The sequence below is a fragment of the Giraffa tippelskirchi genome, chromosome 4 (assembly GCF_054371585.1).
Source record: "Giraffa tippelskirchi isolate mGirTip1 chromosome 4, T2T-mGirTip1v1.2.pri, whole genome shotgun sequence".
In the NCBI taxonomy this organism is placed as follows: Eukaryota; Metazoa; Chordata; class Mammalia; order Artiodactyla; family Giraffidae; genus Giraffa; species Giraffa tippelskirchi.
The window spans coordinates 8,187,826-8,301,530 of record NC_137278.1 but is presented as its reverse complement, the minus strand read 5'-3'; the positions used below and the strand labels follow the sequence as shown (position 1 = coordinate 8,301,530).

The 113,705-nt window shown below is 53.8% G+C and overlaps 5 protein-coding genes and 2 long non-coding RNA genes across 27 annotated transcripts; 2 read left to right on the top strand and 5 right to left on the bottom strand.

Moving 5' to 3' along the window:
- Positions 1–2,852: 2,852 nt before the first annotated feature.
- ST6GALNAC6 (ST6 N-acetylgalactosaminide alpha-2,6-sialyltransferase 6) lies at positions 2,853–22,325 on the bottom strand. Of its 14 annotated transcripts, none has more exons than XM_081587090.1 (8): positions 21,409–21,668; positions 20,839–20,929; positions 15,837–16,022; positions 14,260–14,347; positions 10,848–11,027; positions 7,752–8,158; positions 5,109–5,216; positions 2,853–4,320 (listed from the first exon to the last, which is right to left on the bottom strand). In XM_081587090.1, exons 4-8 carry the CDS (start codon positions 14,272–14,274, stop codon positions 4,131–4,133), a joined length of 900 nt encoding a protein of 299 aa, XP_081443216.1. In that variant the 5' UTR covers positions 14,275–14,347; positions 15,837–16,022; positions 20,839–20,929; positions 21,409–21,668; the 3' UTR covers positions 2,853–4,130. The 14 variants fall into 14 exon arrangements, with proteins under 14 accessions (XP_081443216.1, XP_081443210.1, XP_081443213.1 ...); XM_081587084.1 differs by having other exon boundaries at positions 15,968–16,022; positions 21,409–21,639; XM_081587087.1 differs by lacking the exon at positions 20,839–20,929 and having other exon boundaries at positions 15,968–16,022; positions 21,409–22,325.
- A 413-nt stretch (positions 22,326–22,738) lies between these two features.
- ST6GALNAC4 (ST6 N-acetylgalactosaminide alpha-2,6-sialyltransferase 4) lies at positions 22,739–32,167 on the bottom strand. Of its 3 annotated transcripts, XM_081587082.1 has the most exons (6): positions 32,033–32,167; positions 31,528–31,614; positions 29,754–29,939; positions 26,715–27,127; positions 24,528–24,635; positions 22,739–23,441 (listed from the first exon to the last, which is right to left on the bottom strand). In XM_081587082.1, the coding sequence occupies exons 2-6, from the start codon at positions 31,537–31,539 to the stop codon at positions 23,189–23,191; spliced, it is 972 nt and encodes a 323-aa protein (XP_081443208.1). In that variant the 5' UTR covers positions 31,540–31,614; positions 32,033–32,167; the 3' UTR covers positions 22,739–23,188. The 3 variants fall into 3 exon arrangements, with proteins under 3 accessions (XP_081443208.1, XP_081443207.1, XP_081443209.1); XM_081587081.1 differs by lacking the exon at positions 24,528–24,635; XM_081587083.1 differs by lacking the exon at positions 31,528–31,614.
- A 5,260-nt stretch (positions 32,168–37,427) lies between these two features.
- On the bottom strand, positions 37,428–45,961 carry PIP5KL1 (phosphatidylinositol-4-phosphate 5-kinase like 1). Of its 4 annotated transcripts, XM_081587077.1 has the most exons (10): positions 45,821–45,961; positions 44,801–45,004; positions 43,559–43,609; positions 43,203–43,357; positions 42,848–42,972; positions 42,113–42,147; positions 41,968–42,023; positions 41,110–41,222; positions 40,660–40,813; positions 37,428–38,026 (listed from the first exon to the last, which is right to left on the bottom strand). In XM_081587077.1, the coding sequence occupies exons 1-10, from the start codon at positions 45,848–45,850 to the stop codon at positions 37,759–37,761; spliced, it is 1,191 nt and encodes a 396-aa protein (XP_081443203.1). In that variant the 5' UTR covers positions 45,851–45,961; the 3' UTR covers positions 37,428–37,758. The 4 variants fall into 4 exon arrangements, with proteins under 4 accessions (XP_081443203.1, XP_081443205.1, XP_081443204.1 ...); XM_081587079.1 differs by lacking the exons at positions 42,848–42,972; positions 43,203–43,357; positions 43,559–43,609; positions 44,801–45,004; positions 45,821–45,961 and adding an exon at positions 42,327–42,583; XM_081587078.1 differs by lacking the exons at positions 42,848–42,972; positions 43,203–43,357; positions 43,559–43,609; positions 44,801–45,004; positions 45,821–45,961 and adding an exon at positions 42,449–42,583.
- A 2,545-nt stretch (positions 45,962–48,506) lies between these two features.
- Positions 48,507–56,777, bottom strand: DPM2 (dolichyl-phosphate mannosyltransferase subunit 2, regulatory). 2 transcript variants are annotated; one of them, XM_081587075.1, is made up of 5 exons: positions 55,035–56,777; positions 51,458–52,199; positions 51,093–51,182; positions 50,226–50,328; positions 48,507–49,211 (listed from the first exon to the last, which is right to left on the bottom strand). In XM_081587075.1, exons 2-5 carry the CDS (start codon positions 51,458–51,460, stop codon positions 49,153–49,155), a joined length of 255 nt encoding a protein of 84 aa, XP_081443201.1. In that variant the 5' UTR covers positions 51,461–52,199; positions 55,035–56,777; the 3' UTR covers positions 48,507–49,152. The 2 variants fall into 2 exon arrangements, with proteins under 2 accessions (XP_081443201.1, XP_081443200.1); XM_081587074.1 differs by having other exon boundaries at positions 55,220–56,777.
- LOC145544330 (uncharacterized) lies at positions 51,555–52,428 on the top strand. Its single transcript, XR_014081348.1, has 2 exons — positions 51,555–51,954; positions 52,177–52,428. It is a non-coding gene; the product is annotated as an uncharacterized LOC145544330 (long non-coding RNA).
- Positions 55,585–91,593, bottom strand: EEIG1 (estrogen-induced osteoclastogenesis regulator 1). 2 transcript variants are annotated; one of them, XM_081587072.1, is made up of 11 exons: positions 90,511–91,593; positions 67,921–68,041; positions 67,698–67,727; positions 65,195–65,311; positions 63,427–63,473; positions 63,112–63,266; positions 61,016–61,120; positions 60,734–60,932; positions 60,168–60,289; positions 60,008–60,077; positions 55,585–58,367 (listed from the first exon to the last, which is right to left on the bottom strand). In XM_081587072.1, exons 1-11 carry the CDS (start codon positions 90,654–90,656, stop codon positions 58,322–58,324), a joined length of 1,158 nt encoding a protein of 385 aa, XP_081443198.1. In that variant the 5' UTR covers positions 90,657–91,593; the 3' UTR covers positions 55,585–58,321. The 2 variants fall into 2 exon arrangements, with proteins under 2 accessions (XP_081443198.1, XP_081443199.1); XM_081587073.1 differs by having other exon boundaries at positions 60,734–60,929.
- On the top strand, positions 91,149–105,815 carry LOC145544331 (uncharacterized). Its single transcript, XR_014081349.1, has 4 exons — positions 91,149–91,198; positions 100,635–100,786; positions 100,965–101,035; positions 102,285–105,815. It is a non-coding gene; the product is annotated as an uncharacterized LOC145544331 (long non-coding RNA).
- Positions 105,816–113,705: the final 7,890 nt, after the last annotated feature.

Sequence of the window (113,705 nt, the reverse complement as noted above, 5' to 3'; positions counted from 1 at the left end):
TCACAATGGAAAAAAAAGCAATGTAAATATACTTAATACTACTAAACTGTGCACTTAAAAAAGGTTAAGTGGTAATTCTTATGTGTTTTTTTTTTTACCACAATAAAAAAATTTTTGAAATCTTACAGACTAAACAAAAAACATATTAGGCACCTGTTTTCGTTATTTCCTTTGCATATGATCTGTGGGTTTTCCACCAGTGCTGGGATATTAAAGTTTCAGGGTTTTTTTTTTCCCAGCTACAATCGAAAGAAAAAAAAAGAGAGAGAGAGAGAAGACAGGAGGAAGGGAGGGAAGCAGGGGGGAAGTACGGAAGGAGAAAAAGGAAGGAAGGGAGGGAGGGAAATGAAAAAGGTACATGGAAGAAAAATCTGGAAGATTAGACTGTCACCAGGGAGTAGAACTGGGTGACCCCCTTGCTTTCTATCTTACAATGCTTGTATGTTATGTTAGTCACTCAGTTGTGCCCAATTCTGCAACACCATGGACTCTACTCTGCCAGGCTCCTGTGTCCGTGGGTTTCTCCAGGCAATAATACTGAAGTGGGTTGCCATTTCCTTCTCCAGGGTATCTTCCTGACCCAGAGATGAAACCTGGGCCTTCTGCACTGCAGGCAGATTCTTTACCATCCGAGACACCAGGGAAGCCCATCATGTTTGTATAGTTCAAGTTATTTTAAAACATAAAAAAAAATACCTAAAATATAACCATATAGAATGAAACCAATTAAAAAAAAAAACATTTGAAAATACTCTAGCTAAAAAAGAATTCCAATGAGCCAGCATCAGGGGATACATCTGAGGTGGCCACTCTTTGAGGTGCACAGCTGGATCCACGCGTCCAGCACATGGGGCTGGGGTGTGGAGCTGCCCCGGGCAGGCCTGGCCAGACAGCAGAGCATCTGCAGGAAACAGCTGGAGTGGCTGCTTCAGGCAGCTCATGTGAGGTTGGCAGCGGGTGGGAGATGCCCCTTCCCCCAAGGAGGGAAGACGGGTGTGGGTACCTCACAGGGGTACCCAGGTAAAAGGGTTCACGGGAGGACCCTGAACCCCCAACTAGGAGGCAGACTTGATATCCTGACCACGGTGGGAAGCCAGTGAAGGTTTCAGAGCAAAGCTGGCCATGATGAGGTGGCTTCAGGAAGCTAAGTTTGGCCAAAAGTGGCCCTGTCTCGGTCGGGTCCATTCTGAGGAAGTGAGAGCACGGGGGTGTTGAGGACTGACTAGACCCCAGGCCTCTGGCTCTCAGCATCTTCCATCAAAGTCCTACTTGCTGGTTCCAAACTGGGCTATCCCAGGGTCCACCCCCAGCAACCAACCCCTCTTGACTCCCTCCTGCTGACGACCCCTTTGTGCCACTGGTTGGGAGACAGGAGACCCACAGCATTCTGGGAGAAATCCCGCCCCCCTCACCCCCGAAGCCTCTGTCTGGACCCAGATTCCCAGCAGCCTTTGCACGGGGCTGCAAGTGGGTCATGTCCCCGTATCCACTTCCCAGGCGGATCCCTAGGCTCCCCCCATGTAATGACTTTGCTGAGAGTCCCGTCCCTTGGATATACCCGCCACCACCACCGTCACTGCCTGGTCACCCCGGGCCCGGACCCCAGGCCTCCAAGTGGCCTCCCCATCCTGCTGCTGTCTGAGCAAGGATGGCCTCTCCGAGCAAGAAGGATGGAGGCTTTGCCTATCGGATTGGCCCGCGCGGCCTTCTGCCACCCTGTCCCAAGCGGCGTCTTCCATTGCTCCCTCCTTTGGTGACCTCGCTGCCTACCGAGCCGGCTGTGGGTCTCCCCGCTAGGCTTCCATTCGGGCCCTTCTTCCCTCCTGACATCCCCTCCGTCATCAATTGCACCTAACACAGCACATGGCACGTGGCTACCGACTAAGTGAATATATATGTGAACCGAGCCAAAGGCGGGGGCCGTTCTCGCCCCCGGCCAGCTCCGTGGTCCCCATCTCCCTGGCGCGGTGCCCAGGAGAACTCTTTTCCGTCCCCGGCAGGCTGCCTGCCCTTGTCTCACAGTCACCCTTTGTTAGGCCTCGGCTCCCAAGGGCATCTTATCTGACTAAACAAGTTGTAATCTCCCAGAGTCACAGACCCCCTACCTCCTGCCAACCTGGAGTAAACAAGCCCTTTTGCTGAGAGGTGGGAGGGATCCACAGCTCACACACCTGGCCAGGGCAGCCCTGCCTGACTCTCTTCTGTTCAGGCCTGCAGGATACTCTGGCTCCCTACCCTAGGCACACCTCCCCCCACCCCCCACCCCCACCCCCCGCCCCGCCAGCACCCTCCCCACCCTGCTTACAGCCAACCTCTGACCCCATTGCCTGCCTCTCCCCATCAACCTCCTCCATCCCATCCCCCCTGCTTCTAGGACAGAAATGTCATCCTCTCCCACCCCCTTCTCTTCCTGTGGGACGCTCTTCCCCTCCAAACCTCTGCAGGAACAGTCCTCAGGAAGAGCGTCACCTCCACAGCTGCAGCGCCCCGCCCCGTGCAGCTGTCACTGCCCTGAACCTGCCGCGGGCCCCTCCCCTCCCTTGATCCTGATCTCCTTGAGAGCAGTGTCTGGTTTCAGCTCAGAGGGAGCTGGGGTTCTGAGAGGGGGAGTGACTTGCTCAAGGTCACATGGGCAGGGGGAGGTCAGACTGGAAGAGCCAGGTGAGCTTGGCTCCTGAAGCCCATGCACCCCCAGCCCCCAGGGCCACCAGGTCTCCACCCAGGCTGTAAAATGCATGACTCACAAAGAAGCTGGCCTTTCTGCTGGAGTGTGGGCTCCCAGCCTGGAAGGTGTGGGCCCCAAGTACTGGGCCAGAGAGAGAGAGCTAGAACTCAGACACAGGAAACGGGGCTGGAGCTTAGGTGCATTTATTTCTGTACAAATCATTACAAAATCAACTCTAGGGTAGTCGCCGGCCCCCACCCCTTGCCCCAAAGTGCAATGACTCACTGCTGGCCTCCTTCCCCACCTGACCCTGCCCATTCCACAGCCTCCTCCAGGAAGCCCTCCAGTCTCTTCCCTTCAAGACTCCAGAAGAGCTGGGGGGTCAATCCAGCCCACCAAGGCCCATCAATAAAGTGCCTGATGTAGAGGGAGGTGACAGAACTTAGGCAACAGCTCCCAGCCCTCTAGAGCCTTCCCAGGCCCAGGTGGCTGAAGGCTGTTGGACTACTCCAGCAGCTGCAAACGAAGGGGCTTCGGGAAACCTCAGGTGGGCTGGGATCCCTCCTCCTCTCAGCCCCAAAGGCTCCTCCAACAGGTGGAAAACCTCATGGCTGGATGGCAGAAAAAGGGGCCTGGCTCTTTAAGAGCCAGGCTAATGGCAGCTGGGCAGAGGGGCTAAGAAAACAGCTGAAAGTTTGACCCTTCTTTTCAGAGTTCCCTAAAGCCTGAGGAAGTTGCACAAAAATACCCTCAAGTTTCCAGAAGGAGGTGAGGAAGGGAACCCCAGACCCTCAGGGAGCTGAGCCCCCCAGCAAGGGGCAGTGGCTGGAGGTGTCCGGAGGACAGACCCAAGGTGGTCGGTGGGGGGAGGTGGGAGGGTTCTCAGACTCTAAAATTAGAACCTGACACAGGCAGAAGGGGGCCCAGAGATGGGGCAAGGGGTTTGTTCAAGGCCACTCAGGGCAGAGGCAAGCCCCAGACACCGGTCTCCCACCCCCGGAGAGCCCCTCAACCCCACAAATATCCCAGTCTGGCCTCCTACCTCCATCCAACCTATCTCTAGCTCTGGAAAGTGAGGGGGCGGCTTCCTGGGATAGGACCCCACCATCCCATCAATAGAAAGTGATTTGGGGTCCATCCTGGGGTTCTGAACCAAGGCCTCACAGGAAAGGACATGACCTTAGCCTCAGATTACTCAGAAATACCCTGATTGACTATGCTCAGACCCTGACTGGACAAAAAATACCCTCAACACCCGATTAACCACATAGAAGCCCAAATCCTTGATTGGCCAAGAGATTCCTCCAGGCCCTGGATGGCTGGAGGATGCACTGTCTTCAAGGCCTGACTGGCCAGAAGACACTCTGACCAGCCTTGATTGGCCAGGAGATGGCCCTGGGTTGAGCAGCTGGGCAGAGACCCACTTCTCCTGTGTTCCTCGTGAGAGCCCCACAGGCGGGGTGGCCTAGGTCCAGGAGGGGTGGGAGAAGGTGATTCCATACAGCTGGGCCCAGGACGAGAAGACCCTCTTCTCTGTGATGAAGCGGTGGTGGTTGCCCTTGCGGCTGTTCTCATTCTGGATGTAGGTGACACATTCGTCCGGCCCCTTGGGCTCATAGTAGTGGTAGGGCATACGCTGCAGGTGGGGCCGCAGGCTGGGGCAGAGCAGAGGGGGCCATAAGGGCAAGGTGGGCACTGGCGGGATCCTACCCTTCCAGCCCCTGACCTGCTGTACAGCCTCAGTGGAGGAAATCCCCGCCCCTTCCCTGGGCCTCAGTTTCCCCATCTGTGAAATGGGTATAGGGGGGACTAGGTGTGTGACTCTCACACTTTTTTTTTTTAGTCTATTTGGCTGCATCAGGTCTTAGTTGTGGCAAAAGAGCTTATGTGGACTCTTCCTGGTCCAGGGATTGAACCCCATGTGCCCTGCATTGCAAGGCTGATTCTTTACTACTGAGCCACCAGGGAAGTCCTTAAATTTTTATTTTTTTTAATGCAGTGGAAACTTCCTTTTCCCCAGAGGATGGCAATGTGGAATAGTGGTAAGGACCATGGGCTCTGAAGCCTGGCCTCCACCCCTTACTGTTCCTGGGAACTGAGGCCGTTCACAAAACATCCTCCTCTTATCCCTTACGGTCACTATAAGAAGTAAATGAGATAATAAAAAGCCATGTTTGGTACACAGTCAGCACTTAGTAAAAAAACAGCTGTCACCTATTGGGCTTTTCATATAGTAATAATAAAAATAGTTATTAATGTATAAACTCTGGATCCAGCTGAGCTTGGGATGGAAGCCCCTGAGGTAGCCCTGAAGAGCCTTGAACTCTGAAGAGCAGTTTGAATACTGTAAAATAGAGGCCCTCAAAGGCACCCCAGCCAAGGTCTCCAGGACCCCCACTCCACCCTGAGGCCAACAGCTGGACTTCGCCCTGGGAGTGCTCACCTGCAGTAGTCGGGGGGCACCATGCCATAGACGTGCACGTGGTCACACAACTCCACCGCAATCACCATGGTGAACCAGCCTGTGCTCAACCACGAGTGGGACTTTTCCCTGGGGGCAGAGAGGTGTCAAGATGAGGGGGCGTGCAGGTGGGGGTGGGGCAGGCAGGGAGGAAGGGTCCACCCACCCAGAGTTTCCCAGAACTCCGCCCCCTCTGCCCCCTTCTGGGCCTCTCCTTCTGCCTCAGTCACCCCCTGTCCAGCCCTGCCATGGAAGCGAGGACAAGTCTGAACGGAGATGAGGGGTGGAGGGAGGGCTCCTCTGAGGGGAAGAACAGGAACATGACCTGCTGGGAATTAACTCCTGGGGAGACTGGTCACCCTCGGGCAGGCTGGGAGCGACCCTGACCACAAAGCATGGTAGGCGGAAACAGCTGTGCACATGCCAGGAGCAAACTCCAAACAGGAGACTCATCGGCAGAGGTCCTGCCAGGAGTGACAAGTGACAAGCTCAGAGCAAGGCATGGGACGAACAACCCAGAACCTCAGGCTGCGCTGCCCACCAGAGCAGCCGCCAGCCACACGTGGGCACACGTGAGCACCTGACATGTGATTAAGATGTGCTGTCAGTGTAAAACACACACTTTATTCCTTAGCATAAAAAAAGAATGTAGAATATGTCACTGATAATTTTTGATACTGTTTACTTGTTGAACTGAAAATATTTAGGGTATATTTGATTGAGAGGGGGTTCTTTGAAAAGTTTAGGAAAACATAAACTTCTACAAGATTGACAGAGAGAAAAGACACAAATTAACCAATATCAAGAATAAAAAAAAGGATTAATCATAGACCTTGTAGACATTAAAAGAATAATAAGAAAACTGTAAAAAAACAACGTACATGAATTTAGTAATTAAGATGAAATGGGCCAATTCCTTGAAACCACAAACTGCCAAAACTCAAGATGAAATAGATAACCTGAATATCCTATAACTCTTAAATTAAAAATCTTCTGAAAAAGAACTCTCCAGGCCAAGAGTTTCACTGGCAAATTCTACCCAACATTTAAAGAAGAAATAAAACCAATTCTATATAACCTCTTCCAGAAAATAGAAGGAAAATATTTCCCAATTCACTTTCTGAGGCCAGCCTTACTCTGATACCAAAATGAGGCAAAGACAGTACAAAATAAACTACAGACCAATATCTCTCATGAACACAGATACAAAAATCTCAACAAAATACTGCAAATCATATCCAGCAATATATAAAAAAATGACATCCACAACCAAGCAGTTTATTCCAGAAATGCAAGACTGATTCAACATATAAAAATCAATCAATATAATCCATCATATTAATAGCCTTAAAAAAACCATGTGATATCAATTGATGCAGAAAAACATTTGATAAATCCAATACCTAGTAGTGACTAAAAAAAATGCTTTTAGCAGGACTTTCCTGGCAGTCTAGCGGTTAAGACTCCATTCTCTCAAAACAGGGGGCACAGATTTCATCCGTGGTTGAGGAACTAAGATCTCGCATGCTGCATAGCATGGCTTTAAAAAAAAAAAGCACCAAGAACCAAAACAAACAAAAAAGTCTCAGCAAACCAGTAAGAGAAGGAAACTTCCTCAACCTGGTAACTTCCTCAACCTATAGCTTAAAAAACCTACAACCAACACCATATTCAGTGATGAAAGACTGAGCACTTTTCCCCTAAGACTAAGACCAAGGCAAGGACGTCCACTCTCACCACTTCCAAAACAATTCAGTGTTATATTGAAAGCACTAGCCAGTGCAATAATGCACAGAAAAGAAACAAGAGGCATACAGATTGGAAACAAAAATAAAACTGTCCTTATATGCATGTTGTGACATCACGATCATTTGCACAGAAAACCCAAAGAATCTACAAAAATCTCCTCGAACCAATAAGTAAGTTTAGGAAGATTACTGGATATAAGGTCAACATGCAAAAATCAATCATATTTCTATAGGCTAGCAAAAAATAATGGGAAACCCATCAAAATTCTAACACTATGTACAATAGCTCTAAAAATTTTAAATATTTAGGTATAAATCAAACAAAATATGTACAGGACCTATCTGTTGGACATATCAAGTTGAATAAAAGTGAATTTAATTTCACCTGTTTCTTTTTACTTTTTAAACGTGGCTACTCTAAAAATTTAAATTACCTACGTGGCTCGCATGATATTTCTATTGGATGGCACTAGCCTAGCTTTTCTACAGAGATCAGTCAGAGCAGCACATACCGAGGGCGATGTGTCCTTAGAAGAGACATGCTGGGAATGGTCAACACTTTCCATGAGGCATGCTACGGGAGGGCTGTCCTAGAAAGACGCTAGGAGTGACGGCGTAACCTTAGAGCAGAGCATGCTGGGAGCCCTTGTCCTCTGGGAGCGCTGCATGCCCTCCCAGGGAGACGAGCATGTTGGAAGTGACAGATGCTAAGAGCTGGACATGACGCGAACTCCCCTAGGAGACCTGACCAAAAAAAGGTAGCAAGAAGTGACCACACCCTCAGAGCACTGCATGCTGGGAGCAACAGGCCCTCCGGGAGGAGCACGCTGAGAGGGAGCTCAGGGCTGGCCGGAGGGAGCGGGCAGGAGGTTGGTACCTGTCCTTGCCTGTCTCACTCCGGAAGAGGTCGTCAAACTGGCGCATGCGGCTGAGGGAGATGGCGTAGGCCTCCATGTTGGGGAACACCAGGCCTGCCCGCTGGATGACGCGCACCAGGCTGCCCTGGGGCTTCTGCATCTTGTTTGGGGGGCCCCAGAAGATGAACACAGTTTCAGGGGTCCGGTTGACAAACTCCTGAGGCCTCCGCAGCACATGGAATACGCTGGAATGGGCCACCACGCGGAAGGTGGTCTTGTTGCCCACATCGGCTGAGTAGCCCGTAGTGGGTGCGTCGTTCATGCGGATTGTGCACTCGGCCCGCTCGATCTCAGGACCCAGCTTGGTGCCCAGCAGGTGGCTGGAGCTGGTGACAATCACACACTGGCCGCACCTGGAGGGCAGCGTCTGGGGGGTTAAGGAAAGCCAACACCGTTATGACCACTCGGGGCCACACACTGTGCTCCATACACCCAGGCCTCTGGGAGGCAGGAATGATGATGCCCATTTTAAAGACAGGGTAATTGAGCCGTATTCATTCAACATTCAACAGATATTTATAGCAAGCTTGCCAATGGCCAACTACAAGAGACAGAGCAATAAGCAAGAGACCTCACTCCTGCCTTTCAGAAATTCACGGTTGGGGAGACAGATGGTGAACAAGTAAATGATAAAATAATGCCAGGTGGTAAGTTATACGTGCTGGGAAGGAAATAAAATAGGGGCAGAGGATCAAGATTGGCAGGAGTGAGGGCTATGCTAGAAAAGTCATCTGTGGGGGACTCTCTCAGCTAACACCCGAAGGATGAAAAGAAACCATGCATGACAGCCATGCTGGGATGTCCCCAAGGTCCCAGAGCAGAGGAGTGCAGGGCCAGGACCTGAACCTAGGTCTACATGGCCACAGAGCCCCAGCTTCACCCTCAGGCCAGCTCTTCAAAGAAGACATCCTCCCCAATGTATCCATGACATTTCTACATTACCCACAAACAGGCCATCAACTTGTCAGTAGGAAAGGGTGTGGAAGCTGCTTTGAGCCTCTGTTTTCCCATTGGTGAAATAAACAGATTGGAACCACAAGCTATCTGAAGCCTATTTTCTGCCCGTGGATTTCCTGTGCACCCTTCAAGGCTAAGTTCAGGTGCCACCTCCTCCAGGCAGCCTTCCCTGAGGCCTTACTCCAAGATCCAGCAATATGTCTCATGTTTAATATCTCAACTGATGGCTTTGCCAGCTTTCCTGAGCTCTACTATCCTGGCCTCCCCTATCAGGCTGGAAACAGCTGCTGGCCAAGTTCCCTCTCATTCCCTTCCACATCACCAACCCTCAAGCAGTTCCACTTTCTCCCAGGGGTTCTATCATTTTAATTTCTCTTTCAAGCATCCTTAGCATAGAGAAAGTCTCAATAGGCGTTAATCTGTGTCTCATGTCATGTGTTCGTGCTCAGTCACTCAGTCGTGACTGACTCTTTGCTACCCTGTGGACTGGAGCCCACTAGGCTCCTCTGTTCACAGAATTCTCCTGGCAAGAATACTGGAACAGGTTGCCATGCCCTCCTCCAGGGGAATCTTCCCGACCCAAGGATTGAACCCGGGTCTCCTGCGTTACAGACAGATTATTTTCCACTGAGCCAATGGGGAAGCCCTTAATCTGTCTCTGTGTGTGTGCTCAGTCACTTCAGTTGTGTTCAACTCTTTGCAACCCTGTGGACTGCAGCCTGCTAGGCTCCTCTCTCTATGGAATTTCTCAGGCAAGAATACTGAAGTGGGTTGCCATTTCCTCCTCCAGTGGATCTTCCCGACCCAAGGCTTGAACCCACGTCTCCTGCATTGCAGGCAGAATTTTTACCACTGAGCAATTGGGGAAGCCCTTAATCTGTCTCTTGTGGTTAGTCACTCAGTCATGTCTGACTCTTTTCAACCCCATGAACTGTAGCCCACCAGGCTCCTCTGTCCATGGGGATTCTCCAGGCAAGAATACTGGAGTGAGTTACCATGCCCTCCTCCAGGGAATCTTCCCAACCCAGGGATCGAACCCAGGTCTCCTACATTGCAGGAGGATTCTTGACTGTCTGAGTCACCAGGGAAGCCCAAGAATACTGGAGTGGGTAACCTATCCCTTTTCCAGGGGATCTTCCCGATCCAAGAATGGAACTGGGGTCTCCTGCATTGTAGTTGGATTCTTACCAGATGAGCTACCAGGGAAGCCTCTGTCTCTAAACACATGCTAACGGGCCTTTTTCCAGTGAGGGTGAGCTCATGGTCCCAAGCTCTATATGCAAAGACCTCTAGAGATTTAGGAGGGTTAGTGAGGGAAGAGAGAGAGGTAGGCAGGGGCTGGGGGACCTCCTTCTGGAAGGTGGCATCCATGCTTGAGGCCAATAATTTTCTCCCTGACCCCAAGGAAAACACTGGGGCTCAGAGGACAACAAGGTGAACCCCGGAAATACAACCTGAGTTTCATGGCTATCCAAGACAAACAGAAGCCCCAGGAAAAACTCTGGGCCTCTCCACACAGCTGTATCTCATCAGATTTGGGGCAATACCTGGGCTCCTTCTCTCCCTTACTGTGTGGCCTTGGGCAAGTAACTGAGCCTCAATTTTCCCATCTCGTCAAGGGAGATAATGTTAAACTCACAGCACTGGTATGAGGATTACTGCTGATCTCAATGCCCAGCACACAGCAGGCAACTGACCATTGGCAGCCATTCTTATTATTGCTTTTGTGTTGTCAAGTACCCTAGAGTCCTGCTCCCAAATCCTATGTAGACTCCCCTGCAAAGACCGAGATCTGAAAAACAGACAGACCTTTCCAAAGGGATTCTGATTCAGGAGATTATAGGCTATTAGCACTGAGGGTGGAACCTTGGAGAAAACTGAGGCCCAGAGGACAGGCTGCTTGTCCGAGGTCACATCGCAAACAAGGGACTGAAGGCACCGGACTCCTGGGGTCCACCCTTTTCTTTAGGAGGGATGGAGGAATAGAGAGAAGAGGAGGAGGAGGAGGAGGAGGAGAAGGTAGGAGCAGTGATGGTGGGCAATGGGGAAGGGCAGTCTCCAGGCAGCTCCCAGGGAGTTCCCCAGAGCAGCTGCCCTACCTTGTTGCCAAGAATGGGGATGTATCCGTCAGTGATGCTCCACTTCCTGAGGTTGACAGGCCGGCGCGTCCGGCCCCGCAGGGAGCCATAATGAAAGACTTCATTGGCACTGTTGGAGCTGTAGAGGATGAGGATGGTGATGAGGGCAAAGAGGATCACGAACACTGCTGACCGTTGCTCCTGGAGAGGGGAGAGGCCAGTGAGGGCCCAGCCATCCGTCAGGGTCCTCACCACCTACCATGCCTGCTAATTCCTGTTCTTTATTCTATTCTACCAATTCAGGCAACACCTCCCCCAGGAAGGTCTTCTCCAACTCCCTGAGCACTGCCTATCACAGGTACCACCTCCCCCAGGAAGGCCTCCTCTAGCTCCCTGATCACCGGCTATCACAGGATCAATCCCACCGCATTCAGACCCCCCTCAATGAAACCATGAGTTCTGAGGGCTGGGACTGAGTCAGCCTTGATCCCCACCCAGAGCACAGAAGGTTGGCTGGATCAGATTGGATGTGGGGGTTGCAAGGATCCCTCCAGCTGCAGCGGGAAGGATGCTTGGAGACAGGTGGGACTTTCAAACGAGAAGGTCCAGGTCTTCCCCAAACAGTTAGTCTCCATAAATGTTCATCATTCATTTAAACCTGAAGGGAAAGGTTGTGGTCAGGAATCAGGATGCATGGGTAGTCGGTACACCAACTTGTGGCAGAAAGCAGGAAAGTGATCTCTGAAGCATCCACTGGGATTTATTGGCCCAGGGTCTGCAAGGCTAGGTGAGGCCCTGGAGTCCTGACTCCTTGTGCTGAGCCCCCTAGGCAGTTACTGACGTATTGCTTATCAGTTCCAGGTTTACTCTTTTTTTGCCTGCTCTGTGAAAATGGATCTGGGCCCCTTACAAGCTTTTCCTTGCTAGCAAACTTTGTTAGTAGAGGGCGCTAGAGATAGATTTCAGGAGGAAGCAAGTTTGCTGCCCGGTTCTGGGGACTTTGAGCCTGGTTCTGGGCACTTGCTCCTCCAGGGCACATGGCTTCTCCCAGGGGTCAGCAGCTTCCTCCAGCATCCACCCTCAGGCAGTTTGGAAGCAGAGTGCCCCTGACTCCTACTGTGACCACAGCTTCTCCAGAGCTGAGCTCACGTGGCACACTCAACCACCAGCAACACCCACAAAAGTTAAGCTTCGACTTCCCGGAGCAGTTCTGCATGATGCTTGAAGTCCTTCCCGGAGCAGTTCTGCGTGATGCTTGACGTCCTTCCCGGAGCAGTTCTGCGTGATGCTTGAAGTCCTTCCTGGAGCAGTTCTGTGTGATGCTTGAAGTCCTTCCTGGAGCAGTTCTGTGTGATGCTTGACGTCCTTCCCGGAGCAGTTCTGTGTGATGCTTGACGTCCTTCCCGGAACAGTTCTGCGTGATGCTTGACGTTCTTCCTGGAGCAGTTCTGCATGATGCTTGACTTCCTTCCTGGAGCAGTTCTGCATGATGCTTGATGCGCCACCTGGGAGTTACCGCCTGTGAACAGCCTTCCCTGTAGCCTAGCAGGTGGATTTATGACAACTTCCATGGCACAGCATCACCATGAGCTCTCTGCCATCCACTGGGCCATAGCTCTTGCCCTCTCCAGGCCAGTAAGGCCCGAGTCTCAGCTTTGACTGTGGGGGCAGCTCCTTTTTTTTTTTTCCTTTTTTTTTTGTGCCACATCACAAGGTTTGCAGGCTCTTAGTTCCCTGATCAGGGATCAAACCCTGTCCCCAGCAGTAAAAGTACCAATTCCTAACCATTGGACCATTAGAAACTTCCCAGTGACTGCTCCTTATGCCTGCTATTCCTGTATTCTGCAGAGTTCGAATCCTTTGTTTCTTCAATGCCCAATTATAGTTAATAATTCTTTACATTAAATTTTCTCTGTTCAGATGGCTAACAAACACATGAAAAGATGCTCAACATCACTCATTATTAGAGAAATGCAAATCAAAACCACAATGAGGTATCATTTCACACCAGTCAGAATGGCTGCTATCCAAAAGTCTACAAGCAATAAATGCTGGAGAGGGTGTGGAGAAAAGGGAACCCTCTTACACTGTTGGTGGGAATGCAAACTAGTACAGCCACTATGGAGAACAGTGTGGAGATTCCTTAAAAAACTGGGAATAGAACTGCCATATGATCCAGCAATCCCACTGCTGGGCATACACACCGAAGAAACCAGAATTGAAAGAGACGCGTGTACCCCAATGTTCATCGCAGCACTGTTTACAATAGCCAGGACATGGAAGCAACCTAGATGTCCATCAGCAGACGAATGGATAAGGAAGCTGTGGTACATATACACAATGGAATATTACTCAGCCATTAAAAAAAATACATTTGAATCGGTTCTACTGAGATGGATGAAACTGGAGCCCATTATACAGAGTGAAGTAAGCCAGAAAGAAAAACAACAATACAGCATACTAATGCATATATATGGAATTTGAAAGATGGTAACGATAACCCTATATGCGAGACAGAATAAGAGACACAGATGCATAGAACAATTTTATGGACTCTGAGGGAGAAGGTGAGGGTGGGACGTTCTGGGAGAATAGCATTGAAACATGTATATTATCATATGTGAAACAGAACACCATTCCATGTTCGATGCATGAGACAAAGGCTCAGGGCCGGGACAATGGGATGACCCAGAGGGATAGGATGGGGAGGGAGGTGGGTGGGGGGGTCCAGGAAGGGGAACACATGTAAACTCATGGCTGATTCATGTCCATGTATGGCAAAAACTATTACAATATTGTAAAGTAATTAGCCCCCAACTAAAATAAATAAATTTATTAAAAAATAAATTTGCTCTGTTCAAATTACTATGTGGTTTCTCTTTCCGGATTGGACCCAGACACACCCACATAACCCCAGTCCCAAGCCCCAGGCTCTGCCAAAGCTGCAGCTCAGTGGATCCTAGGAAAGGGGTGTACAGGGCCAGGTACACAGTAGGTGCTCAGAAAGCATAAATGAATGGATGATGGGGAACCCTGGTACCCTTGGAGTGATGCTCACAACATTATGTTTTTTTGACTCTGACCGCTACCCCCTCTCCCAGCCTCCCATTCACCTTCTCTCCCCAACCCCACCCCCTGCACAGAACTCCAGTCACCTTCTCAGCTAATCCTTGACCACAGATGGACCAGTCAGGCCTAGGAGGACAGAAGTGGACCTGGGCCCAGAGAGAGGCAGGAACTTGCCCAGACCACACAGGTCAGTGGCTACAGCAAGGTTTGCACCAGGGTCTCCCATGCATCAGGAGCTTTTCAGCAGGGAAGAGAGACTGGGTGTGAGGCAGTTCCGAAGGTGACCGTTTCACAGAGGGAAATAAGAAGCTGAGATGGGGACAAGAAATAAATAGATGGGGACAAGAAACAAAAGGGAACTTACTTTGTTGCTCTTCATCTCTCTCCGGCGTCTGCTGAGAGGCAGGGGCCAGTGTCCTGCAGGTGGCCCAGGTAGGGGTGTGGGGTCACACCTGCAAGCCACAGAAAGGGTTATGGTCCAGCTAGTCCTAAGTGACACCCTCCCCACTCCTGCCAGCTCTCCTACCCACCCATGACTCCAAGGCTCAGGGCTGTACCCATTTTCCAGATGGAGACACTGAGGCTGAAAAGTGCAGGAACTGGTCAGAAGTCATACAGCCAGGTGGTGGCAGAGCCCTGCCTCTCTCCCTGCCGTGCCCTCTCCTACTCTGTGCCAAAGGCAGCTTGCAGGCCAAAGGCTGGCTTCCCTGCTGGGGGAGTTGCTGCTCCTCACCTAGCAGGAGCCCCATTTACACCTCTACTCTAAACCTTGCCTTATGTTCCCGAAGCCTGGGAATAAAGCAACATTTCTTGCAGGTCCTCAAACTCCTCAACACTCACACCCTTCTAGGTCTTGCATAAACTGGCCCCTCTGACGGGAACACTCTGCACAACCCTGTTCATGCCCACTCATCTTCCCACCTGGGGTGGGCCAGGAATGTCACCTGCATGCCACCTTCCAGCTGAGAGCTCTGATGGCACAGCTGGCCCAGGGCCTCACTTCCATTCTCTGCTGTGCCTCCAGGGCCCTGGAGATATGCAGGAGGTCCACTGAGTGATTCTATTCTTAACTTGTTTTCCCTCGGTTTTGACTTTGTTCATTATTACCTAAGATCTTCGGGGTTAAGGGTTCAGACTCATCTATCCAATGGCCATAATCACAGCTCTACCCCTGTGAGGGGGGAGAGGGTCTCAGGGAACCATACACACTCTACTCCTCACTCTTCAACAGAAGTCCCCCCACCCCGCCCCCATCTTCGCAGGACGCAGCTTCTCTGCAGTTCTCAACTTCCCCACCTCTCAAAAAGGAGTCAGTACTTGTGTCCAGCCACCTCCAGCAGATTAGAGGCAAGAAGGCATTAAGGGAAAGTGAGTGCGCAGAGAAAGAAACTGGGGCCCAGCTCCGTCGAAGCTTCCCTCCAGGGGCCTCCCAGCTCCCGCCACTATCTCCGCCCCCTGACCTAGCAGCTGTTTACTCCTACAACACTACCAGGAATAGCCAGAGAACCCCAGGCCAAAGGAGGTGTCCCCACAGAGCGCCTGATTGGTTGGGTCCTAACTCCGCCCACAACCCAACCCCGCCCCCTCTCGGCAGGCGCCCCCTCCTCCAAAGCCATGTTTCAGGTTTCGCCGCAGCCGGCCTTCAAAGCCACCAGTTGGGACTCTCATGGGGACTCGCACCAGGTCTAGTCCCGCTGGATCCACAGATTAGGAGACTGAGGTCCAACGGAAGGGAAGAGCGGCTTGTTGTTAGACTCACAGCCCACTAATGCAAAAGTTATCCAGGATCCCTGGGTAGCCCGCATCCACCCTAAGGCCTCCAGCATTCCAGCTGCTTCACTGAGCTGAGCCTCCCCTCTAACTACCCTTTCCTTGGGATGCCCCAAGCTCCAGACACCCTAGAGCACTCCAGTTCCCAGACCCGCCCCCCCACTTTCCCACCTTTGCCTGAGCAGTGCCCTCAGCCAGGACCACTGTCCCCCTGGTCAGCCCCCGTCACAGTCCTGCTCTGAGAAGGCCATGGTCAGTACAGCATCTCAGGTTCAACTGCAAATCCGGGTTCCTCCACTTACTGGCTGAGGGGCCTCGAGCAAGCCATGTGACCTCTCTGAGCCTCAGTTTCCTCATCTGCGAAATGGAATGATAAGAGTAGGTAACTCACAAGATTCTTAGAAGGATTCAAGCAGATGTGGCAAAGGAAGCACGGGGATTTGAAAGGACTTGGTCGGGGCCAGCAGCTGTTAGTTTTGTGGTTATTCATTGTTCAAGGCCTGCCTCTCCATGAGCTTGCCAAACAATCCTCCCCCTGCCACCTCTGATGCCTGGCCCAGCAACTTCCCTCTAATATCAATAAATGCTGAGTCCTTGCTAAGCACCACCCACTCACTGAGTCTTCCTGGCAATTGTACACAGTAGGGGCTCTCATCCCCATTTCACAGATGAGGAGACTGAGGTTCACAGAGGCTAAGTGCCTTGCAGAGCTGTTCAGAATTTGCTGGGAAGTCTTATTTCCAGGCTTGTTTCCAGGCAGCAACCTGGAGCTGAGCCTGACCGGATCTCTCTCAAGGATCCCCCAGGGCTGGTACTAACTAGAGGCCACCGGGTGCGTGCCCAGCACCTGATTCAGCAGGGATAGCAGGCCTGCTGGGGAGCCACTTCCTCAGGCCAGGGAGGCGGCAGCCCACAGCCCTGAGCCAGGAGCGTGGACTCAGCCCTGAGGAGGCCCGGTCAGAAGGCTGAAACCGTGGGCTTAGGCTGGGGGCCACACCCTGCCCTCTGTTTGGGGATTTCGCTTTGCCCAGCTCGAGGAGTCCTCCTACATGGTCGGGACGCCCCCACGAGTCGCGTGGGAGGAGAGGTCTCAGGAGAAGGGGGAGGGGCTCCTAATGCCAAATGGGGGGCGCTGAAACCGTGGGTGCACCTGGGAGGGGGTGACGAGTTCTCTGCATCCGGCTTGCGCTGACCCCCCCACCCCACGAACTCCAGCACTCTGGCGGGTAAGGAGCTCTAGCCTCAGCTGGGAAGAAGGGAGGTAGGACGGCGGCAGGGTCCCCGAGCTCGAATGGGGTGTCAGCGGCGGGAGGCCCCGCGAACCCCACGACAGCCCTTGGGAGCAAGGACCGGGATCTTCAGGCGCGGTTGCCAAGAGTGAGTGAGTCTAGGGGAGCCCCCGGGGGCCCCCGCATCAATCTCCATCATCAGCGGCTTCCAACCCCACCCCCAACCCCACCAGGGGTGCAGGCGGCGCCCCCTCCCGCAGCCCGCCCCCGCGCGGGGCCTGCTCACCTCCCCCGGGGAGCGCTGGCTCCCCGCCGCCCCCGAGCCCCCTCACATGGCGTCGGGAGCCGAGAGCCGGGTTCAGCGTTGCTCTGGCCGCCCAGGCCCCGCCGCAGCCCCGGTCCGCCGGGTCCTAGCGCCGCCGCTCCTCGATCTCCGGCCCAGGCCTGGGAGGCGGGCGGAGCCTCGAGGGGCGGCGGGTGGCTCCGCCCCGGGGCGGTGCAGACGGGGATGGGTGAGGGGCAGGCGACCCCCCCCCACCCCCACACCCTAGCACGGGGCACCCGGGTGCCTTGCTCACGCCTCTAGGCAGCCTGTAGTGGCAAGGACAGTAACAGCCTTCCGAAGAACCTCTTCTGTGGGTCAGACCTACACCCACCTCACTTTACTGTCCCTAAGGCCGGGATGGGGAAACTGAGCCGCAGAGCACCCTGCCCTTGGAATCAACTGAGTTTCTCCCTGGGCATCCCTACCTCGGGCCTCCAGAGCCCTGCACCCAGTAATCATCCTGAATGCAGGTGAATGCAGGGGTCCACTGTGCAAGTTCAGCTCTGCCAGCTGCTAGCTGTGCAGCCTTGGCACACGACTTGACGCTTCCCCTGCTTCTGGAAAATGGGGAGAACAACCTCACGCGGTGTTGTAAGGATTAAAAAACATTACATTACTTCTTATAATTATCATGGTTTTCATTACATCATTTTCTGTGATAGTGAAAAATAACTTAAGAAGGCTGGACGCCTGGTTAAATGAACAAAGGCGCAGCCCTGCTAAATGAATGATTCAGATCAATATACACCGACAGGAAGAGATGTCCAGGATGTTCACGGGGATATGTCGTAAGTGAAGAAAGCAAGTGTTAAAAATGCATCTCTCTAATCACTTTGGAAAACGAAGTTGGAAAATTTTGCATCCTGCTCCTAGATATATTGGAGAAGGAAATGGCAACCCACTCCAGTCTTCTTGCCTGGAGAATCCCATGGACAGAGGAGCCTGACCAGCTACAGTCCATGGGGTCACAAGAGTCCGACACGACTTAGTGACTAAACCACCACCACCTAGATATATACCCTGGAGAAAGTCTTGCAAATGCAGGTAATGAAGTTCAGAGCAGCAATGCTTGAAACCAAACTGGAAACAACTCATATAGCTATCAAGGAGAATGGAATCTATTACATTATGATACAATACTATATAGCAGGGGGCAATGACATGGGTGGTCTTACAGACAGGAGGAGTGACAAAGACAAGTTCTGGAAGACAAATGGAACTACACAATATACTGTTTAAGCACACAGCAGGCAGTAGGCCGCCTCTCATAGGTCAGGCAATAGCTTTGCCTATCAGAGTGATTAAAGTTTTAAAAGCAAAAATCAAGAACACAGCAGTCTTGTGTGTTGGGAGATGGGTGTAGGAGAGGAGAAATAAGGCAGGGGTGTGCAAGTTATAGTATCAACGTTCTGGTCTTTAAGTGGGATATGAATTCAAGAAGTTCATTATATTGTTTTATTATTCACAAGTATAACTCATGCTGTCGTTCGGGTGTATTTTAAAAGGTGGGGGAAAAAAGAATATAAATGAAAATAAAGAGATGTTTTTGTCTATCACAGTGATTGAAGGGTCAATAGTGGTTATTTCTGGAATGATAAGATTATGGGCTGCTGTCTTCTTTTGGCTTCACTATATTTTCCAAATTTTTTAAGATAATGCTCACATGTTCTTTATATTTTAAAATTTATTTTTAATATAAAAAATGAACTGCATATATAGCATGATTCCTTTTTGTATCCAACTATCTATGCACATGGGTTTGTAAGCACACACAAACTGCTTCAGGAAGAATCCATGAAGGGACTACAGGCAGTACTTTCCCCTGGAGAGTGGATGTGGGGAGAGTGGACTGGGTGCTATTTTCACCTTTTGCTTTATAAACTTCCAAGTGGTCTGCATTGGACTAATTGAGGACATTAATACCACTTTGTTTTTAATTAAAACAAGTCAGTGGGCCCCCAAGGTCTGGCCTCCAGGCTGTAGAGACACTGCCCTCCAGGCCCTGGGGGCAGTACAAATGGCCGTAGGGGCAGTACAAATGGCTGTGGGCGCAGGCAAGGCTTCCTGCCCCTCTGATGTCCTGCTCCATCCGCTTCCTGATCCTTGGCCCCATGCTCACCCCAGCCCCCCTCGGCACCTGCCCTGCCCTACTGGCCACAGTACAGAAAACCACGGAACAGGGGGCAGGGCACCTGATGAATATGACTGCTGGGAGCTCATAGAGGGGGAATCTCTTGCTTGAGGTCAGGGGCAGGTTAGAGGCCAGGGGTGGAGGGATCCGGTCCCCAGCCCTTCTCCCAGCCCCGGCCAATGACCTGGACTCTGGAAATAAAAGGGTGCCGCAGCCCAGCTCCAGGACCAAATCCGGGGCTGGAGCTCCCCCGTCAGGCCTGCTGTGTCCCTGGGGCCAGGCTTACTCCAGGAGGCTCTGCTCTAGAGCTAGCTTCCCTTTCCAGAGCCCCCAAGAAGAGTTAACAACCACTTCAATAATAATAGCAGGACACAGAAGCCTACACAGTTCCCTGTGGGTCAGGGGCTTTCTCCTGTGCTATTAATAACAAGCACTATGCAAACATACCCCGCTGAATCCTTAGCATAATCTATAACGTGGACACTGCTGTTACTCCTGCTTCCCAGAGGGAGAAAGTGAGGCTCAGAGAGTACACAGGTGTTCCAGCTGGGATTCCCCCAGGCCTGTACGCTAAATAGTCACAAGGCTTTCTGCCCACAAGGGTTTCCCCGGTGGCTCCACGGTAAAGAATTCGCCTGCAATGCAGGAGACACAGGTTCGATCCTTGGGTCAGGAAGATCCCTTGGAGAAGGAAATAGCAACCCACTGCAGTATTCTTGCCTGGGAAATCCCACGGACAGAGGAGATTGGCAGGCTGCAGTCGATGGGACTGCAAAGAGTTGGACACGACTGAGTGACTGAGCATTTCTGCCGCCAAAGCCCCAAGCCTGCCCCGCACACGTGCCAGGACCTTCATGTCTGAGAAGCTGTGGCCAGTCCTGGTGCTACTCCCTGACCCTGCCCACAGCTGGGCAGCCCATGCCCTCTGGAGTCGTCCCCTGGCGCCCACCACAGTCTGATGGCAGTGGCCTCTGCTTCAGCCCTTCCTGCCCCAGGGTGGGGGTCCTGGTGTGTGTCACCCTCGGGCCCTTCTCACCCCTCAGCAATCTTTGTACTGTTAGGTATTTTTTCCCCACCATGGGATACTGGAAAAAGCCCTCACAGGCCTCTGGGTCTGGAACTAAGAAGTCCCTGGTCATTTGCAGACAGAGGCTGGAGCAGTCAGGCTGGCCCAGATGACACTGGACCTGGGTGCCCACTAGTACCTAGAAGAACCCAGGCTCCTTTCCTCACCTGGACTAAATGAGGTGTGAATGTGCATTTCAGCCTGGCCCCAAGTTCCTTCTGAGAAGAGGCTACATGAGATACCTCCAGGCTATGAAACTCACCCAGCTTCCCTTGGTTTCTAAGAGGAAGCAGTGGGTCCCCAGCAGGCCCATGGAGGAGACAAAGAGCCTGGGTGTGACGGGGAAACAGGGGCCTAGAGAGTGGTTGCTCACCAAGGTGACCCCCACCACACCCCTCAGGCTCCCACTCCCCCCGACTCACCTCTGGGAAGCTGCAGGAACTGCAGTGGCAGAGAAGGGGGGCCAAAGAACATCAGCAGGCCCAGACCCAATCTACAGTCATCTTCGTCTACCTGGAGGAAGTGGCTGGTGGATCGTGGCTGCCAGGTTACCACTCCAGAAAGACATTTGGGTCAACAAAGGAATAAACCTCCAACCCACCCAAGGGCGGGGCCAAGACACAGGTGCCTCTGTACACTGGACACCAAGGGTTGGGCCTGCGTTTCCTGAGTAATGGAACAGGAATGGGGGGCAACCTCCTGGGAGGGGCTGGAGTCGTAATCCGATCAAACCCAGCAGACCCTGGGCCTGGGAGACGGAGGGCGATGCCATGAGCAGACACGGCTGATGGCAGTGGGAGGTCTTCCTGCCCATCCCTCACCATCAGGGCGAGAGCAGGGCTGGGTGAGCAAAGGAGACCCCACTGAAAACGATGGCACCCCACTTCATGGGTGCCATCTCTCTCCCGTGAGTTGTATGACTACTCCCCGTGCCTACTCCTGTGGCTTTTACAGGTGAGGAAACTGAGGCCAGGAGGGAGGTGCTAACTTACCAGGGTCCTGCAGCAGGAAGTGGAGCCAGACTGAAGCCAGGTCTGATTCCAGAGTCCTCTCTCTGAGCCTGGAAGTTCCGCCACCAACTCCACCCCCCAGCCACCAGCTGCAAGGTCACATCACCCCTTACCTCTGCCCAACACCAGCTTAGAAATACTCGCCACTGCCAGGCCAGCAGTTGTGGCTCAGCCGCTAGCCTGCTACCTCCCACAGCAGGGCTCCCTGTCTCCCCAGCTCAGGGCTTTCCTCCCACGCCTGCAGAGATTTCTGGGGCCACCGGGCCCTGGGTAACGGGAGGCAGGGCACAAAAGGCCTGTGGGCCAAATGCCAGGTCTCCAGACTCTCCTGACAAGGCTGGGCATGGGAGGGGAACATCCCAGGTCACCTGAACTCCCTGGCACAAATGGCTACATATGATTTGTAGGTCCAGTGTCAAATGAAAAAGTGTAGCCCCTTGTTAATTAAAAAAAAAAAAAAAGACTGTCAAGTGGAAACTGTAGAACATTAAGCTAAGCCTGGTGTCCCAGGCAACTGCACAGGTCACCAGGCAATGAACTGGCTGAGTCCCGGAGCTGCAAGCTAGAACCCAAAGGCTCCATCCCAGGTGAGACCTTGGGGTCTTTGGGGTCCTGGCCCACCAGTAGTCTCCTGGTCTCCAGAAATGGGAGGGGAAAAGGGAGGAAGTTAAGAAGAAGAGAGGGGGAGTGAAACTCTCTTTCCAACCACCTGGTGCAGGGGGCCCAGACACTCAGCTGCAGCTCTCAGACCTGGGATTGCATCCTGGCTCAACCCGCTGGCTTCGTGTCATTTGTGAACTGGGTTAACTCTAACCCACCCCACAGTGGCTGCACACCGTCCATCCCCTGTTCGACGGGGGGTCTGCTTTTCCACTTAACCGGTGACCGAACTGCTACTCAGAGAAGGAAAGCCCCAGGCTGGCCCCCCGCTTTCCTTTCTGGTAGTGTAACAAACTCCAGAGTTAACTGGGAATTGAATTGGCCAGGCCCTTGGAATCTGACCCTGAACCAGGAAGGCAACGTGATGTGGGGGAATTTCCTCCCACTCTGACTCCTCTCCCAGTGCGGGGTGGGAGTCCCATGGAAGCCTCTGATCTGGGGCGTTTCCTGGGCTACGTGCTGCCATGGGACCAGACACCTTGAGCGGGTGGGGAAGAAGATAGGCTCTCGAGGAAGAAACAGGCAGGCAGATTAGACGGCCAGAAGGCCAGCTGGCTGGAGGTCTCCTCTCGAGGCAACAGGTCATGGGATTGTGATGAGCAGACAAGTTCCAGTCCTCACCCTCAGACACATGACAATAGCCGGGACAGGCTTCCAGAAAACACATTTACCCGTATACTCCAGAGATGGCCCTGGCAGTCACAGTTCAAAGGCCCCCCCCCCACCCAACGAACCCCAAGCTCTAGGCTGCCCCGCCGAGGGCAACCAGCCTGGGAAGTGTGGCACCAAAGGCAGGTGGAGAGGGAGTGCAGAGAGGAAGGACCAGGGCTGGTGCTCGGTAGAAATTCATAGTGCTGGTGACTGGGGGCCACCAGCCCCCAGGGCAAAGGCCACTGGACAGACTCAGAGGTGGGAAGAACTTGAAAATGATGACTCAGATTATTCAGGGAGCAGGGGTGGGGAGGAGGCTGCAAAGGTCACCAGGGCCCTCCTCCTCTCTCCCCAAGTCTGGAAGCCTGAGACGGCTCCAAGTGTCCCCAAGGGTATGGCTGGAAGGGAACTCAGGTCTGCTCGGCATGTGGCAGGAGGCAGGATCCATAAATTAAGTGTTTTTGGCGGAGTGTGGCTGCAGCAGAGGCCTGGTGACGGCGCTGTGGCGATGGGGCCACTGTGTCCTCCAGGACGGGTGGGCGAAGATGATGGGCCTCTTCTTGGCCCAGCGGGAGAACACGGCCTTCTCGGTGATGAAGCGGTGGGCACTGCGGGGTGCCCGCTCATGCGCCAGGTACATTTGACACTCATCCAGCCGGCCCTTCTCGAAGTAGTGGTAAGGCACCGAGGGGTGATGCTCCTCCCTGTGGGTGGGGAAGAGGGACAGGTGTGAGGCACCCCAACTCGCCCGCCTCCTGCGAGACCCTGCCACCTGCCAGGACCACCCCTCCCCCAGCCCTATGGATCACAGAGTCCCACAGGCCTGGTCCCAAGTGAGGCCAGGACAGATAAAGGAGGAACAGGGCAGCCCCCAGGGATTCCCAAGGCCCAGGGTTCAAGACCTGGCTGTACCTCTTGCGAGCTAGTTGATTCTAGGCCAAGACAAATGCCCTGAGCCTCAATAACCCATCTGTAAAATGGGGATGGTGACACCTACCTTCTTGGCTGAAAGTGAAAGTGAAGTGGCTCAGTCGTGTCTGACTCTTTGCAACCCCATGGAGTATAGCCTACCAGGTTCCTCCGTCCATGGAATTTTCCAGTCAAGAGTACTGGAGTGGGTTGCCATTCCCTTCTCCACAGGATCTTCCCAACCCAGGGATCGAACCCAGGTCGTCCCACATTGCAGACAGACGCTTTACCGTCTGAGCCACCAGGGAAGCCCTCTCAGCTGAAACCACAGGTCAAAAAATGCAAAGTGCCTGGTGCTGGGCTCATGGTTGAGGGATCCCTGGTTCCCCGCAGCATGGAACTGCCAGGCCCACCTACTCATGGGCGGTCTGGCCAGACATCCTGGTAGAGAGGGGCTACTTTCATCTTGCCCACGTGCTCAGCAAAGAAGTTCCCCCAAAAAACCGAGGGTGAAAACGTGGGGCCCCTTCAGTTCAGTGATGGGAGCTATGACAGTGTTGAACTAGAACAACATCACAAATCAAAGCTTAGGTGTAACAGCTGATACAGACACACGCAGCAGCCCTGAGGCTGGCGTGAGGACTTCTGTAGATCATTCTCTCACTAAACCTTTGCACAAGCTTCTGAGAACAGTGTGGTCATTTGCTCTCTTTGACCTGAGGAAATGGTTGCCCTGGGAGGTGGCGGCTGGGCTCCTTCCCACTGGGTACCAGGCCCAAGGGCTGTCTGTGCCTCGGCTACTCATGCGGAAACCCACACACCCTCAGCATAGGGCCCGAACACGGCGTCCTCCCCACCGCCTGGCTCCTGGCTGGCCTGACCTGCAATAGCTGTCGCTGACCATCCCGTAGACCACGATCTCCTCACACAGCTCCAGGGCGAGAATCATAGTGAACCAGCCGGTACTGAGGAAGGACCCGGACTGCCTCCTGGCCGGGGGAGGGACGCACAGTCAGCTGGCCACATCCCCCAGCTCAACTTGAAAGCAAGGTGGCCCCCGCCTCAGCTGGCTCACTGCACAGCACTGATTCCCCTCCCAATCAAGGGCTTCTCACCTCGACCCCCAGGGAGAGGCTCTGGGGAAGGCTGGGGAGCCGGAAGATCCGGCCCAAGGCCAGCATTGGGCAAGAGGTGGGCGTGGGTGCCAACCCAGGTCTGTTTATCTTCTACCCATCCATGCAGGACTTGAGCAAACCACACCCTCAACAGTGATGATGCACCAGCCTTGGTCACCCCCTCTCCACATCTCAGGGACCAAGTTTGCAGAGACAGCAGAAAGCAGCAGAAACATAGCCATTGAAATCGGGGAAAAGGGTTGTCTAGAGTCAAGCAGTCTTCAGCTTGAACCCTGAATCTGCTCCGGGGCATCCGGTTTGCTTATGAACCTCTCTGACCCATGAACCCCTCAGTGACCCATGGGTCACATGGGGATAACTATAGGTGGTGATGGAGAGGGAACACTGTCAGCCCAGCTCCTCCCTCAAGCCCCAACCCCCAACTCAGAGCATGGGACCATGGAGCCAGACCCGGCCTCGCCTCTCTCCAAGCACCAGTACTGATTACTTTCCCAGCCAACAGCCATTCATCTCGGGCTCTACTGAAGGGCTGTGGGGTGGTGCAGTCATTCAAACCAAACACCTCCCAAGCCCTGAGCTGGCCATGAAGCAGCACCCCCCAGCACTAACATTCTCAAGGAAGGGGGCAGCTGGAAGAGACCTGCTGGGAAGACAAGGAAACAAAAGAATGGGATGAAGGATGTCAGGTAGGAGGTGTTCCTTCAGATGGGGCCGAGGAGACACTCCATCCATACTGAACACAAGGGAGGATCTGGGGGGAGGAACGGCACGTGCAAAAGCCTGAAGGTGAGAGCAGTGTGGATGTCCACAGCCAGTGTGGCTGGAGCAGGGTAAGCAACAGACGATGAGGCCACAGAAGCAGGCAGGGGCAGATCATGCAAGGGCACAAAGGCCAGGGGAGGGGAGGAGGTGGGAGTCTGGACTTTATTTTCCATGTGATGCGAGGCTGCTGTAGGGTGAGGCCAGGTGACTGGTGGGATGAACTCAGTGGGGCACTTAGAGATCAGACTGCAGGGGGTGCTGCAAGGGCAGGAGAGTGTGGGGACTTCCCTGTGGTCCAGTGGCTAAGACTCTGTGCTCTCAGTGCAGACAGCCCGGGTTAGATCCCTAGTCAGGAAACTAGATTCCACATTCTGCAGCTAAGAATTTGCATGCCACAACTAAAGATCCGGCATGCCACAACAAAGATCCCATGTGCTGCAACTAAGACCAGGAACAGTCAAATAAATAAATAAATAAAAATACAACCAAAAAAACAGAGGAGGATGGTGGCTTACTTCAAGGAGGTACCCGTGGGCAAGGAAGGAGATTTGAGAGCCCATACATACTATGTGGCAGGTGATGAAACAAGGGGAGTCGAGGGCAAAGTCAAGTGTTTGACTGAAAAACTGGAGGCTGGTGGCTGTATTTTCTGAGCTGGGGAGGTGGGGGAGAAGCCAGTGTGCAGAGGAGGAAACCATAGGAGTTCAAGTGCTCTTTTGGGTGTTGGATAAAATGAGATCTTGAAGGCAAGAATACTTAGCTCAGTACCTGGTGCACAAAAAGGGCTGTTAGAACTGTCACTGTTACCTTCATTTTCTGGAAGGGACATCAGAAACCAATTCAGGTCTCAGAGCATCCCCTCCAAAGAGGAGAGCTCCCTGCGATGGCCCTACACTGGTCATCACCACCACCCCCGCCCCGCCACAGTGTATACTGGTGAGGCCGAACGCCTTTCACCGCCATGTAGAACATCTATATGGTCATTCGGTGATGACAGTCTCTCTGATTCCTGTCCCCATCAGAGGGCAGGACCACGCCTGCCTCTATTACTGCTGAGCCCCAGTGCCAGACAGAGCAGACCCTCAATGGACCAGAGGCTCCTGGAGAAGGCAGGCCCCTGGCTGCCAGGGAGACCCCCCAGCAGGCCAGCCCCCCTCCGCTCACACTCACCGGTTCTTGCCCGTCTCGTCCTGGAAGACCTGGTCGCAGTAGGCCATCATGCGCTCGGTGAATGTATACACCTGCAGGCCGGGGTACGTCCTGGTGAGCTGCAGCAGCGCACGGTAGGTGCGGCCGCCCAGAGCCCGGTCCATGTGCTTCCCCTGACCCCACACCACATAGAGCGTGTCGCGGGCCTGCTGGAAGTAGTGGGAGTAGTTGCGCAGCAGCAGAGGCACGCTCGTGTGGGAGATGACCCGCAGGGTGCTCCGCTGGCCCACATCTGCCTCGAAGCCCACGGTGGGCGCCTGGTTCATGCGCAGTACACACTCAGCGCCATCGATCTCGGCGCCCAGGCCCGAGCCCAGCATCTGGCCTGAGCTGGACACCACGGCGCAGCTGCGGCACGGCTCTCGGACCAGCGGCTGCGGGGGGAGGTAGAGAGAAAGAAAGGAAGTCCTGGGCACACAGCTTCCACCCCACCTTCTCCTCCACCCAGGAATACCCTTGACCACCTATATCAGCTCCAAGGACTTCATCAACCCATTCTGCAGATGAGGAAACAGAGGCTAGGCAGTTGGAACGACTTTCTACAGGTCATATCAGTGACAAGTGGCAGAGCTAAAAGTCTATGTTCAAGGCCCCGTGCTTCCCCGTCAGCCACATTTCTGGCCCTGGTTTCTGTTGCTAAGGCCCCATGAGGCCCTACACTGCACTTTCTTGTTACGGTTATGTAAGTTAATATTTATAAAAGACTTAGAGCAGTTCCTGGCACAGACTAGGTGTCAGTTATATGTTTGTTAGGTAAATATGAACCTCAGCTCTTCAGAATTACTTTTAGGTCACTTCCTCCTCTGCCCGAGTCCCGTTTTCCTTGTCCCAGTTTATAAGTAAAAGCCCATGACGAGACTGGGAACCTCTGGTTCTGAGCCTGAATCCTGGCTCTGCCCCATCCTAGCTGTGTGTGCTTAAGGCAAGTTACTTTGTCTCTCTGAGCCTCAATTTCCTCATCTATAAAGAGGGGATGAAAATAGCATCTACTTGATCAGGTTGTAAGGATTCGATTAAAAATGCCTAGAGAGTGATCAACGCAGACTGAGGGCACAGTAAGCTGCCCTCCTGCCCTACCTCATTATCTCCTAAGAGGCAGAAGCTGATCCAACAAGCCTGTAAACCATCACTGGAGGTCAGGGCTCCCAGAAAGAAGACTTGCTGCCTACCCCAGGCCTCCATGCCCTCCTTGGGAACACAGGTTTATGGAGGCCTGTAAAGGATATGGGAACATTCAATCTAGTCGATAAAAGACACACAGTTGTAGCCCACTCAGGGACAGTTTATGTCTGACACAGTGTTGACTTAAGGACTCGTAACCCCATTTTCCATGCCCTGGCAATAAAGAACAAGACTTCCTTATTCTGCCCTCAGTTTGAGCCTGAGCTGACAACGGTAGTCTGTTCAGATCCAAGGTCACCATCAGCCCCAGAAGGTGTTCTGCTTGTCCTCTTCGGCAGGGTCTTTAAGACAACGAATGCTTTAGAGAAATCAGCCCTTTTGACATTTTAAGATTTTCTGCTCTATTAACAAACTCAGAGGATCTGGCCATCCTGGGCCCAGATGAGCTCTGAGAGTCTGAAATGAACACTAGCCGTGACCATGGAAGCTGGGACGGCGTCTAACCAGCCCACCTCGCCACCTGTCCCTCTTGGCCAAACCTGGAGGCACTTGAGTTTGTCCCTCCCAACTCAGCTGTTTTCGCATCTTGATCAAATATTTATACAGCACCCATTCTAAACACTGTCCATGAATCACGCAGTTGGACCTGCACAGCAGCTCTACTGAGGTAGGAACCACAATGACTGCCTTTTACAGATGAGCCAAATGCGACTCAGAGGGATGAAGACCTGAAATAGATCTCCAACGCAAGGTCCCTGAGCCCTCCTCCCTCTGACCAACACTCAGAGAGCTGGCAGACTCCGAGCTCAGACCTTCCTGTACCAGGTGTCATTTGGAGATGCCTTTGAGAAACCTACCACCTGGGGCTGCTGAAGTCAGGGTGAGTGGTGTAAAGTGCTCTGGACCTCACCTGGCAGAACAAGTATGGGGAGGTGCACGCCGAAGGGCAGGGGCCTCAGCTGCCTTGTCACCCCTGGGCTCCACTGTCCCTGTCTCCTGTAGATGGACAGCTCTGGGGCAGATCTGTATCCCCAGCAGTGATCAGCACAAGGCAGAGAACATCTAAGGCGCCAAACACACACTTGCTAAACAGATGGTTGTGCGTGGACAGTTATTAACACATCTAAAGCTGCATGTACTACCAGGATGTGATGCTGTCTGGCTCCCAGGCTGGACCGGGAGTTCCAGGTGGCCACCCTGCCTAACTCATCTTTTTTATCCCTAGTGCCCAGCTGAGAGCAGTCAGGCAATGTTCGTTGAATTAAAAAAAAAAAAAAGACATAGAGGAATACCCTGGTGGTCCAATGGTTAGGACTCAGCGCTTTCACTGCCGTGGCCCGGATTCAAGCCCTAATGGGGGAACTAAGATCCCACAAGCCACGCAGTGCAGCCACAATTAAAAGGAAAAAAAAAAAGACATTTCCTCATAGAATTTTTTTTGGTGCAATACAGTTTATTAAAGTATAAAAGGGATAGAGAAAGCTTCTGACATAGATATCAGAAGGGGGCAGAAAGAGCACCCACTTGCTAGTATTAGCAATGGAATTATATACTCTCAAATTAGTTATTACAGTGAATCAAAAGAATGTCTGGATGTTGTAAAGACCTCACCAGACCCACTCCCATAATTTACAATTTAAGATAACAGGATTAGCCAGAAGGTTTTTTTCCAGAGACTGTCCTCAAGCAGGATCCTCATAGAATTTGAAGCTCAGAGAGGTAAAGGAACTGGTCAGCTTGAGCAGAGGAGCGAAGTCCAGGATCCAGGCTGACCTGACATGAGCCCAGTTCTCACAGTCCCCAGAGAGTCGGGGAGAACCCTGGCAACCTTGGCTGGACCTACCTGCCACCCCCCAACACGTTGCCCAGCAAACTCACCTTCCCATCTGGCACGCTGCTGTAGCCACTGAAGTGCAGAGGCCCTGGCACGGTGGGCCTGGAGTTGATAGAAAGGTGGGGGTCCAGGCAGGAGGCCGGGCAAAAGGGCAAGCAGGCCCAGCAGCACAGCAGGATGTAGACAGCCAAGAAGCCCACAGAGCAGAGGATGATGAGCAGGAGCCGACCCTGGGGGAGACAGCGGTCATGGGGTGCGAGTTGCGGGGGGGGGTCACTGGAGCTCCTAGAAGCTGCCGCTGGGGTTCCCAGCCTCATGGGACCAAACCCCAGCTCAGTAGTTCCCAGAATATCAGCAGAGGCCACAGTCTCTGGTAACCAGGCCTGCATCTGGGCTGTCAGGTTCGGAGCGCATGCATAACTGAGATAAGCCCTATTATCCCAATATTCTAGATAAGGAAACCAATTTGGGGTGAAAATGGATATGTAACTCAAGGCCACACAGTAAGAAAGCAGCTGGGTGGGGTCTCCAAATCAGAAACATCATCTTAACCAGAAAGCTGAGGTGCCCTGTGCAGCCTTGGGTATAAGTGTCTACCTCTCTGGGCCTGCTTCCTCTATGAAACTGATACTACCCACAGTGGGAACTCACTAAGGACAGTGGCCAAAGAGCCACCATAAAGTGCTGTGGACATGAGGACAGGAGAGTGGCCCAGCAGAAGGGCCACCAGTCCCCTTCAGATCCCAGGTTGAGGCTGTCCCGTATACCCAGAGCCTGTCCCCTCCCCCAGCTGACTCCATGGTCGCCCCCCTCCCCCAGCTGATGATCATGACCTGGGTCAGCAGACCATGTGAGTAAAGAGACGGTAGAAGGGGATGTGGGGGAGCGTCACTCAGCAAATGGTTTCAAGAACTGAGAGCTGCAGCCCTGAGGCTCCCTCCTCCAGAAACCACGTCCCCAAAGGCCACGTGAACCAGGAAGCCCTCCTGGCCCCCTGCCCAGCTGGCTGGCGGATGTAGTGAATACCCCCAGCGAGCCTTCAAGGAGGGGCCGCCTGGTCGGGGGACACAACCCTGGCCTGCCATTGTGTGCTGGGCCACCTTGGTCACCACCTGTGTCTCTCCGAGTTCTAACCGGTCCCCCAGCCTGCCCAAGACACAGGTCCCTCGGCCTCAGAAACCACCTGGCAGCTGGCTGGGGCTCTCTGAAAATTAGAGGTGAAAAAGAAACCCCCACCAGTCCCCTCCTTGGGCATATCCTGCCAGAGGCCCTCCCTTTTCTGCCCACAAGCCACTTCAGCTCCTAAAAATAAATCTCTGTGAGACCAGCTGTGCGAAGGAGGGGGTTCAGCCCCTGAGGCCTCAAGCTGTGCTTGGTACCTGGTTCCCTGCCCACAGGGACCCAGAGACCTTGATTCAGGCAGCCACGGCTGACATCCCACAAAACTCAAGGCTCTCGCCAGGGGCTCCTGAATAAAGTCAAGACTCCGCTAAACTGAACTTTCACAACATATCCTGCTCCCAGGTAGATGCCTCACCTGGGTGACCCTTGGATGCTCACAGGAGGCAGTACATTATCTCCATTATACATAGAAGAGGAGCAAGGCGCTGAAGCCAGAGAGAGAATGCCACTTGCCTGGGGCCCCACAGCCTGCCAGGTCAGGGCTGGACTTTGAGGCCAGTCTGCCGGTCTCCTTCAGCTCAGGAGCAGTGGAATCAGAAGTGACAGTCAGCCCTGGAGTGGGTAGTCAGGGGTGGGGGGGAGGCTACTGGGCCGGAAGCCACCTCCCCTGCGACCCTTCCTCCTTCTGCCACTTACCGGAGCCTTCATGCTGTCACTGCCGCTCAGTAGCCCGGTGGCTGCTGCCTCCAGGGATCAGGCTGGGAAGGGATGGGAGCCAGGGACCTGCCAAGACCCAGACACTCAGAGCTGGGTCCCAGGCCTCCCAGGAAACTGCCCAGGGATACTGAGGCAGGGGAGGGTACAGGCCTGGGTCAGGGCAGACGGCTTCTGGGAATCACACGCCCTCAAGTCCCCAAACACGGAGCAAGCACTGTCCCTATCCTAAAGGAGCTGGAATCTCTTCCTAAAGGAGCTGAAACCTCCCGCCAACCCAGTCCCCATTGCACAGACGGGGAAGGAGAGGTAGACAAGAGAAGCCCTGGGCTCAAGGCCACCCCATCCAGTCTGGGTCAGATAAGCACCAGGAGCCTGGAGCCTTGACTCCCATCTCCGCCTAACTCACTAACAGAGAGGCCTGGGGCTGGACGGGACAAGGGCTCTCCACCCCACTGCCAGATCCCCACACCCGCTAGGGGCTAACCTGGAGGGCAGGCGGGGATGGGCCGGCTGCTCCCCATCCGTTGCTCGGAGCTCCATGGCCCGCGGGCGGGACAGAGGGGGCAGGAAGCCGAAGCCTCGGGGCGGAGGCGTCGCCGTCGCCGTCGCCTCAGCTTCTGGAGGCTGGAAACTGATTGTGCGCCGCCGCTGGCGGGGGCGGGGTTTGCTAGGACCGGGGGGAGGAGACAGGCGCCAGGAGCGGGGCTGAGCGGCAGGGGCGGGGGCGGGACCTACGAGCGCGCCTCGGGTGGGGCGTGCGCGGGGGGCGGGGGCGGCAAGGCCACAGGGTCTGGGGACCCGGCGCCTGCAGCTGGGGGCGGAGTCTCAGCTCCCGCATCTCTTCCCTTCCGCCTTTCAGCGCATCTCCTGTAGGTGGTGGGGTGGGCGGCCCCCAAGAGGAAGGACCTAGAGGGTGCCTTGTCGCTCTCTTGTGATCCGGACTGGAATTTCTCCATTTCTGGTTTGGGAGTGGGAGCTTCAGGGACAATCAAGTGGGGTTTTAGGCTCAGGCAGCTCCAGATTTCAAGCTTGGTAGGGTTGCTGGATTTCGCCAAGTGAAATACCGGATGCCCACTTATATTGGAATTTCAGAAAAGAAAGAAAGATAGCGCTAAGTCGTGTCCGACTCTTGCAACCCTGTGGACCGTAGCCCGCCAGGCTCCTCTGTCCATGGGATTCTCCAGGCAAGAATACTGGAGTGGGTTGCCATTTCTTTCTTCAGGGGATCTTTCCGACCCAGGTATCGAACCCAGGTCTCCAGCAGTGCAGGCAGATTCTTTACCGGTTGAACTACGCAGGAAAGCAGCCACTAATTACGTTAGAAATCTGAAAGTTCAGTGTAAGTGTGTGTGTTAGTCACTCAGTCATGTCCGACTCTTTGCGACCCCAGGAACTGTAGCCTGCCAAGCTTCTCTGTCCATGGAATTCTCCAGGCAAGAATCTTGGAGTGGCTTGCCATTCCCTTCTCCAGAGGATCTTCCTGACCCAGGGATGGAACCCTGGTCTCCTGCATCGCAGGCAGATTCTTTACCGTTTGAGCTACAGGGAAGTCCTCCAGTGTAACTGAGCATCCTGTATTCTTTTTTTCTGGCATCCTTACCTGGACTACTTCAGATGAGCCTCAGTTTTTCTCCTCTGTGGAGGGGGGTTGATGATAGAACTTACCTCAAAGTGCAGGGGCATCTTGTGGCAGAAGCAGGATTTGAACTGGGCAGTCACTGCAAAGCCAGGGCTCTGACCACCTACTTTCAACTCCCAAATGCCCCTGTTTTGTTGCAGGGTCCAGCGGTAAGACAGGTTAGAATCACAGGACTGGGGATATACAAAACATAACCAGTATTCAATTCATGAGTCACTTGGTTTATTGTACACAATTAGCAGGCAAAGAGTTGGACTATAAAGAGGGCTGACCGCTGAAGAATTGATGCTTTCCAACTGTGGTGCTAGAGAAGACTCTTGAGAGTCCCTTGGACTGCAAGGAGATCAAACCAATCTTAAAGGAAATCAACCCTGAATATTCATTGGAAGGAGTGATGCAGAAGCTGAAGCTCCAGGGTTGCTGGATTTCGCCAAGTGAAATACCGGATACCCAGCTGATGTGAAGAGCTGACTCATTGGAAAAGACCATGATGCTAGGAAAGATTGAAGGCAGAAGGAGAAGGGGAATGACAGAGGAGATGGTTGGATGGCATCACCAGCTCACTGGAAATGAGTTTGAACAAACTCCAGGAGATGGTGAAGGACAGGGAAGCCTGGTATGCTGCAGTCCAAGGGGTCACAAAGAGTAGGACATGACTTAGTGACTGAACAACAACAAAAGCAGGCAGCACAGGTTAGTCAAAGTAGGGAAAATAGAAAGGCGGGTAACAGACTAGTCCAAGGAGAAGTCTGGGAAGATCCCATCTCAGCACCAGTAAGCAGCAGGTTTTGGTCCAGCTGAACCAGTCTCATGACAGACATGATAGGAAGTCACCTTCTGCTCCAACAGAGCATCCGTCTGGAACAGCAGCGGGGAGTCCTCCAGCAAAGAGCCTTCAAGTCGCTCAGCATTGTGGTCTCATTGTAATGGATCTGCCTATAGGGGGTAACAGTTATGCCCCCAAGGAGTCTTAGTCTCTATCAGTCTAGTAGAGTCTTTCTGAGGAACCAAACAAATTCTTTATCTTAAAGCAATGCTGTTTTGTTTTTTTTTTTGACCACACTACAGGGTATGCAGGATCTTAATTCCCCCACCAGGGATCAAACCTGCACCCTCTGCAGGGAAAGCATAGAATCTTAACCGCTGGACCTCCAAGGAAGTCCCTAAAGCAACAATGTTAATTTATCACACTCAGACACTCACAGTCCTGTAATGGACAGTTTACAACAACTAATATGGAAGTTCACATTGGCCACTGTGACTCCATCTTGAATTACTAAGTTTAAATCCTATGAGTTTCACACAAGATGAGGAGGAAGCATAGTAACAAATGATGTCACACTGCAAAAGCCTGGGCTCCTGCTCTGGTCCTATTTCAAACTCTAGTTTCCTTTTTCTAAGAGGTTCTGATGTGGATACAATAGCAAGGTATCTGTGTTGGGTATCAGCACCCAGTTCAGCAATTTTGCAGGGCTCTCCACTCCATGTGCATGCGTGCTAAGTCACTTCAGTCATGTTTAATTTTTTGCGACCTCAGTGACTGTAGGCCACCAGGCTCCTCTGTCCATGAGAGATTCTCCAGGCAAGGATATGGAATGGGTTGCCATGCTCTCCTCCGGGGGATCTTCCCAGCCTAGGGATTGAACCAGCATCTCCTGCATCTCCTGCATTGGCAGGCGGGTTCTTTACCACTAGCACTACCTGGGAAGCCCACATGCAAAGCCAAATTCCTCCAAGCCGGTGATTAGACCTCCGTGCTGCTACTTATCCTATTGGAAGGGCTGATGTTGAAGCGGCCCTGCTCCCAGGGCGTCCTTTGAGCACAAGCCTTCCTTGCGTTGCCTCACCCCAACCTGGGCACACCTAAGGTCAGTCTCTCTCCGTGGCCCCAACTCCAAAGGGAAGAAAATGGTGAGATGTTCCCTATGGATTCACTGATCACCCACAATGGCTGGTGATTCCTTCCACAGAGAGGCATATCCTACCTTGCTAAGACTGCATGGGGACAGGGACACACACAACGGTCCCGGGCTCCCAGAGCAGAGGAGGATCATACATCCACAGTGGAATTGACACCAGCAAGTCCTGCAGCCTCAGATGAAGCTCTTCAATTTGACTCTGCAAAAGCCCTCTCTCCTCACCCTGATCTGTGAGGCCCTGCATGCTCTGAACTCCCGCCTCCTTCCTAATTGCTGTCCACCCACCCTGACTGCCGTTTCAATCTCCAATTGCATTGAACTCTTTCCTACCTCAGGACCTTTGCACTTGCTGTATCCTCAACCTGGACTTCTGTATTCACACAGCCAGCTGTTTCTAGTCATTCAGCTCAAATATCACCTCCTTAGAAGGCCCTTGTCAACCCCTCTATCTGACACCACATGCCCATCCCTCTTGTCCCAACTTGATTTATTTTTTTCAGAGGACTTGTCACACTCTGAAATCACACTGTATATTAACTCATTGTCTTGTTTATGGTCGACCTGCCCACTAGCCTCTAATCTCCATGTGGGCAGTCAGGCCAGTCATGTTCTTAGAGCATTTCCAACACCAGCATGGTGTCCGGCACACACACAGTGCTAGATAATGTGTTGCTTGAGCCAGTTAGAAGAGCCAGGAGTCCTGTGCCTCATGAGACCTTAGATGGGGCCACTTCCTTTTCCAGCCTCAGGCCCTCCCTCAGCCCATTGTCAGAGACCCAAGGTGGGGAGAGACTGAACCATCCCTGTCCGTGAGCCTCGGTCGCGGGCCCTGATTCAGCCCGGTTGGATCCAGACCCCAGGGGAATATAGGGCCCAACCCCAGTTTCCTGCTGTGCTGCCCTTCCACCAGAGTTTCCAGGACCCACCCACCTCCTTAGTGATGACCTTAACGCACTGTGTCTCAACTTCCTGCTGAGCCAGAACGAGACGTGCTCCGTGGTTTGTGCCAGCTCAGAAAAGTTGAGTAATCACCTAGGGTCACCCAAACAGCAAGGGATGACGTCAATTACGTATATATTCCATGAGCCCAGGCTCCAGCCCTGCAGCCTAAGATTTCCTTTTCCTCTCCCTTCCCCCACCAGCCGTCTTTCCTTGTTTTCTCTTATGGCCAACATTGTGGCAGCGTTGAGTCAGTGAGTGACTTTCCCAAGGTCTGGAATCATCCAGCCCCAGGGACCAGCGATCGGCCCACAAAGCTCCCACCACCACCACAGTCACCCCACCCTCAAACTCTGACCGCAGTGAAATAATTCTTTCTCTCAAATGCCAGGCTCTCTCTTACCCCAGATCTTTGCTGTGTCCTTGGCTTGGGACCCCCTCCCCGACCCCTCCGCCACCGCCAGAGCTGCATCTGATTCTCCTGGTCTCTGTTTAGAGGTTAGAGCCCCCCTTCCCGTCAAATAACTAGATAGGCGCTCCTTCCCTAAGTGCCATGGCCCCATGTTTGAGGCTTTGCCACACAGGTTGCTTTTGTCACTGTTACCCCCCACACACACACTGTGAGTTCTGTGGAGGAAGAATCTCTGCATTTCGCCCCACCCCAGGTCCCCATTCCCCTAGCAGAGGGCCTGTCACATAGCAGGTGCTCAATAAATATTTAATGAGTTAAATATTTCCATTTGCAAAATTAGACCACTGAGGCACAGAGAGGTTTAGCACCTTTTCCTGGTTACACAGCCAAGCCACAGAGAAGCTCTAGAGGAAAGGCCCCCTTGGGCATGGTCGAATTGGTCTGGGGTCAGAGGTAGGGCGGAAGTTTCCTGGAGGGGGGAGGAGGAATGATCAGGGGCTATGCAGGCAATTTCCTTCTCTGCTCCAGTGATGTCTGTGTGTCCAGTTCCCTCAGACTGACCACCAACCCCTGCTCCCATTTCACAGGTGATTAAAGTGACTCCCAGAGGAGGGCAGAACTTACTCAAGGTCAATAGTGGACCCCAGTCTAATGTTTCCTAGAGCTGAAGCCCCCCCCAATGCCCCACTTCCTCCCACCTGTGCAGGATAGAGGGGGGCCACCCCAGAGGGAGGCCAGTGGGTCCTGTTTCAGCCTGGGTTGGCGGGGGCGGGTATTGGGAGGCCTGGGTTCTTGGGCTGGCCTTGCCACTTACCCGTGCATGAGTCCCTTAAAGTCTTTGGGCCTCAGTTTCCCCATCTGGACGATGAGGGGGCTGGACTTGGAGGTTTCAGCCACCCCCTTCCCCAGTGAGGACAGGACTGTGGGAGCTGATGAATAAGAATACAGCTCCTGAGTCCAAAAGGCATAGTTGAGTCCTGATTCTCGCATTTATTGCTGAATGATTTTGCTCAGTCCCTTCACCCCCTGAGCCTTCATTTCATGGTCTGTAAAAAAGAATAATAGCTTTTTTTTTGAGGACTAAATAATCTCTCATTCGGGGAGTCCCTGGCACAATGCCAGGCACAGCATTCCCCAGCAAAATGAGTTCATAATATTAGTTAGGGGATGCCGCCCTCTGCAGGCCAACCGGAGGAACGGCAGGCGAGGGAAGCCCGATCCGCAGCCCGGGGCCAGGCTGGAACCCGCGTCCCCGTTGTGGTCCCATTTGTCCATACGGGGAGAGAGCGGGTGGGCGCCGGTCACTCGGTGTGCGTCTCCACCCACTGGCAGAGGCGACGGGCGTAGCAAGCCGGGCTGACGGTTGAGAAGGTCCGGCCTGGGTAGCGCAGCGTCTTCCACAGTTGCTCCAGCCGCTTCCGGAGCCCGTAGACCGTGGTGAGGTCCACCAGGCCTAGGAAATAGCGATGCTCCGGCCCGTCCACGATGTGTAGAGCGTTGGGGGCGTCGGGCAGCAGCCGGCGGTTCTGGGCTCCCGACTCCTCAGCACTCTGCGCCCCTCGTATGGACCTGGGGGCCGACAGGAGGGTGAGGTAACTGTCTCCTCCGAGGACCTCCAGTCAATGGACCCTGTCAGCCCGGGCCAGGCTGCCCTGGGTCATCCCCACACCTCCTGTGTGCCCCGGCCTGTGATGTCAGATAAACTGGGCGGCTGAGTGAATTGCAACTGACAGGCTAAAAGCTGAGCTGCGTGCTATGCAGCCACCAGCTAGCCACGTATGACCCCTGAGCGCTTCAGTGTGGCCAGTCCCAACTGAGATGCACGGTTAGTGTAAAATACATACTGAAAAAAAAAAAAAAAAGAAAGAAAAAGAAAAAAAAGTACTGAATTTCCAAGACAGTATGAGAAAAAGGATGTAAGATATAAATGTTTACATTGATTAGATGATGAAAGGATCAAAGTTTGGATGTGTGAAGTAAGGGAAATGTGCTATTAAGATTATTTTTACCTATTTCTTTTTACTTTTTATTTATATATTAAGATTTTTAGAAGTCTTTATTGAATTTGTTACACTACTGCTTCTGCTTTATGTTTTAGTTTTTTTGGCCCCAAGGCATGTGGGATCTTAGTTCCCCGACCAGGTGTTGAATCTGCATCCCTTGCATTAGAAGGCAAAGTCTTAACCACTGGACTGCCAGGGAAGTCCCTCTTTTTACTCTTTAAAATGAGGCTGCTAGAAAATTTAAAACTACATGTGTGGCTAGTATTAACTTTCTACTGGGTAGCACTGATCTCTAGCATTTGGGTCACACAGACTTTGGCTCTACATTTAAGTACCACATCACTTTGGGTAAGTGACAGTGGGCTTCCCTGATGGCCCAAACAGTAAAGAATCTGCCTGCAATGCAGGATATACGGGTTCGATTCCTGGGTCGGGAAGATCCCCTGGAGAAGGAAAAGGTAACCCACTCCAGTATCCTTGCCTGGAAAATTTCATGGACAGAGGAGCCAGATGGACTACAGTCCATGGGGTCACAAAGAGTCAGATATGACTGAGCATGTACATGCCATGCCGTATTTAGGTATTTCCGAAACTGCTGTTTGGGGTCATCTAACCCGGAAAGTTTCAGAGTGGCAGAGTTGAAACCTTGCAGAAAAAGTCCAACCCAAGTTTGCATATGGTGTGTCTTTTTGCCTCAAATTGTACACCAAATCAGAAGATGCCTCTGGCAGGGGCCCCCAATCCAGGCAAGAAAAGGCTCAATTCCCTAACTTTGTCCTCTTGTGATGGTGCGACTTGGAGAGTAGGGGGTCAGGGGGTCGCTGAGAGCTTTATTCCTGCCCTGCCCAGGTCTTGGGGGGAAACAAGCCAATCAAAGAAAGCTCCCTCCCACCTCAGGCATCAACCAATCTGAACAGAGTGGTCTGGGAGCCTGGAGAGAATACTGGTACTTTCTACAGTGGCAAGGTTAACCTGGGGATGGTAGGTTCTGAATGAGGGGCTGGGAACTGAGTGGAAGTGGGGCTGTGGCCATTTACCAGCCGGCTTGAAAAATTTCAACAGAATAACAACCACTGTATGCAAACTTGGGTTTACTCTAGCTTGGCTGCGCAGACTTAGGGGAATCTGTATCCCATGGCGGGCATTCCACTACCTGGTCAGGATGTGTCCACCAAGTCACAGGTTTCATGGGGAGCCATTACCTTGGGTTGTGCCCAAGACTTGCCCATTGGAAGGGCTTCCTCCAAAGGGTGGGGCTGGGGGCTGGGTGAGTGGACATCGCTTTTCATTTGTCCACCCACCAAATCAATGAACTTATTTCCTTTCTTATTTTCCAAGAAGGGCCTATCTTAATGCCTAAATAGTTCTGAAAAGTGAAAGTGAAAGTGTTAGTAGCTCAGTCGTGTCCCCATGGACTACTGCAGGCTACTAGGTTCCTTTGTCCATGGGATTCTCCCAGCAAGAATACTGGAGTGGGGTGCCATGCCCTTTTCCAGGGGATCTTCCCAGTCCAGGGATTGAACCCAGGTCTCCTGCACTGCAAGCAGATTCTTTACCACCAAACTGCCAGGGCAGCCCTGAGTAATTCTCTTCAACTACAGAAGTGGGCCTTGGAGGACTGAAATCCAAGTAACTAACCAAGTACTAACATGAATCCTCAAAAGTCATTCTACAACTTCATTTCCTCCCTCTGAGGCTCAGTTTTCACATCTCTAAAATGGGAATGAACCCATCCTCTCAAAACCTCATGGTCAGCATGCAAGGATTGACTGCATGCAAGAGGAAGGCAACATGATGATGGTGCCAGTGGTGATGACTTCAGGGTCCTCGAAGTGAAATGACCAGGTCAAGGGGCAAGGGCTCTTTCTAAGGCAAAAATGAAGTAGGTCTGAAATCTTCAATGACTCCACATCCCCTTCTGGAAAATGGGCGAAGAATCAACACCGAAGCCCTCGTCCAACTGGATCTCACCTGGTCTTTCCCAGGCTGTGATCTACCTGTGCCCACTACCCCTGCTGGCCAGGCTTCTCCAGCTCTCCATGCCCCTCCTCTGCCCCTCCCCCACAACATGTTCACACATACACACAAATACTGCACTTTCCAGTCTTTGAACCTTTGCCTGTGTTGTTTCCCCACCACACCATCTGTCTTTTCCATGCCTCATCACCTCGTTCTTGCTGTTGCCTCTGGGGGGCCCACCTGGCTGTGCGGAAGATAAGGCTACTGCCTGGGCCCCTCTCATCCTCATGAAGACGCTGGAAGGCCATCAGGAGGCTGTAATCCAGTACGTTGAGCTCCCGGAGGAAGGCGGTGTCCAGTTCCATCTGGCGGAGGAACCAGCTCCGCTGGGGCCCTGCCGGAGCATCAGTGCCCCTACCTGAGTGCTCGTCGGGTGCCGGGCAAGGTGCTGCGGGCTCCACACGCACCTGCCCCGGGAGGGCAGGAGACATTACTGTCCCAATTCACAGATGGGCAAACTCATCTGTAATTTGCCTTGGTCACCTAGCTAGAGAGTCACGGAGCTAGGATTCTCCACCTGACTCCAGAATCTAGGCTGTTAATGACTTGGGCAGAGGGTAGTGCCAAGGACACCCTTCTAACTTCACCCTAAACAGAGGAAGGGCAGGCAGTGACCGCCCTATGGCTCACCCAGATTGATGGTCTTGCCCTGAAAGTTGAGGTCTTTCAGCACTAGGACAAGGAGGCTGCCCTCAGGGGCGGGCTCCACCCAACGGCTCACCTCGCAGCCCTTGATGTCATACCTGGAGGTGAGGGGTGGGGGAGACAGAATTCCACTTTATACAGAGTTGAGACACACGGGAAAGCTCACAAGGTAATAAGAAACAAGAGCAGCCATTGGGTGACTGTTCAGATTCTCAGCACAACCCCAGTCCATTACTGTTCCCTTGTTAGAGATGAAAAAAAAACCTCAGAGAGATTTTTCACTTTGCCCAAGACCACACAGTGAGTAAGGGGCAGAGCAGGGATTCGAACTCAGGCTGAACACCAGTCCAGCCTTTCCTCCTACCTGTGCCTGCCTCTTGGCACCTTGTCATCCTTGGGGTATCCGACACAGTGGGCCCGTACTACTCGCAGAACCACAAGGGCCTGTGGGAAGTCTGCAGCCCCTGGGGACCACCAAAGTGGAGCTACGGGGGCAAAGGAGGCAGGACTAGGAGGCTCAGAGGGCCGCGTCCAATCAGAGCCTGGGTTTGAATCCCTGCTTCTAGCACAGTAGCTATGTAGATTTCCCCTCCTCAATTTCTCATCCACAAAATGGGGATGATAAGGACACCTACCCCTCAGAGATATTCTGGGAAGGAAGATGATGAATGCAAATGACTCAACACAGCACCCATTGCCTCCTGAGCGCTCAAGAGACGTTGGTCGTGGGGATCACGGTCTCGGACCCGTCAAGAGATCTTGGGATCGATCTTTCGCTGTCTATCCCATGAGTGTGGGCGCTTCAGGTGGTACATTCTGGGCGGGGCTGGGAGGCCGACTCACCTCTCAGAGATGCGGCCGGCGGGATAGAAGACGCTCTGCATGACGATGAAGTATTTCTGGGGACGGGAGTAGGGAGTGAGAGGAGACAGGGTCTCGCCCTCCCGCCGCCCCCTCCGGCCCGGTCCACTCGGCTTGGCCTCACCACCTTTTTCCCGCGAGCCACACGCAGACTGTGCACTCCTGGAAGGGGAGAGGGCGTCAGGTGAGGGGCGCAAACTCGGTTACGCCCCCCGGGTCCATCCCGTCCAGTGCCAGTTTCAGGCCACGCCTCCTCTTCGAGATCTGCCGCATCTCAAGCCTCCAGGCCGAGCCCCCGGACCCCTCCCTTCCCCAACTTGAGGGTGGTGTCCCGACTTGACCTGCTTCTAGATTTAGCCCCAAATGGGCGGCTCAGATGGTTAAGAATCTGCCTGCAATGCAGGAGACCTGGGTTCGATCCCTAGATCGGGAAGATCCCCTGGAGAAGGGAACGGCTACCCACTCCAGTATTCTTGCCTGGAGAATCCCATGGACAGAGGAGACTGGCGGGCTACAGTCCATGGGGTCGCAAAGAAACACTACTGAGCGACTAACAGGCCCACAAATCTTCCCCCGGTGACTGTCCAATCCCAACCCCGCCCCTTCGGGCCCCACCCAGGTCTTGGCCCCGCCCACAGACCCCGCCCCCTCGTACATTGCTGTCTAGGACCCGCCTCCCCACTGGACTTGGCCCCCGCCTCTCTGTTGCCTAGTGCCCTCCACCCTGCTCGGACTCAGGTCCCCTACGCTCCCCCCTCCACCCCCGATCCTGGAACCTTCTCACTCCCCGACCCCTCCCCTTCTCGCCCTCTCTGCTCACCCTCCCCGCTCCCTGCAGTCCCGGGTCCCAGACAAGTCGTACCCAGCAACCGTGCGAGCAGTGAGTGTGGGTGCCGCTGCAGGTGATGCACATAGCGGGGCAGGTGGGCGAGCAGCGCCTGCACCTCCCGGCTGCGCAGGGTCTTTAGGAAGAAGCGTTGGTCGTGGCTGAGGGGCGAGAGGGAGACGTCACTGTCCAGGCCGGGCAGGAGCCTCCTCCCCACCGCCCGTCTGGCCTCCTGTCTCCGCCCCTCTCCATCGGACCGCTATCTGGCCCTGACCCAACCTAACCTGGCCATTCTCTCTCTCCCCAAGCGCACCCCTCCCCCGACCCCCTCCAGGCACCACTCCCCCTTCCTCCCCGCCCCCGCCATTCCCCACCCCTGCCACCAGCTCACGACAGAAAGAAGCTGGCCTTGCTCTTGGAGGTGCTGAGGAACTGCAGGTAGGGGCGGCCGGGACCCAGCGCGGCCTGGTAGTCCTCCTCGGCCAGCCCCAGGGAGCGCCTCAGTCGGGCGAAGGCGGGGCCAGCCAAGGTGCCCAGCTCGAAGCCCTGCGAGGAGACAGAACAGCCCTCCAGAGTGTCCCCTGGCGCCCAGGGGTGTGCAGTTGGCCCTCCCGCGGGAGGGTCAGGGTTAAGCACATCCTTTCTGCAAGACCCCAGGGTCAAGCCATCACTCCCACTGCAATTGATGGGGAAACAGGAGGAGAGCTGAACACACACCCTCTTATGCAGTGGTCTTGGGCTTCCTACCTCATGAACCTGGGTCAGGACTTCGGAAAAATCCTCCTCCGTGGGCAGTCCCTGGAGCAAGGAGCAGAGAGGCCCAGGGCAAGTCTCAGCCGGCACTGCCAGCCCAGGATCTCCCAGGGTCTGGCACCCAGCCTCACCACCTTCCCCTCCATGTGGTTCCTCCAGCCATCAGGGACTAACCTTGGTGTGCCTGAGTTGAGCAGGGAGACGGCCAGCCCTCCCAGAGCTAGAGGGAAGATGAGTAAGCCGGGGTAGGTCCCAGGTGTGTCTTATTCACTGCTGAGTCCCCCGCACCAGCCTCTGAGTTAGAGCCTGGCACATGTGCCCAGACACACGCTGGCCAAAGTGTCACCGGATGCCCTCCCGGTAAAAGGGGGTGGCCGTGAAGTCTAGGGACCTGTCTGACTGAGCCTGGGAGGAGCAGGATCAGAGAAAACTTCCTGGAGGAGGTGTCCCCTAAGATGAAATGTGAGGGTAGTGAAGATGGGGAGCAAGGTGCTCATAGCAGGGGGAACAGTGGTAATGGCCACTGGGAAGAGGAGAGGTCAAGACTGAAGAGAATAAGGGAGGGGTGGGCTGAGAACGAGGTTGGACAGATGGCCCTTGAGCTTGAGCCAGCAGGACGCTGAGACCATGCTGAGAATTGGGGAACCCTGCAAGATTTTCAGCAGGTGATGAGATTTAGAGGACTCCTGCATCTCCCTGGACCTCCAGGTCCCTGTGCTAGGATGGGGTCACACTGCACATATGTGCACACACACAAACGACACACATGCTCACCCGGGGCCGTCCAGCTGCTGAGCTTGCAGTGGGCGACCCTTTCTGCTGAGCCAGCCTGGCCCTAGCCAGAGCTCTGGGGAGGATGGGCAGAGCTGGTGGGGTGGGGGTGGGGTCCCTTCTCAACTGCACACCCTGGCGGAAAGGGAGGACCTCAGAGACCAAGGAGTACAATCCCTCTCACCCATTATACAGATGGAGACACTGAGGCCTAAAGAGAGGCAGACACCCACCTAGATCACACATCCACCACCTAGGTTCAGGGGCTTCCTCACACTCTCAACACACCTTGGGCTTTCTGGCTTCCTGGCCTCAGCCCAGAAATGTCCCTCCTTCCCTGCACTGAGTCCCTCCCTTCCTCCCCTTCTATCTGGCCTGCTCGGATCCTCAACCCTGCATTATTAGCAGGACGGGGCATCAGCCTGGTCTTGCTATTAGTGAAGGGGCATGGAACTGGCCACTCACCGTGGGCGGGTGGTCCATGGACACTTGAGTGGCAGCCCACAGCCCCGCCTGCATCAGGCACATCACCTGGTGCAGCTCATGCCCAGGGCCAATCTCAAACAGGCCCAGGCGACACTGCTTGTCTCGTAGACGCCAGAGGAGGCCACGGTGGCCAGAGCTTGAAGCAGCTGCTCTGCGTCCAGCCTCTGGGGAGGGGGCCAGGATCTGTGGTGGGAGGTACCAGGAGCAGTCAGCATGGGGCAGCCAGCACCCCGCAGGGGAGAGACCCTGGTCTGAGTCCTGCATCACTGTGGGTCAGCTCTCTCTTCATCTCTCTCTGCCTCAGTTCCCTTAGTTGTAAAATACAGAAAAGGCTGGAACCCACCTCACGGGGTGTTGTGAGGGGACCGTGCCTGGCATTCAGTCAGCACTCAGAGTGATGGTTATTATCAGCAGATAGAGCGTTCCTTCCGCAGCCTCTCACTAGCTGTGTAACCTTAGGTAAATCACCTAACCTTTCTGCACCTCGCTTTCTGGTCTGTAAACTGAGAACTACAATAACTCCTTCCTGGCTGGTATTAACTGTTGTTACCGTTGAGTCTGAGCACCGTGCACAGGATCTCCTTATAGTAGGAGCTGTGATGTCAGTGATTGAGTCATCTATTCTACGCCGAATTCCTCTAGTGTGGCGGCGGCGGGTCCCCATGCAGCTGAGGTCACAGCTTCTGACCCATCCTCAGTGGGCACCCACCATGAGTCCAGCCCTAGCTGAGAGCTTGACCTCCTAACCGCCCTATGAAGGAGACGCTTTTATTATTGTCTCCATTTTGCAATGAGGAAACCAAGCAAGTTCTCGTGGAAAATCCGCCGGACTCCCCACTTCAGACCAGCAGCCCCATGTGGGGCGTGTCCCAGTCTCGCCCAAGTGCAGGACCCCTCCTGGGTTTGGATGGGGATGTGTCCGCCCCTTACAGGGCGGGGAGACCCGGCCCCTGCTCTCCAACCCTTTCCTTTCCTGTCCTCTCTCGGGTCTGCACCTACCTCGCGGGGCCCCGGGCTTGGCGCGGCCATCGCCCCCGCAGCAGCTTCCCGGGCTCCGGCCGCGTCCCCGGCTGCCGGGTAGCCCCGCAGCAGGAGCCAGGCCCCGCCCCTGCTTCAGGATCGACCAATCGAGCGGTGCCGGTCGCGGCTGCACCCAATCCGAGAGGGGACGCCGGGGATCGCCTGTGGGTCCCGCCTCCGGGGCTGCAGCATCCTTCGGACAGCGGTCCAGGGCGGGGCGGGGCCGCCGCGCGTTGGTTAGGGTCCCTGCGGCGTGAAGACCCCCACCCCCCATTCCCTTCCGAGTGTGGGAGACTCAGATCTCGGGGAGTTCAGGAGGCTGATAGCCTAAATCTAGTCCCGCCCACCCACTCTGGCATGAAAATTCCACAGACCGTATTTCGGGTAAGGAAACAGGTCCAGAGAGAAAAGTGACTACCTCCAGGTCACAGAGGAAGTCAGAAGCATGTATTCATTCAACACTTATTTTGAACACTCACTATGGGCCAGGAGCAATGTAGGCCGGGGGGGGGGGCGTGGGGGCGGGGCGGGGGCGCTGGGGACGGCAGATTTTAGGGTGAGAGGAACATAGCTGCCAGCGTGAGCTTTTAAAAGCATAAATCGGATGATGTCATTGTCGGGCTCGAAGCCTCCAGTGGCTTCCCAAGGCACTGAAACCTCCCAGTACGGCCCCAGGCCCATATGCCCACTCTTCAGACTCCTCTCTACTCACTCTCCCTGCACCCAATACACGGCCACAGGGGCTCTGGGCTCTCTTTCAAACCTCCAGGCTTTTGCAAGTGCTGTTCCCTCTGCCTGAAGTCACCACCACCACCACACACACACTCGATTTGCTTTATTCCTTATCACCTTGCCCTACTGAGTGTCCCCTCCCCTGTCATGATCACATCACTTTTATTTTCTTCATCTCGCTTAACACTGTCAGAAACTGTCTTGTTCATTTATTTATTACATCCCCCTCTCCCCCACCCAGAGATTGCAAGGAGGGCAGGCTCCTTTCCTGGCTCAGTAACCTGGCACAAACTGGTGTTTGAGAAACTGGTATATGCTGAATCAATGCAAGTAGCATGTGTACAGAACCTCAGTGACTCCCAGGAAATGAAAGGCCAGTATGGCTGGAGAAGAGTTCAGAAGGGAGCATGCAGGCTCTTGTCAGCCATGGGAGGAGAGGGATGGGAACCCAGAGAAGCAATGTGTGAGAAAGATGCTCAGAAACAGTAAGAAAGAAACTCAAATGTTTTCCAAAGGTCACCTACTGTCATGCAGCTGGATTTGAGGGGGCCATTGTGGGGGAGCGAGCAGAGAAGTGAGGACACCTTTGGTGATTTAGGGCAGAGGATGGTGGCTTTGCATCAGGAAGGTGACTGGGGCGGAGGAAGAAATGGCAAGAATTGATAGAATTTGGGGTCCTGTGGATGTGGGGTAGAATAGGAAAGCCAAAGTCAGTGACATCTGATGGAGGTGTCAGGTGGGCAGCTGGCACACATGCAACACCTTTGGGCTCAAGAGAAAGCTGGGCTGGAGGGAAGCCTGGGTAAGGATAAGGTCACCCCTAAAAGTGTAGGGTAGAGCCCTGTGACTGACTCCTGAGAAAGCTACCCTCTCACGGCAGGACAGAGGAGAGTGAATATGAGAGAGAAGTAGAATGGGTCCTCCAGCGTCTGAGGATGCACCCGCGGGAAATGTCACTGGCCATACGTGGCAGGAGGTCAAGGAAACATGCCTCTGATGTAGACTGGACACCACCGGTGGTTTGAGGGCAGCCCTCCTGGAAAGCTGCCAGGCACAGTGGGAAGAGAGGAAACGCAGGGGGCAGGGGTGGATACCCTTTGGGGAAGTTTGGTTGTGAAGAGGAGAGATGGGGAGAGACCTAGAGGGAGTTAATGGGTTGATGGAGGGTCCCTTATATGGAGCCTGTAACACGTTCATTTAACACTGGAGGACCATGTTGAGAGGCAGAGGCTGTTCCCTTGAGAAGGATCTTCAGATAGGAGGCTCCTGCCACAGCAGGAGAGGACAGGACCCAGAGTCCAGAAGGGCAGCTCCGCCTGGACTGGAGGACGGAGAGGGGAACAGGTAAGGACAGGGCAGGCATGCCTGCAGTTAGGCTCTTTCCTCTGATGAGTGGGGGGACACCTCTGCTAACTGGAGGAAGGAGTGCCCAAGGAAGTGAGGGGTGGAGGCTCACACTGTGAATGGGAGAGCTGGCTGCCCAGAGGGACACGGTGGGATTGCCGGGGGCTCTGCTAAGGCCTGGACCAGTCAACCGGAACACAGTGGAAGCAGCCCTGCTCTGTCTGGCTCACAGCGGCCCTCTGCTCAGAGCTACACTAAGTTGGGCCACTGGGTACGAGACAGATGATGGGCTTGGGCTTTTAGGGGTCTGAGGGTCTTTAATATATCGGTGCCCACTGGCTGGGCTGGCACAGGGTAGGCGAGGTAGAGGCTGATGTGATGTCTGGCAGATGGCCACGCCTCCAGACTCCCCCACCGTGAGCTGCACCAGGCCATATCCACATGGGTCCTGGCCCCTGCTTTGTCCTGTGTCCAGCACAGGGATGATCCAGGAGGTACCCAAGGCACCCTCATTGCACAAACCAGTGTCTCCTGATCTGAGACCAATGCAAAGGCCAGCTCCCAGCCCCTGAGCTCCTCGGGTCAGGGATGGCACTGAGACAAAGACATCAGCATTTATTGTTCAGCTCTCCCAACAGGTCAGCACTGAGGCTGGGGGGCTGGGCCTCCAGGAGAAGCAGTCAATCTGGGGAGCCCCCGTATGGCCACCCTGATGTACCCTGGGGCCCCCTAGGGGTCAGGACCTCCCTCTAGGCTCTCCAGGTCCAGAAATCCTTGCGGGGTCTGGGGCTCTGTCAGACCTGGGAAAGCTGCCTTTGTGGAGGAGCTGGACATGTGAGGAGAGGTCACGTGATGCCCCAGAACCTGCCAAGTCCAACACCATCATGTGACAAGAAGGAAACTGAGGCAAGTGTAGAACCCAGAGGGAAAAACGATAGGGAGTCTGACGGTGAGGTGTGTGTGTATGCGGGGGGGACCAGCACCTTCCAGGCTCTGAGCCAGAAGCGGGGTGGGATGGAGACTTCCAGGTACTTCTCCTCCCTGGCTTCTGGAAGGAGGGGCAGGGGTCCTGGTCAGCCAGGGGTGAGTCCTGAACAGCTTCCATCCCATAGGGGTGTCTGCAGGGTAATCAGGCTTGAGGGGGCCTCAGTGCCTAGATGGGTCCTGTGGGCCCCCCGTTGGGTCTGCCCTGAAGAAGCAGAGAAGGGGCCAGCAGCTTCATTCCTGCTGGGCCTTCACTGAGCCTTTTTGGTCTCCTTCTGGTTCTTCAGCATCACGTAGGTGATGAATATACCTGGAATACACAGACCAGAAAAGGCAGGTAAGATCCTGGCTCAGGATTGCTGGGAGGCCAGAAAGTAAAGTGAAAGTGAAAGTCGCTCAGTCGTGTCCTACTCTTTATGACTTCATGGGCTACACAGTCCATGGAATTCTCCAGGCCAGAATCCTGGAGTGGGTAGCCATTCCCTTCTCCAGGGGATCTTCCCAACCCAGGGATCGAACCCAGGTCTCCCACACTGCAGGCGGATTCTTTACCAGCTGAGCCACAAGAGGAGCCTGGGGAGGGCAGAGCAGGACCCAAGCATGGCAGTGACCCACACAGGGGGCCAAGCAGCTACCTAACTGCCCTCCAGGCCACACCGTGGAGGCCATTTCCCTAATCATTCATCAAGCCACACTTCTGCCTGCACTCATTCAACAAACATCAGCTGAGTGCCTACCACAGGCAATTTACTGAGTTTAGTGTTTCTGATTCTACAGGGAATAAGATCCACCCAATTATCTATCTACTCACCCGACCACTTGTCCATCTACCTAACCACCCACGTACTCAGCATCAATCATCCACCTACCCCATCATCCAGACAGCTAATTGTTGATTCACCCAAACCACTTTCTTGAGCACCATCTCAGTGCCACAGCTTGTGCTTGGGGTGAGGACTTAGTAATGATAAAGCCACAATCCCTGCCCCTATAAGGCCCACACGCTAGACCCTGGGAGATAGAGAGATGCAGGAATCATGAACCAGGGTGACAAGGGGGTGAGAGGTGATGGAGGTGTGAGCGGAGCAGTGGTGGTGGTGGAGGGAGCAAGAAAGAGGAAGACATCCCATTAGATTCCAGTGAGCCTGAGGCATTGGGAAGACTGACTTATAGCCCTGAAGGATGAACAGGGAAACCCCAGGATGTGAGTTGGGGGTAAGGAGCCTCAAGCAGATGTACAGTGAGTGAAGTGTAGTAGCATGTTTGGGGTGGGAGGGAGTCATGGGGTCCCTGAGACACCCTGTCCAGGGTTGGGGGAACTTACCCACAAACAGGAGCAGCAGGAGGCTGGCAGCCAGTGGGATAGCAATGGCATAGGCTCGGGGCAGGAAATACTTGTGGATGACATGCTGACTGTCGATGAATGGCTGGCATCAAAGGCAGAGCTCTAGTGAGTGTTCCTTGCTCTGCTCACCTCCCCAAGTCCAAACAGCCCACCTCCTCCATCTCAGGGGTTGACCCCATCAAAGCACTGCATTTGCTTTTCTCTAAGATGATGGCACTCTGGGTGTCTTGGTTTGTTCCCTTCCTTCAGTTACCTAATAGTTGTGTACTGGGCTTGATGCCTGCCCAAAGTTGGGGCTAGGGACTTGGCAGGGAACAGAAGACAAAAGACTTGCCCTAAGGCCCTCACAGCTTAGCAGGGACAAAGGGGACATGAAGAATCCTCGAGTGATTCCCAACCAGGACTCCAAGGTTTTCTTTACTAACATTTTTCTCCAAAGGATACCGACTTCTGCAAGATTTTGCCCTCCAAACACTGCATTTTTAAAGCAGTAATCAAAAAAAATTTCCCACGGGGGAAAAAAAACTGCTAAACGCTCTCACAAAATCCAATGGCACTGTCATGCCCAAGTGCCCGCAGGATAACCAGAAGGACTAGAACTCCCATCAAAAGCAAAGCAAATCAAGGACAGGACTTCACAGCGGAGTGGTTAAGGATTCCACCCTGAGCCTTCCCCTTGAGCTTCTGCTTCCTCATCTATAAAATATGGACACCTGTTACCATCTTCCTCAGAGTGTTGTCCTGGAGCTTTCATGAGATAGGCAGTGAAAGCACCTAGCACAGTGCCTGCTAAAATGATTCAAGATCCAGGGATGGGGGTGAGAGAGGGCAGGGAAGCACACATACCAAGAGAATTACCCAGGCGGTGTAATAGGTGAAGATGATCAGGCTAAGGGCGACGAGGCCGAGTCCCACCACCTGGTCTGTTCCCGTGGCCTGCAGAAAAGGGAGGATTCAACTGAGGAAGAGATCCTCCATTTAGGAAAGAGGGGAGCATTGCAGCCCGATCATGTTTATTTACTCAGCTGACAGATGTGACGTGGCTGACTAGGTATCTTTTCTAGGTCGGGAGACAGAGTACCGGGCCGAAGTCTATCACTCGTACGATGGGATGGCGGGAAAGCGATACCGGCTCCGAGTGCTCAAGCCCCAGTTCCTGAGCAGACCCAGGACCCCACCCCCCAGACGACCCTATTGCCGATCACGCTCACCATTTCCCCAGCGCTTCGGGCACCGGAGACGCAAGCCCCATCCGGTTCCGGATCCGGGCCCTTCCGGCCTTGGGCCGCGGGGCACGCCGGGAGTCGTAGTCTTCAGGCTGGTCCGGGACCACGTCGCCGGAGATGGGCGGTGCCTCCTCTTTGCATGTCGGGAAATGTAGTGTCTCGAGGACTTCTGCGACGCGTTCCCGAATCTCTCGGCAGTGAGACCGAGTTGAGGAACCGAGACTGGCTTGGCACTTGTGGGCTTGGTCCTGTCGAACTCGCCCGAGGAAAAAAAAGCCCATCTCTCAATATTCCAGAGTCCTAAAGCCAGAACAGGATGGGAGTGAGTGGTCAGAAGTCCCGTGTTTCAAGTGGGGAAAAGGAGGCTCAGAGAGGGGCGAGAACTTTTCAGGAGATCACAGTCCGAGTCAGTGGTGTGTAGCTGACTCCAGAACCCTAGGGCGCTACTTCCTGGTCACGAGGCCCGAACGTGTCTGTTGCGGGTAAGGTAAAGAAAAACTTCAAGGACCGGCCTAAGGTGGGAGGAAAAGGAGGAGCCGGGGTCCCTTCCTCTGTGCTTCACAACCCCAAGTGCTTCACCAGGAAGACGCTTGTCACTGAGTTTCTGTTTTTTTAATTTTATTTATTTTTGGCTGCGCTGGGTCTTCGTTGCTGCGAGGGCTTTTCTCTAATTGCCTTTTATTGCCGTGCCTTCTTCGTTGCAGAGTACATCATGAGAAACGCTGGGCTGGAAGAAACACAAGCTGGAATCAAGATTGCCGGGAGAAATATCAATAACCTCAGATATGCGGATGACACCACCCTTATGGCAGAAAGTGAAGAAGAACTAAAGAGCCTCTTGATGAAGGTGAAAGAGGAGAGTGAAAAAGTTAGCTTAAAGCTCAACGTTCAGAAAACTAAGATCATGGCATCTGGTCCCATCACTTCATGGGAAATAGATGGGGAAACAGTGGAAACAGTGTCAGACTTTATTTTTTGGGGCTCCAGAATCACTGCTGATGGTGACTGCAGCCATGAAATTAAAAGACGCTTACTCCTTGGAAGGAAGGTTATAGCCAACCTAGATAGCTTATTTAAAAGCAGACACATTACTTTGCCAACAAAAGTCCGTCTAGTCAAGGCTATGGTTTTTCCAGTGGTCATGTATGGATGTGAGAGTTGGACGGTGAAGAAAGCTGAGCGCTGAAGAATTGATGCTTTTGAACTGTGGTGTTGGAGAAGACTCTTGAGAGTCCCTTGGACTGCAAGGAGATGCAATCAATCCATCCTAAAAGAGATCAATCCTGGGTGTTCATTGGAAGGTCTGATGTTGAAGCTGAAACTCCAATACTTTGGCCACCTCATGCGAAGGGTTGACTCATTGGAAAAGACCCTGATGCTGGGAAGGATTGGGGACAAGAGGAGAAGGGGACGACAGAGGATGAGATGGTTGGATGGCATCACTGACTCGATGGACATGGGTTTGGGTGGACTCCGGGAGTTGGTGATGGACAGGGAGGCCTGGCATGCTGCAATTCATGGGGTCGCAAAGAGTCGGACACGACTGAGCGACTGAACTGAACTGAACTTCGTTGCAGAGCACGGGCTTTAGGGCATGCGGGCTTCAGTAGCTGCGGCTCGCAGGCTCTATGAGCACAGACTCTACTTGTGGCGCACAGGGCTTAGCTGCTCCGCATCATGTGGGGGCCTCCAGGATCAGGGATCCAACCGTGTCTCCTGCACTGGCAGGTGGATTTTTTACCAGTGAGCCACCAGGGAAGCCCCATCACTGCGTTGTAATTATCTGATTTACTTGTTGACCTGGCCCACTTGACTGTTAGCCCCCTGAGGAAAGGGTCTGTATCCCCAGTGCCCAGAATGAGGCTTGGCACAACTGGGAGCTTTGAATCAGTCAACCAGCTTTAAGATTTTCTGCAGTGCTACAGAGAATAGCATCTGGAGATGTCAGGCTCTCCCTGTGCTGTATTCACTTGGAGGGGAGGGGGGCAGGGGCATGCAAAAATGGGTCTGAACCAGGCATGGCTTTCTCCTGCTGGCAGCATCCATCTCCTTGGGTTGTCTGAGCCCGTTGCAAAGCTGAGAGGAATATTTCCCCCCATCATTTTATATACTGATTTTTCACTTAGCATGGAAAAAATAAGTGAAAGTTGTGCTTAGTCGTGTCTGACTCTCTGCAACCTCATGAACTGGTTCTAAATAGTGAAAGGAGTAGGTCAAGGCTGTATATTGTCACCCTGCTTATTTAACTTATATGCAGAGCACATCATGAGAAACACTGGGCTGGATGAAGCACAAGCTGGAATCAAGATTGCTGGGAGAAATATCAATAACCTCAGATATGCAGATGACACCACCCTTATGGCAGAAAGCGAAGAACCGAAGAGCCTCTTGATGAAAGTGAAAGAGAGTGAAAAATTTGGCTTAAAGCTCAACATTCAGAAAACTAAGATCATGGCATCTGGTCCCATCACTTCATGGCAAATAGATGGGGAAACAGTGGAAACAGTGACAGACTTTATTTTGGGGGGCTCCAAAATCACTGCAGATGGTGACTGCAGTCATGAAATTAAAAGACGCTTACTCCTTGGAAGGAAAGTTATGACCAACCTAGACAGCATGAGACATTACTTTGCCAACAAAGGTCTGTCTAGTCAAAGCTATGGTTTTTCCAGTAGTCATGTATGGATGTGAGAGAGAGACTATAAAGAAAGCTGAGTGCCAAAGAACTGATGCTTTTGAACTGTGGTGTTGGAGAAGACTCTTGAGAGTCCCTTGGACTGCAAGGAGATCCAACCAGTCCATCCTAAAGGAATTCAGTTCTGAATATTCAGTGGAAGGACTGATGCTGAAGCTGAAACTCCAATCCTTTGGCCACCTGATACGAAGAACTGACTCATTAGAAAAGACCCTGATGCTGGGAATGATTGAAGGCAGGAGGAGAAGGGGACGACAGAGGATGAGATGGTTGGATGGAAGCACCGACTCAATGGACATGAGTTTGAGTAAACTCCGGGAGTTGGTGATGGACAGGGAGGCCTGGCATGCTGTAGTCCATGGGGTCGCAAAGAGTCAGACACGACTGAGTGACTGAGCTTAACTGGACTGGACTGTAGCCCACCAGGCCCCTCTGTCAATGGAATTCTCCAGGCAAGAATACTGGAGTGGCTAGCAATTCGCTTCTCCAGGGGATCTTCCCAACCCAGGGATCAAACAGATTCTTACCGTCTGAGCCACCAGGAAACCCCACTGAGCATTACTGTGTTACAAAGGAGCAACCTTTTTTGGACTTTACAGCACAATTCCTTCCCTCTGTCTCAGGAGAATTGGGGCTCAGCCAGGAGCCAACTCGTCCCTCCCCAGGTGTGCACAGAACCGAGGAAGGGGCTGAGAATCAGCCTCCAGGGTTTTCTGGGGCGTGAGCGGGCATCAGCGCTGAGAATGGGCAAGGATAATGCAGTGCTGGGGCCGGGACAGGGCCTAGTAGTCTGGTCCCTTCCAGCTTGTCCAGAGCCCTGAGGATTCCTGCCATTTCTGAGCTCATGAAAGGTCCAGGGTGACTTGCCTTTCCCAGAGCTTGGTGGCCATGTCAGCTCCTCAGGAACTTGAGTCAAGGGCAGGGAGTGAGGTGATCCAAGCCTGGAGACAGTGCTGGCCTGTGGCTTTAGGGAGGCTGGGAAAACTCTTAGCATCTCTCGGCGGGGGGGGGGCGGTGCACGGTCAGGCTCCCTAGGGAGGGTGTATACCCACCTCCTAATTTGATCCACAACCCCATTTGCAGCTGCGAAAGCTGAGGCACAGGTGGTCATCGGTCCTCAGGCGTGCTTGTTAGAGGCCACGCAACTCTGGGGAGGTTAGAACTGGGGCTCTGAGGTCAGAGCTGCCACCTTGTAAGTGTGAGGTTGACAAGAAATTGCCCTTTCTGGGCCTAAGTTTCCTCCCAGTGAATGTGTAGTAGTAACAGTGATAATAATTGTAATGACTGCAGCCAGGACAACCAAGAACCCCGGCCACCGACATCTCTCCCACCCCCAGTGTCATCTCCTCCATCTGGCTCCCTTCTGATGTCATCTGTGACCCGGGACTCAACTCAGTAAAACAAGCAAGAACCCACATGCCATAACAAAATCTGCAACATTTAATTCCCCCCCCCAAACCAAGACACTGACACTAGGCTGATTTCCCCTTACAATGTTATTTTCTACAACAGAAGCTGGGACGGAGATACAAACACAGCCCACTGAATCAGGGGGTGGTGGTGGTAACATTCTGTTAGAACGGAGGGGTGTAAAAAAAAAAACCAAAAACCTTCCCTCCCCCCATCTCCCTGCTCACTTCCCGAAAGAGAGGAAACCATGGGCATTCTCCATCTTGGCAGATCATGCCATGTGGTCGGTTTGTGGGGTGACCAGAAAAAAAAAACAAAAAAACAACCTAAAAATATTGTAGACTTTTCTTTTCTTTAAATCTCCTAGTAAAAATGTTAAAACTGTCTTTCAAGAAGATTCCAAACTGGCATTGCATAGACCAATTCCTTTCCAAAAATATCTCTAATATAGTCTATCTCTTTCTAAATATAGGATTTTTAGTCCAGAGCTGTGGGCACCTAATGGGAATTCACTGAGCTTGAGGGGACCAGAGGGTCGAAGAAAGGGCTCCCACATGGGGATGAGGCTGGGGCTCCGGGGCTCCAGCTCCAGCCAACATTGATTTGGTTGTGGCCAAATTCTGTTAGTCCAGTTACCCTGGCCCAGGGCCTGGCGTGGGAGGGTATGGCAGGCTCTGTCTCCTTCTGGCGTGACTGTCAAATTCAGACCTCGCCTAGGGTGGGGCTGGGGTTCCTGGTACGGGGAATTCTCCCCAACAGCACCAAAACCAGCTATCTTATGCCTGAAGCCCCCAGAATGTTGACTCAGACCCTAAAGACACCCTGAATACATTGCCTCACTGGGCTGAGGTCATGCAGATACAGAAGAGAAGGACAGCGTTCCCCCATCTTCTGGGGGTCACTTCAACTGAAGACAGTGCGGCCAGCTCCCTTTTAAAGTGCCAGGTGTCTGTGGGGCAGGAAGGGACCTGCAGAGCTGACCCAGAGCCTTCCCCAGGCATAGCAAACGCTCCATCCTGCCTCAGCAGGCACCTTCTCATTCATTTTCTAAAAGGGTTAGGTCATTAAAAACAACAGAAATCCTAGAAATGCTCTGGTCCCAGTGCCAGGAGGTTCCAAGACCAAGTCCAATTCTTGCCAGTGGGGCAGAAGGCAAGGACCCCTCCCAGCCTGGGGAGGGCACCCCCCACCCCCCAACCCAGATGCCCAGCCCTGCTGGGACCCAGCCAGCGGGTAGGGGGAGAACAGAAGCACCTCCCCTCGCCTGGGGGAGGAGAAAATACCAAACTGTGAACTCTAAAAAAAGAAAAGAAAATGAAAGGGAAGGAAAGAAAAAGAAAAAAAAATCAGGAAAGAAAAGAAAAAAGGTATGGGGCTAAGTAAACACCAGCCTGCTGGGTTTATACAAAATGAGTGAAATTTAGAGTGTCGGGGGAGTCTGTCCAGGGACTGGCGGGCAGCCAGAACCCACCTTCAAGCAAGTAAGGAGGACAAGGCCAGGGGAAAGTGCTGAGAGAAGAGGGTTTAGCGAGGGGTAGGGGCGGGGGCAGGGCCAGACCGCTCCCACTGGGAAAACCCCCTTAATGGACAACCCCCCAACACCCGCCCTCTCCTTTACCCAGAGAGGGCATGTTTTCAGAGGTTGGCTGAAGCTTTTCTGGCCAGGAAGCCAGCTCCAGGCCAGTCCAGCTACAGCCCATCTGCCTCTCCAGCATCGGCCCCGGCCTGGGCCAGCTGAGCCTGAGGGGAAGAGAAAGGGCGCTTGGCTTGGCAAACCCAGCCCAGCCGGGCTGCTGACCTCCAGGGCCTTGGGAGGCACCTTTCCTGGCTTCATTAACGGAAGCCAGCTGCCCAGGACCCAGACCCGGGCAGAGGGGAACCTCTCAGACTCAGACCTTTCTCGGCAGGGGGTTCAGGCCTGAGCTGGAGCCAACCGGAGAGGGCAGGGAGGGGCAGGGGCAGTGCCACGTTCCAGCCGGGCTGCGAGGGCTGGGCTGCTGACTGCACGGCAGGCAGTGCCCAGGGATCCTTGGGAAGGGCTCAGTGGACAGGCAGGCGAGGGCCAGGGCGCTGTGCTGAAGACAAGCGTGTGCAAAGTGCAGGCTGCCAGGGCAGCAGGAGAACATTCGCTGCAGGGGAGGTGGGGTCTCAATCCGGAGCGCGGGTGGGGTTTGAGGTCTTGGTTTCCCGGAGGAGGCCGCCAGCAGGTCCCCCGGGACACAGGGGAGGGACGGCTGAAGCACTAAGCAGTCAGAGGGCCATGGTGGCAGGATTCTGGGGGGTGGACTGCTCCCCCAAGGACAAGGGGGCAATGGAGCGAGGCCCTGCCAGGGCTGAGCCAGCGCTCCTGGAGTGAACAGGGACACAGGACAAGAGGCCCCTGGGCCACCAGCCTCCCTGCATGTGCAGGAACTGCTGAATGTCCTCACCGAGGGCCCAGGTGGGTCTCAGAGGGGCAGTGCCCGCCATGGGTCTCTGCCCACCTGCTTCACAGGCCTATGTGTCCTGCCCTCTAGTGGTTCAGAGGAGAATATTCACAGTGGTGCCCGGGGCCCTGGCGGGCCATGAGCATCCCAGCATAGATGGGAAGTCAATGGAATGATGCTTTGGGGCTGGAGTGCATGGAGGAGGCACAGATGAGAGGCAGCATGGATGGTGATCCGAAGGGGAAGGTCCCTTGTGGAATGACGCAGGTCTGGACGCCCGTGAAGGCAGGGCCCTTCTCCAGCCGGGGCACCTGCTCCTCAATGGCTTTCAATCACGACTGGCTCGTAGACCCCAGAGGAGACTCTGTGGGGAGAAACAGGTCAGCTTGTCCTCCCTGATGGTCCTCTGGGCCAGCCCTGGGAGGTACTTCACAAGCAATGTTAACTGGCCCCATTTTGCAGAGAGAAACTGAGTCTCAGAGAAGTTGAGTCACCTGCCCAGGGTAACACAGATGTTAAGTACCTGAGCCTGTGGGATCACATAGCTTGCACAGACCATGCCCAAGCCCCCCTGGGTACCAGCAGCTCACATGCTGAGGTGTGCTGTGCCCACTCTCACAGCAATTCAGGCAGAGAGGATCTGCAGCCAGCCCCACTTGACAAGATAAAGAAATTGAGATTCAGAGGGATTACAAGGCTTGCTGAAAGTGCACAGGCTGGGAAACTTGATCAGCTCTTCTCCCCACCGAGGCCAGGCCCACCAGCAGGGTTGTGGTCATTTGGCGCGCAGCATACATCTCTGCAGTAACCTTGCTCAATCTCAGTTTCCTCATCCTCAGAGGGGGCTGGAGAGGGACGTCACAGAGCCCCAAGAAGTGCCCTGTTTTCTTTTGGCCCACCCCACTAGGGGAAGCCTGCTGCTGCTGCTGCTAAGTCGCTTCAGTCGTGTCCGACTCTGTGCGACCCCATAGACGGCAGCCCACCAGGCTCCCCCGTCCCTGGGATTCTCCAGGCAAGAATACTGGAGTGGGTTGCCATTTCCTTCTCCAATGCATGAAAGTGAAAAGTGAAAGTGAAGTCACTCAGTCGTGTTGGACTCTTCACGACCCCAGGGACTGCAGCCTACCAGGCTCCTCCATCCATGGGATTTTCCAGGCAAGAGTACTGGAATGGGTTGCCATTGCCTTCTCCAGGGGCAGCCTAGGCCACCCAAAGATGGCAGTTGCAATTTTGAGCCTCAGCCAGCAGGGGTCAGCAGAGCAACACCAGAGGGCAGGTCTGAGGGCCCACTGTGGCCCAGCCAAGCCTCCTACTACGCTGGCCCTAGACGTTAAATGGGCACTTTCCCATCTGGCCACAGCAACCGGGAGTAAAGGCTTCAGTACAGCCCGGCAGGTGGTAAGCTCCTCCATTCATTCATTCAGTGAGCCAGGCACACAGACCAGCATGCCATAAATGAATGATTTAGAGGACACTCTACATACTGGCAGAGTTCAAGCCACAAGTTTGATCCTCACATCCACTTGCCTCTGAACATCATGAAGCAGAAATCTATGTTGTTCACTGCCGTATCCCCAACACCTAGCTTAGAACCTGGTACGTAGCTGGTGCGCAGTAACTATTCATTTAATAAATAAATGAGTCATCATCATCATTTTTTAGGAGCTCCCAGACCCAGAAGGAAGGGAAAGAAAAGTGGAATCCAAAATAAAGATGTATGAAGCCCCGGCTGTGTGGCAAGCCTTGTGCCAGGCATCTTCCAAGGTTCCTCGGAACCTTCCCAAACCAACCCTGGGGCATTTGTCCCAGGTTTCCAGGTGAGGTGGTGTGATCCACATCATTTGACAGATGGAGAAACCGAGGCTCAGAGAGACATGACTGGCCCGAAGTCACACGGACAAGAGCTGGCATTCAAAGCGAGGTCAGTGGGCTGCAGAAGCCATGCACTCTCACCACGGGGGCCCAGAGCCACACTCATCACCTGCCCAGAACCTTCCCCTCTACCTGTTGGCCAGCTGGATACCACTCAGGGTGGTGGTGCCATCGCGGCTCACGAACAGCCGGAGGTTGCTGTCTGTGGGGACACAGGGGAGGACAAAGGCTGAGTGAGATGGTGCAGCCAGGGGGCCCCCAGGCACCAACCCCGCCGGCGCTGGCGGCTCACCCTCGGTATTGCTCCCTTCCGTGAAGTCCTGGCTCTGCATGATCTTCTCTACGATGTCGTCAGCGTCAATGCGCGTGTCATCCACCCAAGTTGGGTGGCTCTCCACCGAGTCCTTCTTCCTCCTGGGGTGGGGTGGGAGTCAGGACAGTCACAGGGCCAGAGGACCCACTCCCCCTCCACCGCACTCAGGACCCTCCGAGTGCACAGGGAGGCTGGTCCAGACTGTGTTCACTGAACCGTCACATCAGCCCTACGGTGAGGATGCTGCTGCGCCCTGGTCTTAGAGAGGAGGCCATGGAGGCCCTGGGAGGTTAAGTGCCAGCCTCTGAGAGGGCGCAGAGCGCGGAAGCAGGCGGGCCCCAGGGTACGCTAGACCACCCGTAGTATCTGCCCACTGAGCATGCGCGCCAGGGCGGGTGCGGCCAGCGTGGAGGATCAGCTGGTTCGACGGCCACACACCCCACGACGGTGGGGCCCTGTCGTCCCCGTGTTACAGGTAGAGGGGCAGAGGTTCCGGGAGCCACCGGAGGGCTCTGCTCTCCAGCAGCACTTGAGGTGAGACCTACCGGAACGAGCGGTCCGACAGATGCGGGGGCCGGGGCGGCCGCGGTGGCTTCTCCGGGGGCCGGTGCTCGCGCTCGCAGCCTTCGGGCCCCTCCACGGCCATGCTGAGGCCGCCCGAGGCACTGCTGCTGGTGGACGTGTTCCGGCGGTGCGTCAGGTCCGAGAGGCTAGAGGAGCGCGAGTGCTCTGTGCTGTAGCCTGCTGGGTGGTGGGGGTGCAGGTCATGACGGGGGGCCAGGGAGGCTGGGAGGCCAAGGGCACCGGGTGGGCGGGCGAGCACTCACCTGAGATCTTGGACTGCTGGCTGGCGTAGCTGGAGTTGCGGGAGTGGCCCGAGTGGAACACCTCCTCTGGGCTGGACAGGTTCTGGTCTGGCTCCTCCGGCACCCCTGGAAGCCGGGAGGGGCAGGGGTGACCAGTATGCTCGCTTCTCACTAGTCCTCTCACTGAATGTAGCGGGGTGGGGTTGGGGGGCACACTATGTATTTCCACTTAAGAGATGGAAAAACTGAGGTTCGGGGAGCAGCAACCTGTCCTGAGCTACAGGTTACCACTGGAACCCAGGGTCTTTCCTTCATTCCACAAATATTTGGTGGGCGCTCTACTCAGTGCTGGGGAGCAGGAGACAGGGTGTCATAGGCACCCAGTGGTGGGAAGGAAGAACGCTGGACAAAAATGACCCACCATTAACCATAACTGGCGAATGGCCCACAGCAGGGAATGTATGGGGGGAGGGCGGGTCTGAAATCCAGTCTGAAATCAGGGAAGGCTTCTCTGAGGAGGTGGCCTTAATGAGAGACCTTTGGGATGTCTGGCAGGGAGCAGGCTAGGTAAGGCATCAGAGAAAAGGCCTTCCGGACCCAGGAAACAGCATAAGCAAAGGCCCTGAGGCTTCATTGAACTAGGGTCTGTGTAGCTGGAGTGGAGTAAATAAGGATGGGGAACACTTTCAGGCACTGGCAGCAGGAGATACAGGGAACCAAGAGGGGTCTGCCCAGGGCTCAGAGAGCACCCACCCACCCACCAGTCCTGGTCTCTCCAGGAAGCAATGACTCTGCCATCCTCTTCAGACATGAGCACACCCAGGTCATAGCCTAGACCCTAGGCCTGCCAGTGTCCCCACCCAAAGCCACGAGGCTTTTCAAGTCTCGACACGTTCTCTGCCTCTGAGGGGCTGCAAGGAGAGAGAGGCTTGTGGGGCTCAAATTCCCACCCCACGCAGGAGAAGCATGTCTTGCACAAAAGGCACCACATGTGCTAGGGTGCCCTGGTCCCCAGATTGCTCCTCTGGGGAGCCCCCATTCCTCCATGCAGCCCCCAGACTGAGGCAGGGGAGAAGCCCAGCTTCTGCTCTGGGCCCCACCTGGCTAGTGTGCAGCAAAATTGGGAGGGCAAAAGCTGGCCCTCGGGGTCAGAGGGTCCCTTCTGGCTCCCAGCCCCGGGGGCAGAATCACCCAGCAAACAGGGTCTGAGGCCTCATGGCCTCACTGCTCTTGTGGCACAGGTTAGGGCCACCATATGCCACCCTGCTTACTGATCAGCTTGGGGGTTGTTCACCTCCCAGCTCTGAGCTCATCCCCAGGGATGGGGTGCAGGGGCCAAGGCTCATGCTTTGTGAGGGGAGGGTCTACTTCATCCCTTACAGCAGTGGGCTCCTTTCCTGGTAGTACCTCCCCCTCTTAATTGCCAAACCCACTCCTCTGGGGATTCAGGCTCATTTGCATTTTTCATAACATTAGTAATGATGATAATTTAATGGAAACATGCTGCGAAATACAGAGGATGACCCAGGTGCCAGGAAAGGCACACGTGTTTACTCAGTTCATCCCCAGAGCAACCCGGATGTGGTTACTACTGCTGATCTCGCTTTGCAGAGGACGATTCTGAGGCCTGAGAGGTCAAACGGCCGGTCAGGGTCACACAGCAAGGAGCAGAACAAGAGCTCCTAGCACGTCCCTCTGCCAGGAACATGGCACAATACACCCCAGATTCAGCTCAAATGACATCCCTTCGGGGAGCTTTCCCTAGTTGTCCCCAGGCAGACACCTTCTACATCTCTCCCCCAGCTCTCGTCACAGTTCTAGGCGGACAAGCATTTGATGTATTTACTCTTCACTGACACCTGTCTCTCCTGCTCGACCGGGAGAGCCACGAGGCCAGCGACCTGATCCGTCTCGGTCCAGGGTGCTGCTGTGATTCTGGGGCCAGGCAGAGCCCGGATCATGGGAGGGGCGCAGACGCCACCTGATGGAAGCAAGGGTGGGTGAACACCACCCCACTGGCTTTCTCTTCTCAGCAAGTGTCCCCCCTTGGGACCTAGGAACTGCAGGAAGTGAAAGCCTTCATCCAAGGAGTGCAGAGGGCAGGTGGGGAACATTACCCGAACTGAGGATGGTGGGCCGGGCCTTGGGGGGCCGGGACCCCGTCAGGGAGTTGCTGCTGCTGCCACCGCGGCTGGTCCCGCCACCCTTACATGTCAGCTGCAGGGAGGAATCCTGGCCTGGAATGGAGATGGACTTGGCAGTGGACGGCGGCCTTGGAAAAACAGAGAGGGGTATGACTGGAGTGCCCTACCCTGGGGTCAGGAGAAGACAGAAGACCCTACGAGCCTTGAGGAGGGAAGCGTCCCTGCCCCACCCCCCGCAATGTCCAGGACAGAGCCCCCACCCCTCAGGTGGCCTGCACCAGCACTCACGTCTTGAAGCAGGGGTCTCCCGAGAGCAGGAACATTCCAATGGTGACCTGTGCAAAAGGTGGGGAGATCAGCCAAGACCCGTCCAAGCCCCCCAGCTCCCCCACAGGTGCCTGGCACCCCCCCTGCTCTGGCTTCAGATGAGCTTGGACTCTGATCCCATCTCTGTCCCTTGCTGGCCCTGGTGACACCACCCAACTTCACTGAAGCCCAGTTTCCTTGTGCAGAGGACAAAACTGATCCTAACGCCTGCCTCATGGGACAGCAGAGAGGATGCCTGGGGCACCTGGCATGGAGTGAGTGAGGAGTGAAAGTCGGCTACTGTCATTTCAGAACGGTGACTAAACTGTGGGACCCTCAAGGGTAGGGCCGCAGACACTCTCCATCCTCATGGCCCCCAGAGCAGGCGAGGCAGGTGGGAAGGGGGCTCTTGATGTCTACCGGGTGGGGAGGGGCCCACCAGGAGGGGTCCACCCAGCCTACACGGCGTGGAGGTTCACCAAGTCCAACACAGAGGGCAGGGGTGTGTGAAAGTTTGTTGAATAAAGCAAAGTAAGAAGTCATTAGAAATGTTTAACATCCTCTTTGGCAAAGAGTTTGGCTATGGTTCAAATGAGGCAAGATTTGGGTCCCCGAATCAGGGCTGGGATGAGTGACAGGTGAAAAAGAGGATCCCAGGGACACCTCTGACAAAAATGGTGCCCACTGGGGTGAGGCTGAGATTTTTCATGGGTTATTTCATTTGGCTGTGATAGCAACCTGCCAAGTACATGGTGGCCCCTGGATGTAGACACAGGAACTGAGACAGACTCAGGGAAAATAAATGACTGTCCAAGGTCCTGCAGACAGGACGGGGGAGCTGGCCTTGACCCCAAGGCCACCTGCCCCTGGGTCACCTTGATCTGGTCTGAGGATGCACTGAGGCCCTGGCTCTCACCACAGCTAGTCTGGACCTTTCCACGGGCCTCTGGCTTCTTCTGCAAAAGGTCCAGGAGGCCCTAGCACCCTTGCCTACTGCCTCCTGCCCAGCTCTGCCGGATGCAGCACGTTCCCACTGGGTCAGCTCACAGAGCTGTGGTTAAGACAAGACTCTTTTCTCAGCCAGGTGGAAGGGTGTGGAGACAAGCAAGAGAGGTGCGCTGGCAGGAGATGCCCCGATATCTCTGTCCCCAGAGGTTGAGGAGGCAGCTGCCCGGGGGGAGGGTGATGCCCCGGCCACCGAAAACCTTCACGTGGCTAGGCCCTCGGGGCAGCTGCCTGGGTCTGCCGGGTCCTGGGACAGAAGGTCCGTTCACACCCCGGTGCTCTGGAGCTCAGGTGGCCTCGTGTCACGCGGGGCAGTGGTTAGGAGCTGGGCTGCAGGGTCAGGTGCCAGCTCTGCTGTGCCCTCGGGTGGATGATCGAACCTCTGTGCCTGAGCCCCTCCTGTGCAAAACTGGGGCCAGGAAGACACCACTCCCTGCCGGGCTGTGGTTGGGCACCACGAGATACGGGGTGCTGGTCTGACCGCAAGAGACTGGTGGGGTCCACCCCCTGAGCCCCGATTATGGAGGGGGAAACTGAGGCCAGTGGCCGAGTCGGGGCTCCAAGGCGGGTTTCCTGACCCCAGGGCCCACGTCTTCCCAGCGTCTCTCACTGCCCATCTGGGGTGAGAACCTGTGTTCTTTGCAACCCCCCGGCGGACTCTGACAGGGAGGTGGTCCGCCCCTGCCCCTGCCCCTACCCCTGTCCCTGGGTGGGAGGGGCGGGCCAGGCCCAGAGCCCCCGGTACCTTGAGGATGGAGTTGTCCTGTCGGGTGTTCTTCGTGTCGTAGCCCTCCAGCAGGCAGCAGCGCACCGTGGAGCCGGAGCCTGCAAACTCCGCCAGGTTCAAGTCGGCGAAGCCCAGCTGAGCGGGAGAGAGGAGAGGGTGGGAGGCTGAGGGGAGTGTGGGCGCAGGGCAGGTGGCTCAAGGCTGAGCTGGGCCGGGGGCGGGGGGGCCAGCGCCCCGGGCCCGCCCCGCAGCCCCGACAGACTGTTGCATAACCGGCACCCAAGGACACAGGCCCCGGTTGGCGACTCCGGTGGCAAAGCCAGGAGCTCACATCCCTGGGCTGCACAAAGCGCCCTTTGTGCCGAGTCCCGGCGTGCACCGGGGCAGCGCCCGAGATGAAAGGACATTGTTGTCTGCGACACAGACGCACTGTTCCCAGGGAAACAAGGCCGTGCTGTGGGAGCCACCGGGCCAGCGGGCAGGAGGGGTGGCCAGGCCCGTGGGAACTTGGCACTGTGGTGGGTGGGTGGGCGTGTGGGAGACCCTGGTAGGGGTAGGAGCCAGGAGCTGGCGGGAACCCCAAGCTGTCATGGGATGCAAAGGGGAGCCCGGGGTGGGGAGGGAAGTAAGAAAGTGGAAGAACAGGCTGGATGAGCTGAGAAGGCCTCCTGGGCGGAAGCCACGTCTGCCAGACCTGGAGGCTGGGGTGTGGGGGGGTGGGTGCTGGGCTTGGGGACCTGGAGGACAAATCAAGCTAAGCAGGGACATTCATTGAGCACCTGCGGCACACAAGTCTCTACTGCAGAGTGTAGGGCGCGTGCTTCAGACCCAGAAACTAAGGCTCAGAGCGCGCAAGTGACCTGCTCAGGGGCTCACACACCTTAGCCGGCAGAGCCAGGACTGAAACGAGCCTTGATCAGTGTCAGATCTCATCACCTTTCTGGGCCTCAGTTTCTTCCTCTAATTAAGGGAACCTGAGCCTGTGGTGGGGCTTTCCAGGTGGTCCAGTGGTAAAGAACCTGCCTTTCAATGCAGGAGACCTAAGAGACATGGGTTCAATCCCTGGGTGGGGAAGATCCCCTGGAGGAGGGCATGGCAACCTACTCCAGTCTTCTTGCCTGGAGAAACTCGTGGACAGAGGAGGCTGGTGGGCTACAGTCCGTGGGGCTGCAAAGAGTCGAACACGACTGAAACGACTTAGCACGCACTCACGAACCTGTGACAGAGGGAAGGGCCTGGGAGGTCTGACAGGTGACACAGCAGGTTTGTGGGAGGAGGGAGAGGGAGGTGGGTGCTCTCGCTGTTGGCTGTTTCTTCACTGGCTGTCCTTCACCCACGTGCGTCACCAGAAGGAGAAGTCTCTGCTCTAAGAGTACCTTCCGCCGCCTGGTTCTAGCCACCCTGCCCTCTGTTTCTGGGCAGGGTGTCGGTGCCCGGGACAGGGCACAGGGCACGGCCATGTCCACTGAACTTCCTGAGCTCTGGTCGATGGGAAGGGACTGGACCCGCACATCACCTGCCTCAGGCTCTCCAAGCAGGGTGAGGTGAGACAAAGGCGTGTCCCCTCTAGACTAACTGAGCCCACCTCCCTGCTGCTGGGCGCCTCCCCGGGCCCCAGAGGGTGGGCGAGAGGCCCCACGAGAAGAGGGGCTCAGGGCAGAGCAGGCTGACTCAAAGCCAGAGGTGACACTTCCAGAGCCGTCTTCCCCAACCTTCCCCAGTGGAAAAGGCTTTAAACGGGAAGGCCGGAAGTGTCTGTGGGCGAGGGGAAAGCTGCCCACCACACAGATGCGCAGCCGTGGGGGTGACTGAGCCCCCTTCACCCAGCCAGACGAGGGGACCTGCCACTGTAGAAAGCAAAAGGAAACTTGTGACATAAAAACATGCCCGCGCTGTACTGGGTGGTTAAAAAAAAAACAACAGGTTTCAGAATCTGTAGGACAAGTCCCTCTTGGGAATTTAAAAATCCTATCACCTGCATGTGCTGAGGTACACCCATGGGGGCTCCTCGTACGATCCTCTAAACCATATGCACGTTTTATTCACTGCTCTGTATGAAATAGTGCATGCATTTTTCTTCCGCTGCTTCTTTGTTAAAATATTTATTTATTGATTTGGCTTTACTGGGTCTTAGTTGTGGCACGTGGGATTCAGTTCCCTGACCAAGGATCGAACCTGGGCCTGTTGCATTGGGAGTGTGGAGTGTTAGCCACTGGACCACCAGGGAAGTCCCCCGCTTCATGCATTTTTGTTTTCTTAAGAGGTCTGGAAGGGTGTGAGGAGGAGGCCGAGGGAAGCACGAGGTGGGAAGCCCTCTACCATCTGTACTGCAATAAGCATCCGCTGCCTTTACATTAAACGCAGAGGCTGTCAATAAAGATATTTACAAAAATACATCTCAGAGAGGGCAGGGCGTCTTCTGTTTGGGGCAAGAGAGGTGGCTGGAGGTTCTTCTTAGAGCTTCTCACATGCCTGTCCCATCCCGTCCCACCCCGCTGCCCCTTCACCTGGCCCAGCTTACCTTGGAATAAGCCTTCCCACCTTTCAGCTCCTGCAAGGGAAACAGACAGGGAGATCAGGATGGCTAGGGAATCCCAGCGACCTCATGGGTCTTCCCAATCCTCTCCACCCCCGACCCCTATCTGACCCCCAGGGGAGGAGGACAGGAAATGAGGTAGCATGACTGAGGGGATGGGCTGGGAGCCACCACCCTGGTGATCCTGGCAGCCCCCCGCTGGCCTCACCTTGCGCACCGACACACGGAAGATGCAGGGGTCCAGCAGGCCAGTGGCCGGGTTGGCACTCATCTTACACACGAAGGTGAACCTCTTCCGCCACCGCACGCAGTTCTCCTGCACCTCCTCCCTGTGGGCACAGGGGAGGGGGTCCACGTTCAGGGAGATGAGGGCCCTGCCCGCCTCCGGGGATGGGTGGGGAGCTCTCACTTTTCACTTTGTATCACTAAGTGACTGCATTTTCGTAACAAGAATCTGCTTGTGGAAGTGTGATGAAAACAACAAAAACAAGATAAAAAATGAAAAAAAAAACACAAAAAACCCAAAGTCCAGCGAGGGTGAGAGCAGCGGGGAGCGGGGGGGCAGCCGTGTGTTTCCAGCACTGCCTGCCTGCCAGCCCCCACCTTGTTCTGGGGCCTCAGACAGCTCCTTCAGCTGCCACATGCCCCTCCTGCTGGACTGCTGCTGGCCATCTCGAGTAAGCCTCACAAAGGTGTTCCCAGGATGGACAGCCAGCCCTTTTCACAGATGAAGAAACTGAGGCTAGATAAACTGCCCAGTATCACCAGCCAGGAAACAGTTGTGCCCTCTGTCCAGTGCTGCCCAACTCCAGAGCCCCCTTCTTCACTAGTAGTAACAGCGATGATAAAGAGTAATAACAGCAACAATAGCAAACACTCACAGCTCGCTTCCTATGTGCCAGGCACCCCCCAAAGCCATTGGAGCCTGCTCCAAGCGCTGGCGATCCATGGTCATGCTAACCCTCCCAGCAACTGTCTGCAGCAGCTACCATCAGTAGTCCAAGCCCACATTCAAAGAAAACAGGACCTCTGGGCTGACTTCAGCCTGAGGCCCACCATGAGCAGAGCAGAACAGGGACTCGAACCCAAGCAGCTGGGCTCTGGTGCCACAGGTGCATCCTCCCCACTGGGTTGGGGGGGGCCAAGCTGGCTTTCCAGCTCCTGGAGCTCCTCCTGGGCCTGTGGAGCATGACCAAGCCCCACCCCCAGTTCAGCACCATCCCCCACCACCCCCACCCCCACCCCCACCCCCACCCCCACCCCACCCTCCGCCACTGGGGAGGTGCCTCCCTGGAGGTGGAAGTAGGGGGATGCAAGTAGCTGTGACTTCTCACGTGAAGGAGATGAGGTCCGCCCCCCGCCGGGCAGGATGTGCTCAGGAAGGGCGGGGCCCACGTGAGAGACATTATCTCCAGCCTCATCCCACCTAACAGGAACGCGGGGCAGACAGCTGAGGAAGTGACCGCTCCACCCCCTGGAGACCAGAGGGGTTTCCCGAGGGCGGAGGGTCAGCACAGGTTGAGCATCTCCTGAACACTTGCTTCCCCGGCAACTCCGGAAGGGGACAGACTCTGTGCCGCCCCTTCTATACAGTTGAGGGCACTGAGGCTCCCGGAGACCACCCAAGGTCACACCCCCCAGAGACGGGCAAAGCAGGATCTGAGCTCAGGACTATCCAATTACAGGGTCACAGCACCCGGTCATCGTCTTGGTTCATGGGTCAGCGGCTCAGGAGAGCCTGGCAGATGGAACCCACGAGGGTCGTGGGGTCAGCCACACCATGCTCGGTCCCCAAGGCATCTATCTGGGTCTCTGAGTCCCAAGTACGTGCTGGGTGCTGGACCCTGCAGTGGACCGGATTCACAGACTTGACATTTGACAGTCACCCCAGTGATGACTCAGTGTCACCAGGACAGGGTGGGGGAAGGGGTGAGTCAGGGAAGGTTACTAGCTGCAGGGAGATGGCATTCAGGCGCAGACCCGAATGCAGAGAAGGGGAGTAGCCAGTGGGGGAGACAGTTCCCAGCAGAGGGAACCGTATGAGTGGGAAATGAACATACTCTTGGGCTCTCGGCCAATGAAGGCCCCCGAGCCAAGCCTCTATGAGGAACTCCCTTCTGGCCCCACGAGGCTTTGAGGATGGGACCAAGGCTTCCCCATGTTCTGCCAGGGCTGTGATGGAAGCAACAAGACTCAGCCAGGCAGACCCGGGCTCACAACCTCACACTGTGCAGCTCAGGCTGGGGCCCAACCTCTGCATCGTCATTGGTGAAGCAGGCACAGGAGCCACTCATCACGGGCACCTGAGAGCATTCACGGAGGGGTGCCCGGCAAGGGCCCCCTAGGGAGGCCCCTCCCCTAGGGAGGTCTCCAAGCCCTGTCTTATCTGATGAAGACGCTGGAGTTGAGGGGCACTCAATCACCAGGATGCTCTGACCTTGTTAGGAAGGTGAGCTCCAGCAACCCCAGGTGACGGGGCAGAAAAGGTCAGGGCTTGAGAGGAGGGGGAGAGGAAGGGACATGGGGCAGGAAGCAGGTGCCCCAGGAGAAGCGGGGGCCCCAGGCCAGAGCATCATCTGACCCAGCCGTGGCGGCCCTCCTCCTTCATTCATCAAATAATTGAGCACCAATTGTGCCAGTCCCTTTTCTGTGCACTGGGACCACAGCAGTGACAAGCTTACATTTTGCTGGAAGGAAGAACTGAAACTGCCTCTATTGGCAGATGACTTGATCTGGTATGCAGAAAATCCTAAGGAAGTCACTACCTATTAGAATACATGAGTTCAGCCAGGTTGCAGAATACAAGATCAATATACAAAAATCAATGACCTCCTATATATTAGTAAACATCCACAAGGAAATAAACAATTTCACTTACAATAGTATCAAAAAGAATAAATTTAACAAAAGAAGTATAAAACATACGCTCTGCAAAACTACAAACTATCAATACCTTGCTGAAAGAAAGTCAAGAACATCTAAGTAAATGGAAAGACATCCCATAGTCATGGACAGAAAGATTTAATCTTGTTAAGATGACAGTACTCCCAAACTGGTCTAAAAATTCAATACAATCTCGATCAGAATCTCAGCTGACTTTGCTGCTGAAAATTGAAAAGTTGATCCTAAACCTTAGAAACTCAAGAGACCAGAATAATCAAAACAATCTAGAACATAAATAAAGGATTCACATGTCTTGACTGCAAAAATTCTACAAAGCTACAATAATTAAGAAAGTGTGGTTCTGACATAAGGATAGATACAAAGATCCATGGAATAGAATTGAGAGTCCAGAAATATATCTTCACATTTATGGTCAATTAATTTTAACAAAGGTACAAATGGGGAAATAGCCTTTTTAACAAAAGTTGCTGGGACAACTGTATATTCACATTCAAAAGAATGAAGTAGGACCCATTTTTTACCCCATGTACAATAATTAACTCAAAATGAATCAAAGGCCTAAGTTTAAGAGTAAAAAACTATAAAATTCCTAGAAGAAAACATAGGGGTAATGCTTCATGATCTATGATGAGGCAACAGTTTCTTAGGTATGACACCAAAAGTACAAACAGTAAGATAAAAATATAGATATACCGAACTTCATAAAAATTTAAAAACTCTGTGATTCGAAGAACACCATCAAAAAAGTGAAAAGACAGCCCACAGAACAAGAGAAAATATTTGCAAATCATATATATATAAGGGATTTGTAGCTAGAGTATATAAAGATCTCTTACAACTCAAAAATAAAGACAAATAACCCAATTTAAAAACAGACAGATAATCTAAATAGACATTTCTCCGAAGATATACAAATGGCCAATAAACACACGAGAAGATGCTCAACATCAGTAACTATCAGGGAAACACAAATCAAAACTGTAACAAGGGACCACTTCACATCCACTAGAACGGCTATAATCAAGACTGGTGATAACAAGTGTTGATGAGGATGTGGAGAAACCGGATCACTCGTGCACTGCTGGCAGGGATGTAAAATGGTGCAGCTGCTTTGGAAAACAGTCTGGCAGTTCCTCAAGAGGTTAAACTAGAGTTACCATATGACTCAGCAATTCTACTCCTAGGTATAAAGCCAAGAGAAATGATACACATGTCCATATGAAAATTTGTATGCAGATGTACAAGGCAGCGTTATTCATAATAGCCAAAAAAATGAAAGCAACCCAGATGTCCATCAACTGGTGAATGGATACAAAAAGTGTGATATATCCAAACAACGGAACATTATTCAGCAGCTGAAGGAGCACCTAAACATGCTACAATGTGAACTAACCTTGAAAACATTCTGCTTAGTGAGAGAAGCCAGTCACAAAGAGTATACATTGTATGATTCAGTTTCTAAGAAAAGTCCAGAAGAGGCAAACCCATAAGAGACAGAAAGACTGAGGATTGCCAGGAGATGGAGGAGTTGGGGGAAAAAATGGGAATAACTGCTAATGGGTATGGAGTTTTTTTAGGGTGATGAAAACATTCTAAACTTAACTGTGGTGACAGTCACAGCTCTGTGAATATAAATGGGTGAACTGTGTGGTTTGTGAATTGCAGCTCAAAGAACAGTTACCAAAACCAAAACAAAAGCATGGTGGTTCAAAGAGAAAACTGGAGCACGCAGCACAGGGAAGGCGGGTAGGGAGTGCCAGACGGAGAGGAGAAGCAGGTAGCCGCTCCTTTGGGCAGGTGGGTGGGGAAAGTCTTGTGGCAGTGACGCCTGACGAAGGTCTGGAGTGAAGTGAGGGTGTGGGCTGAGCAAAGACTGGGGGGAAGAGCTGTCCTGATGCATGAACAGCAAGTGCAAAGGCCCTGAGGTAGAAACAAGCTTGGCAAATGGAGAGGCGGCATGCGGGTTCAGGGGCTGGATGGCATTGGGGAGGGGAGCAGAGGGGATGAGGCAGTGCAGGGGGCAGGGTTAGTAACTACATCCACCCACGCTGGACTGTGGTGAGAACTCTTTGAGCCTTCCCCCTGACAGTGCCTCGGTCTTGCCACGATGGATTCTGGGCTGAGGGAGGCCCGGAGGAGGTGGGTGGAGGGGCACAAAGACTAGACTGCTTCCCATCGGGCAGAGGCTCCAAGCCTGAAAGCAGGGAAAGCTAGGGGGCAGCCGGGGCGCCAGAGCAGACCATCAGATCTCCGCCCGCCCCTCCACCGGCCTGAGCCAGCCCAGGAGTGGCAGCAGCTGCTGGAGTCTGAGGAGGAAGCTCACAGTGCCGGGCGTGTTGAAACACCCAGAGGAATCAGGATTAGTGTTTGGAAACGAAAGCCGATATCGAATTGTGCGTTCTCTCCCTTCCCCTTTGTGAGTCTGCCATGGGAACGCAGGGCCAGGAAGCCTCCCTGACCGTGGTTCCTGCGGGCCTGGCCAGAGAAAGCCACGGGGACCCTTCCCAGGCTCGGGTGACAGGCAGCTTCCTCTCCCGCTGTGGGAAGGCAGGGCTCACGGGATCAGTCCTGCACCTCCTTCGTGTTTCCACAGGGCTCTAAACAAACACACACTATTAAGTCCCGCCACTCCCACGGGAAGAAGCACGGAGCCTCACCCTGGCGCACCCCGGGAGGTCACAGCAAGGATAAAACAAGCGCCCCAGCAGCAGCCATTCCCTGAGGGCCTAGTGTGTGCCACCCAGAACTCTTCAGCACTGAGAGTTGGCTGTTACGGTGGCCCATTTCACAGATGAGGAAAATGAGGCTCAGAAAGGCTGAGAAACCCAGTCACAGAGCGGTGAGGGGCGGAGCTCGGTCTTGACTCAGGGCCCATCTGTGTCCAGAGCCAGGGACGGCACAGCCAGGACCCAACCCTGCAGAGGGCCCTCTGGAGGGAGGGAGCCAGGACCCCCAGCCAGGTGGTCTGGGGTTCCAGGCACAGGTAGGGATAATGGGGGGAAATGAATATAGACTCAGGGTGGGGATGGGGGCATCATTAAAAAAAAAAAAAAGAAAGCAGGAATTAAGATGCCAAGCAGAGGACCAGGAGCCCCAGATGACAGCTGACTTTAGCCAGGTTTGAGGAAATCTCAGGGCTTGATTCACTGAAGAAGAAAAAGAAACTCTTATGAAGCACTTACTAGGTGTCAGGTACTGCTGAAGGACCTAAGAACATAAACAGTGAAGAAAACAAAAAAATCTGCTTTCAAGGGGCTTATAGTCTGGCAGTAGGTAGGAGACAGACAAAATGAGGTAAAAACACAGCAGATGGTGGGAAGTGCTGTGGAGGAAGGAGCTTGAGGGCAAGACGGCCAGGAAAGGTGTTGATGGGAAGGGCACACCTGAGCAAAGGGCCAAAGGAGGTGAGAGCATGACGACAACGCAGACACCTGGGGGAAGAACAATCCAGACGTGAGGAACAGTCAGTCAAAGGCCCTGAGGTGGGAATCCGCCTGGCACGTTTAGGAAGGCACAGGGAGGCCACGGGCCAAGAAGGCACTGTGGGGCATGGCCCCCAGGAATAGCAAGGGCCCCTTCTTCGGGGCCGCCAAGGGCCCTGAAGGTCACCAGGATGCTGAAAGCTGAGCACCACCTGACACCAGCCATGAGTCGATGGACTGTGGCCCAAGGGGCGGGGGCCGGGATGGGGCCTGTGCGGGCAATGTGGATCTCTGCACACATTCCCAACTCCCCAGGTGCGGTGAGCAGGACGGGGGCGAAACAGGGAGAGTGTGAAAAAATTGCGAGTGAGTCTCTATGACAAAAAATCATCCAGAAGACGCTCATTAAGAACACACAGGGCTGGGGGACTTCCCTGGTGGTCCAGTGGCTAAGACTCCACACTCCCCATGCAGGGGGCCTGGGTTCGATCCCTGGTCAGGGAACTAGATCCCACGTGCTACAACTAAGAGTTTGAGGGACACAACTAGGATCCAGTGCAGTCAAATAAACTTTAAAAAGGAAAAAAATAACACACACACAGGACTGTGTATCCACTCCCCCACCTCACTTCCCCTGCTAATGTGGCTTAGAATGGGTGAGAACTGGAATGTAAAGATGACGGCGCCAAGCTGCAGGTTTCCCAAGCCCAGCAGCCTGCTCCACCTGCAAAGGGGCAGGAAGGGACAGTGGCTGAGGGGAGGAAGGGAGCTCGGGGTGGGTCTGGCTAAGGTGGGGCAAGGGACTGCAGGGCCACTGTCTTCATGTCTCTCCGAGAATCATTTCTGTAGTTGAACTTGAAATTGAAAAACGAGAAAAGCGTCTTAGGTTAGAAAAAACAGTGAAAGTGTTAGTCATTCAGTTGTGTCCAACTCGGTGACCCCATGGACTATAGCCCGCCAGGTTTCTCTGTCCGTGGGATTCTCCAGGCAAGAATACTGGAGTGTGTAGCCATTCCCTTCTCCAGGGGATCTTCCCAACCCAGGGATCAAACGTGGGTCTCCTGCATTGCAGGCAGATACCTTACCGTGTCTGAGCCACCAGGGAAGCCCTGTGAGGTTAGAAGGGCTGGTCAAAAGCCAAAAGAATTTGAATACCCACATACCTGATTCAAGGCCTGGGCCCACACTCGCCCTCCCGGCAGAACCGGGCAGCCCCTTGTAAGAGACAAAAAAAGATGGCCCGAACCTCCCTTGCCTGGGGTTTCAGGGTCAGTCCATGCTGCCAGGGACAGGTAATTACAGAGACTGGGTTTGCAGGAGAGTTTCGTTTTTAGCTTTAAGATATACAATTAGACGTCCAAACCCCAAAGAGGCAGGGCGAGGCCTCTCCACCCACCGCAGCCTGCCAGTGGCCCTCGCAGCAACAGAATTCAGCTATTTCTGGGCTGTCCTGAAATAGAGCAGAGCACCCTACCAGGCTGGTGTCTCCCTTGGAGCTCCCCAGGCCCCAGATCCTGACCAGGGCCTCTCTTATGCGTCCACAAAGCTTCCCTGTGGGCGCCAGCTCGGCGCCAGGCCCACACAAGCCGGGGGGTGGGGGGAATACACAACGGGAGCAGACATCCTCAGGAGCCCCCGGCTCAGTGGGGAGACACACAAAAGTCAAGTGAAAGTCACTCAGTTGTGTCCGATTCTTTGTGATCCCATGGACTATAGAGTCCATGGAATTCTCCAGGCCAGAATACTGGAGTGGGTAGCCTTTCCCTTCTCCAGGGGATCTTCCCAACCAACCCAGGGATCGAACCCAGGTCTCCTGCATTGCAGGCAGATTCGTTACCAGTTGAGCCACAAGGAAAGCCCAATCACACAAAACGTGACTTGACAACTGCTGCCGGCATCCTAGGAAGGGAAGGGGTTGCGAGCGAGCTGAAGAGACTGGGGACCTGACTGGGCTGGGGGCAGTAACCCCACAGCTGGGACCTCAGTGCTGTGGCTGGCTGGATGAAGATGCAGGGAGACGGGCCAGCCGGTAGGAAGAGCCCAGGATGACCCAGAAGGAAGGAGACCGGGGGGCGGGGCAGGACCAGGCAGGTGAGGGTGCATGAGTGACCCGGAGGCCCATCACTGGGAGCCGGGACTGCATCTATGAAAGGGTGATCCCGCCCACCACATGGGGCTGTCCGGTGACCCACTGGGCTGTGTCCAGCTCCTTTCTCCCCTGCTCAGCCCAAGGAGGGATGCAAAGAATTCTGCCAGCCGGCTGGGGGGATGGAGGTGATGTCACCCTAGCATCTGTCCCATCGTGTATCAGGGACCAAGAGAAAGGCAGCCAACCACCTTTGTGGCCCCACACAGATGGGGGCGCAGGGCATCTATCGACCAGCACTGCCTCCCTGGAGCTCGTGACAGAGCTGCACAGAGCAGGACTCTCGTTTGAGAACGTCCGCCTGCCTCCAGGCTAATCTTTAATCAGCAGTAAAACCCAGCCCTCCCATTGAGCCTGTTCTATAGGACACATGTTTTGAATACATGGGTATCGTCTTCTACCACCATCCTAGGAGGTATGTGCCAGCATTGGTCCCATTTTACAGATGAAGAAATTGAGGCCCAGGGAGGGGCAGAACAAACCCAACCAAGGTAGGACAGAATAAGGTCAGAGGCTGATCCAGGGTCACCCCTTCACCTCTTCCCCGTGTTGTTGCCCCTCAAAAGCAGGAAGGAAAGTGGACACCTGGGTGGAGCAAATGCTTCTTCCCAGGCTCCCAACAACTGAAAGGCCGAGAAGCAAGCCACCATCCTTAGCCTTTCAGATGGAGAAATCTGAGGCTCCCAGCAAGAGACCCCCCAAAGAGTCTGGGTTCCGTGGTTCCCCAAGGGTGGCTCACTGGCACATCCCTAGCTCCTGGCCCAGACCAGCCTCACTGCCCAGAAAATGTAAGATCTCAGAGCTTTAGCACCGCCCCCAGTCTCCATCAAGCAGGTGACAAGGGGTCAGTGCCATAGGGGCCACCTCCTGGCCTCAGGCTGGCTACAGCCCGCAGGCTGTCATATCTACAGGGTGCTTGCAGACAGGGACCAAAGCAGGGCCATCTGAGGCTAAGGCGCAGCACAGACCACAGTAGTCTCAGAGCAGGAAAGTGGAGAAGGTCTCAGTGGGGGCGCCATGGAAAGCCTCCAGCTTGACCCAACCTCAGTCCCTCACCTTCCCAGCGGCCTGGCTGCAAGCATTTGTCTTGTACCCAGCAGAGAGCTGAGCAGCTCAACCACGGTCACAGTCTAGGAGTGGGGGTGCCGGGGCCTGGGAGGACAGAGCTTCTTAGACTCGAATCAACACTGAAAAACCCTTGGCTTGTCACAAACCAAGATTCCCGAGCCCTGCCAGAACTAGACTCTGTCATGGCAGCATTCCTCCACTTCAGCACTCCAGACATTTGAAACCATTCTGTTTTTTTTTTTTGGGGGGGGGGCTGTGCATCACAGGACACTTAGCGGTATCCTACCACTAGCACAAGTCCAGCTGTGACAACCAAATATGTCCCCAGATACTGTCAACTGTTTGAGGTCAAAGACATCCCCAGTTGAGAACCACTGCTGCAGACCCTGGACTAGGCTTTTTGAAAAGCTCCCAGGTTAATTCCAAAGCAGGAGCTGGGCACCCGGCTAAGAGAAGGCCCATCCGTGAGCACGGAGTGGGACCCCAGGGACTCCCAGACCCACTGCGCTCCTGCGTTCCTGGGAGGGCTGGTCCCTCCCTTTCTGCCCCTAGGACGAGGGATAAGCAGAGCAAGGCTCCATCACGTGAATCCCTCCCCCCCCAACCCCCCACCCCAGGCAGTCACGGAATCCCGCCTGCACCTCCCAGCCACGTGGGCTCTGTGATCTCCCGTTCTTGGCTGGTTTCGGGAGGCGCAGCGAGTGGTCGCAGTGATGCAATCAAGGTTCCCGGCTGATGAAGCCCAGCCTGGGGCCAGGAGAGGCGAGAGTCTCATAAGGAAATGATTTAAATCGACAATATCTGCCTGTGCTTCCCTGAAGAGCAGCGAGTCCAGCCGCCTGGGAAGGGGCCCACCCTGGGGAGCAGACGAGGCATCCGCCCAGGGGCTGCAGGGCGGTGGAGCCTCCATTCCAGTGACGTGGCCCACGCGGCAGCCAGGCAGCATCTGGCTCCTGCCAGGAATTCAGGGCCTCACGCAGGGGAAACAGCTCGTTGTGGTTCTGACATGGCCAGCCCCTCCTCCTGGGATGCAACGAGGCAGCAAGAAGTTCCTAGAAGTCGGGCCACTCTGGCATGGTGAGAAAGCATTACGGTCAGGAGGAAGGATTCTGCAGGCAGACGCCCCTGGCCTTGAATCCTGCCACTCACCAGCCCGGAAACCTTGAGCTGGATCAAAAAAAACCCAAAGTGAGGACTTCCCTGGTGGTCCAGTGGTTAAGAATCTGCCTTGCAAAGCAGGGAACGTGGATTCGATCCCTAATCTGGGACCTAAGATCTCACCTGCTGTGGAGCAACTAAGCCCAAGCACCGCAACGAAAGATCCCACATGACCCAGTGTGCGTGCGTGCGTGCGTGCGTGCGTGTGTGCATGCTCAGTCGTGTCTGATTCTTTGCCACCCCTGGACTGGAGCTCGCCAGGCTCCTCAGTTCATGGGATTTTCCAGGCAAGAATACTGGAGTTGGGTTGACATTTCCTATTCCAGGAGGATCTTCCTGACCCAGGGATCGAACACACGTCTCTTGCGTCTTTCGCATTGGCAGGCGGATTCTATACCACTGAGCCACCTGGGGAGTCCACATGACCCGACGCAACCAAATAATTAAAGCAATTTATAAAACAAAGTGGGCAGGTGCTGGCTTCTGCATTTTACAGACACGGCACGCTGCCTCCCTGGTCTGTCCTCCGGACTTGCCCGTACCCGGAGGCAGGCTCTGCAGGCAGCTCTGCAGGCAGCTCGGCAGCTCCCAGGTGAACGTGCGGGGATGTGATTCTCAGCAGACGCAACAGGCCACTTTCTCTTGCTCTTAGAGCCCAAGAGGACAGCAGGCTGTTGGAAGGGATCCAAGGTAAACTTGCTGGCTTTGACCCAGGGATGGTCCAAACCCAAGCACCTGGGTGAAGGTGCCCCCCTCCCACTAAGTGTGGCCCAGCCCAGCTCGTTTGCGGGGTACTCTGCCTTGTGCCAGGGGCTGCTCAAGCATGAACCCTCTGCAGGCACAACCACCACCCACTTCACAGATGAGCAAACGGACACTCAGGGAGTCCAAAGGTCACTCAAGAGGTGAGGGGTGAACTGCACCCCCAATCCTTACCTCAGGAGCCCACCCCATCCCCTGCCATGCAGGATCGCTGGGAAAATGGTCTGAGACAGAAGCGCTGTCCTCGGGAGCATCATCAATGTTCCTGTGCTTTGCGGGCTGACCCTTCACGAGTCTCAATACTAGAGAAAAGGCGGCCTTGAGACCAGTCCTACCCTAAAGGAGGCATGGTCCCATGAGGTCAGAGTGTATGGTCAGTGGGGCATGGCCCTGGGCCAAACCCATCAAGACCTGCTGGTGCTGGGGACCAAACCTCATCAATCCAGGGTGGGAGAATGGGGAAATGTTCCTGGAGAAGTTCGTGTCAGCTTCCTGCCTACTTATCCGGCGCTAAACTGACAGCTTTCCCTGCCTGACCTCCTGGAGTCCACACCCCAAGCCTGGGAGGTAGGTACCATCATCCCCACATCACAGGCAGGGAAACTGAGATTCAAGGCACAGAAGCCACCTACCCCAGGTGTGGCCGGGAGAGGGCCGTGATCTGGTCTGAACCCCCAGCTGTCTGATTTCGGAGTCTCAAACCAGGCCCAGGCCTTAGAAATTCAAAGCAAGAAGCCACAGCTGCACTAGAGTAGCGACTCCCCCCCCCGCCTCAGAACCCTCAACTGTAAAAAAACAGAGCTAAAGGGTCAGCTATGTGCAGGAGGGGTTCCCTTCCTGAGCCCCTGAGGTCTCCAGCAGGACTGTTCACCGGACAAGGGTGCAAGAGGCAGACAGACTGGGGTCCAAGACCAGGATCTGCTCCCCACTGGACACGTGATCTCTGTGGACCTCAGTCACTACCCTGTCTCACGGGTTTGCTAAGAGGCTGAATGAGAGAACAGGGCCTGGCACATACCAGAGTTCACACACACACAAAGAGGGACATGTCCGTTACCATCAGAAGCAATTGAGACAGATGGTCCAGCAGGAAGATCAGGCGTGCAGGGCCCCTGATGGAAGTCCTGCTTCCCCACCCCAGGATATGTATGGACCAGGACATTTCCCCAGACCTTGAACCTGGCTCAGACATCCCAGGAGGTGGACTGGCAGGGAGCCCGGGCATGCTCAGGCCACTCCTGGCTGACTCACACCTGGGTGGTGACTGAGTCACCCACGGAAGCAAAGAAACAGGAGGGAGGAATCCCCAACTCTGGAGTCCAGTTCCGTGAAGAGCTGGACTCGAGTGAGTCACAGGGGTGTCCCTGTCCTCTGAGCCTCTACCCAGCCCCAGAGCCTTTCCTGAAAGCATCCTCCTCACAACTACTGCAGACACATTACTTCCTCTTCTGGGTCTAGGTATGGTGAAAATGGAAAGACTTCCCTGGTAGTCCCAGTGGTCAAGACCCTACACTTCCAACGCAGGGGACATGGGTTCAATCCCTGCTCGAGGAACTAAGATCCCACATGCTGCACACTGTGACCAAAAAAATGAAGAAAACAGAAGGAAGCTTCTATACCCAGAGTGCAGGCATCTTGGAGGCAGGGCCTCTGTTTCACTCACTGATGCTTCTTACGTCCTAAGGATGGCACATGGCACAGGGGAGGCACTCAGTAGGTCTCCGAAGACTAGATTAGTGACATCCACAGTCCAGCTCCCAATAAGGAGCCCCAGACCTTCTTGCACTGAGATTTCCACCAGAAAAGCGGCCTCCAGCTGCAGTCAGGACATGTGCTCTAGCTTTTGGTGGTCATCGAGGGGTCAGAGGGCATCACCACCTCTGGAACTGCCGCTGGTGGTCCCACTGCTCCTCACCACACTCCCCATGGCTCCCTGGACTTCTGAGGGGAACTGAGGAATAACCAGGGGCCACCAGTCATGTCTCCTACCAAACCAGCACAGAGTCAGACCTGCTTTGCCAGCTGTCTTTCGGCAGCCCTCCGAGATTCCATCCACGGGACAAAGGGCTCAGGGGTCGGTGGGACCGGGAGGCCCTGACTCATTCTACCTCCTCCCCAAACAGCTGATTTCTCCTGCAGACTCAGGGGCTGACCCTGGGCCCGTCACTGCCCCTGTCATTCTCAAGGGCATTTCGTCCACACACATGAACTGAGCACTTTACTACGAGCCAGGCCTGAGTGGGATGCTGGGGACATATCCAGAACAAGCCTGGGCCTTGGTCTTGTCTGTATCCAAAAGGGGCCAGGCCAGTCTCACCCGGGTCCATGTGATTCCTCTTCGCCCGACAGGAAACCCTTAGGAGGTGCAGGAGCCCTCGGTCAGGCCTCCTCTTGCATTTGGGGGAATACCCAGTCAAAGGCCCACCCCCAGAGAAGACAGTGGTCAGGGCCAGAGCGGGCAGGAGTGGCTGATGCCGCCCCTCCCACCACGTGCTCAGCACTTCCGGGAGAGCTGATGTATCTAATGGTCCTCCCCTGGCTCAGGGGCACCGGGTCAGGGGCCATGGCTGTCTCCGCCACTGCTGGGCCCAGTGCCCAGGGCAGGAGCCTGGCCCTAATTGCACATGTTTGCTGAAGGGGGTGAAGCACAGGAAGAGAGAAAGAGAAACAATTAAGGGGAGAGAGGGAGCAAGGTGAACCCTTTCTTCCTGCTCCCACCCCTGGATCGCCTCCAATAACGGCCCTGGACTGACAGCCACCACTGCCAGCCTTTCCAGGGCCCTGACTCGGTGCGGGGGTTTCTGCTGGGTATGTAATGGGGACAGGGGAGGGTGGGTGACCCACTTAATCCAAGTGCCAGGAAGGAGCTCATCACCCCATTTCACAGAAGAGGAAAGCAAGGCTCAGAGAGATCCGGTGGTCTGGCAGCCTTGGGAGCCCACCCTCCGTCTGAACCGCCAAGGCCCTCACCCAGCCGACCCTGCCAGGGTTTGCAAGAGGCGGAAGGAAAAATCCCCAGCCAGAGAAGACTGTTGGCAGCTGCCAGGAGGAGTTATGGATCATAACTGATGCTTATCAGGCTCGGGCAGGTATGGTTCAGGCCGCCCAGCCAGAAAGACCCTGGAAAGACCAGAAGATCCCCCCCAGGCTCGCAGGTGCCTGGCCCGATCAAAGGGGTGGGTGTGTCCAGGCCGTTTCTCAACACAGACACGTGCACACGCCAGGGCACGGCTGGCAGGCTCTCACAGCAGTCCTGCGTAACCAGCCGCCTAAGAAGCAGGACTTCACAGGAAGTCCCCTCCAGACATGACCTCCCCCCAACAACCCAAGCCAGCATCATCCTGACTCCTATCAGGATGGGTGGTTTTAATCAGAATGCTTTTGAACTTTATATAACCGGCCCGGCCCGGCCCGCTCTTGGGTCTGGCTTCCTTCCCTCAGCGTTGTTTGCTGCACTATCCTTGTTGTGAGTGGCAACAGCTGATGCGTAGCCGGCTGGGAGTTGGGTTTTTAATCATCCCATGATGACAGAGGTGGGAAACTGCTCCTATCAGCTGATGGCCGCCCCGCCTCCTGCAATCTGGAGTCCCAAGCGGTCAAGCCCCTGGCTGCCCCTAGGAGTTCTAAAATACAGCTCTGATTCACGTCTTTCCACGGTCCCTTGCCCATGGCTCCCCAGACTGCCAAGCCCAGCATCCTGCCTGGGGCGTGGCAGGGGGCAGGGCAGTAACCCCAGGAGGCAGCATGGGCCCCCCCACACCCAGAAGGTGCTCAGGAACTCGTCCTGAGGGACTGGGGGTTGGGGCGCTCTCGCAGAGGAAGTGGTGGGAGGTAAGGGCGCCTTTGCGTGCGAGAAGGATCCAGACTTCTGCCTTCCCTGGCGGCCTCCCAGGCGCCAGGCGTGCACCGCCTTCCCTCTTGGTAGGTTTAGTCTGGTTTCGGCTGCCCCGTGCCTGGCCCTGTGCTGGGCAGGTAAGCCCTGATCTAGGAAGCCCTCCCGCCCCCTCCCTAGGCATCCCCTGCCCCGCTGGATGGAGAAGGAAGCCCAGGCTGAATGGACAAGGCTGTTGGCTGTGGTTACAGAGTCAGAGGGTAGTTGCCAAGGTCCAAGGGCAGATGCCAGCACAGGGACCAGCCTCCACCTCCTCCCCACCCCGCTAGGAGCAGCCCCCCTCTCTACACCCAACACAACCCACCGGTGCCCCCAGCTGCCTCTCAATCGCAGCCTCTGAGCCCCAAGGCGGTGCCCAGCTGCCCGGTAGGCAGCGAGGGCTGCTCCTGACACGCGCTGATACCCCTGGCACCAGGGTGGGGAGGGGCTGGGCTCAGGCAGCTGGCGGTGACTGGCACTCGGTCCAGCACCATCAGCGCCCACGCTGGTTCAGGGCCAAGGAAGAAATGTCCCAGGCCCCTACCAGCGCCTGCCCTCGGCACGCGGCCCCAGAACTAAGATGCAACAGAGGCCATGCCAAGTCTGGGGCTGGAGCTAAGAGGCATGGCCCACAAGGGTGCACAAGGCCAAAAGGGGGGCCAGGGAAGGCTTGCAGGGGAGGGGGCTCTTGGGCTGAGCAGGAGTTCCGCCACGTAAAGTGGGGAAACGGAGTCTGAGGACAGGGCAGCTGCAGAAGCAAACAACTAGAGTAAGGTGGGGTGGGGTCAGGCTGCCCGGGGCCTCCCACCCTCCCAGGGACCCTAGCATCGCCCCCTGCTCCCAGCAAGGGTTCCACAACTTGCTGTGCGGAAGGCCCCCTCCCTCCTCCTGCATTTCCTGTGTAGAAGCCCCCCCAAACCCCTAGCCCAGCCCCACCCAGGGGAGCACTCCAGCTCTCCCTGGTTCAGAGCCAACCCCCCAAGACAGAGCAGGTTCAAGCCAGCAAAGGCGAGAAAGTGCAGAGACCCCACACCGGGGACCCTGAGTCCCAGCATGAGGCCCAGCTTCTTGGACACTCGGGAGCTCACCTGCTTCCAGCCCTCTGGAAGGACCCTCTCCCCACACCACCCCTAGAATCCTGAGACAGAGACAGCACCCCAGTCAGTCCTGGCCCCCAGGGCAGTTCCCTGGCCAGAGGGACAACTAAGGTGGCTCCATCCAGCCCACCGCCTTGACTCAGCTGGGGACGAGCTGGACCTCTGATAGGCATTACCTCACCACGTCCTCCCAAGAACACTGCAGGCAGGCACCAAAAGCCTGAGGCTGGGGAGCTGAGGCCCGTGCCCAAGGTCGAACGGGCAAACGGGCGACAAGAAGCAGAGGAGGACGGGTATGTCCTCCCCAGGCCTGTGGGGGGGCAAGCCTCCAGCCCGACCAAACAGGCAGTGCGTCCTCCAGCAGGGCTCCTTCCTCCCAACCGCGGGCGGGCCACTCCCCGTTGACATCTGGGCAGATGGGGGAGCAGATGGTTCCAGGCCTGCATCTGAGAGCTGTTCCAAGCCTGGGCACCAAAAGCAGCTCAGAGCAGAGGCTAAGGGTTTGCAATGACCGCCCCAAGCAGACACCAAGGCCAGGCCACGGGCTGAGCGACTTTAGGCCCCACCAAGGCCACCAACGGCACAGTGTGTGACCTCACGGAGAGCTGGAAGGCCCAGGGGGGACAGCCCTCGGGTCATAGAGCACACCGAGGCCCTGGGGGCAGGTCTGGTGTCCCCAGAACCCCCAGCACTTGCCAGGCCAGGGGGATAATGAAGCCCACATCACTTCCAGGTCTTGTTCTAAGCAAATCTGATGTCTCTCCCCTGCTCAGACCTTCCGGGGCTGTGTGATGAGATGAGGATAAATCTATACTGGTTGCCATGGGTGATACACTGCTCATTCTAGCGGCAGGCTAGCGACCGCAGGGTCACCAGACTGCACACACTGAGTCCCCAGGCTCCCAGGACCCGTGAGCAAATATGCCAGCAGCCCAGACAGGGCTTCCGGAATGTAAGTCAGGACTTCCAAGTACTGAGCAAGCAGAGTTCAAAGCCTCTCCAGGACCTCAGACACAGTGTGGATGCAGCTGCGAACCCCGGGCCAGAGAGGTTCCCAGAACTGAGCTCAATGTGAGGAACAGGCCTCTGGGAATAGCCCTGGCTCCCCGGGGCCCGATCACCTTGGGTCAGGGCTCTGCCACTGCCAGGCTGGCAGGCAGGTGGCCAGGGTTGCCAGGGTGGCACCTGCCAATGGTGTGGCCAGCTGGCAGCAGAGGCCAGGCCCCAGGAGCAGACACCAAGGCCAGGCAACAGGCTGGACGGCCTCAGGCCTCACCAAGCGCACCAGCCGCAGCCTGACCCCAAGGGAGCCCACAGCTGGCCTGACGCCACGACCTGGCTGCCAGCAAGACATCTCGCTACCAGCGCCCGCCTCCTCAGGCCCCAGCTTGCCCACGGAAGGCCTCCCACAGGGGCCCCAGGGACCAGGCAGATCCCCACCAGGGACCCAAGGGCACTAGGGGGGGTTAGGAGGAGCCCAGAGCAGGCAGCCCACGGAAGAGGCAGCTTGGGCCAGATGCTGCCATGTGACACTGTCACCAGATCCATTCATTTAAAAGAATTTTTTTTTTCTTTTTATGCTGTCAAAACCTGTTAGATCCCTGTATAGGGCAACAAAACCCAGCATAAGCTCCACGAGGGCGAGGACCACGTCCAGCCTGGGGTGGGTGCCCAGACGACATCTGTCAAGCAAACAGATGACCGAACAGAAAGGCTTCCTGCGTTGGTCCTGGGAGGACCCTTCCCAGGTGTGCCTGGCTGTGAAATCTCTGAGGCCCCCAGGTACACTGCCCAGCACCCCCCTCCATGGGGAGCTCCCCGGGAGCCAGGCTCTCTGCTCCTGGTCACCTCTGGAAGCCTGGGTCCAAGAGGGTGCTCAGTAAATGCGGAGTAGGGACCCGGGCCTGCCCACCTCCTCCTCCGCCCTCCCCACCAGGTCTGTGAAGGGAAGTGGTGGCCCCGCCTACCTCAGGGTCCCACTGCACCCCCACATCCTTGTCCCCTTGGGCCCAAGAGACAGAACTGTGGGTCCATCTTCAAACCAAGATGTGCGGGAGAGCCGGACATGCGGGCCAGCAGGTTCGAGAGGCATCTGTGGCCTTCTCCAAGGAGGGAAGGCGAGGCCCGCCAAGCCCGAGGCATGTGTTTAAGAGACCTGGCTTCCCTGGGCCTGCAGCCTCCAGCTGCAGAGCTGACCTGTCCAAGGCCCTTCTTCAGACCCCTCCAAATCCCAAGCAACCCTCACAGGGCTCCCATCCCGGCCTGCTCACGGCCAGGCCCGCAAAAGGAAGGCAGTGTCCGTCTTGTGAGCAGGCGTGCCCCCTTTCAAAAGGTTGCCCCAGTGAAAACCCCACTGAAGAAATCACTGAAAACTGAAAGCGGTCACAGAAGAAAGTACAGGGTGGGAGTGGGAGCCCACCCAAGTCACGCGTCTGTTTCTTAGACAGCCTGGCACCAAGCCCAGGGCAGGAAGAGGCTCTTGTCTCTCCCTGGCCAGCCTGCCCCTTCACGCAAAGAGGGGCTCTGAGGCACCCGGGGCAGAGGTCAGGGCCAACCAGAGCTGTGCCATGAGCTCCTCCTACGAAGTGACCCTGAACGAGTGACTTCTCTGCCCCCAGCCTCAGTTTCCCCATCCACTGGCCCAGGAGGCTCGCTCTGCCTGTTGCCTCCACAGAGGCCTTGCTGTCCGGTAGACGGGTGCCTCCCTCTCGCTCCCTCCCACCACCAGCCACGTGCACGGGGCAGGCCACAGGCCCAGTGCCAGCCGGGCACAGAGACCTCGCAGGATGTTTGGGATTCCTCCTGCCTGAAAGACAGATTGGCTCAAGGCTGGAAGCCTGCGCCTGGCCTGCCCTGGGGAGACCACGACCTGGCCCACGGCTTCCCGGCTCACAAGACTTGGCTGGGACGCGTCCCTCCTGGGACCCCTGGGAAAGCCTCCCAGATGCCATTCGGATGCATCTGCTTAGAAGGCCTCTGGGCAGAGACCTTGGCAAATGCCCACTGTGCCCCAGTGCCAGCCCACGCCTGGCACTGAGTCCACAGCAACGACGTCTGCCCCGGTCCCCACCTGCAGCCCCGAAGCCCCTTTTCCTCAGATCTCACTGGATCAAGGCCAGTGCCTCGAAGCGATCCCAATCTGGATTTCCCTGTTGCACCCAGCCCACGGGAAAGAACCTCCTTCCAAGGTCTGGGGACATCACACAGGGCTGCAGCTGCTTCTGGCCCTTGGCCACCAAGGCAGGGCAGGGCCTTGGACCTGCCTACCTTTAAATCACAGCTCTGCCAGTCCCCAGCTAGGTGATGCGGGTCTACCACTTTAGGTCTCTTGACCCCAATTTCCTCATCAGCTCAGGGGTGGGGTTCAAGGACTCAGCAGATCATGTATTCTAGGTGTTTAGCAGGTCCCTGGCATCTCACAGTGCACAATCGAAGGCAGCTTAAACCCTAATGATAAAATGGTCATTTTTGCAATTGCATTTCTAGCCAGGTGACCCCTCTGGATGGCTGAGAGGATTGACAGACACGCCGTGTGCAAAAACACTTGGCGTGGCACCTGGCACGCAGCACAGAACCTGGTAACCGTGAGGATCAGAGTTCGTAAGGAGGCCTCAGAGAGGTGAGGCTGGGGAAACAGTGCGATGAACCACCTGTTCTACCTGCTCAAATTGGGTCAGGCTGGAGCTGTGTACCCAGCTGTTGCCATGGCACCCAACACACAGGGAAACACTCTAAGCTGGGAGGGTGGTTGCTGCAGCAGTGGGGCCTCAGGCCTGCTTCACTTAGACACCTCTCATGTTGCCACTACCCTCACTGTCTGGACCACATCAGGGATCCCCGAGGTTGGGGCAGTACGCCGATCAACTAAGCAGGTCTTGTACCCTTGACCCTACCCCAACTCCAAAATAGGGCTTTGGCCCTCTGGGTTGGGGTGGGGCGGGCTGTGAGGAGGGGCTTCCAGGCTGCAGACCAGGGTGTGTGGAAGGGGAGTGGATGGGGTAGGAACCCAGGAACCCTCATCTCCTGGGAAAACGCCAAAGCACTTCTAAGCAGCCTGGGGTCCCAACATGTCTGTTCCCTCCAGCCACACTTGCCTAGCAGCGAACAGGTACCCAGAACCCACTTCGTGCCTAGCTGTGTGGGGTTCAGTGCCAGCTCTTCCCTCCTCATCCCACTCAGCTTTCATCGAGGGTGAGGGTTGCAAAGGCTGTCGAGGCTCAGCCAGGTTTAGGGAATCCACAGCCCGTGGCCAAGAGGGAAGAAGGGGAGAGAGAGGAGAAATCCAGACGCTGTGGGCTGGGATCTGGAACTTTTCAGACTTTTCCGCATGAGGGGGCAGGGTTGGGGCAATGGAAAGGCTGACAGGTAGGGTGGCAGGGGCCCCAGGGCCTGGGAAGCCCAGCTGAGACTTGAGCCTGGGGCTGAATACTGACTCCTCAGTAGAATCCAAGACCCTGCCCCCAACCCTCAGTTCAGATGAGACCTCCCCCGCTGCTGACTCCAGTTGGTACCCCCAAGATCTAGAAGGGACCTGGGGCCTGGACCCCTCTACCATAACCGCTGCAGTAACTGCAGCGGCTGCAACGATTTGCCTGGCCAGACATGGTATATACATTATCCATTCCCCATCACAACTGTAGCAGTGGGTATGACCTCCCATTTCACAGAAAAAGAAACTTAAGGCACAAAGGTAGAACACAGTAGTGGCTAAAAGCACATCCTGAGTTTGAATCTGGCCTCTGCTGCCTTAATGCAGGCAAATCACTTCCTCTCTGAGCTTCAGTTTCCACCTCTATAAAATGGGAATAATCTTACAGGGCTGCTCCCCCCCCAACCTCCACTCTGCTCCATGGCATAGTCAAGGGGTTAAGTGAGAGGTACTAGTAAAACAGGGTGCAAAGAACCAATAACTTGCTGGTTCCTGGAATCAGAGAGGTTAGGTAACTTGCCCTAGGTCACACAGCCAGTGAGGGGCCGACACCCCAGACCCCAGCTCTGAGCACAGCCCTTTACCAGAAAGGCTGGGCTGCTCTGTGTGTGGCCGGCGGGATCATGGGCTCCCACCCCACAGCAAAAGGCAGCCCTCATCTGAATTCCTCAGATAAGCAGCTCCCAGCCTGAGCGAGTGGGCCCAAGTGCACAGAGAAGGCGTGCTCCACCCCATCCCACACAGGAGATTCTTAAATCTGGGTTAGGCTGCAGGCCTCCTCTCTCTCCTCCCAGCAGAACGTGGGACCACCAGATTCATCCAATAGGTCTCCAAACAGGCCGAGTTCAGTCGGCAACTGCCTCCTGTGGGGTCCCTGGCAGACCACTTACTTCTTCTTTTTGGGGCCTCAGTTTCTCCATCTGTAACACGCAACCCTATCTCACAACTATGGGGCAGCTCCAGCTAACTGGACTCACAAGGAGGCCTGAGGAGCCAAGGGGCAGCCCAGCGAGGGGAACCAATGGATCCCAGGCCTTGGGTCAGGCCCTGGACCGCGTTCTCTCTGCTGAAACTTCTCCACAACTCAGACTGAGAGACCTGTACTGGGCCCAGAAAGTGGCCAAGCTGGGACTCCAACTCCCATCTGTCACACTCCAGGACGATGTGACCCAGGGAGGGGGGGTGTGCCAGGCAGTGGGTGCAGCTTGGGAATTGGGGCCGCCCTCAGCAGCGAACTGGGCGGCTGGGACTGCAGGATGGGGAAGAACACAAAACTACACTTGACCGAGCTTCTTTCTTTCAGTGAGGGCAGCAGCCTCCGTGACAAGGGCATTTGCAATGCAAAGCAGTCCAGCTCCAGCCAAAAGAGGACGGGTCACTCGGAGGGGGCTGGGCGGGTCAAAATCCAGCCCCCACCCTCCAGCCAGACCCGGAGTGCCCGGGGGCTGGACCTTCCCAGGCATCAGGGAGTGCCAGAGAACCTGTGGCTGGCCCGAGCTCTAAATCATATGACAGCCTGAGCGGCCAGCTGGGTGCAAGATGCCCTGGAATACTCCTCTTCTCAGCCCTTCAAGGCCAAACTCCACTGGGCTCTGTCTGCAAGTCTGCAGAATGGATCTACTGTGGGCTGTGTGTGTGCAAGGCCCCGAGAGGGGGCTGAAAGAACAGACCCCCGCCCCAGGTATCCATCTGGTCACCTGCAGGTGGGTGCCCCGCACCCTGCCAGCTTCCGTCGGGCCCAGACCTCCCAGATCACTCAGTCCTGCCTTGTGCAAACCTGCCCTAGACACACATAATCTCCAGGACTCCTCTGGGCCCCAAGGGGCACTTCCACACTCGCCAAGTGGCTAGATCTCGCTCCTCAAACCCCGCTTTGCACTCCTCTTTGCGCTTCCCCGCCCCCGCCCCCGCCCCCGCAGGCAGGACTGCCCCAGCTCCTACCTTGACGACAAGCTGACAAAGTCCCCGCCATCCAGCAGCCGGACCTTGCAAAAGAGAACCCCATTCACGAAGGGGACAGCAGTCAGCTCCTCCAGGGTGAAAGTGGTTTGGAATTTGAATTTCTTCTTCTTCATCAAGAAAGCCATGAGCGAGTTCCCTGAGTCTGAAGCCCCGAAGGCCAAAAGAAAAAAAAAGCGAGGGGAGCCAGAAATCCCCAGGATTCTTTTCCCTACCACCACACCCCCTCCTCAAAACACCAGAGCCGGATCCTGCCCAGATGGTGGCTGAGGGAGCAGAGCGGATGGGGAGCTGAGTCCGGAGGGCCCGAGTCCGAACGACCAGTCCAGTTCGCAGGCCGGCAGGCTTCACCTTCGGGTAGTTGGGGCTTGGACGGGTTCAGAGTGGCCGGGGGCTTCACCGGCCATGTAAACATTGGGGCATGGTCCAGGAGTCAAAGGCAGGGGTGGCGGGGGGCGCGCGAGCGGCCGTGCTGGCGGACAGCATCCCGAGCTGCGGTCCCCGGAGAGCTCACGCCGCGCAACCGGGCGCGGCAGGCGGACCGATGAGACTGACGGCGACGGGCGGCCCGGTTGAGGACGGGCGGCCCCGCCCCCGCCCCGCTGGCGGCCGGGGGTGGCGCCCACGCCGCCCCCACGCCCCCGCACCTGGGTGCCAGGCAGCGGCGCAGGTGAGTACGGGGAGGCCGAGGGCACCCCCAGGGGGCGGTCGAGAGCGCTGCGGGGGGCGGGGGGCCCTTCTCTCCCGGAGGTGCTTCGGGGAGCTCCGGGCCGGGAACGTCCGGCCACGACCCCCTCCCGGCGGGCAGCCGGCCGGGCTCCAGGCAGCAGGGGCGCCGCCTCCTCTTTGGTCCTGGGTCCCGCGCCGCGGTCCCCGGCGGAGCTGAGGCGCCTTTCCGGCCGGCCGGTGGCGCCCGCCTCACCCGTCGCCTCTGGCCGGCACCCTGCGAACAGGAGCGCCGCCGCCCGCGCTCCCGAAGCCGCCTCCCGAGCCCGACGCTGCGCGGCGCCGCTGGGAGAATGCCGAGACCCCCGCGCGGCCGCCCGCTGAGCCTCCGCCGAGCGCGGGAGGGGCGGGGCGCCGGCGGCTCAGCCCGCCCACGACTGGGCCGCCCGGCGGGGCGGCCGCGGGGCGTGATTGGCGGATGGCGGCGTGGGGCGGGACTCGCGGGAGGCCGAGGCACCTCGAGGCGCTCGGATTGGTCCATCGCCCATCTGGGCCCGCCTCTCCGATCAGGGCGGAGCGGAGGGAAGGGGAGAGGGGCCCTGGGAAGGCAGTGGGAGGTCGCGGGGCGGGAAGCCGGGACAGGCATGCAGGGTAGGAGGAGGCCGTGAGCAAATAAAAAAGGAGAAACAATGAAAAGAAGAAATAAAATGAGCCCCAGGACTGAAGTGGCCCTCCAGTGTCCTCCCAGACTTGAGTTCGTTGACCACTAGATTAGGCCCGGAAGGTAGAGTCGCATTTTTCAGAAAACACACCCAGAGAGGTGGCCGGAACTAGACCATGAGTAGCTCTTTGGCTTCACATCCCTAGTTCTCAGCACCGAGGAGGGAAGTGCCTGCAAAGCCTTTGCCAAGAAGGTGAATTGAAGCAGTTCATCACGCAACCGGTGACAGAACCAGCTTCTCCCGTCCCAAGCTGCTATCTAAGCCTTTTGTTGTTGCTTAGCATCTTACCCAGTATGGCTGATCTCCCTGACTGCATTAACTGCCCTGGACGCAGAGACCACTTCGGGAGCTTTTTAGGTTCCAGGCCTTCCACACTGCAGTTCATTGATTCAGTCCCCAAATGTTCAGGGGCAATCTGCTGTGTGCCAGGCTGGCATTTAGGAGTGAGCCTGGTGGACCTGCCATCTCCAACCTTTCCAAGCTCAAGATCAGATGGAGAAGCAGACAGGGACCCAGACAGAGACAAATCTGGTGCATGAGGACAGTGATCGGGGACATAGAGGGAACTGGGGAAGCTCAGTGCTGGCAGGAGTGGAGAGGAAGGGGACTCAGAGAGAAGGCCTCACAAAGTTATCCTAGCCACTGGGAGGATGCATTCCCTGAGTCAGGCAGGGTCCAGGCAGATGGAGGCTCAAGAGGCCTGGCAGCCAGAGAGTGCAGTGCCCGCAGAAAGCTGTGGGTACCTGCATGCTGCTGCACTGTGGCTCTTTGAGGGAGGCAGGGGGCAGCAGGTGGGGCTGGAAGGCCTGTAGAGGCTGGATCTAGCAGAATCTTGTAGACCAGAGTAAGGAGGGGAGCCACACACACGTTTTAAGTGACCCAGACAGATTTGCTTTTTGTTACAAGTTCACTCTGACTATAGAGAGTGTGGAAGAGAGATGATGGGAACAGGAATGAGGGGCTTGTTGTGGAGATCCAGGCAAGAGATGATGACAGTGAACCACAGCACTGAGGGAAAACCGGGGTCTGAGAGGCATTCAAGAGACAGAGTCAAGTGGACTTGGGGATGAGTTAGGTTGGGACATGTATCTCAGGATTCAGATTTCTGATTTCTTCCTGATGCCCGGCCATAGCATGGTGGGCAGCCTCTACTTCTCTCCAGTTTGTCCTGTAATTTCAAAAACACCGTTAGCCAGATAGGAGAAAACTGATACTAGCAGCTCCCAGTACTATTGAGTGCCCCCATTTACAGCCCGGGAAGTTGAGACCTGGAGAGTTTAAATTACTTGACTTGGGTCTTGACCCCAGAGCACAGGCTCTAGAGTGCTGAACTGTGCTGCCTGTGATGGGGTGGGAGTTTCTTCGCTAATCCTGGCTGGGCCCCCTTCACAGGGGAAGGATCTGTGGCTACCTGATCCCAGGAGAAGATTTCAGAAGAGAGAGCTAGCCAAGGATGTCCCTGGCTGACTTCTCAGCTGTGACCGCGAGTAACCCCGGGCTTCAACAGGAAGCGGGGTGGGTCTGGCTGGCAGCCGTAGCTCTGGTAGGGTACTGATCTCTCTGCTGTGTCAAGGCTGGGAACCCAGGAGGTTTCCTTTCCCTCATTTCCCAGGTGGGTCCTGGGCCAGAGCTAGGTGCCAGGGCAGGATGCCGCATTTGGGGTGAGACAAGCCTGAGTTAGTTTAGTATCCTGGCCCTGATGCATATTAGTAGTATGGCTTTGGTTTCAGACCTCAAAGCTCAGGGGCTCCAAATAGACAGGGGGTTCACGATGATCTGGCTAGGACCACTTGCCCCGGTGCCAACAGAGCGGGGTCTGAAATCTGGCTGACATAACATTGACCACCGGCGTCACATACACTTTGGGCGTAGTTTTCTGTGCACAGGAAGGAACCCTGAAGGAGACACTTTAAACTTTCCCATGTCTGAGCCACAGTTTCTTTGCCTATAAACTGGGAATAAGAATACCAATCTTTCCAGAATGTTGTGAGGACTTCAAGAGGCTGTGCCTGCAAAAGGCTCAGGCCTAGAAGGATGTGGGGCTCTGAGAGAGCAGTCAGCAGGGAGCTCCATGCTGGCACGTCCTCAGTTCTCCAGCCCCCCAAATTCCCAAGTAGAACCTGTACTTCCTCCCTGAGGCCCTGACCGGATATATAAGGAAACCAGTACCTAGCAAGATAATTCAGACAAGTAAGTGGTCTGGAGGACTTCCCTGGTGGTACAGTGGATAAGAACCCACAACTGCATGCCTAGAGCCTGTGCTCTGCAAGAGGAGAAACCACCGCCATGAAAAGTAGCCCCCACTCACCGGAACTAGAGAAAGCCCACGCAGCAACGAAGACCCAAAGCAGCCAAGAGTAATAAAATAAACAAATAAACATTAAAGCAAACAAAAGTGGTTTGGAAAAGGGCTCTCAGGGCAATGTGAGAGAGGATACACGGATTGAGAGTTGTCCTGATTCAGATGCAGTGGTCAAGGAAAGCCTCTGTGAGGTGTTATCTCAGTCTAGACCCCAAGCACAGGAAGTTCTGGGAGCAGAGGCCGGAGCTGGCATGCTTGCAGGACTCTGTGTGCCTGGAGGGCTTCCCTGGTGGCTCAGACGGTAAAGAATCTGCCTGGAATGTGGGAGACCTAGGTTCGATTCCTGGGTCAGGAACATCCCCTGGAGAAGAAAATGGTTACCGACTCCAGGATTCTTGCCTGGAGAATCCCATGGACAGAGGAGCCTGGAGGGGAGCACGTAGAGGGAGGAGAGAGAGGTATGGAGTCAGACAGGAATCAGCTCACATGAGACCTGTGGGCTTGGAAGGAGTTTAGACTCCATTCTAAGCCCAAAAGGACACCATTGGAGGATATAAGCAGGTGGGTGACAAGATCCAAATACCTTTTTGAAAGTTCTTGCCAGTTCTTTCCATTCTTTGGAGAACAGATTGAACATCAGCAGGCTAGAACAGAGGCAGGCAGGCAGGTGAGGAGGCTGTTACAGCCATTCCAACGGGAAACTGGTGGTTCAGACCAGGGTGGAGCCAGAACAACGGGAAGAGAGAGAGGGAACTCCTGTGGAGCAGAGATAACAGTTACCCACTACAACTTTTTGAATATTCCCAGGATTTTGAATTTGACTGAATGCCACCAGGTTCTTTAAGGCAGGAGTTATGTGAGCATATGGGCTTCTCTGGTGGCTCAGCTGTAAAGAATCCACCTGCCAATGCAGGAGACACAAGAGATTGAGGTTTGATCCCTGGGTTGGAAAGATCCCCGGGAGTAGGAAATGGCAACCCACTCCAGTACTCTTGCCTGGAAATTTCCATAGACAGAGGAGTCTGGCGGGCTACCATCCAGGGGGTCACAAAGAGTCAGACATGACTGAGCATGCATCTTTTTTTTTATGTGTGCATAGAAAAGAACGGGGCTTCCCCGGTGGCTCAGCAAGTAAAGAATCTGTTGGCAACCCAGGTGACACAGGAGATGTGGGTTTGATCTCTGGTTCGGGAAGATCCCCTGGAGTAGGAAATGGCAACCCCCTCCAGTACTCTTGCCTGGAAAATCCCACGGACAGAGGAGCCTGACGGGCTACAGTCCATGGGGTTGCAAAAGCATCAGACCTGACTGATCAACTAAACAACAGCAGCAAGTGAGCATAAGCACTGGGATAGGAGTGAAGAAGGAATACAGGGGGATGAAGGAATTGCCTAGGGCATCGGCCTGTAGAACAGAAACACAGCTGGAGGAAGAGGGGTACCCTTAGAGAATCCCTACCTTTATCTGACTCTGGACAAACTTTTGTGATGCTATTTTTCTTCCCTTTCATTACAGCATGAGCCTCACAGGGTCAGACACCTCACTCATGGTGTCCCCACATCCAGTTCATGGCCTGTCACATGATAGATACTCAGTAAATGGTTGCCTAAGGAACGGATGCATAGATAGATGCATATATACATGATGTATGTGTGTATATTTGAATGGATGTGCATGCTCAGTTGCTTAGCTGTGTCTGACTCTTTTTCGACCCCATGGACTGCAGCCCACCAGGCTCCTCTGTCCATGGGATTTTCCAGGCAAGACTGCTGGAGTGGGTTGTCATTTCCCATTCCAGGGAATCTTCCCGACCCAGAGATCAAACCCATGTCTCTTGAGTCTCTTACTTTGGCAGGTGGATTCTTTACCACCCAGCCACCTGGGAAGCCCCATATATGAATGGATAGCTACATGGATAGATGAGTAGATGAATGACTGAAGATTTAACCTTGTCACCTCATACTTTAAACTCCTCAGTGTCGTCAATAACTATCAAAATTCAATCTGCACAAGTCCATTTTCAGTAAGTTGCCTAGGGATTTCCTTGGTGGTCCAGTGGCTAAGACTCCAAGCTCCCATTACAGGGTGCCTGGGTTCTATCCCTGGTCATGAAACAAGATACCACATGCTGTAACTAAAGATCCCAAGTGCCATGACTAAGACCTAGCACAGTCAAATAAATAAATAAAGATAAATATTAAAAAAATAAAGTTACCCAAAGCAATACTCACACATGCATTCAATTAGATGTGCAAGATGGCCTTGCACCCTTATATATTACATGAAAATATTGGAAGCAACCTGATGTCTGGCAGTAGGAAGAGGGAGGCCTTGAGGGAAGGTAATGTGTTTTGTGCTTTGCTCCATCCTCAGCTCCTGGGACAATGCCTGGTACCCAGTAGGGTTAAATACATACATATTTGTGGAATGAAGGGAAGCATCATCAATGAGATGCTCTCAGCTGTTGAGAAGGATGCTGGAGATGTGTGTGCCGAGGGGGAGATACCCACTCTATTGTGACAAAGCAAACACAGAGAATGTGTTTGTAAAGCTATGTAAAGGATGAGATTACTTTTGTCAAGAAAAATGGATATATTTATGGGACTTCTCAGGTGGCACAGTGGTAAAGAATCCACCTGCCAATGCAGGAGATGCAAGAGAGTGGGTTCAATCCCTGGGTCAGGAAGATCCCCTGGAGTAGGAAATGACAACCAACTTAAATACTCTTGCCTGGAAAATTCCATGGACAGGGGAGCCTGGTGGGTCATAGTCCATGGGGTCGCTAAGAGTTGGACATGAGTGAGCCCACACCTTGTTTTTTATGTGTGCTAGAAAAGAATGGGGCTTCCCCAATGAGTCAGCAGGTAAAGGATCTGCGTACAACACAGGTGACGCAGGAGACAAGGGTTCGATCTCTGGGTCGGGAAGATGCCCTGGAGGAGGGCATGGCAACCCACTCCAGTGTCCTTGCCTGGAGGATCCCATGGACAGAGGAGCCTGGTGGGCTACAGTCCATGGTGACGCAAAGAGTTGAACACAACTGAGTGACTGACCACAGCACAGAAAAAATCTCAAAGGATACACTAAATTGTTATCAGAGGCTTCCAACTAAGGAGAGCGTTTAGGGGGAAAATGTTTATTTTAATGAATATTCTGGGATATTGTTTGTTTTTTGTAATAGGATAGATTTATTTTATAATTTAATACTGTATAATTATAAGAATATTCGTTTTTATAAGGATATTAACAGAAGGCCTTCCATGCTTCTCCATCACGATCTGGATAAAGTCAAAGGTTCTTAGAAAAAAATAAAGTTTCTTAGCCAGGCATTCAGGCCCCTCTGGAATCAACTGCTCAGACTTCCCCTGCCTGCCCACCTCAGGCCCTTGTAGCTCTGCCCAAAGGTCCTGACCTTGTCCTCTTCCCCAACGGGTGACAGCTACTATTAGTAAGTGTCAGGTTTCAGCTCAAGCCTCGTCTCCCACCCATTCCCCCACATCAGCCACAGTGCTCTCTCCCTGCCCTGTGCCCCCAAGTTACCCACCTGTGTGCAGAGAAAATGAGGGCTCTGCCTTCTGTTTTCCATCACAACAACTGGTGCCTACTTGGCACTCATTGGAAGGGAGGTCGGAGGGTGGGAGGAAAAAAGTAAGGAGCAAAAGAAAAGAAGAGAAGCTGAAAGGAAGAAAGAAAGGGGAAACAGGTCGAGGTGGAAAATGTCACTTGCCCAAATCACCCTGAGGGCATCTGCCCAGCTGGCTTGCTCTCTCGGTCACCTGACAGCCCGCGAGGAGTGCCACGCCAAGCCATTTTCCCAGCACTGCTTGCCAAGGGCGGCCGGTGCTGATTCACCGGTGACTGGGCTCCAATTATTTGCAGAACTGGAATGGCAGCTGAGCCACCCCAGCAGCTGACCAAGGATGTATCGATTCATGTTACACTCCTTGCTAATATCTGAGCCAGTCACAGAAAAAGATAAAGGCCCAGAGAAGTCACCCACGGTGATCTGTCCTAGTTAAACCTCCCACGGCCAAGTCCACAAGTCCCCCCTGTTGATCAGTCAACTCTGTCCTTCCCAAACCAAGCCTGACCGTCAGTCATGGAGAGTAGTCATGGTTCAGAACATGAGATCTGGAGTCAGGCGGCCCTGGGTTCCACCCCAGGGATTATTGAGTCAAAGGGTATTTGCGTATTTGCTGTTGAGAGATGCTGCCAAACTGCCAAAAAGGCTGGGCCCATTTATACTCTCACCAGTGGTATAAGACAGTGCCCATTCCATACTTTCTCCGTCTTTACCAATCTGTTTGGAAAACAAAACAAAAAACCCTCTACTACTGTGCTTGCATGTCTTTCACTAGCATCTTTTTCTTTTTTTTTCACTTTGAATTTCTGTAAATTGCCTGTGTCTTTTGTCCATTTTTAAAAATTTGAGTCATCTTTTCATTATTTATTTGTAGTAGCTTATTACATATTGTGGATATCAACCTCTATTATATATGTTAAAGTATTACTTCCACTTTATCAGTGGTCGTTGGACTTTGTGGTGTCTGTCTCACAGCAGCTCTTACCAAATCCCAGTTAAGAGATAAGAATCAACCTACTTCAGTGGAGAGAGCACTGAATTAGGGGTCAGGAGCCTGGGTTTTGAGTTCCACCTCTGTCACTGATCCGCCGTATGACTTTGAACCAGTCCCTGACCCCTCTTTGACTATCTGCTAAATAAGAGCCTTGATTTAAGTGGTCTCTGTAGGTCCATCCACCTCCACGGCCTGTGCTGTGTGTGCTCATGGCTCAGTAATGTCTAACACCATGGACTGTAGCCTGCCAGGCTCCTCTGTCCATGAAATTTTCCAGGCAAGAATACCGGAGCAGATTGCCATTTCCTACCCCAGGGGATGTTCCCCACCCAGAGATCTAACCCATGTCTCTTTCATCTCCTGCATTACAGATGGGTTCTTTACTACTGTGCCACTAGGAAGCCCCTCCATGGTCTAGACAAGCACTATTAATAGAACTTTCTGCAATGATGAAAATGTTCCATCTCTAGTCAGTATGCTAACCACTAGCTACTGTGGCTACTGAGTACTTAAAAATGTGGCTAATGTGACTGAGAAATTGAATTTTAAACTCCATTCAAGTTAAAAATTTAAATAGCCACAGGTGGCTAATGACTACCATATTACACAGTACAATTCTGGATGGTTTAGGTCCCCCACCTCTGAGTAAGCTGTGTGTGTGTGTGTGTGTGTGTGTGTGTTAGTCACTTAGTGGTGTCTGACTCTTTGTGACTTCATGGACTGTAGCCCACCAGACTCCTCTGTCCATTGAATTCTCCAGGCAAGAATTTTGGAGTGGGCTGCCATTCCCTTCTCCAGGGGATCTTCCCGACCCAGGAACTGAACCTGGGTCTCCTGCATTGCAGGCAGATTCTTTACTATCTGAGCCATCGGAGAAGCCCTTGAGTAAGCTGTAATACTGGGGTGTTGGAGAAGACTCTTGAGAGTCCCTTGGACTGCAAGGAGATCCAACCAGTCAATCCTAAAGGAAATCAGTCCTGAATATTCAATGGAAGGACTGATGCTGAAGCTGAAACTTCAATACTTTGGCACCTGATGCAAAGAACTGACTTCTTGGAAAAGACCCTGATGCTGGGAAAGATTGAAGGCAGGAGGAGAAGGAGATGACAGAGGATGAGATGGCTGGATGGCATCACAGACTCAATGGACGTGAGTTTGAGCAAGCTTCAGGAGTTGGTGATGGACAGGGAGGCCTGGCATGCTGCAGTCCATGGGGTCACAAAGAGTCGGACATGACTGAGTGACTGAACTGAACTGAAGCTGTAATATAGCAGCTTAATTAAGGTAGCAGTGATGAGTCCATGTGTGACTTGGGGCAGGTCACTCAACATCTCTAAGTCTCAGTTTTCCCATCTGTCCAGTGGGGCCAGAGCAGTCCCTGCCTCCTGGGGTTGTTGGGCAGATATGATTAGTGAGTGTGTGAAGGCCAAGGCCCAACGACAGACCGGACACTGTGGAAAGTCAGGCCACGTTCCCAGGTTGAAACATGAGAGCCTTCCCAGCAGCTGGGCCTCATTTCCACTGTGTTCAGAGACCCATGAGTGGTCTTCCCCAGAGCTGCCTGTCTTCCCCTACAGCTTCAAGCCCAGACTTACATTCTTAAACCAGGACTTCTGCTCCCATCAGCCCTCAGCCCAGGATTCTAGATCGCTGATGGGACAAAGTCCAAACTTCAGCCTATGTTCCCAGCTCTGGGCACTGGCCCTGCCCTTGCAGTAATGTCATTAATACAACCTGCAGGTCAGGCCAGCATCCTTGCCACCTTCGCCCTCTGTCTGCCTCCACCCCCAGCCTTCCAAGGTCTGCCAAGCACTTCATTGATTCATTTTTCATTCACAGATATTTATCACGCCATCTGCTCTGTGACTGTGGCCCAAGCAATGAGAACTGTGGTACACCCGGGGTCAGGAGGAGTCGAGGAAGCAGTGAGAACCCAGAGGGGCCCGACCTGTTGCGTGTGGTCAGGGCAGACTTTCGTAAGGAAGTGGCGTGTAAGCCTGAGTCCAAGCAATGGGTAGAAGTCAGCCAGGGCAGAGGAGAGTTGGTGGAGAGGAAATTGTAAACTGAGATAGGCACCCTGGATCTGAGAGGCAAGGGGAGGGCTAGAAAGGTAGGCAGGAGGACCTTGCAGGCCATGTTAATGATGTTGTATTGTGCTTTATGCTAAAGGTAATGGGGAGCCTAGAAGATTTTAGAGAGAGGATGATGTGATTATTCCACACCAGTTCCCCACATGGACGGTAAGATTCAGGAATTTGGGGAACTTCTCGGTTGTCCAGTTTTAGGACTCCATGCTTTCACTGCCAATGGCCCGAGTTCAATCCCTGGTTGGGGAACTAAGATCCTACAAGGGGCACAGCCAGAAAAAAAAAAGAAAGAAAGAAAGGAATTTAGCCTCTTTAACTTTTCCTTCTCTGCCTGCCACATGTATCTCAAGATGTGTCATGAGCACACAGTTCCTGGGGCCTTCCTTTTGTTTTAAGTGACCTGGGTTCAAATCCCAACCCTATTGCTTCCAGTAAGTTATTAACCTCTTTCAGTGTCCTCACCCATAAAACAAAGATAATGACACCTTTGCACAGTTACACAAACTATGAGGGGAAAGTGTATGGCACAGAGCCACCCTGGAAATGGAGTCCAGTTGAATTCCTTCTGTGCAAAGTCAAGTCGAAGCCATAGAGGGGGCCTCTGGGGGTTTCCTGAAGGGCAGGCAGAAGTCCCATTTCTGGGATGTGTCGCTGAGGCCTTTCTCAGGAAGCCTGACCATGTGCTAGGTGACCTCAAAGGGGACCTATGGAGCTAGATTTTGCCTTCTGAGCCTTTTCAGACCCCCACCCAGCAGGCCAGGCATCAGCAGGTGGACCCTGAGCTTACATAACCAGTTAAGAGTCCGACACCTCTCACCCAGTGATCAGAGCCGTGTTTACTGAGAAGAGGTGTTCCCAGGTCACTTCCCTGTCCTCTTAGGTACCTCTTAGGTATGCACACGGCCCTTTAGCCCTTGCTGAGCTCTGCTGCTTTTCTGATTTCTTAGCCACAGTGATGGTGCTACTGTCAGCAACAGCTATTTTTTACTTTTATTCATGTAGTTTTATTTATTATTTGTTTTTGGCTGTGCTGGGTCTTTGTTGCCATGTGGGCTTTTCTCTAGTTGTGGCAAGTAGGGTTTACTCTCTAGTTGCAGTGCTCGGGTGCTCTGGGCTTCTCACTGTGGTGGCTTCTCTTGTTGGGGAGCACGGGCTCTAGGGCACACAGCTTTCACTAGTTGCTGCTCTTGAGCTTAGTGGCTCTAAGGCATGCGGGATCTTCCCCGACCAGGGATCAAACCCATGACTCCTACATTGGCAGGCAGATTCTTTACCACTGAGCCACCAGGGAAGCCCAACAACTATTTTTAAAAATGAAAATATAGCTGATTTACAATGTTGAGTTAATTTCTGCTGTGCAGCAAAATGATTCAGTTATATATAGATATATTCTTTTCTATAGAATAATATCTAGAGATCCAGAGATCTCTTCAGGAAGATTAGAGATACCAAGGGAACATTTCATGCAAAGATGGGCACAATAAAGGACAGAAATGACATGGACCTAACAGAAGCAGAAGATATTAAGAAGAAGTGGCAAGAATATACAGAAGAACTATACAAAAAAGATCTTCATGACCCTGATAACTATGATGGTGTGATCACTCACCTAGAGCCAGACATCCTGGAATGTGAAGTCAAGTGGGCCTTAGGGAGCATCACTACGAACAAAGCTAGTGGAGGTGATGGAATTCCAGTTGAGCTATTTCAAATCCTAAAAGATGATGCTGTGAAAGTGGTGCACTCAATATGCCAGCAAATCTGGAAGACTCGGCAGTGGCCACAGGACTGGAAAAGGTCAGTTTTCATTCCAATCCCAAAGAAAAGCAATGCCAAAGAATGTTCAAACTACCACACAATTGCACACATCTCACACGCTAGCAAAGTAATGCTCAAAATTCTTTAAGACAGGCTTCAACAGCAAGTGAACTGTGAACTTCCAGATGTTCAAGCTGGATTTAGAAAAGGCAGAGGAACCAGAGATCAAACTGCCAACATCTGCTGGATCAAAGAAAAAGCAGAATACCAGAAAAACATCTACTTCTGCTTCATTGATTACGCTGAAGCCTTTGACTGTGTAGATCACAACAAACTGTGGAAAATTCTTCAAGAGATGGGAATACCAGACCACCTTACCTACCTCCTGAGAAATCTGTATGCAGGTCAAGAAGCAGTAGTTAGAACCGGACGTGGAACAACAGACTGGTTCCAAATAGCGAAAGGAGTACGTCAAGCCTGTATATTGTCACCCTGCTTATTTAACTTCTATGCAGATTACATCATGTGAAATGCCAGGCTGGATGAAGCACAAGCTAGATTGCCGAGAGAAATATCAATAACTTCAGATATTCAGATGACACCACCCTTATGGCAAGAAAGCAAAGAAGAACTAGAGAGCCTCTTGATGAAAGTGAAAGAGGAGAGTGAAAAAGTTGGCTTAAAGCTCAACATTCAAAAAACTATGATCATGGCATCCAATCCCATCACTTCATGGCAAATAGATGGGAAAACAATGGAAAGAGTGACAGACTTTATTTTTGGGGGCTCCAAAATCACTGCAGATGGTGACTGCAGCCTTGAAATTAAAAGATGTTTGCTCCTTGGAAGAAAAGCTATGACAAACCTAGACAACATATTAAAAAGTCGAGACATTACTTTGCCAACAAAGGTCCATCTAGTCAAAGCTATGGTATGGATGTGAGAGTTAGACTATAAAGAAAGCTGAGTGTCAAAGAACTGATGCTTTTGAACTGCGGTGTTGGAGAAGACTCTTGAGAGTCCCTTGGACTGCAAGGAGATCCAACCAGTCAATCCTCAAGGAAATCAGTCCTGAATATTCATTGGAAGGACTGATGTTGAAGCTGAAACTCCAATACTTTAGCCACCAGATGCAAAGAATTGACTCATTGGAAAAGACCCTGATGCTGGGAAAGGTTGAAAGCAGGAGGAAAAGGGGATGACAGAGGATGAGATAGTTGGATGGCATCACCGACTTGATGGACATGAGTTTGAGCAAACTCCGGGAGTTGTTGATGGACAGGGAAGCCTGGCGTGCTGCAGTCCATGGAGTTGCAAAGAGTTGGACACAACTGAGTGACTGAACTGAACTGATTCTTTTCTATATATTCTTCTCCATTATGGTTTATCATAGGAAACTGAATATAGTTCCCTGTGCTATACAGTGGGACTTTGTTATTTATCCATTTGATACATAATGATAGCTATTATTTTTTTACTGGAGTATAAATTCTTTACAATGTCCTGTTAGTTTCTGCTGTACAGCGAAGTAAATTAGCTATTGTATACATATATCCCCTCCCTCTTGGACCTCCCTCCCACCCTACCTTCGTCCCACCCATCTAGGTCATGACAAAGCACCAAACTGAGCTCCCTGTGCTATACGGCAGGTTCCTACTATCTATCTATTACTTTTAAATGTGAAGATTATCAGTCATATCATTTAATGATGAGGCACTGGGGGATCAGAGAGGGACAGGGGCTGCAGTAGGGACCATGGTGTGAGTTCCAGACTCCTTCACTCGATAGCTCTGTGACCTGGAGCCAGTTGCTTAAAAACTCTGAACCTCAGCTTTTACAGCTGTAAAACAGGTTTAGCGACCATACTTACCACAGGAAATTCTTTTGAGGATTCTACAAGGTAGTAATGTACACAAATTACATGGCACAAGGGAAGCACTAGTCAAATATTAGCTATTGGACTGGCCAAAAAGTTCTTGAGTTTTTCATAAGATGTTATGAAATATCACCGAATATTAACATCACACCGTTTTGTAAACTGTCCCTTCCACTCAACTCACTGTGAGAGTCTTTCCAGGGACAGTGAGGAATTCAATGCTTGGAATTTTCTGATGCATCCCAAATTTCTAACTGGGAACTGGGAATCCTGAATTTTATTCTTCTGTTGGCTTTAGGGCCCCACCCTCCCAGACCTTGGTCCCTGCTTCCCACTTGTAGAACAACAGGGGAGTGGGGTGGAGACTGAGGCTTGTTAAGAGCCCTGTTCTCTGATTCTGCATTTCAGAACTACAGTCCCCAGGCCCCACCCCTCACCTTTCCCTTCCTTCCTTCCTTCAACAAATACCTCCCAGGGTTCAAATTCCAACTCTGTCACTAGTTGGCTATGTAACCTTAGACAAGTTATGTAACCTCTGTATGCCTCTGTTTCCTGGCCTCTAAAATGGAAATATATTACCTATTTATTTACCAGGAATGTTATTAGTAATGAATGAGTAGATTTTTGTAAAGTGCTTAGAATAGTGCCTATTCAACTACATCAAAAACCGAGTGTCCTTCTGTGCCGTTCACTGATGTAAGCACAAGGGTGAACAACCAGACAAGAGTCATGATCTCAGTGCGGTTTTGTTGGCAGGGAGGACTGAAATCAACACAGCAATACAGTGATGTATCCCCAGTGACACAGCCCCAAGGCAGGGCAGTATTGACCCTTCTCTGGCAAGGGGGTTGGCTTTCAAGGAGGCCCTGATACTCTGATGCTGTCATTTCTCTTTGTCTAAATAACAGCTTCTATGTATTGACCTCACCCTGGGGGAACATGTCTGGGGCTAAGCCCTGTGCTCCTAAGCCAATAGGCTGCAGAGGGTTCCATCATTGCTATAGACCAAATGTTTGTATCCTGCCACCTAAATTCATGTGTTGAAACCCTAACCCCCAGCATGATGGTATTTGACAGTGGGGGCCTTTTGGAAGTAATTGGGTCGTGAGGGTGGGGTTTCCATAAAAAGGATTAGTGCCCTTATAAAAGAGACTCTAGAGAGCTCCCCTACCCCATCCACACTATGTGAGGACACAAAGAGAAGACAGGCCCTCAACAGACACAGAATCTGCCAGTACCTTGATCTTGGACTTCCCTGCCTTTAGAACTGTGAGAAATAAATTTTTGTTGTTTGTCTGTGATATTTTGTTAGAACAACAAGAACAAACAGTCATTATTCCCATTTCAGGGAAGAGTTTATGTCCATTCTCCCTCCTGGGCCAAGCACATAACAGGAGGCCAGTGAATGAATGTCAAAGAAAAAAGGGGCCTTCCCAGGTGGTCCAATGGCTAAGACTCTGCACTCCCAATGCAGGGGGCCTGGGTTCCATCCCTGGTCAGGGAACTAGATCCCACATGCTGCAACTAAGAATTTGAGCACAGCAACTAAAGATCCCACGTGCTGCAACTAAGACCTGGTGCAGTCAGATAAGTAAATAAATAAAAATAGATAGGAAATAAAGGCCACTACTGACACTAATCCTGCAGGAGCGAGCATCACAACAGGGCTCAGGGGCCCTTTTGCAGGGAACATATGTGCTTGTGGTCACCATACAGGGCTCAGCAGGAACACCCTCTAGACAGTGACTCTGACACTGAACTGTCCTCCTCCGCATCATCACAGCTGAAACTTCCCCAAACCTTAGTATGTGCCCCAAGCACTGATCTAAGGTCTTCAGCATATTAACTCTCTCAATCTTCACAGTCCCATGAGGTATGTCCCATTTCACAGGTGAAGAAACTGAGGCACAGATAGGTAACATCATGCCCAGTGTCACATGGATAATCAATGATGGAGCTGACTTCAAATCCAGGCAGTCTGGACCCTGGGCCTCAGCTCTTCACCACTGTGCTATCCAAACTTTCTCTTTCTCTTTTAGTCACTGTTCTGCTGATTTCAAATGTAGCACATGCTCTGCAGCAGACTGAAACTAGAAATCAATGGCAGAAGGAAAACTAGAAAATTCACAAGTACATGGAAATTAAACAACACACTCTTAAGCACTCAATGAGTCAAAGAAGAAATTTCAAGGGAAACAAGAAAATATCTCGAGAACAAATGAAAACAAAAACAACATACCAAAATTTATGGGATGGCATGCCACAAAAGCAGTACTAAAAGAGAAAGTTACAGGAGTCAATTTTTACATTTAAAAAGAAAGATCTAGGACTTCCCTGGTGGTCCAGGGGGTTAGGAATCCACCTACTAGTGCAGAGAGCATGGGTTTCATCCCTGGTCCAGAAAGTTTCCACATGCTGCAGGCTTCCACAACTACTAAAGCCTGTGTACCCTAGAGACTGTGGTCTGCAACAAGAGAAGCTACCACAATGAGTAGCCTTTGCACCACAAGTAGAGAAAGTCCGTGCGCCGCAACGAAGACCCAACGCAGCCAAAAATAAATATATAAATGAATAAATTAAAAAGAAAGAAACAAAGAAAGAAAGATCTCAGGGAGTTCCCTGGTGGTCCCGTGGTTAGGACTTGGTGTTTTTACTGCAGGGACCCAGGTTTGATCCCTGATTGGGGAACTAGGATCTTGCAGGCCATAGGGACAAAAACATAAAAAATGATCTCAAAGCAAAAGTAGCACACTCATCTTTGAAAAATTCAAGCATTGCATAATTTTATGCTCTAGAAAGCCAAAGTTTAATGAATGGCAGTCCCCCTTCCCAGAGATGACCTCTGTTCAGACACTTCAGGGAGCTTTATTGAAGTTTGTCATTCAGGCATCTTAAAAAAAAAAAAGGGAATAATTCAATACACCTTGTTTTGTCACTTCCAAGTTGTTGTGTTTTACCTAAAAGTGACTCTTAGAGGCTGCCTCTTGCTGGAATATTCTCTTCAGGGGCTACGACTGTCTCTAGTGAGGACATCCACACCAGATTTAGCCAGTTCCATCCAGGCTTCTCTGTCCGTGGGATTCTCCAAGCAAGAACACTAGAGTGGGTATCATTTCCTTCTCCAGGGGATCTTCTGGACCCAGGGATTGAACCCACGTCTCCTGCATTGCAGGTGGATTCTCTACCGTCTGAGCCACCAGGGAAGCCCACATGACGACATGCCTGCAGTGCCTGCAGTTTTTAACTATTTCAAGCCACTGCAGTGAGCACCCTTGTAAATGCCCCTGGTGTGCTGGAAGAAGATCTCAGGGGGATAATTTCCAGAAGTGGAATCTCTGGGCTAAAGGTCAAGAGCATTTTATTTTATAGTTACTTATTTAGCTGTGTTGGGTCTTGGTTGTGGCATCCATGATCTTTTTGTTGTTGTTGTTGTTGTGGCATGTGGGATCTAGTTCCCTAACCAGAAATCAAACCCAGCCCCCTGCACTGGGAGCTCCGAGTCTTGGCACTGGACCACGAGGGGAGTCCCTCAAGAGCATTTTAAACATTCCCTCCAGGAAGGCAAAACCAGCTCAGCCTGGAGGGCAGGAGATGGTGAGTTCTCTGCCCTCACATCTTTGCTGCCACCTCTGCCCAGCTGGTCAATATGAGCCCAAACCATTGTCATGCCCTGCTGAGCAGTGCCTGACCCTCAAGAGTGACCCAGCCTCTCATGGTGACATTCCCTCTGTTGCTGTCAGGTCCAGAAATTGACCGTTCTCTTTGAGAATATCATCAGATGCTGAGGCTGAAGCACTTCTCAAAAACCCCATCATTTGCTCTTGAACTCATACAGCAAAGCTAGCAGTGCCTACAGTAAGCCCTTGGAAAAAAGCCAAGGGCTGCTCCATAGACTGCCAGGGCCCCGCTCTTGAGGTGACTGGTGCCCAGGCTGGCCTCTCAATAGCATCTCTCTGCTTGGATAGCTGGACTGGCTGAATTCCCTTCCAGAAGCCAGTGAGTGGCTTTTTCCCTGAATCATCATGACTCCCACAAACGGGGCACTAAAGTGATTAGCGTCCTTCCGGGTCATTTGGTAGCAAACAGTGATCGAATACGTCCACAGATTGGTCTTGCTGTCCCCTCAGACAGCTACGGGCATTTGAATGTGACTGCGACTGCCAGTGGGGAAGTGGTGCAGGGTCACAGAGGAGCAGGCCAGTCACCTGGAGTCCAGGGCGGGGTCTTTATCATGCTTTCTCACCTTTGTCCGGGGTGACCTTCAGCAAAGCACTTACCTGATCTAGGGTGTGCTGCACATGCAGTTCCCTCTCACCTGGAGGGAGACTCTTCCTACCACAGACTCTGTCCTCACCGCCTTGCCCCCCTGCTCCTTGTCACTCTGTAGTCCTCAGCACCAGTGCTGCAGGGCAGCCCTCCCTGACTCCTCCAGGCCACGTTGGTCCCTTTTTAGATTCTCTTAGAGTACCAAACTTTCGGGCTTCCCTGGTGGCTCAGTGGTAAAGAGTCTGCCTGCCAATGCAAGAGATGCAGGTTCGATCCCTGAGTTGGGAAGATCTCCTGGAGGAGGAAATTGCAACCCATTCCAGTACTCTGGCCTGGGAAATCCCATGGACAGAGAAGCCTGGTGGGCTACCGTCCATGGGGTCGCAAAAAAGTCGGACATGACTTAGCAACTAAACAACGACAACAGCAACCAAGCTTATAGCTCTTAAAACAACAGTGACAGCTCTTGATGTGGGTCATTGTTAATATCTGGGTCATTTTCCCCAGGCCAGTGTCAGGCACCTGCCAGTGACTGAGGAGGAGGCAGTGGCTACCAGCATGGCACCAAAGCCAGGTTGTCCAGGTTTGAATCCTACTCCCGTGAACCACCTCAAGTTACTGAACCTCTTTGTGTCTTAGTTTTCCCATCTGTAAAATGGGGATAAGAGTACCTACCTCTTGGAGTTTTTAGGAGGGTTTCATGAAGGGCTGTGTGTGAGGTGCTTAGAAAGGGTGCCTCCGCTGTAGAAGATGATGGATCAGTGCGAACGTTAGCATTCACCACTAGTGCTGGGGACTTCCCTGGTGGTCTAGGTCAAGGAACTAGATCCCGCATGCCACAGCTGAAGAGCCCGAATGCTGCAATGAAGATCAAAGATCCCGAGTGCTGAAACTGAAGGGCTTCCCAAGTGGCACAAGTGGTAAAGGATATGCCTGCCCATGCAGGAGACGCAGGAGACATGGGTTCAATCCCTGGGTGGGGAAGATCCCCTGGAGAAGGAAATGGCAATCCACTCCAGTATTCTTGCCTGGCAAACTCCATGAACAGAGGAGCCTGGAGGGCTACAGTCCAGGAGGTCGCAAAGAATCAGACACGACTGAACAACTGAGCACACACGCAGGCCACAACTAAGACCAAGCACAGCCGTATTAAAAAAAAAAAGAACTGAAAACAACAACAACAGACAACCCCGCCAGCGGTTAGACAAGGGCCTCTGAGCGTCTGTGTGTCTTCCTATTCAGAGTCCTCCTGCAAGCAAACTGCTACGCCTGTCAGAAATATGATTTCCCGTGGCTTGCTGTGGTGGTTGTGGGGATGCTGCTCTGGTCAAAAGCTGTCACCATCACTCCTCTGCCTGCTCCGTGCCTAGCTCTTCATCCCTGTTCTCAGTGACACAGCTGACCTTTCCCCGCACAGCCTCGTTCAGATTCCTCAGAGGACTTTTGCCCTTGCTGCCCTGGGGCAGGCGACTTAGCAGCTGTTACCAGGGTCGTGCTAAGGCACAGACCTGGGTGGGGATCCATTCCATGGGAGGGGGCTTGGCCCCGGCTGTCTTTCTAATACTTAGGCCCCTCAGGACAGCTGCCACACAGGGAGGCACCATGCTGGCCGGAGGCTAAACCACCCCGTCAGATTTTTCTCTGCTTGTGGAGCCCTAGAGGGCAGCCTTGGGGGAGCCATCCAGCCCATGCCTGCCCCTTCCCTGAGATCCCCTTAGCAGGCATCTTAGTGTTCTGGACTCCTCCCCATTGGCCGGATCAAGAGTAGGTGCCACGTGACCAAGGTAGGCCAATCAGATTCTATCTTGGGAAACTGGCTCTCAACTAGTCTTGGCTGGCAGCTGAACTACCCACCAGGGGTAGCCACGTGCTCAGCGGAGGCAGAGACTGAAGCGGGGAGCCCCAGGCACTGAGAAGTCAGGAAGGTCCCGCTGGTTTTGCAGGCCCCTGTTTTGGTTCCTTGGGAGCTTGGCTGCACTGCCTCCTCTTCTAATCCCTCACCCAAACATAAGTGGGGGCTCCTTACTCATCCAAAACTTGCACGCATTTCCCCGCCTCGCTGGCCCTCCCTCTGCAGAGGAAATGCTCAGGCCCCTTCCTGGGGTGATTTACTGGTCTAGTCCAGCTGACCTTCGGGCTTTCCGGGAAGCATCTGCAGGGCGGCTCTCGTCACTGCCCTGAGGGCCGCTGCGCACAGGGACCAGCTCTCAGGAAGCCTTTGAGACTGGGTCAACTTCGGCCCCTAGCTGGACCCAGCGAGCAAGGGGTGGAGCCTCCGATGGGTGGGCGGGGCTAGACCCTTCTTGGTTTTCCTTTTGCAAAATGCAAGTGGCTTTATTTGTTGTAAAATAGAAAGGCAAACGTGTGATTGTTAAAAAGCGTTACTGCACATGCAGAAAAGTTTAGAGAAAAAAGTACTTCACCTCCGATCCCATCACCCAGGAAATAAACACACACACGAACACCTTTTTTCCCCCCAGAAAGGACATCAGACCATGTATACGTTTGGAACTAGCCTTAAAAAAAAAAAAAAGCAGTGTATCAAGAACACACCATTTGGACTTCCCTGGTGGTGCTGTGGATAGGAATCTGCCTGCCAATTCAGGGGTCACAGGTTTCATCCTTGGGTTGATCCTGTGGCCACAAGCAACTAAAGCTGATGGGCCACAACTACTGAGCTCATGTGCCTAGAGCCTGTTTTCTGCAACAAGAGAAGCCACTGCAATGAGAAGCCTGGGCACCTGCAACAAAGAGTAGGCCCCGCTCATCGCAACTGGAGAAAGCTGGGTGGGAGCAACCAAGATCCGGAGCAATCAAGACCCAGCGCAACCAAAAATAAACTATATTCAAAAAAGAAGAATGCACCTTTTTTTCCCCTTCCACTTGACATACAGAACTGTATAAATTTATGTACAGCATAATGATATGACTTACATACATCATGAAATAATTATTACAATAAATTTAGTGAACATCCAGCATCTCATATAGTTACAAAATTAAAAAAAAAATTTTTTTCTCTTAGGATTTCCTTTCTTAACAACTTTCATATATAACATACAGCAGAATTAATTACGTTTATTATGTTGTATGTTATATCCCTAGTGGTTATTTAAAACTGTACTGAGACTTCCCTGGCGGCCCAGTGGTTAAGACTTCAGATTTCCACTGCAGGGGGCATGGATTTGATCTCTGGTTGGGTAACTGACATCCCACAAGCCCCACAGCATGGCCAAAACAAAACAATGTGCATCCCTTTTACTCACTGATGTCACATGAAGGAAATGAACAAATATGCAGAAAAGCACATACATCACAGCATTAGGGAGAACAGTAAAAAATCAAAGCCAACCTAGATGTCCATCAACAGGGTCTCGAAGAAGCAAAAGGATGGCTCCGATGTTGTAGTCCCAGACAGTGACTGATCACACGGTGATTCAAAATGACAATCAAGGCCAGGTGACCTTTCTGTTTCTTTAAACTTTATTGTAATAAAGTTTAATAATAAAAGGGGGGGGGGAATGACAACATAGGCATACAAAGATAGCCTCACACAAGCACATGAAAAGATGCTCTACTCCATAGTCAGCAAGGAAACACAAATTAAAGCCATGATTAGATACTACTACACACCTATTAGAATAACTAAAATTAAAAAGATTGACTATATCAATGGGCTTCCCTGGTGTCTCAGTGGTAAAGAATCTGCCTGCCAATGCAGGAGATGGGTTTGATCCCTGATCTGAGAGGATCCCGTATGGCACGGAGCAACGAAGTCTGTGGGCCACAACTGTGTGCTTGTGCTTGAGAGCCCCGGAGCCACAACTGCTGAGGCCAGCCCACCCTAGAGCCTGTGCTCCACAACAGGAGAAGCCACCACAATGAGAAGCTTGCACATCGCAACCAAAGAGTAGCCCCCGGTCATCCCAATTAGAGAAAGCCCATGCACAGCAACGAAGACCCAGCAAGGTCAAAAATAAATAAGTAAATACAATTATAAAAATAATGTCCAAAGAAACTAGTTTCCTATCAAATATTGGCAAAGATATAGAGTCACTGGAAATCACATAAATCGCACATTTTTAAGGCTTTCGAAACACATTGACAGACAGCTCCCCTGGAAATCTGCTCCAGTTAAAGTCCTGTTGCCAGGGTATAGGAAACAAGCCTGCTTCCAATTCAGGCAGAAATCTCCAGAGCCGGGGCTTGCAAGGTTTGAGGAAGTCTTTTAAGTATGACCCTATGACTTTTGGGCAGCAGCCAGAAATAAGGGCAAATTGGCCACAGAACTCCCTTGGAGTGGCCTTGGAAAATCATTAAGATGGTCTGGGGAGGGGGAGACTGTTTGGTGGGGGAGGGTTAGGAGAGAAAAGAGGAGCTGGGGTCAGGCCTGGGCCCAGCAATGTTTATCTCTGACCTGTGACCTTGGGCCAGCCACTTAAACTTTCCAACCACAAACTTCTCAGATGTGGAGCAGAGCAAATACTGCTAGCCCCCAAGTATGTGAAAGCTCATTACAAACTCAAATACACGCCACAAAGAACACCCACTCCCTCCCAGGTTATTCCCTGGGGGCAAGTGCCTGGTGAGGACAGTTAGGAAGGGCAGGACCGGGAGCCTGGGAGGGGAGGGGTAGCTGGCAGAATAGTGCCCTGCCAAAGATGTTCATATTCTTTTTTTTGTAGTTATTTTTTAAACAGATAATTTGATGTGGACAACATCATTTTAAAAATATTTATTTATTTATTGGCTGTGCTATGTCTTCCTTGCTGCACAGGCTTTGCTCTAGTTGTGGCGAGCAGAGACTACTCTCTAGTTGCGGTGTATGGCCTTCTCACTGCAGTAGCTTCTCTTGGTGTGGAGCATGGGCTCTAGGGCCTGTGGGCTTCAGTAGTTACGGCTTACAGGCTCAGCAGTTGTGGC

Excerpts from the sequence above, each read along its gene's own strand:
- ST6GALNAC6 (XM_081587084.1), bottom strand. The coding sequence starts at position 20,890 with ATGTTCTTTGGCCCCCCTTCTCTGCCACTGCAGTTCCTGCAGCTTCCC. Across the intron at positions 16,023-20,838 it reads GTTCCTGCAGCTTCCCAGAG|ATGAGGAAACTGAGGCTCAG; the intron begins GTGAGTCGGGGG and ends TCCATTTCGCAG. Across the intron at positions 14,348-15,967 it reads TGCTCGAGGCCCCTCAGCCA|GTGTGACCCCACACCCCTAC; the intron begins GTAAGTGGAGGA and ends TGTGGCTTGCAG.
- ST6GALNAC4 (XM_081587082.1), bottom strand. Across the intron at positions 24,636-26,714 it reads GACGAGACGGGCAAGAACCG|GAGGCAGTCCGGGTCCTTCC; the intron begins GTGAGTGTGAGC and ends TCCCCCGGCCAG. Across the intron at positions 23,442-24,527 it reads GTCAGCGACAGCTATTGCAG|GGAGGAGCATCACCCCTCGG; the intron begins GTCAGGCCAGCC and ends CCCCACCCACAG.
- PIP5KL1 (XM_081587077.1), bottom strand. The coding sequence starts at position 45,850 with ATGGCCGCGCCAAGCCCGGGGCCCCGCGAG. Across the intron at positions 42,148-42,847 it reads ACTGCTCGCACGGTTGCTGG|GAGTGCACAGTCTGCGTGTG; the intron begins GTACGACTTGTC and ends CTCCCCTTCCAG. Across the intron at positions 40,814-41,109 it reads GGGCAAGACCATCAATCTGG|GGCCCCAGCGGAGCTGGTTC; the intron begins GTGAGCCATAGG and ends ATGCTCCGGCAG.
- DPM2 (XM_081587075.1), bottom strand. Across the intron at positions 50,329-51,092 it reads CCGCCTGGGTAATTCTCTTG|CCATTCATCGACAGTCAGCA; the intron begins GTATGTGTGCTT and ends CTTTGATGCCAG. Across the intron at positions 49,212-50,225 it reads CCTGCTGCTCCTGTTTGTGG|GTATATTCATCACCTACGTG; the intron begins GTAAGTTCCCCC and ends TGTGTATTCCAG.
- EEIG1 (XM_081587072.1), bottom strand. The coding sequence starts at position 90,656 with ATGGCTTTCTTGATGAAGAAGAAGAAATTCAAATTCCAAACCACTTTC. Across the intron at positions 61,121-63,111 it reads GCCCACCATCCTCAGTTCGG|GGGTGCCGGAGGAGCCAGAC; the intron begins GTAATGTTCCCC and ends CCCGGCTTCCAG. Across the intron at positions 60,933-61,015 it reads CCAGCAGTCCAAGATCTCAG|CAGGCTACAGCACAGAGCAC; the intron begins GTGAGTGCTCGC and ends CCCACCACCCAG.